At 38.3% G+C, this 125,875-nt stretch overlaps 6 protein-coding genes across 12 annotated transcripts; 4 read left to right on the top strand and 2 right to left on the bottom strand.

Moving 5' to 3' along the window:
- Window positions 1-7,894: 7,894 nt before the first annotated feature.
- On the top strand, window positions 7,895-9,255 carry LOC134742848 (basic helix-loop-helix neural transcription factor TAP). Its single transcript, XM_063676032.1, has one exon. It carries the CDS (start codon window positions 7,934-7,936, stop codon window positions 9,176-9,178), a length of 1,245 nt encoding a protein of 414 aa, XP_063532102.1. The 5' UTR covers window positions 7,895-7,933; the 3' UTR covers window positions 9,179-9,255.
- A 21,021-nt stretch (window positions 9,256-30,276) lies between these two features.
- On the top strand, window positions 30,277-32,029 carry LOC134742645 (leucine-rich repeat-containing protein 74B-like). The gene has a single exon (XM_063675827.1). It carries the CDS (start codon window positions 30,327-30,329, stop codon window positions 32,007-32,009), a length of 1,683 nt encoding a protein of 560 aa, XP_063531897.1. The 5' UTR covers window positions 30,277-30,326; the 3' UTR covers window positions 32,010-32,029.
- A 5,668-nt stretch (window positions 32,030-37,697) lies between these two features.
- Window positions 37,698-45,914, top strand: LOC134742669 (tubulin alpha chain-like). 2 transcript variants are annotated; one of them, XM_063675859.1, is made up of 10 exons: window positions 37,698-37,860; window positions 38,697-38,925; window positions 41,082-41,254; window positions 41,538-41,666; window positions 42,210-42,380; window positions 42,916-43,056; window positions 43,538-43,675; window positions 44,442-44,519; window positions 45,201-45,364; window positions 45,759-45,914. In XM_063675859.1, exons 1-10 carry the CDS (start codon window positions 37,858-37,860, stop codon window positions 45,883-45,885), a joined length of 1,353 nt encoding a protein of 450 aa, XP_063531929.1. In that variant the 5' UTR covers window positions 37,698-37,857; the 3' UTR covers window positions 45,886-45,914. The 2 variants fall into 2 exon arrangements, with proteins under 2 accessions (XP_063531929.1, XP_063531928.1); XM_063675858.1 differs by lacking the exons at window positions 37,698-37,860; window positions 38,697-38,925 and adding an exon at window positions 39,214-39,393.
- Window positions 45,915-47,456: 1,542 nt separating this feature from the next.
- Window positions 47,457-121,557, bottom strand: LOC134742680 (uncharacterized protein ZK1073.1). Of its 5 annotated transcripts, XM_063675875.1 has the most exons (9): window positions 111,934-112,152; window positions 74,632-74,682; window positions 70,631-70,694; window positions 68,021-68,138; window positions 64,743-64,891; window positions 63,899-64,071; window positions 61,302-61,423; window positions 59,022-59,184; window positions 47,457-50,907 (listed from the first exon to the last, which is right to left on the bottom strand). In XM_063675875.1, exons 1-9 carry the CDS (start codon window positions 112,135-112,137, stop codon window positions 50,719-50,721), a joined length of 1,233 nt encoding a protein of 410 aa, XP_063531945.1. In that variant the 5' UTR covers window positions 112,138-112,152; the 3' UTR covers window positions 47,457-50,718. The 5 variants fall into 5 exon arrangements, with proteins under 5 accessions (XP_063531945.1, XP_063531942.1, XP_063531943.1 ...); XM_063675872.1 differs by lacking the exons at window positions 47,457-50,907; window positions 59,022-59,184 and adding an exon at window positions 117,350-117,378 and having other exon boundaries at window positions 61,265-61,423; window positions 111,934-112,069; XM_063675873.1 differs by lacking the exons at window positions 47,457-50,907; window positions 59,022-59,184; window positions 111,934-112,152 and adding an exon at window positions 121,420-121,557 and having other exon boundaries at window positions 61,266-61,423.
- LOC134742676 (retinol dehydrogenase 11-like) lies at window positions 52,748-53,770 on the bottom strand. The gene has a single exon (XM_063675867.1). It carries the CDS (start codon window positions 53,742-53,744, stop codon window positions 52,761-52,763), a length of 984 nt encoding a protein of 327 aa, XP_063531937.1. The 5' UTR covers window positions 53,745-53,770; the 3' UTR covers window positions 52,748-52,760.
- Window positions 104,986-110,176, top strand: LOC134742668 (odorant receptor 49b-like). 2 transcript variants are annotated; one of them, XM_063675856.1, is made up of 5 exons: window positions 104,986-105,799; window positions 107,405-107,501; window positions 107,580-107,684; window positions 108,827-108,982; window positions 110,132-110,176. In XM_063675856.1, exons 1-5 carry the CDS (start codon window positions 105,006-105,008, stop codon window positions 110,174-110,176), a joined length of 1,197 nt encoding a protein of 398 aa, XP_063531926.1. In that variant the 5' UTR covers window positions 104,986-105,005. The 2 variants fall into 2 exon arrangements, with proteins under 2 accessions (XP_063531926.1, XP_063531927.1); XM_063675857.1 differs by having other exon boundaries at window positions 105,611-105,734.
- Window positions 121,558-125,875: the final 4,318 nt, after the last annotated feature.

The following is a 125,875-nucleotide window of genomic DNA, read 5'->3' as shown; positions in this document are numbered from 1 at the left end:
GCTGCTAACCCTTCAACTGCTACACATGTCGTAATGCATTCATGGGCTCTCGAGCGTGGCGGCGCAAAGTAACTAAACGGACACACCCCAAGCTTTCATTTATTATTTTAAACGGCAACTCATAATTTTCAGATTGGAGCAACGTCAGGGTTGAGTTGGAGTACCAATATTCGAAATATACTTATAATCAAAATAACCATAATTATACTCTGATTTGTAATTAAATTCCAAAGTACTAACCTCACTCAGATCAGTTCTTTCGTAATAATGAAAAATATGTAAAGAAGTAAACTCAAATTTTCCTTTTGCATACTCTAGCATTTAAAATGAATATAGATTTATCCTTTTAGCTTTGTTTAGTTTCTTAAAACATACGGAAAAGAGAAGAAGTGAGGTTAGATTATTAGAATTTAATTATATATAAATCAGAAGTGATAACAACAGATATACTTACAAGGACATAAGGCAAGGATATGTATTTTGAAAATACGTAGTTAGACCGAGATAAGTCTGCAACGGTTTTGATAGCACACGAGGTGCAAGTGTTATTTTAAACGTCAAACTTCTATGAAATTATGACGTATAAATAACACTTGCACTGCATGTGCTATTAAAATCATTGCAGACTTATCTCGGACTAACTATACCACCCTAAAGAAATACCTGGAATATTCTTGATTTTCGCATATATTGGTCAAACCAAATTTTCAGTCAAAAAACTGTCAAACAAAAAAAATGTATACTCATCCTTTTCTTTTGGGTGCTAGTATTAGTGTAAGACAAAGATAGTATGATTCTCTCTGTCTATGTTTGATATGAGACAGTCCTTTGACGAACTATATTGTGAAAATCGACCTATATACATTTAACAAAAATTTCAATTTCCAGTATCTAATCATAATTGTATTTATTCTTTTTATTTATTTATTTTTTATTTAAAAATTTAAATCAGGCAACAAGGCCCATATTACAAATATTAAAACACAATATAATATTTTGGCGTGGCTTTTGATTTGAACAGGAACTATATTATGTAAAAATGGGTAAATAACCCAACCGTAAATAGGTCTTTTTAATACAAGTAAAAGTATCGATGGAGCATAAAATCGTTAACTTTTTAACCCTATCAAAAACAAACGCGACATGACGCGATTTGTCAAAATTTGGCGAGAAATTGGCGATGAACTGTGACGGTAACCTTTTTGCTACATTGTGTTCTACATTGTGTTTCGTTCCCGTGGTGAGGAATGTGTGACTGATTAGTGATTAATTATATGATATATGCCCATACTAAATAGTTAAATAGGGCAAATAAAAAAATAGTTATTTGTGCAACAAGAGAGGAAAGTTGGCTTTTCTTGCTAGTGCTTATTTTTAGTCCCGAGAAAACGAAAGATTCTATAATTTCACTACGTTCAAGATTCTAAGTTATAATCTAACGCTTAGCGAGGGACTCGAAAACACGAGATGTAAAACATCTTTGCTCTCGTGTTTTTTTATTTTTTTATGATGAATAGGCAGGCGTTTGACCACGATCCCACCTGATGGTAAGTGATGATGTGGTCTACGGTGGAGCACGCTTACCTATGAGATACCTATTAACTCTTGCCTTGAAGAGCTCATATGTTGCACATATAATTTTTCACCTCAGTAGTGAGAACATATTAAAGGTTAAAATGTATTTCGAATTATACAGAATAATACAGAGAAAAAAAACGAGTTTGTAAAAAGAAGTATGAAGTGGCAGTTCATGGCCTTCACTAAATTAAAAAGCTACTTTGTTTCAGCTGTAGTAGTAGGCTTGTTCGAGCTGCTGAGGTGAAAAAGTTAAAGAACTAGGGGCCTTGTGAACTAGATCTGGCGATTCTCTATGGCTCCGCCTATTTTAAATAAATTCAAAAACGGAATGGACAAAGTAATTACTAGCTCTGTGAGTTGTAGACCTTGCGATAAGCTTCATAAGTAAAAAAAACTAAAAATAAAAAATACTTACGTTGTCGTTATCACAGCGAACTCACAATGGTCTTAAGTGCCATAGACCCTCCTGGCGCTTAAGTCCTTTAAGTCAATTTCCGCCATTTTAAAAATTTTTTAAACACGAAACGACAGAAAAATTGTATCTAATTACCGAACTTGCTTACAAAATTTATCTATAATCGGTTTACACATTCACTGGCAGCGACTCGCTAGGCGGGTTCTCTGCTCGCTTTACGCTACATACGGTTTTTCACGTGTTATCGGCTACGCTCGTAGAACCTCGTAGCGCGTAGCTCGCGCTGGTTCTGAATGTGTTAAGATATGCGACCTGCAGAGAACATCCGGACATAAGAATGCACATTTTCCCAAGGTGAAACGTAGACCGTTATATAAAAATAAATAAAATAAATAAAAAAGCCTTTATTATTCCAATTTCACTTCTTACATGCCATGCAATATTTTATTATCAATAGTTTACTTTGATTACATTTTTTTTTTTTTTTTTTGAAATCGCTTGCCTTTAAAATATTTATGTGGTGTTCTAACAAATAATATTGAATATAATTTATTGTTTTAATTAACATTCGTGCAATTACACATTATAATTTTTAATTATTTATAAATTGTTCATTGAGATATTGAGATAAGAGATAAGATTAATTAGATATTGTTTTTAAAATTTGAACATATTATTTAAGTGTGGACCCCTCGACGGGTCCTCCAGGCAATTCCAATTGTCTCTGTTAGACGCTATTTCCGTCCAATTTTCCCCGGCTATCTCTACGATCTCGTCTTTCCATCTTCCTTTTGGTTTTCCAGATCTGCGGTCTCCGTCTGGGCCAGACGGAGACCGCAGACCGTTATATACGCTCGGTTAATGTAGAACCTTGCTAATGCTCGGGCAATAAAAAAAAAAAAAAAAAAAAAAATACATTTATTTCGGACAATTCGGAATCCATATACAATTTACATATCAAATATTAAATATTAAAATTAAAATTAAAATTAAAGTACAATCAACTTTAAAAAATTTAGATATAAAATTCAAAATTATAATTAAAATTATAGTATTGTTTAAATATAAAATTACAATTAAAACAGAATTAAAATATATTTTTTTTAAATTAATTGGATAAAATGAACCAATTAAATTAAATTAAATTACACATCTTAAATTAAATTAAATTATATTAAATTAAATTTATTAATGAGGCTAACGTGCATGGCGGACCAGTGCTTCAGAAGGCCACTGTGTCACGCACCCTACCGAGCATCGCGGCGCAACGCTTGCGGAGCGTGGCGTGGAAACCGTCAACGCTCGCGTCCGCAAACATCCCGGACGCGCTGCAGTATCGCGGCAGCCGCAACAGCACCCTGAAAGCGTCGTTGTACTGGACCCGCAGAGCATTAAGCGATCGTTGTGTATATCTGGTCCATAGGCTGCAGGTATACAGCGATGTACAGTACCTACGCTCTGAACAGTTATTTTTACTTGGGCTGTACAACGGTGAAACCTGCGCGCTATCATATTAGCTCTCATCGCTAATGCTCTGCGTTCCCTTTCGATGTAGACAATGTAGACCTTCGCTAACGCTCGGTCTATTAACGAACCTGCTGACTTCAATAAAATCGTATAAGTAATGCGACCTGAAGAGGAGAACAGCCGGACATACTAAATCATCGTTGCCCTTTTTAATTGACAAAAAAAATCAAAACTATTACTACTGCATTAAAAATACCTGGCCACAACAGCATCCAACTCCAGTAGCATTTCTACGTCATAATGACGTCAGCGACGTCATTATGACGTAATAATGCCGTCAATATGACGTCGCTGACGTCATATTGCTACCTGGGAACTACCAACTATAAAAGTATACAACCCTTTTGCTGGCTTGACTTCTCTTTTAATGGTCACATTCAGAGTAAAACTCGTAACAGATGTGCCCACGTGTCAATAAGGATCAATAAAAAATGACCTGAATCCGTGTCTGATCAAATATTGATATAATTTATTGCGTGTCAATAAAAGGGTTGCAATAAAAAAGTCACGTTTCATGGGCTATTAAACCATTAGAGAAATCATAGTGTGAAGGTGCAAGGTGGATGGCGAAGTGTGTGTATACCTAATTGATGTGCCTCCGAAAAGTTTGAAAAATAGTGAAATTTCAAAATGGAAAATTTTCAGAAAATTCTCATACTTTTGTATGGGGTCAAAATTTTACATTTCCAAAATAAAAGTTTTCTTTTTTATTCCCTGCGAAATTTTCTTGAAATTTTCGAGGTTTTACAACTTAATAAATAAATAGTTATTTTTTATACAAAGGGGTAAAGTCGTGCTAACATTGATGCCCGAGCAAGCGAGTGATTCCAAAATTGAAGAACGAGCGTAGTGGTTCGAAATGTGGAATCTTGAGCGTTGCGAGGATTACTTATAAGGTTACGACTGTTCTGGTCAAAAGTTTTCTATTCTATTTACATGTGAAAATTGAAAGTTAGTACGGAACCCTCGGTGCGCGAGTTAAACGAACTCGCACTTGGCCGGTTTTTTTATTCAACTTGACCCTAAACAACCACTTACCAAAGGGGCGTGTCCTGCCCCTTATAACAGGGCGTCGCCCGCCTTCGCGAGCAGTGCGTCGCTCGCGCACCACTGTGCAGGCGGCCATGGACGAAACCTAGTGATTTGTGTGTGATTTTTGCACCGGTTTATAGTAGTTGTGTTAATATTTTGATGATCGTTTTGTGCATCAGTAAGTGGATGAACTGAGCTGGATAAGTAAGTAATTTTGTGCATAATCTTCAATAGCTTAGGCTGCGTGTCAGTACCCTAATATCGGTTTATTTTCAGATGGTCCTAATTTTTAAGCCCTTAAAACTAGATTTTTAGGTTTGCCCTAAAGCTCTGTTGTCCTAAGCGGTGCCGTCAAGTCATATATAGGCCGTCTTCATACAAAATAATACGGCTAAATAAGGATGTAGTATTTTGTATGGATACGGCCGCGGAAACTGCCTTAAAACCAAATAGCAAATTTTACTTAAAGGAAACATTCTTTTATTTTTAAAAAGAAACAAAACTGCATTCAAAGATTTTTTAAATTCGCTTGTATCGCCCGGGCATTGAATCGACTAAAAATTCCAAAAAAACCGGCCAAGTGCGAGTTGGACTCGCGCGCCGAGGTTTCCGTACTTTTTAGTATTTATTTTTATAGCGGCAACAGAAATACATAATCTGTGAAAATTTTAACTATCACGGTTGATGAGACGGTGACAGGCAGACGGACAGACGGACAGCGAAGTCTTAGTAATAGGGTCCCGCTTTTACCCTTTGGGTACGGAACCCTAAAAAGAAAAATCTTTGAATGCAGTTTTGTTTCTTTTTAAAAATAAAAGAATGTTTCCTATAAGTAAAATGAGCTATAAGAACTTAAGGTTTTAAGGCACTTTCCCTCCAGGGCCTATACATGTTTTTCACCCTGTATGTTGGCATATCTATCCTAGGAAACCAGAGCTTAAGTCGCAAGTTATGCAGTTATGTACAGTCAAGGGCATAAATACAATGTGTGGCCTGTAATAGGAGCAAAAAATTAAACTGTAGGCTGTACTCCTCATACCGACCAACATTTGTTCAGAGACTTTAAAAAATAACTTGTGTTTTGATTTTTAATACACTTTAAAGTTTTTTCCAAGACGCAATGTATTGCGAATTTTGCTATGTTTAAGGTGTGACAGGCAACGTCAATCACAATGATAATGGCGTACATTGAAGATAATATTTATTTTTGTATGATAAATATGAAGTCTAGTCTTCATTATTTTTAAAAGTCGCTAAACAAATGTTGGTCGGTATGAGGAGTACAGCCTACAGTTTAATTTTTTGCTCCTATTACAGGCCACACATTGTATAGTTATAGCGGCAAGAGAAATACATCATCTGTGAAAATTCTGTCTAACTATTACGGTTCATGAGATACAGCCTGGTGGCAGACGGGCAGACAGACAGACAGACAGCGGAGTCTTAAGGCTCCCGTTTTTACCCTTTGGGTACGGAACCCTAAAAAGCCGCACTGGAACGACACGGCTATATCCAACATTGAACTCTCTTACATTTCACGAGAACCGGGTGAAAAATATTGACACGTAGAGGAGAACAGCCGGCCGGACACAAGGAAGCATTTTTGCCAAAACAGAAATAGAGACGATTCGTGATTATTTTAATGATTGATTCATTAAAAGCCGGGACGACATCGACACAGCCATAACTAAATCACAAATAAACAAAGCAGTCACAATTACATACATAAAAGCTAAAAAGTCTAAAATGATTATTCAATTGTCCCCCTGTTCTAATCGCATGATCATTAACTTCGTCACGCTCTGGTCGGGACACGTGCGAGTCGCGTGTCGGACGGACAGGTGTGCCATCAGATATATCGGAGCGGGAAGGTGCTCAAAGATATCTGATCATTCGATTGACGTCTTTATAATAGAGACTATAATATTTGTAAACACCTTGGCCGCTCAACCTATATGTATCTGATTGTCCCCGTGTCCTCATAGTATGATCATTAAGTTTGTCACGCTCTGGGACACTCAGGACACGTGCGAGTCGCGTGTCGGCCGGACAGGTGTGCCATCAGATATATTGGAGCGAGGAAGGCGGCAGAAATATCTACACGACCTGTCTCTGTAGCCAATGGTGCTGCAGTGTGGATTTAACAAACTATAGTTATTACTCCGAAACTAAGTAATCCTGAAAGTAAACACGGTATATAAAAAATAACAACACAAGAAACTATCGCGTCCGTGCCTAGAAGGTGGTTTGACACCAAGAAAGTTTAACAGGCCGTAATGACGCAGAGGAAGAAGCGTGTCATCAAAACCGTATCAGATAGGTACAATATTGAAACGTTTCATCAAACCATAACTCAAACTTTTTGCTACGAGTACCACCAGATAAAAGACAAATGAAACAATCCTGCTTAATGGAATTCATCCTAATAGGAAATCAAGCCACGAGCAATTACTTTTCGAACTAGAGCAGAAATTATCACATTAAATTAGCGACATTTTAGGAGTCAACCAAAACCGACCCCTCAGCCGGAAATCACACACCGGAAGTAGGAAGTGATAAAGTTCAACTGTTGCAACTTGGTCACGCACTGGTCACCTGTCGGGACAGGAAAATTACTTTCCAAACAAAGGGGCAATGGAAACATTGTTGGCGTGTAGCATTTGTTTTAATTGCAATTAGTCAAAGTCTTGATGGATGGATGGATTGCAATGTCTTGATGGTCTAATTTTTGGGGTTCTTTCGAAATAGGCTATATACATTTCTTGTTATAGTCTCAATAGATTCAATTTCGTGTGAGGATCAAATGTCTATATGGAACCAATTGCATGAATGCAATACAAAAGTGAAGTTTGACTCCATCGGACTCTGACATCCGTATTCAAGGAATAGAGAATATTCGACACGCAAAACGCTTCTTCCTAAATGATACGAATATAAGATACTACTTAGGTATACTCGTATCATATATCATATAGGATATACTTCCTATCGCCTTAACATAACGATAGCTCGACCTCTTTTTAGGGTTCCGTACCCAAAGGGTAAAAACGGGACCCTATTGACTCTGCTGTCCGTCTGTATGTCCGTCTGTCACCAGGCTGTATCTCATGAACCGTGATAGCTAGACAGTTGAAATTATCACAGATGGTGTATTTCTGTTGCCGCTATAACAACATACTAAAAACAGAATAAAATAAATATTTAAGAGGGGCTCAAATACAACAAACGTAATTTTTTTGCGTAATGGTGCGGAACCCTTTGTGCGCGAGTCCGACTCGCACTTGGCCGGTTTTTTTTGACTTGTAAGTTTTGTGACTAAGATGATACACCAGTGTTAAAATATAGTTAAAATTTTGTTTTCTCTTCCAGGTACACTTCAAAATGTTCACCAACTTTGACGATTACTGCGATTTCAACGACAGCATCTGTAGCAACGACTCAGGCTTCGAAAAGTCACACAATGACTCCTACGCTACCTCCACCACTTCCACACCCTTGAAACACAACACCTCAGACCCCGGCATCTCCGTCACCCCGATCAAATCCGAAGTACGAAGAAAACTATTCAGCGAATCCTATGAATTCCCTTTCCAAAACCAAATCGAAGATGTTAAGGTTTTTGAAGAGAACTTACACACTGCAGTGACATCAACGCCAATTAAAAAAGAAAGGAAACCAAAAGATCCAAACAAGCCGAAAAGGAAATACGCGAATGGAAAAAACAGAATATCAAGATGTAAAAGTCCGACTCAGTTAATGAGAATAAAGAGGAATAGAAGAATGAAGGCCAACGACAGGGAAAGAAATCGAATGCACATGCTAAATGAAGCTCTTGATAGACTCAGATGTGTGCTACCAACTTTTCCTGAAGACACAAAGTTAACTAAGATAGAAACGTTAAGGTTCGCTCACAACTACATTTTCGCTTTAAGCCAAACTTTGGAATCTTTAGACAACATCAACTCCGGGAAAGTAACCACAGATAATTTCAATTCAAATTGTAATAAACTTCAAAACTATAATTTAGCTCATGAAAAGATCGCAAGAGATGCGTTCAGAGATATATTTTCTTTGAATAATAAGACTGATGAATTTAACAGTGATGGGAGTTACAGGAGCTTCCAGGGTTACAGCAAACCTTTTCCAAATGGTTGCAATTTTATGCAAACATCTGAAGGTGTTCTCATAAATGTTGGAAACGTGACAGTATCTGTCAATAACAAGGGAGGAAACTGTATCACTTCAACCACAGGCAGCGGCTTCTTCACTCACCCATCAAGCTATGCCGATGACGCGAACCAGCAAAATTATTTTTACCAAAAACCCTTTATACCTTGCATTACAAATGGTGATAATATGCATGATGTTGGAAATACAGAGGAATATTTCAATCAAAAGAATTACGAGATATTCAAGAATGCGTTTGACACGGCAAAGAATAAAAGACACCCAAAGACTGAGGATTATGCAGCTAATTATGGAGAATATACGAATATTTATGGGCATAATGAGTGGGATTATAGTAGGATAAGTGAATATAATTATCAGAATAATTATTATAACAATGACCAAAGAATGTACAGGAATTTTTATAATAGGCCAAGTATTGTAAACGCTCAAATTTAAACGGTTGTGTTTTCTAGTCATCTGTGTACAGAATATATTTTTTAATGAATTTTGTAATTTAAGTAAGTAAATTGCGGCCTTGAAAACCTTACCAATAGTGATAAAGCAAAAAAAAAAGATGCAGCCTCGGCCAATAGAGGTCTTGGTCACTTTTTGTTTAGTATATGACATCTATTTATTTCAGTTTACAAAAAAAATGAAATTATAGATAACTAGAATATTTTTAGGAAATTTAACGGGATTAAGCAGATTGCTAAACTGAAGTTGGAAGGTTTTCATGGATCATATATTTTGATAAATCATGTTTAGAATAAAATTTATAGGGAACAATAATATTGTGATGTTTCTTTAGACAATAAAAATGTACCATGCAGCTTTTACCAAAGAGTATACTAATAGTCTAGTCATATTTTGAAATGTTTTACTAAATTTTTTTGTAATAAATATTTTCTACAACATTTTTTATTTTACTTTAAACCATAGTTAGGCAGCACAAAAGTCAAAAAGGGAACCTTAGCAATAAGTAAAATATCAAGTGGCAGAAAAAGTAAGTCTTAGTCCAGAATTGTGTCAAAAAAAACTAGGTTCATAGTTGATTTACCGCTTACAGTACAAGCGGGTATGAATATAAATCAAATGTGGAACAAAGCACGCTAAAGAGCGAAAACTTGTGAATGGGAGCGCACCCTAAATGCGCCGGCGCATTGTTAAAGATCTTTTGACAACCCTACCAGAATTAATACCGTCGAGTCAATCGAAAATCAACCTTGTGCGCTTGCTTTAAGAGCTTTAGATAAAAATTTAAGTGGTAATTGTGACAGCCGAGCCAACTTACAAATGCAGTTGCAGTAGAGAAAAATCAACCTTTATTCACCGAATTAAGAGGAAGCAACACGTAAAGTTATAGTTGATGTAGGGGGTAATAGGGCACCCGTAGAATTGAGTTGCGAAAAGTAATGTTTGCTTTGGAAATTCGTTACGGCCTATTTTGTTGCTTGCTTCAATGATTTGGGTGTTATAGCATTACATTGGTAATAATAATATTGTTTATGGGATCAAATGGTAACGGTAGGTAGATCTTTCAAACAAAGGTGACCAATATTTTTTATTTGAGTAAGTACCTATACCTATAGTCTCTATCTTTAGGTAGTTAAATAAATGCGATTGACTACTGATGAATTTTCCACCAGAGTTGTATTCTGATGCATCAGACGAGGATGTGCTCAAGATCATTAAATAGACTTAATAGTTTTAGGGGAATAGAAATTGTCACATATTTTTTCAGTCTACTCTAGCCAAGTGGCTACGTCAAGTAGTACAGATATACCTTACTTTGACTACTCATTTCGCTTCTTTTACCTCTGGCCGCGTAGATAACATGCCAATCGCTTATGCTCCGTAGCGATCGAAACGCAACTGTCACTGTCGCACTAATATGGAAGAGTGATAGAGAGACACAAAGCGTTTCGTTTTCGTAGCGTTAGCGATTGTCCCCTTGGCTGATCTCTAGTAAAAATACTACATACAGCCTAACCCAGCATCAATGGCCGAGAGTATTTCGAGTTGAATTGATTTATTTTTTCCCGAGCCTGCGAGACTTCGTCAAACTAACTGTCTCGGACCTCAAACTATCTCCATACCAAATTTTATCTAAATAATATGTTCAACGGTTTAAGCATGAAGAGTCAGACAGATACACACAGATACATTCGAACTTATAAATTCTAGGCGCGCGAGTTTTTCGAACTACCCGCACTTGGTCTTGTATATTCGTTCGGCCTAGAAGATGTTGATGTCAACTTTAACCAGCCTTCTCCGAGACCACGGGGACCACGCCGACAACGGCGTCCTCGAAACGTCGTAGGTAAATTTAAAACTAAAATTTACGCGTTCAAGGTTTGTATTAAACAAGTTGAACATGTGAAAGACGAACATGCCAATACTAGTACACCTAGTACACCTACAAACATGTCCTTTAAATCAATGCTTATAATTATAAAACAATGAGTGCGTTCGTCACACTTTATCGGTTCCATTTCGTCACAGATTTATTTTCACATCTGTGAGTTAATAACGACCGGCATTTAATTTCCATTCGTCACAGGATATTGAAAACAGTTCTATTTCCGCTACATTTTGTTTGTTTGTAATGTCAGAGTTGATTGCTATGAATTAATAAATATTAGCTATAGGTAGTAAAGTAACGGGATTTAATCGCGTATTTAAATTTTAAGATCCACGGATCGCTATTTCTACAGTAGAAACGTACGGGAAGCTATTGAAATCAAAAAACATTGCAATTTCAATAGCGATGAGGGTACAGTCATTAGTAAATGTAAGCGAAAACGAATATAGACAGTCGATAAATCGAATATTAGTGTTGTGTGTCGATAGAGTACGCAAAACATTCAAGCTGATAAACAAGACCAAGTGCGGATAGTTCGAAAAACTCGCGCGGCTAGAAGATGTTGATGTCAACTTTAGCCAGCTTCTCCGATACCACGAGGACAGCGCCGTCCTCGAAGCGTCGGAGGTAAATCTTAAAACTTAAATACGGGTTAAGTCCCGTTTTACAATTTAATAATGTGTGTAAATCGTGACGTGACTGATTCTAGCTATTTTTGAGAATGCATCATTGTAAGAATTGAGTCTGGGTTTGAGTTTACATACCGATATCTGTATTTCCGAAATCGCGTCGTCACGTCAACCTTGCCAAATGTAATTAAGTGCCCCTCGCGGTTAGTGTCGGGTTCGATGGTGGCTAATCCTTCGCATTTGGACCCCTCTGAAAATAATAATAATACTTGGAATAAACAAATAGTTCGGTAGTTTCGACTGTTAGTTGGAACAAGTGAATTCTGTTTATTTTCTGCACTCGAAACTTCATTTGGCTGAATTGTTTCTCCGGCAGTATAAGATTGATGTTACTACGATTGCTGAACAATATAGATTGTATTGTATTGTATTTATTTATTGCATTTCACATGTACATTACAGGTTTTACAAGTACTTAAGAGTATAGGTAGGTACACAAATGACACATGAAACCCTGATGGGCGCAGCAATGTAGGTAGATAGCTAAACAATATTAATCGTTTCATTATACAATTAGGTACATTGTTATTATCGCACCGAGACACAGGTACACAAACAAATATGAGCAGATACCTATGTACTTAATATTATGTAGGTAGTCCTATACTTTAGTCCATTTATAGTTGTTTAGTCTGAGTCTTTAGTTGAGTCTTTAAGATTTAAATTAGCTCCACCTTGGGCGCAAGCCGCTGTTTTCTCTACACGTGTAAAGTAATAATAATTTTCTAAAGTTGTAATATTTTACAAGCAGGAAGTTTCCGTTTAGGAATACGAAAATTTCGTTCCTCAATTACTCATACAAAAATATGACAAAATTTAGATTTTTTAAATTTTGATATTTTTTCCATTTTTGGTCTGAAATATTGGTTTGGTTAGGTACTCTGATTAGCCGATAAAAACACTATAAATTGAGAAAAAGCAGCAGATTTAATTTTAAACTCAAAATTCAAGCTCACATCAATAAACTCGTAATAAAAATACCCCAATCAAACAATATTGACCATACAATAAAAAACTAACAAGGCTAAAACACATGCAAGTCCAGCCCGAGGCTAATTGAGTCATTGTCTGTCTGTTTGTCCGTCTTGTTTAATATTCATCCGCGTATTTACTGAGTCCGCTAAACCAATAGTCTTTACCAACATTGCTACCGTTACAGGCAAAAAAGTTTACTAGTATACGCATAATATTAAAGTGACGTAAGAATGAGAGAAATGCAAAGTGAATTCAACTTTGTTTCAAACGCTTTAGGGTTTAGATTTTAATATAATTTCGAATGGATTTGATGCTATTTTGTTTTCAGGCGATGAATTCTACATCGTAGAATGTAGAACTAAATAAGACTTTGTACGATCGTGTTAAGGTTTATAATAGAGTGGCTTTAATTTTGTATGTTGGTAGCGACATGGTCAGCAAATTATGAATTTGTAACCGAGGAAGTTTGTTGGTTTTAGTTTTTTAAAGTGATCCTATTTTGGGGCGTTTTAATGGGGTTGGTTAATGATTTTATGTCGTTTTGATGGAGTTATTGTAGACCGGTGTTTCCCCGCAGGCTAATAACCCTAATAACGGACTATGTAATGTTCAGAGAATTACTATATATACGTTCCTAGATGTAGATAGCTCTTAGAACCGATAACCATCGGCCATCAGTTGCTGGGGGAGAAAGGTTCTTGAGGGAAAATGCCCCTGATAAGATGGATTGATCCGCAAATACACTTATAGGTGTACCGACATACACAAGTGAGGCACGGTCAAGGTATTTAATTGCAGTATGCATTTCGTACCTTGTCACAGTGACAATAGTACGAGGTCCCTAGCGATCCTCATATTGTTTGTCACTGTGACAAGGTAATAGGTGTATGTACAACTCAACCTGACTGACTTAACAAAATGAAGCGATCTGCTTATAAAATAATTCAGCCTATATACATCCCACTGCTGGGCACAGGCCACCTCATGCGCGAGAGGGATTGGGCTATAGTCCCCGCGCTAGCGCAATGCGGGTTGGGGACTTCACATACACCTTTGAATTTCTTCGCTGATGTGGGCAGGTTTGCATCTGTTTAATACATATTAAAATTGGCAAATCGATAGCAGTAGGGTTTTATAGACTACTCGCCATTGCTAGTAAGTCACCACCAGTGGTAGAGAGATATTTCCAATATACTTATTATTTATACAACATTAGCTTCGTTACGACTAAAGGGGCCCACTGACTATCAGTCCGCCGGACGATATCGGCCTGTCAGTTGTTCGGAACTGTCAAATTTTTGTTCTAACTGACAGGCCGATATCGTCCGGCGGACTGATAGTCAGTGGGCCCCTTTAGAACTTAGAAGTTAAAAATCTATTAAAAAAAAAAAAAAAATTTAAACTGTTTATTTCAAGAAAGATTACAAAGACTATTTACAGACTTAGCCTAATCTACATTAACTAGTAATTCTGTATAAGTAATTACCTATATCTGTATTTATAATAGTTTTCCTCACTTATATATATACTTACTTACTGCTGTGGCGCGACGACCCGAAGTGGATCTTGGCCTCCGACACCAAAGACCGCCATGCTACTCTGTCCAAAGCCGTCTCTGTCTACGCTGTGCTGCTGCCCTGCACAAAGTGTTAGTGTCCAAGCTAATGACCAGGAACACGAAGCTTCGAATATACACTTATATAAGTATATATAAAAAAAATATTATTAATATTGTAATACTTATAAACCTGGGGAAGAGCGGTGCCTCCCAACGCATTGTTTGCTTACCGGGCGGCTCCATCCCCTGTATCACAAAAATGTACATTTTTATGATATAAAGAATTTTGAAGAATTTTGATTCAGGAATAAGGCCTAGGCTAGGCGACCAGAGGGCTGGCCACTACTTCACACGGCGTATTAGTATCGCCATACAGCGAGGAAATACGGCCAGCCTCGGGCACCTTGCTCGTTGACGGCGATCTGGGTCAAAAATTTAACCTACGTTAAGAGTACTTACTTAGTAAGTTTACTTAGTAAGTTTCACTATATTTGTTTATTTTTCCGTTGTCAATAAATAAATAAGATTAGACCCAATATTTTTAAACTTCGCAACACAACCAGTTGAATATGAGGGTGCAAAATCAAAACACACCCACATATATTATTAGCCATCGATTTTATCGATATTGTAAATAGTCATAATTCTACCCATAACGGCCACAATATTCATAACTATTAGCTCCCCCTGACACTAATCCTGAGATGAATCGGCAGCACACAAATTGGTAGAGATTTACTGTTGCAGTTTACCCAATTTATTTGTGCTTGTCATGGTGGCATTTCTGGCATACAGTATGTCTGCCCATGTATGACCATGGGGCTTTAAATTCAGGGCTCGATTCTACTCGCTAAACTGAGCTACTTTTATTATGGGACCAACCCTAATATCGCGAATTTTTAATATGTAAGTATTGTAGTGTGTAAATGGGACTGGGCCGGTCACGTCTACCGCATGCATCCGGAGAGGTGGGCTAGCTTAGCAACCAAGTGGATGCCGGTAGAGGGGCGTGGACGGGGCAGGCCCAAACGGAGATGGCGGGATGACCTGGACAGCTTCCTGAACAACTGGCCGGAGGAAACACCAAATCGGGAGTCGTGGAAATCAAGGGGAGAGGCCTTTGCCCAGCAGTGGGACACTTAGTAGGCTTAAAAAAAAGTTAAAAATAAAAATAGAAATTATGAGTAGCTAAACCAAATTGGCGTCAATAAATTTTTATGCCAAAAATATTCTTGATACAACCTTTTATCGCTGACTGTACTTTTCTTTCAACAGGTAACTGATAGTCATCGAGACTCGAGACATTTCTAAAACGAACCCAAACACAATAGGTTGCGTTACTTGCGTTGTTTTAGTTTTATCACAGTTCGTATGGCAACCTCCTGTGTGAAAATCATCCAATCAGCTCGACTCGACCTGACCTACAAAAAAACGGAGGTTTTTATATTTATAGCAGGGCTCGGAACCGGTTTTTTTAAACCCAAAATAGACCAATATTTTTTAATTATTTTATGCTCTTTACGTAGGACTTAATCACAGGTAAGAACGAAAAAAAAAGTAATAATACCGGTATTTTTTGTATGAAGAAAAAACCGATTCCGAGCCTTGATTTAGTACCTCTTCTTCTTCTTCTTGATCGTTTTCCCTCACTGCTGAGGATCGTGACTCCTTATAATCGTGTTGACCAGTTGTCGCCATGTTGTCGCCTGGTGTAGTGCAGTGCAGTGACACAGGGCGGACACGCACATCAAAAATCACTCGCGTTTCCATGTGTGAACGGCACGTCCGTACACGCGTCATGCGTCATAGTGTAAGTTGCTTAAAAAACCGGCCAAGTGCGAGTCGGACTCGCGCACCGAGGGTTCCGTACTTTTTAGTATTTGTTGTTATAGCGGCAACAGAAATACATCATCTGTGAAAATTTCAACTGCCTAGCTATCACGGTTCATGAGATACAGCCTGGTGACAGACAGACGGACAGACGGCCAGACGGACAGCGGAGTCTTAGTAATAGGGTTCCGTTTTTACCTGAAGACTTTGCTAGGCTTCGTGGAGGAGCTGGGGTGGTTAGAGTAGCGCTACCTCGTTTCACGCAAAATAGGCACATTGGATGTCGATTTGCGGAAAATGCCCAGCAAAACTAGCGAGTACGCCAGAAGTCCGCCAGATTTCTGTCGCGGGGCGGTAATTCGAGTCGGGGCGGGGCGGTGCGTGGCCGTTCTGTATAATACTATTACTTATTCTGTGGCAGTGCTGACGGTCACGCCGGTATAGTACCTAAACAAAGTAAACTTTTAAATTATTTTCGATTGCCAAATGTGCAATGTGTATTGTGTCAAACTAAACTTGCATGTGCCTAGTGGCTGCTTTACCTATTTTGTTTGTCTTCATGTCAAGCGTAAACACTTGAAAACTTTACGAAGCACGCTGTACTATCTCAAAGCAATTTCAACCAAAACACAAAAGAATAAGATCTCTATTGCAACGGTGTCATTTACGAGTGTTACCAATTTAACTCGAAGCTGACTCACGCGAAATTCACTCGTATTATAATAAGTCATAAAGGTAATAGTGACTGTATATAAAAATTAGGGTTGCCACCAAACGCTGTAACATTTGGTACTTTGTATTCGTGTACTCGAGATTGATTGAAAACTAACTGTAGCGTTGTAGGTTTGTTTGTGGAGATAACAGTGACGTCACTCGAGAGCACATCTGCACTTTAATTAATACAATAGGTATTCAATTTAGTGAAATTGCATTATGATTTTTTTATAAAGGCCTTGGTTAGCAAGTAAAAAAGCAGGTTTGTTAAAATGGCCAATCAATGCTCTGTTTTATTATATTATATGGCAAGCAAACGAGCAGACGTATCGCCTGATGGTAAGCGATTACCGTCACCCATGGACACCTGCAACACCAGAAGGGTTGCAAGTGCGTTCCCGGTCTTTAAAGTTTAAGGTGTACGCTCTTTTCTTGAAGGTCCATGAAGGCTAATAGTTTTATAATATGTAATAGAAATTGTAGAAACATGTCACCTTTTGTAAGGTTATGAGATAATGGGAGTATCTACATACTTTATGACGGTACCAAAATTTTCACAAGGCAGCATCCAAGTTTTGTAACCACCTCCCAGCATCAGGCGGCCGTCAAGTCTATTAGATCATGTGTTCTTCCCGATTTGATCAGTCGATAGAATTCGTTGCACCTCAGGTAGCCGACAATGTCTCGGAAATCGCATGAAATTATCGGTCTCCTTAATGTATATACTTATACTTACTTATGTTATACTTATACTTCCAAGTCCAAGTTCCACTGATGGCCAAGTTAAGAGTGTTGTTGTTAGTAGTTGAATGGGCTAACCTAAAAGTTTTCGAAAACAAACAAATGTATGATATAGAAAAGCAAAATCAGCAACATTCAATTGTTTTTCTAAAGCGTTATATTCTACGGACGTGTGAAATAAATATTATTCTATCCACAAGTAAAAAAGTGAACATTGCTGACTTTACTTCTATATGACTTAAATATCTTACCAATTACTACTTATTCTTACTTGCAAAACTCACCGTATGTCACTTTGGCACTAATTTTATATGTTTAAAAAACATGGCTGTCGGCGGCGCGTGCGTGGCGCGTGCGAGACGCGTGTGTTTCGTAGTAACGCAGCGTTTCTCGATTGAGACAGTGATATGATACTAATGAGTGGTTAAATGGGTAGTAGGCACGTGCTGGTATTTATGACTATATTATGACACGTGCTATGTTTAAGTACATAATTGGTTCTATAAGTTAAATAGAGTAGAGTGCTTTGGTTAATAATTAAGTACTTACTTCTGTAATAAATTTTGGTGCCCCTCAAAAGACGACTAAGCTCTTATTTATCTGAGCAAGCATATTTTTAATAGGCAGTCAAGACGTAATAGTAGGTAGGTAGGTAGAAGTACGGTGTACAGTCGCCATCAGATATATCGGAGCGGCCGAGGTGTTCACAATATCTGAAAACGCACTCTAACGCCCAGACAATAGAGGCGTGTTCAGATATTTGTGACCACCTTGGCCGCTCCGATATATCTGAAGGCGACTGTACATAATAAAATATAAGTTTAGTGAAGCGCGTAAAATGCATGATTTTTGGCTCTACAAATAATATTGTATAAGTACAGTCAAGAGCATAAATATATATACATTCCCAAAGGTTCAAAAATATGTGTACGCTCTTACAACTTAGACAATAAAGTCGTGTTCACATATTTTTGTGCCATTTGTCTGGGTCGATATTTTTGCCGTCGACTGTACATGTTTGCTTTACTCAGTAAAATAAATTATTTAATTCTTATTTAGAGAGAGAAGTGCACCTTTTATTCCGTTTTCGTTACAGTCGCACTGAAATGGTCAAAAAACGGTACACATTTTTTTTTTATCGAATTTTTGCTGTGTGTATTGACACGCAATATATTTCGGGACTATTTTCGCCACAACACGAGCCTTATTGAGCTTACCGTGGGACTAAGTCGATTTGTGTAATAATGTCCCATAATATTTATTTATTTATTCTTGCATAGAAACAGGGCGGGAAGAAGTTGAGAACTCGAGATATTCTATTATAGAAATTTGAACTTAAAATAATTTCTTATTATTAAATTTCTTATTTTTTTCTTCCCGCCTTATAAGCTCATACTTTTAATTTTATACAAGATATATACAGTGGTACTACGTAAACGAAATTAATAACTAGCTTAAATCTGAAATAGGCCCTTGAGGCATTGTACCAAGAATGCTGGCGGCATTTCCTCGCTCGGCTGTAACGCAATGCTGATACGTTGTGCGAGGAAGCCGCCAGCTCTTCGGTCACCAGTTACGTCAACCAGACGCTTCGGGATTTCTGCAAACTTGTGCGCGCTGGAACCCCATGGACCTAGAGTTTCAACTCCAAATGGAACGAAATGATAATAAATAATGATTTTATACCAAATACAGTTCCCAATAAAGTCTTTGCTTACGGTGGCGTCGTTGATCGGGTCGGGTCGGGTTGAGGGAGACGATGGCTGAGATACGCGTCATACTCGTGAACGGGTGCTGTTTGTGGAGACCGGTCTGTTTAAGTTTACACGGGCTTCATTTTACCTATGTAACTTTACTTTTGAGTGGCATTAACGTGAGGCACTTCATTCGGTTCTTGTCTGTTTGTCTGATTTAATATCTTGTCTTTTTATTAATTATATAACAATTCAAGTCTTGGAGACCCTTTACATCTCTGGATAATTTGATGATCTTTTTTATTATTATATACATTTTATCTCTGACACCTAGAGACTTTTACATCTCTAAACAATTTTAGTACTTTTGTTGTTTGTATATTTTTTATTAGTTTTTTTTGTGTAATTTGACATTTATATTTATGTAATTGTTTTTTGTAATTTTAGGTTAATTTTATTGTTTGTAACAATTGACATGTAAAAGTGCCCCTGTGGCCTATTTTCTGAATAAATGTTTGATGTTGATGTTGATGTTGATGTATCGCAATGCTGATACGTTGTGCGAGGAAGCCGCCAGCTCTTCGGTCACCAGTTACGTCAACCAGACGCTTCGGGATTTCTGCAAACTTGTGCGCGCTGGAACCCAATGGACCTAGAGTTTCAACTCCAAATGGAACGAAATGATAATAAATAATGATTTTATACCAAATACAGTTCCCAATAAAGTCTTTGCTTACGGTGGCGTCTTTGAACGGGTCGCCACTTTCCCGAATGAAGGTTGAGGGAGACGATGGCTGAGATACGCGTCATACTCGTGAACGGGTGCTGTTTGTGGAGACCGGTCTGTTTAAAGTTACATGGGCTTCATTTTACCTATGTAACTTTTGAGTGGCATTAACGTGAGGCACTTCATTCGGTTCTTGTCTGTTTGTCTGATTTAATATCTTGTCTTTTTATTAATTATATAACAATTCAAGTCTTGGAGACCCTTTACATCTCTGGATAATTTGATGATCTTTTATAATTATTATATACCTACATTTTATCTCTGACACCTAGAGACTTTTACATCTCTAAACAATTTTAGTACTTCTATTATTTGTATAGTTTTTATTCGTTTTTTTTTCTTGTGTAATTTAACATTTATATTTATGTAATTGTTTTTTGTAATTTTGGATTAATTTTATTGTTTGTAAAAATTGACATGTAAAAGTGCCCCTGTGGCCTATTTGCTGAATAAATGTTTGATGTTTGGTTCTCACGGACACTGCTTGCAAAAACCACTAGCCCACTTAAAAAGTCCTAAATAAACTTTCACACGACCAAATTAACCCTATAATGCTCATGGCTTTTTAAACGCCATGTAATTGTCACATTATCCCACTTGAAACGTCCCGTGTCACTACTGGAAATGACAAAAGTGACAAAGTGACAAAAGTGATGCGGAAACTCAAGTATGGATTTAGGTTATTTACAAATTTAAGTAGTTTGGGAAAAAAGTTGGTCGCAAGTTTTCTCATGATAATTTATTTAGGTCTCACAACAGTAATGTTAGTATATATGTCTCACAACAGTTTAAATTCGATTATTTAGGTCTGTCGGGCCTGGGAATGAATTTTATTAATAACTAAAAACTGTAATAAATATACATATATTATAAAAGTACTATGCCTGTGACTTTCATACGTGTAGAAACGGTAGTCGGCGAAATCTGGCGTGATACCGCTCTGGACCGGGCAAAGTGGCGTGCTCTTGAGTTAGAGGCCAAGACTCATTTTGGGTCATCGCGCCAGCCAAAGTAAGTAAGTCGTACCTACTTAAATCTTGTTATAACCGACACCTGAACGGATTTACACAAATCCCTAATCGATCAAAAAACTCACCCCACTTACTTACCACACAATTTCCCCGATAAAAAGCCCTTTCACCGAAAATGCACTTTTTCGATAAAAACGCGGTATGAATGCATTCCATTGTGCAATGGGCAGATGGCGATAAGGGCAAACGGTTTGACACCGTACAGAAATTCCTATTATTAAATTCAGTTTCGGATTATTATAAAACTTTTAAGAAATATTCTAAAAATAAGGAAATCACAGAAAAGCTCAATATTGAATGCCGATGGCTAAATATTTCGAACTTCTACCAATATCAGTTGGTAAATCTTAGGTTTTACGGTAGGTACTTCGGGTTTTTACAGTAAATATACATGTGTAAATGTAAATACTAGGTAAGTATTTTTGAGTTTTGATTTTAAACTATATTGGCACCGTACGTTTCCCCAATCTAAAATGGAGACCTTCACTTTCGCTAGATCAATAATTAAAAGATGAATAATCGAACCCAATCTCTCCCTCACCGACTCTAAGCTACCGTGCAAGCTTATAAACATACAAACAAGCCGCCGCAGGCGCATCGAATGCAATCATTGGCAATTTCACGCCCGTCCAACGCTAATTGGTTAAATATTACCTCATTTTTACGGGTATTTACAGTCACTTCAATACAGTGGTGATTAGAAACATTTGACAAAATTTCGTTCATCAAGTTAGGTACCTAAACTTGGAAAGCGAGATCATAATAATAATTTCAATTTCAATTCAATTTTGATCCATATAGTGTTAGTAAGTACAACAAAACTTAGAATGAAATAAGGTTAGTGACATGCAATTACAATTCACAAAACACACACGTAAATTATAAAATAAAATACAATAACAGCTAGAATAAAATCTAGGCTATCTAGATGCACCATTTCTCAACATAATAACAAATATTTGGGGATAACGTTACATAGATCGACCTAGCCCCAAACTAAGCAAAGCTTGTACTATGAGTACTAGAGGACGACGCTACACACTAGGCAATTTTTTTTTGTATTCCTTTTTTTTTATTTTGACGACCGGTCTGGTCTGACGACCGGTCTGGCCTAGTGGGTCCAAGCGTTCTGCACGTGTCGTGTGTTGTCTGTTGCTCTGATACCACTTTACTGCTGAATTAGTAAACAATAAATAAACTTACGAAATCTTGTAAATCTTCATCTACTCCCTCGGTTCTCCATACAAACGTAGTTACGCTCTCATTTGAGAACGACTAGCTAGATTGCTCCGAATCTTTGTACTTACAATAGGATAAGGTATATCTAGGTATATACGAGGAGTAATTAGTTTATGTAGCTTCAGATGCCATAGTTAAAAAAATACAGCGAATTAAAGTTTTTCATACAAAACTTGTTTTTGCTCTATTTCACTTGTTTTACATACTAGAGCAGTGCTACAGCTATACATATAAACTAATTACTAGATATACCTCATTTCATTAAATTGTATGTGCAGTTTCATTTTCATTACAATCCAACACGTAGTTTTAAAATGAGAACGAAACTCCGTTTGTATGGGAAGGTGAAATTCGGTCGAGTTTGCCGGGGACTCAAGTATTGAAAACATTTCTTAGCACGGTTACACATTAGATACGCTGAATCTCAATCAAATCAAATTAAAGGAGCAGTGATTTGATGCAAGTGTTGTGTTGTGTTGTGTTGTGTGTTGTGTTGTGTTGTGTTGTGTGTTGTGTTGTGTGCAGTGTTTTGGAGCAGTGATTTTTGGCTCGAAATTAATAGATAGGTAATCTGCAAAATCTATTATTCTGTTCACTAAAAATTTATTTATTATTATACAATAGGTACAGTCAAAGGCAAAAATATCGCTCCAGACAAATGGCTCAAAAATATGTGAACACGACTTTGGTGTCTAAAGTGTAAGAGCGTACACATATTTTTGAAACTTTGGGAATGTATATATATTTATGCCCTTGACTGTACCTATCAGGCGGTCTAGCATAAGTTGCGTTCTCGCACGCGAGTCCATACTTGAAGTCGCGCTAGATGTATGGAGTCGCGCGCGAGAACGCAACTTATGCTAGACCGCCAGATGATGTGTCAGATGGCTAATAAGTATATGGCCTAATTCGCGGCACGCGTCGGCACGCGTTCCCACTTCAACACGCGTTCTGCACGTGTCGTGTGTTACACAGGTTACACTTACACGCCTGTTGCTCCATACCACTTTATGTGATATAATGATATTAATAAACACTATTAGTTAAAGTAATAGTTAATAAACAATAACACAACAACTTACGAAAACTTTAGAAACATCGTCTACTCCGGGCTGCGCGCTGCACTGCGGTGAGATTGATTCGGTTGAGTCTTAAGATAGGTACTGGTTAACACTTTAGAGTTCCGACCAAAACACATTTATATACTCGACGAAAACATCATTATTATAATATTTATAATAATCGCTTGTTTAGCCTGTTTATTTATAGGAATACTAACGACACGCCCCGGCTTCGCACGGGTGCAATGCTGAATGTATTATAAATATAAAACTTCCTCTTGAATCACTATTAAAAAACCGCATCAAAATCCTTTGCGTAAGTTTTAAAGATCTTAGCATACATAGGGACAGACATCCATCCAGACAGCAGGATGCGACTTTGTTTACTACGTAGTGATTATTGTATACTATGTAGTGATTATTCAATTCGTTTTTAAATTAATTTAACCGTAGGTATTGTTTATCGCATAATACGAAGATCAAATCAAATGGGTCCATACTAGTATAATGGTAATCAAAGAGTATAATAGTACATGTATGGTAATCTAATATTATGTAATACTTTTGACTTGAAACAGTATGTCACTGTTGTCAAGTTACTCTACTATAACCTATAACTGATGTTGTCATAGAGAGTAAGGTTTCGTTCCATGGAGACTATATAAAGGAGCCAAATCTCTATGTATGAAAAGTGTCCACCAAAAAACAGTAATTAGGCGGCGCCACCATACACCGAAATACTACCAAAAACAACCTACGTAATTTGGTCGGATTATTTGTTGGTTCATGTTATACTCATGTCCCAGAGCCTAACTAGCGCCACCGGAGAGATTAGGAACTATTATTTAAAGCTGAAAGCGGTCACTTTTGCAACAATTCTGCCATAAGAGATTGGCATCCTTTCTATACCATCCATATTTCGTTCAATAACTTTTGTACCTGTACGTACCTATTTTTACAGGATGGATTTTTTAAATGGGTCAGTAAGAGCAACTACTGCTTCTCGCGACGACAAAATGTGACATTTTCAATCAAAAATTTTTTTATATAAATAATACATTAATCAGCACATGTACGACATGGCCCTCTATGTCATCATGACATCTCACCGGCAGATTAGATGGCGCTGATCGCCGCCCATTCGCCGCCGCAAAGTCGCGTTCTGTGTTTTAAAATAGGGCCGTGTCGTACAGCTGCGTTCGTTCGTGGCCCTCAAAATGGTTTCGCCGGAAGATCAGCGCTGACTTCTGGGTTAGCATTATGCTGAGGCGGGACCATTTCGTGGTAAACTATTTATTTTTATGTTTATATTTCTTTGTTCTTTTATACTTTTGTATGTCATAGTTTATCACGAATAAATGCGATGATTCTGATTCTGATTCTGATGATTTAAAAGGGTACTTATTGTCGCTTGTCAGTAAGGCGCTATTTCCATATAGCTTCAATTAGAAATCAACCTTCTCAACATGCGACAATGTGGTAAGTACCTTTTGGTTGAAAACGTCACAAATAATCTTAGAAGATTTTACCGAATTTAAAATCCTCAATTATTACAAAATAAAAAGATGCCAGTAGATTCTATTTTTTATTAAGGATCAGAATTCATAATTTGTGGTATTTTCCATAAAAAGGGACCTTATTGTCGATGGCGCTTACGCCATTATAAACGATGCTCCGATATAAATACAATGCCGCGCGACGCTGTGCGGCGTAAGCGCCATCGACAATAAGGTCCCTTTTCATAGAAAATGCGCCATTTAAGAGCATGATGGCTCTTGTTGGAGTATGCGCCAGTTTTCTCGGCCCACGGCCAGGTTCTTTAGGTCTCTACAATTCAAAAGCCTCCAAGCGCTTCCTATCTTTCTGCATTGTCCACGTCTCGCACCCATAAAAGGATCAGAAGATTTTCGGTAATAACTAACGTTAAACTAAATTGTTAAAAAAAACCGCGGATCGAAGACAATTCTAATGCAACAAAAAAATCACAGAAACTCACACAAATCAATCGAACTCGCGAACTTTCGGAACACCGGTCTCCGAAGCGGTTTATTTTTTTATTTTTTCCTTAAATTTTAAAAATTGTAATATCTCTTCCACACATCTCTACTTGTACAAAAAAAAATAACATCTGTTCGGTTCCTCAAAAACCACACAATTTTTTGGCCTAAAAAACGTAGCAAACCAGGCAAATCCGAATCATCCAGGCCAATGACAAAACACAACGCACAATGCCCGAGGTGTGGGCACTACGAAAAATCCCATTCGGCCCGCTAACGCGGAATAATTACCGCTTTTTACTGGTTTAATCCGGATCAGATAACTAGAGCCCCAAGGTACTGATGGAATAGGGCTGTCAGAACTGAAAGTCGGCTCCCAAAAGTAGTTCGCGTAATTTACTTCATTTATTTTTAGCAACCTCCAAGAGTTCCAAGTAAGCTTATTGCAAATACTTAGGTACCCAAATGGTTAAAGTTTAGAAAGCGGTATGATAGTATCATAGACATAGTATATACAAGTAGTTATAGACGCGCCACCGAGCGACCGGGGGTAAGAGAAACAATATTCATATAATATTTGGATTATTTGGGCAGCATAGGATTTTTTCTCTTTCACTCTTATAAATTTCGGTATTGCGCCATCGCCTCCTACCTATGATGCCACCCGGTCGGTGATAAGGACAAAGCATGGCAATATTTTCTATTTCCTCTTATAGGAATCGCAATAAGACTATCTTTCTCAATCAAAGAGTGTCAGGCCCTTGGATAGTATGGTATGGCAAAATAACAAGGACTGTCATCGTTTTCGGTTAAAAATACTGATATAAGTTTTTATTTCAGTGTTCTGATGTGTTTTGATTTTTCGGTACCTGAACCTTTTAATTAGAATTATTTACTTACATCGTAACTTGGTCAAATCCGTGGTAAAACCACGGAAAAAAAACTGGCTATAACGTGCCTCCAAAAAATTTTGGCACTAGCAATCTCTGTGATTTCACCTTAAAATTGAATTTCTTTCAATGACGGTTTAATAGTTATTTGTTATGTTTGCGTGAGTCGGTGCGAAGTGTTTTTAAGTAAAAATTTTGTTGACAATGTTGACATTTCTGTTCTGACGTATGAAATGTCAACGATGCGTTTTGAAATTGCATCGACTCAACTTGTGCGTTCAGAATTATATTTAACATCATTATAAAAATCTAACGTTTCTTATGGAATTTTAAGGTTTATGACTTAAAATTATTAAATAAAGCTAAATTTGGTATTTTTTATTTGATTCTCAAACCATTTATTTAATGATAATTAATATCGATCGAAGTATTATTATGAGCGTTTTACGTTTTGTTATCTGTCAAGCTACTAAAACACGCTCCATCCAAGGTGTTTTTCCCCGCTTGTTTTAAAGGATAAAAGACGGCTTTCCGCGCTAGTGAGGGCAAAAAAAATTGGCAACCCTAATAAAAAGCACTATGCGTTTGATATTCATGATCACTCCCTGTGGATCCAGGATTAGGGATGATGTAGATTTAGTTTCATCTGATATTAATTTAGACGGCGGTGTGTTGGTAAAAAGAGAATTTTAAATCTCGATGACAATTTGAGGAGTTTATATTGAGTCTTCAAAAAAGACCAGATTTGTACCAGATGTGCTCAAATTAGGTGTATTTAATATATATCTAACACGATTTTCACTCATAATTTTAAAACTAACACGGGACCACGAACGTGACGTCACGTTCGAAACGTCAGGCCATAAATAAACGTAAGTTTGTACGCGATTAATACCCGTGTTAGTTTAAAAAAAAATATCGAAATTGTAGTTTGTCATAGGTCATAGGCAATCTTAGGTAGGTATAGGTAGTCTTAATAATCTTAAGCAGGTAGTCTATGCCTGATTTATACCTACAGGGTGAAATTTTACTCAGTGCACAAACTCATGATGGGTTTTGCTCGGTAAAGAGAAACAGTATGAGGATTTCCTACAAGTGTCCATCTTGCCCCAGTGATTCTCTTACCTAACTGTATGGACATATTTTTTTTCGATGTATGAACTTAAGCTAAAATACCAGCCACATCGAATCGCAAATCCTAAAACTACAACCCAAACATTTTATACTTAAATCTATCATTTCTCTTATTTCCTCAGCAGTAGCGGCCGATCACAAACTACAGTAATTAAATCTTTAGGGAGCAGGGAGAAAACGAGGGTGCACACAATAGCTCCGACACCAGGTGACGTATTACCCTACCAGCCAAAAAAGTCTTAAAATCATACAAAATACGAGGCACATACGTCCTTTTACAGCTTTGCAATCGCATTCAAAAACCAACTTAACTTTACCATCGGATAATCATAGAATTTTTAGAAGCTCATATAGAAATGAAAGGGGATGCAGTTGGTAGTGGTTTAGAGAATTGTGAGTATAAGTTTGTAGAAGTACAAAAGAGACGGTTGACTTTATTTCGTTTGTGATTTAGTGACGTAGTTATAACGCGTGTCAATGGTGGATTTGCGTTTCATGTGCATTGCCAAGTAAATAAAATAAATAATAAATAAATAAATAAATTCGTTTATTGACAGGCAAGTGACACCCATAGAAATGACATACAAATAATTCAGCTAACTAAGTTAATTCAAACAAAAAACAAAAGTTAATATACATATAATAAAAATTAAAATAATACGATATGTACCTAATAGCACATATAAATATAGTCACTTTCGAATTTGATTCGATTCCCGTCCCGGTGCACAGATAGCCAATATCGGAAGATTTGACTATCCGGAAGCCTGAAAATGTTTTTTATGATGTCGTTTTCTGAATAAGTATAAAATAATATCTGAATAAGTATAAAATAAAAATAACTATCAAATAATATATCGAGAAAAGCGGTACAAGGCCCATATGGCAGTGAATTTTACTCCAAAACAAGCAATAAGTATTTAAATACGTAATAGCATTTTTTATCGTCAACCCGATTCTATTGTAACTTTTAGTTAAGTATGAGTAAGAAAATCGCAAAATCAGTTTTTACATTATAAGCCCAAATGCTAGAGGCATCCTGTATAGCCGGGTATATTTTTATGAAAAAGCTCTAAAAATTGTCGTGTACCGTGTTTACTCGTCACACTGTCCTGCGTGCGTACCTAAGGATCTCCACAACGGCCTTTCATGCGTTGCCGGCATCTGACGGTTCCCTGCGACCTTGACAAAAACAAACATCCATCTAATTAGAAACCTTCCTGTGATTAGTTTACCAAGAATGTTAACGTCTTCGCCGAATTTGTTATCACCAAAAGCCAAATCACATCTCATGGCTTTCGATGTTTAATTATTATTAAATACTCCATTTAAGCCCCTCTCAGATGTTATCAGACACATTAGCGATCATTGTGGAGCTGTATCTCATCTGACAGGATATCTGACACTATCTGCCATCTCCCCTTTACGTGTCACCATTTGTCAGATAGACGCGAGCGCAGCTTTTTTAGAAAATGGGACGATATTTGATATTGAATGTGAAATGTTTCAGGTGAAATTACATTATTATTTTTATTGTGAACCTAGAAGCTTTAGATCCCAGGAAATGGTGAAAGAAAAAAATAAAATAATGCAAACCAGCTGCATAGAAAGGTGACCTGGGCGGTTACCTCTCTCTGCAGTTAACTGTACCAAGTAATTTCACAGCTAACCAGGTATTTAAGATTGATGACTGTACTTATTGTCATAAGATGAGGTATAGCTATTACTAGCGACCCGCCCCGGCTTCGCACAGGTTAACAAATTATACACCTAAACTTCCTCTTCCTCCAGAATCACTCTATTGATCGCATGAAAATCCGTTCAGTAGTTTTTCGCGAACATGCAAACGACAGACGCGGCGGGGGACTTTGTTTTATAAGGTTAGTTAGTTTTGCTGGGCTGGGTTTTTATAAGGTATGATATGTAATTTATTATTAATAGTCCAGAAAAGTATTTTTCAAACAGGAAGGTATGGATGGTATAGAAAGGATGCCAATCTCTTATGGCAGAATTGTTGAAAAAGTGACCGATTTCAGCTTTAAATAATAGTTCCTAATCTCTCCGGTGGCGCTAGTTAGGCTCTGGGACATGAGTATAACATGAACCAACAAATAACCCGACCAAATTACGTAGGTTGTTTTTGGTAGTATTTCGGTGTATGGTGGCGCCGCCTAATTAATGTTTTTTGATGGACACTTTTCATACATAGAGATTTGGCTCCTTTATATAGTCTCCATGCAGGAAGGATACGCTGATAGATGTCATCTCCATACAATGGAGTTGGCCGGTCGAAGTATTTAGCAGATGGCGCCGGCATAGCTTGCCGTGCCCTAGAATTGTGTCAATTTTTTTAATGGACTTTTATGCCCTGGATGCCAGCCCTTTAAGCTAAATCTCATAGAAAAAGGGGCAAGCTATGATGGCGCCATCTATGCAAACCCTTGACAGTTGCCAACCCCATTTATAACCTAAAAAACGCTAAATCTCGCAAAATTGTATTGAGACGACAACGACATCTATCAGCGTACTCTTCCTGTTTGAAAAATACTATAGGTTAAGTTTTCGGTGGCAACACGAGGCTTATTTAGTTTTTAATTCATTTTTTTTTTAATTAAATTAATAATTAATTTTAATTAAATTAATAAAAATTAAGTTTTTAATTAAATTAATAATTTAATATGTTTTTAACATAGAGGTGCAATAATCCTATCTATATTCATGGTTTTTTACAGGTCTATGTGGTTTTTAACAGTTTTTAAGCATTTTTATTAAGCGAGGATATGGCAAGGATTTACAAAATGTCATTTTTTTACTGTCATTGATTTTTTACGATTTTTTATTTGATTTTTAATTTATTTTAGATTTCTTTATATTTGTAATACGTTTAAAATTATTTACCATCATGTCCAGCAGCGGGTCTGCTGAGACCGTGGAAGTCTTACAACTACAAGTCCATGAGGAGGAATCAGTGGAACCTTCCATGTCTGAATGGTCTTCACTCGTCATCGATTTAGAAGCCCCTAATCAGAAGAGAGTACTATTCGAACAGGGTATCTACGACCCAGGAAGTGGAGAAATATGTGCCGCTTACGTCAGCCAGTCTGACAGCGCAGTCTTCAGACATGTTTACTACAATTACCCCTGCATACCTGACCCTGGGATATCACACGCGTTATTAGGACCAGCGCCTAAACACATCTACTCTGACGACGGCCAAGAGCTTTACCTAACTTTATGCAAGCAGACGAATCAGACACCGGTTCGAATTTTCCACAGAGCGCTGCTCGGAAATAAGGCAGACTTGAGCTATTACTGCGTTAATCCTTACGGCATCCAAGCTATTACCAAGAGTCTAATCAACAATAAAACGCTTACCAGCATTGATTTGACGGACAACTTTTTAAACGACGACGCCTGCTTCCATTTAGGTGAGATGCTGACAACGAATACTATGTTAACTGAGTTAAATCTTTCGGGATGTAGGATTGGGCCGAGCGGAACTCTCAGACTATGTGCGGGACTGCCGACGAACAAAATTTTAAAGGTGATCAATCTTAGTCGGAATCAGATGGGTGATTCCGGTACTGATCACTTCGCTCAAGCTATATTCTCCCGATCTGATGTTCAGGAAGTTAACCTTTCCAACAATAGCATCAGCGGAAAAGGTGCACAAACTCTCTCTGAAGCTTTAGAGTGGAACAACAAAATAACACACTTAGACCTATCCCGCAACCTTTTGTATTCCTTCCCTTCCGGACTCTGCAACCTACTCATTGAGTTAGGCAACAGCGACTTACTTAAATATATAAACTTATCATGGAACAGTTTAAGTGGCACCAAAATATCCGGAGGAATAAAACAGATATTCAAGGCAAAATTCTTGCAACATTTAGACATCAGCAATAACAAGCTATCGACCACAGAAGTCGCATTAGACCTGACTGTCTTTATGTCAAAACCCAAGAAAATGGTCACTTATAACGTTTCATACAACCCGATTAGCGCCGCGGATTCCATACTCTTTATACATAAATTACAAACCAAGATAGTTAAAATACAGAAACTTTATATGGATGGTATTACTGTAAATGTAGACTTTATAAAAATGTTAAACGCTATGAAGCAATTACCAGTTAAACAAAACGTAGAAGTAACTTACGGATATGTTGAAGGATTATACAAGGCAACAAGTGCAGACTCTAGGGAAACGACGCTGAACCGAGTAGAGTATATATGCAAGAAGCCTAAGAAACATAAAGTAGACATAGCGCTAGTGATTTACCAACTACTGAAAGAAGGAAGCAATATGTTAGAAATAAAGGAATTTACAGATGCGATTAAATTTGCAGGAGTTGTTTTAGAAGATGGGCTTATAGCAGAGTTGGCTAGCATTTTCCCTGGACCTGCCTCTAAAAAAGGGGCGAAGAGGGTTGATGTTGCGATGATGGGGGAGTATATGAAGAGGAAATGGCCTGAGAGGAAGCTACCGCCGACGCCGCCGCCTGAACCGGAGCCAATCCCTGCACCAGTTCCAGAGAAAGGGAAGAAGGGAGGGAAAGAAGCAAAAGGGAAGGGAAAGAAGTAGACCAAATTGACACCAAAATTAAGTGAATGTGATGTCATGGATGTCATAACGACGCTAAAATGTCTGCTGACACAGAACGATACACTTTTATAGATTTATTTTATGTTTGTAGTTTAGAATTTGTTACTTTATTTGTATAATTTTAAAAACTTTATTTTATAATTTTTGATTTAATAAACCATCTGTTGCAATGAGTTTCGTGTTAGATTTAGATTCGTGGGACAATAAGACGTCAATATCTTGGCACTGAACGAAATATCGTATAAGGTATAAGTACCGATCACTTTTGGGAAACATCGTAAGGCTGTGTTTGTAAAAAATTGTGGCTACCCGTGTAAAATTTCCTTTGATTTCTCTAAAAGTAGGTGGACGAGAATTTGAATCACTTTCGCATTTTGTATGTAAATTCCAATGATTGTTGTCATACAAAGCGACGACCGCTCTGGCCTAGTGGGTAGTGACCCTGCCTTGTAAGTCGATGGTCCTGGGTTCGAATCCCGGCAAGGGCATTTATTTGTGTGATGAACACAGATATTTGTTTCTGAGTCATGGTTGTTTTCTATGATATACGTATGTATGTACGTATCTATATACCTCATAGTACCCATAGTACAAGCTATGCTTAGTTTGGGGCTAGGTCAATTTGTGTAAGGTGTCCCCCAATATTTATTTATTTATATTATAGTGACTAGAATGACCACGCACGTTAGCCTCGCTTTGCGAAACGAATCGATTCCGCACCCGCGTATTTACTCTAACCACCATGCAATGCCACACAATGACACAATGACACAATTAAATATTCAAATCCACACTTAAAAAGATGTGTTTTAGGAAGGGAAGCGACAGTAACTTCGTAAAATAATTTAAATTTTACCCAATGGATTTAAGGTTTAAACTCGATTTTTTTTATTTGTATGTCCTGTATGCTAATTTTGTCACTTGGGTGGTTTTATTTAGTGAATAAAAGCATGTTTACAAGGATTCACAATGACTATGTTACGCTGATTAGGTGATAAAGAGGAGCGACTTGATTTATTTGCGCCGGTTTGATTTGTGGATCAGCTTGCTTTGAATTTCTGTAGGTTGATTAAAACCTGTGCCGCCGCCGCCGTCTGCCACCAAACTGTTTTAAAAATTCGTAAACTTTATTTTTTAAGGTTCAGATTTTATTTTGTCGTTAGATTTGGTTTTAATTTGGCTATTTTGAAGAGCCCCTCATTCTGGCCGGAATAAATACGAAATCACAACTTGTCCCGAAAAATATGTATGTAATTTTACTAATTTTCCACCGACCTACGAAAATTCCATAAGTTTTCGTAACTCCGTAAGATTTGAAAACAAAATTGACAACAAAAAATCGGAATATAAATCAAAGACAAGGTCCATCTAGGGTCAGAATCACGTTAGCATATTGCTTATGGATGGTATAGAAAGGATGCCAATCTCTTATGGCAGAATTGTTACAAAAGTGACCGCTTTCAGCTTTAAATAATAGTTCCTAATCTCTCCGGTGGAGCTAGTTAGGCTCTGGGACATGAGTATAATATGAACCATATAAGGGAACAAATAACCCGACCAAATTACGTAGGTTGTTTTTGGTAGTATTTCGGTGTATGGTGGCACCGCCTAATTACTGTTTTTTGATGGACACTTTTCATACATAGAGATTTGGCTCCTTTATACAGTCTCCATGATATTGCTGTTAGTCTGTTAGTATGTATAAGTACGAAAATACACCGTGTAACTCCAACTACTAAAAATATCAGAGCTCGACGATTATTCCATAGAGCTATGATTTCACGTTAACGATGTAAGTAATAATATAATAATAGTAATATTATAGTATTGGATTTTTTCCCATTATTCAAAAATTATTCATCTTGATTTTTATAACCATATTTATAAGATAAACAACTTTATTTTCCATTGGAAAATACCAAATACTTGAAATCCTCTTCGAATCCATTGAAATTAAATTACCACATGGTGATGGTATCTAATAAAATGGATGACTCTTACCAAAGAGGATATAATAAGATAGAGCGGTACTGTCATAGTAAATTTTGTAACCACTGTAAATTCACTGCCATCTATGGACATACTTTAAAACTAAAAATGAAGATTTATAAAAATACGTTAAAATTTATTTAAATATGGATAAATGATTTTTTTATTTGTATTAATTATTTTTATATGATTTTGACCCATGTTCTTTCACTGATATGCGTTAAAATTATAATTAACAAACGAAACCGTCAACGCCCTCTATACGAGAGTAGGCCAAAACTAGTGGCGCCATCTGATCGAGAATCAAATTTTCGTGATTTTCGAGGCACGTTTTTTCCTTAGACTGTATCCATCTATTACGGAGTTATATCTATCTTTGCTCTTACTAAGTATAATGACAGTTAGTACTTAAAGCAAAAAATATTTAACATTACCATTATTAGCGAGAAGGAACTATGTTTCTAAAAATAATTTATTCAAACGAATTTCAATCTATCAATACCCTCGCGTACCAACAGTTAAGTATAGTATAGTAGCAGTCAACTTCAACACAATTAGCTGACCATTTTTATACCGTATTGCCACGACATAAGCTCTACATTGGTCACGAGATGGAAAAAAAATCGAGAAGAGGGTCAGTGGGATTCAGGGTGACATTCCATTCGCTGTGTTAAGTCGATAGGTCGAGCGAACCAGCGGTGTCAGCATGGTTGCATTTTTATCACCTGTCAGCTGTCACTATGCCTGCCACTTTGGCACCTACATTTTTGACATTTGTATTTATATTATTCACATTTTTATTTTCGTTTTTTTATGGTTTTGATATTTTTGACATTTGTATATATTACTATATTTAATTTTTTTAATATGTGGTTTTGTTATTTAAATTAGTGAAAGTTGTGTATTTTTAATTTTGTTTTGTAATTTTTGGCATGTGTTTTTGACATTTCATACTTATTAGAATTATAACGTGACAGGCATGGTGACAGTGACAGGCGATAAAAATGCTACCGTGCTCAGCCCGCAGGCCGCGTAGCCAAGTAGCCAACATGCCAATCGCTTACGCTCCGTAGCGATCGAAACGCAACTGTCACTGTCGCACTAATATAGAGTGATAGAGAGAGACAAAGCATTTGTCTCTCTCTATCACTCTAACCCGCTTTAAGTACTTAGGATCCATGCTAACATCTGATACTCGCATAGAAGAGGATGTAAATCACCGCGTAAACACAGCATGGCTGAAATGGCGCTCCCTCTCTGGAGTTCTATGTGACCCTAAAATGCCAATTAAAACCAAGGGCAAAGTATATAAAACGGCCGTGAGATCTGCCATGTTATACGGCGCGGAATGCTGGACAGCCCTTAGCAAGCACGAACAGCAACTGCACACGGCAGAAATGAAGATGCTGAGATGGGCTGGAGGAGTTACGCGCATAGACAGGGTAAGGAATGAACATATCCGGAGTTCATTCAAAGTGGCTCCAGTAACAGAAAAACTCCGCGAAAGTAGGCTCCGCTGGTATGGACATGTTATGCGCCGCGACGATACCTACTCTGTGAAGACTGTACTTAACATCAATACAGGGCCTAGAGGAAGAGGCAGACCACCAGCCACTTGGTGGTCAACCGTCGAAAAGGATTTGAAAGCCCAGAAGCTTGCACCAGTGACAACCCGGGATAGAATATCCTGGCGCCGATGCACAAGGAGGCCCGACCCCAGATGAACTGGGACAGAGGCAGGAAGAAGAAGAAGAGAGAGAGACAAAGCATTTCGTTGTCGTAGCGATAGCGATTGTCACCTTGACTAGGCCGGCAGGTCTACGATGAACTCGCGGTTTTGACAGTTTTTGTTTTGATTTTTTACACGATTTAATGAAATACCATGAAAAAAATAACTCAAAAACTAGACTATATTTGCTCAATTTTTCGGTTATTGGCACCCACCCTGTATATTTATTACGGGTCTCTAGACTCTATAGTAGTGTCCGATGGAAACCAGATTTTTTGCCGAAACCGAACGTTCGGATTTGCTCTAGTTTTGGCCGAAACCGAACCTTTCACCGAAACATGATTTTTATGACCGAATCTTCAGTCGGACACTAGTCTCTAGTTAATTCTTGATGGTTCATGTAACCCCGGTTCGTATATACATAGAGTAACTTATACTAGAGCGGTACTGTCATAGTAAATTTTGTAACCCCAGTAAATTCACTGCCATCTCTCGACACACTTTAAAACTAAAAATGAAGATTTATAAAAATACGATATAATGATTAAAGATTAATGATTTTTTTTATTTGCATTAATTATTTTTATGATTTTGATTTGACCCATGTTCTTTCACTGATATGCGTTAAAATTGTTAAATAACAAACGAAACCGTCAACGCCATCTATACGACTGTAGGCCAAAACTAGTAGCGCCCTCTGAACGAGAATCAAATTTTCTTGATTTTCGAGGCACGTTTTTTCCTTAGACTGTATCCATCTATTACGGAGTTATATCTATCTTTGGTAATATACAAGAGCTGGACGCACTATACTCGTTAAACCATTGCGAATACAAGGCCAGCGCTGGGCATCGATCGTGGGACCCTATGGGCGTCGCCCCTCCACTTGTGCCACTTGCCACCCCTCCAAACTTTAGAGGCAAATAGAAATATGTAGTTTGACAAGTTTGGGATCTTAGGTATTGTTTTGGTAAATGTGACATTTTCAACCAAAAGGTACCACATTGTCGCTTGTTAATAAGGTTGATTTTCAATTGAAGCTATATGGAAATAGCGCCTTATTGACAACCGACAATAAGTACCCTTTTGATTGAGAATGGCACAAATATTATTTTATGAATATGTAGTTAGAAATTAGTTGCACTTATAATATATTTAATTTTTGTCCTCAGTCTTATTATCTTTACCAGAGCGTAATTATTTTAAAAAAACCCGACCAAGTGCGAGTCGGACTCGCACACGAAGGATTCCATACCATTACGCAGAAAACGGCAAAAAAATCACGCTTGTTGTATGGGAGCCCCACTTAAATATTTATTTTATTCTGTTTTTAGTATTTGTTGTTATAGCGGCGACAGAAATACATCATCTGTGAAAACTTCAACTGTCTAGCTATCACGGTTCATGAGACAGCCTGGTGAAGTGGTGACAGACGGACGGACAGCGGAGTCTTAGTAATAGGGTCCCGTTTTTACCCTTTGGGTACGGAACCCTAAAAAACCGTGACAGTAAGAGAGTTTTTGAATAAATACAAAGTAATGAAATGATTCAAATGAAAAAAATAATGCATGTTAAATAATTTTAGTCAGTTAGTCATTTTTTACTTTACAAAAAAATATGTATAATCCCTTACAATTTATGTTCATGTACACACGTTGTATATTTTACGTCATATTTTTAAATATAGTTTGTCAACGGACGTCTCATTTCAAACATAGACAGAGAGAATCATACTATCTTTGTCTTACACTAGTACTAGCACCCAAAAGAAAAGGATGAGTATAGTTTCTTTTGTTCTTATTTACTGACAATTTGGTTTAACCAACTATTATATTATCCACCTTCATTCACACTCGTGTAACATACAACCTATAACTAATGTTTCAAACCTCTTTAAAAACCAACTGGCAACTTACAAATTTGTACATTTGATAAATTCAAACCAGGAATAAAAAACAGTGAATCCGAGCAGCCCATCAGGCGGGGACAGATCCGCAGTTTTTTTTTTCAAAATTTCAGTCCGTTTCAAAATTTTTGTAGGATATTTGTTTATTTCTACATTTTTTATAGTGTTTTACACCGGGTCTAACAAAATTTTAAGTAATAATCATGGTAAGTCTTTTCTGTGTATTTTTCTCTTAGTTCGTATGATATCCGTCTCACTTCCATGTGCTGTACTTAACCTGCGTATTGCGGTTTGTAATATGTACTTATATCGTATTTTGTATTATTTCTATTGCGGCGTCTCAAGGAATCGTAGGCTTTATAAATTTTACAGTAGTCAGCCATTGTAGGTAACAGTTAGCTAGGATTTTAATTATAGTAAGTAGGTTCCCTTCCCAAGTACAAGTTTGAAAGAAAATGCAACGGAAATTGGATGACTATAGAAGACCATAATAGCCAATAGGTGACATTATGGTCACGTTTCTATGTACCTCTGTTTATATAACTTGCCCTTGCATACATATTACTCGAGCGATTCACATGTCTTTTTCACAGAAATAAAATAAGTGACAAAACGCTTTAGAAATTTGACTGACATTGTAATGTGACATTATCCAAAAATAGGTTGTGTCAAGTTTGATATTACTGAATTTTTGTTTAACTCGACCGTACAGATGATAGCTGAACCTACAAAACGCCTACCTGTTTCTCTCATAGGTAGGGTAGACCGAGGCGAATCGGATCACAGGGTGAATTGGATCAGTCTGAAAATCGGTTGGTATTTAAAATATTTCTTATGACAGCTACAGGCTAAGAGGAGAGACGTACGGTGTCATTTTAATGTGCTCATATCAATGCAATATTTCGATGCGCCCTGTGATCCGATTCACCTCGGTCTACCCTAGAGCACACCTTTGTATAAATGTCTACATATTCTCATTTTCCACCGACATGAAGCTACCTATTAAAGCGAGTAAAATACGTGTAACCTTTTTGCACGCGAGCAGAGGGAGTGTATATCGGTCCACGTCGGGCAAGCCGGAGTGCAGATGGGCGTGGCCTGCTGGCAGCTGTACTGCCTGGAGCATGGCATCAGGCCTGATGGAACACTACCTGTTTGTGATGCTGACCTGAGATCCTCGGACTCGTGTTTCAACACGTTCTTCTCTGAGGCAGATAGAGGGAAGATGGTGCCACGGGTTGTGATGGTGGATCTTGAGCCTACGGTCATTGGTAAGTATTTTAGGAGCATTTCAGTCGGTCCACGTCGGGCAAGTCGGAGTGCAGATGGGCGTGGCCTGCTGGTAGCTGTACTGCCTGGAGCATGGCATCAGGCCTGATGGAACACTACCTGTTTGTGATGCTGACCTGAGATCCTCGGACTCGTGTTTCAACACGTTCTTCTCTGAGGCAGATAGAGGGAAGATGGTGCCACGGGTTGTGATGGTGGATCTTGAGCCTATGGTCATTGGTAAGTATTTTAGGAGCATTTCAGTCGGTCCACGTCGGGCAAGTCGGAGTGCAGTGGGCGTGGCCTGCTGGCAGCTGTACTGCCTGGAGCATGGCATCAGGCCTGATGGAACACTACCTGTTTGTGATGCTGATCCTCGGACTCGTGTTTCAACACGTTCTTCTCTGAGGCAGATAGAGGGAAGATGGTGCCACGGGTTGTGATGGTGGATCTTGAGCCTACGGTCATTGGTAAGTATAGGTATTTTAGGAGCATTTCAGTCGGTCTACGTCGGGCAAGCCGGAGTGCAGATAGGCGTGGCCTTCTGGCAGCTGTACTGCCTCGAGCACGCCGTCAGGCCTGATAGGACGTTGCCTGTTTGAGAAGCTGACCCGAGGTCTTCAGTGTTTTAACACGTGGCGAATAGAGGGTTGGTGCCTAGTGGTGATGGTGGACCTTGAGCCTACAGTTATTGATAAGTCGGCCAAATACTGTTTTAGAAGCCATTTAGGATTGCCACAATCGTTGGTGTCTTGCCCTCATCCAGTTAAATTACCAGATCGTCGGTATCTTGTGAGAAGTTTATTCAAATTCAAAACATTTTTTGTTCTGTCCTCATCTCATCAAACCTGTAGGTCTCTCTAACCCTCATGTTTGCTTTTTGTGACATGAAGTTTTATTTATTTATTATTTATTTAAACTTTATTGCACAAAGTACAAAAAAATGTACAAATGGCGGACTTAATGCCTAAAGGCATTCTCTACCAGTCAACCATAGGGCTAAACAGATATGTAATAAAAATGATGCAAGAAGAAACTTAATAGAATTTAATTTGGAACAATTGCAAACAACTGAAAAACATAATAAAATTAATAAACTACATACACAATACACAAATAAAAATATTAAAATATATACAATTAATATACTACTACATAATTCACACATACATATTAATAAATTACGATGGATACATGGATGGATAGATGAGTTTTCTTTTAGAAGGGATGTTGTATGAAACACTTGCTTGCACGCTGGTTGTAGAAACTAAAGTAAAATTACAACCACGCTTGCAGCGAGTGTTTGATACAACTGTAGCAATAAATACTAACAGAAAATTCCTGACGTCCTACAACGAACAACTTGTTTGCATTGCAATTTAATATCAGCAAAGATAGATATAACTCCGTAATAGATGGATACAGTCTAAGGAAAAAATGTGCCTCGAAAATCAAGAAAATTTGATTCTCGTTCAGAGGGCGCTACTAGCTTTGGCCTACTGTCGTATAGATGGCGTTGACGGTTTCGTTTGTTATTTAACAATTTCATAGAGTAACTTATACTAGAGCGGTACTGTCATAGTAAATTTTGTAACCCCAGTAAATTCTCTGCCATCTGTCGGCACACTTTAAAACTAAAAATAAATATTTATAAAAATACGATAAAATGTATTTAAATATGGATAAATGATTTTTTTATTTGCATTAATTATTTTTATATGATTTTGACCCATGTTCTTTCACTGGTATGCGTTAAAATTATAAATAACAAATGAAACAGTCAACGCCCTCTATACGAGTGTAGGCCAAAACTAGTGGCGCCATCTGATCGAGAATCAAATTTTCGTGATTTTCGAGCCACGTTTTTTCCTTAGACTGTATCCATCTATTACGGAGTTATATCTATCTTTGACAATTTTAACGCATATCAGTAAAAGAACATGGGTCAAAATAATAAAAATAATTAATGCAAATAAAAAAAATCATTTATCCATATTTAAATACATTTTATGGTATTTTTATAATTATTTATTTATAGTTTTAAAGTGTGTAGACAGATGGCAGTGAATTTACTGGGGTTACAAAATTTACTATGACAGTACCGCTCTAGTATAAGTTACTCTATGATATCAGCTTGAAAAATCTGCTCTTGTTTTAGATGAGATCCGCACCGGCGACTACCGACAGCTCTACCATCCTGAGCAACTTATCACGGGCAAGGAGGACGCCGCAAACAATTACGCACGCGGACACTACTCCGTTGGCCGCGAAATCCTGTTGCCTGTCATGGAGAGGATACGGAAGTTAGCTGACCAGTGTACCGGTCTACAGGTAACACTATTTCTGTGTCTCTCTCTCTTTCTCTCTCTGGTCATGGGCAAGGAGGACGCCAATAACAACTATGCGCGCGGACACTTCGCCACGGGTCGAGAAATTCAAATGCCTGTCATGGAGAGGATTGGAAAGCTTGCTGACAAATATACCGGTCTACAGGTAAAACTATCTATCTCTCTCTCTCTATCTACAGTACAGCATATACAACTAAAATATGCATACATATCTACCTATTTAACTCTATAACGGCCACAAATCTTAATCATCTCCTTGTTGACAGGGTTTCTTCGTGTTCCACTCGTTTGGCGGCGGCACCGGTTCTGGGTTCACGTCCCTGCTGATGGAGAACCTCTCGGATGAGTTCGGCAAGAAGAGCAAGCTGGAGTTTGCCATATACCCCGCACCGCAGGTCAGTCAGATTAGTACTCGTTGGCAGGGTTTCTTCGTGTTGCACCGGCTTTGAATTAACGTCGCTAATGGAGAACCTTTCTGATGAATGCAAAAAATATGTACCTATTGGATTTCGTTACTAAACTGAGAATAAACGAAACTGATAATTGCTGTAACGAAACTGATAACGTAAGGCGTGGGACACATTACTTTTCGGCGAGAAGAGCAAGCTTGAGTTTGCCATATAATGTTATGTCATAGTTTCCACCTATATGAAATCTGTCCGTTGTCTTTTGAAACCTGTGGAAATTTTCCGTCCATGAGTTATTTTGGTCACCAGGCTGAGTCATTGGATCAGCACATTATTGCATTGGCGTCGATATTGTAATACACCAAATTTCAGCTTAACTAAATACGCGGACTTACTTCAATTTCGAGTAAACAACATTAGAATGAAATAATGAAATGCTATAACCACAGAGACAATAAATGGAAAAGTGCCGATTACCAATTAGGACAAACCAATACAAATAAACGTTTTAAGATACACATTTTCTTCCAGGTTTCAACGGCGGTTGTAGAGCCATACAACGCCGTGCTGACCACTCACGCTACCATCTCGCACTCTGATTGTGCATTCATGGTGGACAACGAAGCCATCTACGAGATCTGCCGTCGGCGGCTGTCTATCGAGCGACCCTCTTATGCCAACCTCAACAGACTTATCTCACAGGTAAAACTCAATGCCAAGCCAGATTTATTAAAGGTTTCCACGGCAATATTGGAGCTGTACGACGACCATTTTGCAATCATACCGCGCACTCTGAGTATGTCCTTAAACTACGTCCAAAAGAGAGATATGAGCACTGTGAATGTCATCTCGCTTTGTGTGGAAGGGCACAGCACAGCGGATGTCATTCCAGATCTAGAGCAGAGCCCAACTGGGGAAGTACCTCCACTTACAGAAAACCGCAGCCAAATAACACTATATAGACCCTACTCATAGTGTTGTGTTCCTGCCGGTGAGTAAGGTTGCCAGAGAGCTCAACGAGGGTGAGGTGTTAAGGTCGGCAACGCGCAATGACTAGCATTCTCAAACTCATTAGTCCATATCTCGGTCAATATGCAGCATGCGATGACTCCCTCGAAAATCTCCCGCTGTTCCCGAATGCGGGCTCTATAGCATGCGTTATGGAAATCCCTCTACCCCCACATACTGGCCATTGACCAATAAAACTGAGCCTTAAGTGTGATTTTCCCGTTGTCAGGTGGTATCATCGATCACAGCGTCGCTCCGATTCGACGGCGCGCTTAACGTGGACCTGACCGAGTTCCAGACCAACCTTGTACCCTACCCGCGTATACACTTTCCTCTTGCCGCGTACGCTCCTGTCGTTTCCTCTGACAAGGTAATCATTAGAACTTATAATTACTTAAATCCTTTAGCGCAACTAGCTTTTGCCCGCCAATTCGTCAACGTAGAATACTTCTATATCTCACTTTAATTGTAAATTCCACCTTCCCTTTTCATTCCATTAAGAGATGATTTCTGTTATAAAAAGTATCCTATGTCCTTTCCCGGGAACTTCGTAACAAACTTCATCTAAATTGGTTCAGTGGTTTAAGTGCGAAGAGGTTATATTTCAGTAAAATCAGTTTGCGTGAACATTTTAGTGGATAGACAATGTTTGTAAATGTTAACACCATGCACCATGTACTTGTATACCCATGTACAGTCGCCATGAGATAGATCGGAGCGGCCGAGGTGTTCACAATATCTGAACACGCACTCTAACGCCCTGACAATAGAGGCGTGTTCAGATATTTGTGAGCACCTCGGCCGCTCCGATATATCTGATGGCGACTGTACTATATCGAATGTCTTCTCAGGCGTACCACGAGGGCATGTCCGTTTCCGAGATCACATCAGAGCTGTTCGAGCCACAGAACCAGATGGTGAAGTGCGACCCTCAGAACGGAAAGTACATGGCATGCTGCCTGCTGTACCGAGGCGACGTGGTGCCCAAGGTTTGTTCCACCTGACCTGTCTACTATGAGAACTGAATCAGAACCAGATGGTGAAGTGCGACCCTCAGAACGGAAAGTACATGGCATGCTGCCTGCTGTACCGAGGCGACGTGGTGCCCAAGGTTTGTTCCACCTGACCTGTCTACTATGAGAACTGAATCAGAACCAGATGGTGAAGTGCGACCCTCAGAACGGAAAGTACATGGCATGCTGCCTGCTGTACTGAGGCGACGTGGTGCCCAAGGTTTGTTCCACCTGACCTGTCTACTATGAGAACTGAATCAGAACCAGATGGTGAAGTGGCTCAAAAATAATACAAAAGGTAATCACGGTCTATATACCGGTCAATATAAGTCTAGTGAAACTAACCGTGAATCATTCAAAACTCTAATATTCAAGGTATTTTTGCTATATTGTTTAGTTTGTTTATACCCTAGCACCTAAATGGTCGCGTACTGTGCGGTTTAAGAGGAATTTCCTCCCGCGTACGCTTCGGCTGTGGAATGAGCTCCCTGCCGAGGTTTTCCCGAGGGGCTACAGTATGGGGTTCTTCAAAAAAGGAGTGTACAGGTTTTTAAAGGGTCGGCAACGCGCGTGTAATATCTCTGGTGTTGCAGGCGTTCATAGGCTACGGTAACTGCTTACCATCAGGCGGGCCGTATGCTTGATTGCCACCGACGTGGTATAAAAAAAAAAAAAAAAAAAAAGTTATTGTTTTCCATCTTTAACTTATGTTTTGTAGTACATTTATTTTCCTTTTCTGTAGGACGTGAATGCGGCAATAGCTGCCATGAAGGGGCGGGCTGGCATCAGATTTGTGGATTGGTGTCCTACCGGATTCAAGGTAAATATAGTTTTAAGGTTTTTACCCTTAAATGCATGAAGTATCAGTACTCATACTAAAACAACCAAAGTGACAACTAAATTCACTTTAAATTGAAAAATGGCAGTGTGGCTGTGGTTTATGATAATCAGCTTACGTACTATTAGGTTTAGTAATAAACACTTTATTTTATTCAAACATAATCAAATAAAGGTAATCCTCCACATGCTTCGTCAAAACACAACCGTAATCCGCACAAGCATCGCCCTGACCTTATTCTACATCACATTATTACTTTAAATTGAGAATTTATATTTATCGCCAACAACTTGGTTGGGATTTGTCTTGTTTCAGCATCAATATTGATATTTCATGCATTTAAGGCTTAAACAAAATGTTTGCATTACGGTAAAGTATACTTTTGTATATAATTTGGCTACTCCACCCTGAAATAAATCGTACTTTTACAGAAGTGTAACATTTAAGTATCTATTGTATCTTCAATATCTTTTCTAGGCTGCCTAAATAAGAAAAGATAGTCGAATGTTCTCTTCTGTTGTCTTGTTGTGTTCTCCCCATCTTGTTTTTTCACAATTTTTTTACTACGAGTATTATAAATAACGAATTGGGAATTTTTATTCGCAATTTCACGAAAATATCAGCTTCACCTTACTCCGAAGTATATTCGTTATCTGGTTTCAGGTGGGCATCAATTACCAACCACCGACAGTGGTGGCCGGTGGCGACCTCGCGCAAGTAAAGCGGGCCGCCTCCATGCTGAGCAACACCACCGCCATCGCCGAGGCCTGGGGCAAGCTCGACCACAAGTTCGATCTCATGTTCTGCAAGCGGGCGTTCGTGCACTGGTGAGTACTGACCTGGTGGAGCCACTGCGCGACACAACTATCGCCGAGACGACCAAAAAAATCCTTATCATACACAAACAAGATGTTATTTTATTTTATTTTATTTTTTATTTTATTTAAAAGGCACAGTAAACAGACAACATTCAACATAGTTACAAAGAGTACATGAGTGGTAAGTATTGCATAAGAATGCCATCCAAAGCAAGCATGCACAGCAAGAAAGAAATATAAGGAGCAAAAACTATCCTAAAACTATAAAAAAGTATCCTAAAACTACTCAAAATTATACTAAATTACAAATTACAAATTTTAAATCAAAAAAGCGCTAAGATAGGTAAGGAGAAAGTTGCTTCTATCATATTTCAACATTTTCAACCATCAACCTCTCCCCCAGGTACGTCGGCGAAGGCATGGAAGAAGGAGAGTTCTCCGAAGCCCGCGAGGACCTGGCCACTTTGGAGCGAGACTACGACGAGGTGGCCATTGAGACCTCCGATCTCCCGGGAGAGGATGAGCTATGACCGACGATCTGACTACATCTTAAGGTCGCTTTCCAAATTTTGCGATCTTGAAGTTCGTTGAGAACGAGAATGTACCTTTAGCCCAGCCATTTACGCAACAGCTCGTTGAAGTACTATGTGTAGTATTACGCGAACGGTTAAGGGGATTATTATATACACCTTCTCTTTCTGATATCTTGCTGCTAAAAGGGACAGGGAATTTTTTGTCCCTACCAGCAGTGTCGTGAAAACAGATAGATGTAATAATTTCTTTGTAAATGGCTCTAGGTGCATTTCAGCTCTGGACGGACCTCTAGATATACGATCAAAAAGCGTCTACTGACACCACAACACCACCGCGTTATACCGGGTCTGTGCTATTTGCTATACCTTTCACCTATGCCGTTTGCACGCGGGTTTAGTTTCTGAAGTTATCTTGACTTACCTTTGGAGTTTAAATATCTTCAGAATGGTGACGTCACAGCGCCGAAGCGGACGCCCTAAAACCACGGCCATCTTTTTTTTTACAATATTGATTATAGCAGAACTGAAATTGTTTAAAGGTCCGAAAATGTCCGCGGTAGGCGCGGAGCGACTCACCCCTATTTCCGTGTTAATGTCCATTTTGGTACCATTTTTTAAGAGAAGCGGCGTGTCAGAGTATATTAGCTCCCTCGCTGCTTGCCTTTCTTCGTCGAGCAAACTTGCGATTGTCTTAGTTAAGTTTTTTTTGGAGTTTCTTTTTTAAATTTTTTAGCAAATGCTCGACGGAGAAGACTAATTTTGAAGTATTTATTTTGAGTCGCTGGTGGTTTTGTGGTGTGACTAATATTGTAAGTGTAATGTTGTAAGTGTAATTTGTCCGTTGATGTTTTTAAAATAATTTAAAAAGTTTTGAGTGACCGTCTGATGTGCTTGTCTAATAAATTGTACAGTTTTATCTGTCGGTTTAATTTTGTGTCCTTAAGTTGTAGGGTCAGCCACTTTGTGACGTCATGCTATCTGGCAACCCCACATTGCGTTTTGTCGTTTTTATTACTTACCTGAGAATTTAGTACACAATTGGTATTTAATTAGTACTTACTTGAAAAAAAATGTACCTCATTAGTTTAGAAGTACAAGCCAAATTGGGGTTGCTTTAGCTAGAGCATCCTTTCAGCAACCCCACTGAATTTCAGCATAGATTTTTTCTTTTCCAACAAATGAGAGGCTGCGAAAATTAGTACTCAATAAACATTGTCTACTTTAACCTGGTAAGTATTCAATTCCGTGCATTCGGAGGTCGAGGAAGTGGGAGGGTGTGCGCCGCGCCCGTACGTACGAAATGACACCAGTCACCTTCACTCTGTCATGACGCCCAACATTCCTTACATTCCTCAGCTGTGCACGAAATTCGCGCGCGGACAGTAGACCTACGTGCATGTGCATAAAGTTCAATTTCAGTTTTGACACTTCGGTGACGTGGCGTCTGGATGACTGCTTTTGTGTTTGACACGGCGTCGAAAACAATCTTATTTTTAATGTTTCTAAGTTTGTTCTTTTGTGAAAATGTTATGCCTTAGAAGTTATCGTAAAGGTATGAAAGTAACACCGAAAATTCAAATAACGTATATTTTTTTCATAAAATACACATTTACATAAAATACTATTATTAAAATATCTACACAATACATTGAAATTGCACAAAAATATTCCTAAAAATAATTTATTAGGTAACATTATAACAAGCTGTACTGTGTCGATTCTCCTTAACATAAATAAAACAATAGAGCTCTGGTACATTTTACGAAATTGCTAGAGGCATTTAATCCATTTTGATTTCGTTTCATTATTAGTTGCAAATATTTTGTGAGGAAAAAGAAGAAAAGGCCTTCAAGAAAAGAGCGTATACTTCCATCTTTAATGCCGGCAACGCACTTGGAACCCCTCTGGTGTTGTAGGTGCATGGTCCATGGGTAACTATAATTTGGTTACCAAAAGGGTTCCGTCATCAAAAACGTTTGAGAACCGCTGGTCTACTGGATTTAGGACATTGACTCTACAAGTTTTTGAAAAGTTACTGCGATATTAGTATAATAATAATTACTATGTTAACCAGGGGCTCATTTCTCGAACGGTATTAGTCTAATAACGTTCGAGAAATGGGCCCCTGGGGCCCGTTTCTCAAAAGCTTGTAACTTGTAATACAAGTGGAAGTCCCTTTATAACAAAAGCTGTTAAAAAGTGACATCCGCTTGTATTACAAGTTACAAGCTTTTGAGAAACGGGCCCCTGGTAACTTCTTTTCTTTACTAGTAAAAGTGATCTTGTGACTATGATGCAACATTTATAAATATATATCTACACTATTTCATGATTTGTGCCATTTTCAATCAAGAGGGTACTTATTGTCGGTTGTCAATAAGGCGCTATTTCCATACAGCTTCATTTGAAATTAACCTTATTGACAAGCGACAATGTGGTACCTTTTGGTTGAGAATGGCACATTTGTACAATTTTACCTTGTATACAGTGCATAATCAACATTTTTTCATTTTTAATAACTCACAAAGGAAAAAACATCTGTTTCCTCTTATTCATATAACTGCCATTATATTATATTAACATACAACTACATAAAATAAATATATTACATTGATAATTACTAACCTATATTTATCTTTGGCTACCAACAATTTAATATATTTAAAATATAAAAATTGTGAACCGTATAAAATAACATGTTGACGATATGTTTCGCATCGCATAACATCGTAATCATAACATGATGAGTAAAATGGATTTTAACATCCATCGTACCAAAAATTACTATAAAACAATTCATTCAACTTCTAATTCCATTCGAATAACAAAATAATAACATTTTAGGTAATATTTTCGCAAATTTGAAGCGCCCGCTAAAAAGTGTAAAGTGTAAGTGACGCAACACATATTGCTAATAAAAAGGTACAGGCGTTTACTATAAAGCCAACTTATTGATACCGGGACTACATATTTAAGGACTTGCCATAAGGACGCTCTAACAGTTTCAGTTTCAGTTCTTTATTTGCTTTCATAAGATAAAAGTATCATGCAAAATTGTATACTATAAAATAACAGGTTATTCGTATAGAGATCAAATCCAATTTCGTCCTTATGGTAAGCGACAATGTGGTACCTTTTAATTGAAAACGTCACATTTGTACGAATCAGATACGTGATTAATAATTAATTAATCTCTCATTCTGGCTACAATAATGCAACTATTGCGGGTGTCACCGCATTTCTTGACGCCGAATCTACTGGAGCAGAATACAACACTCATTTATGCTTTTTCTGACCAGTATTTGCGTGACCTTGTCGCCGTGACCGCATCGGCGTTAGGTCAAGCTGACCAGATTTTGCGTGACCTTATCGCCGTGACCGCATCGGCGTTAGGTCAAGCTGACCAGATTTTGCGTGACCTTATCGCCGTGACCGCATCGGCGTTAGGTCAAGCTGACCAGATTTTGCGCGACCTTATCGCCGTGACCGCATCGGCGTTAGGTCAAGAAATGCAGTGTTACCATAAACATGAGTTTTGAACGTGTGTGTTGCTGGCAAAGCCTCATTCAACCTTTTCGCCGCCATTAACTTCAGTCAGTACATAAGTAAAGTCAGTAAGGTTGCCTGGAAGAGATCGCTTTTTGGCGATAAGACCGCCTGGTTCTATTTTCCTTAATTTTTTTTTTGTAGTTTTACATGTATATAAAATGTATAATTATTGGTGCAATAAAGAATACTTAGGTACATTTCGTGTCCCACACGCCAGGCGACTTCATATTACGAGTAAGTCGTGGTTTGAGCCGTTTGTTAACGTGCAATTTTTGACATGGCGTTGATGAAATTATTACTTCATTGACTTGGCGTCGAAAAGGTTAAAAGTAATAGTTATTTACGATACAAGTGCGGAAAAGAGGAAATTCGAAACGAGTGGCGATAAATTAAAACACGATCGCAGGGAGTGTTTTAAATCGACACGAGTTGCGAATTACCTATTCGCATGTGTATCGTACAACGTTTTACAGTACATATGGTCCTTTAAACTTTAGAATATGCACGAAAAGTGCTCTTTACGCACTAGTGCGAGTGCCAAGGTTTGAAGAACATTGCCATAACTATACAAGTTCACGAACTTTCAATAAACTGAAGACGATATCGCTGGTAAGATTTTACAACATCAGAATCCTTACAACGTTGACTTACGCCTTTGTATATTACTTCGTAAAGACGGGCCTTACGGGCACTAAGAATGGCGCTGGCACCGTTGGTACTGGTACAGCGGTGTCACGCACACGAATTCGCGCCAATCGCCCAGTCTAACGCCATAACGCGATTGGTTGATGAGTTCGCATCACGCGCGCGATTGGTCGCAACTACATAGGTACAGTCGCCATCAGATATATCGGAGCGGCCGAGGTGCTCACAAATATCTTAACACGCCTCTATGAGGGCTAACGCGTATGAATTCGCCGCTAGGGGCGCTAGTGTAGATGGTGGTCTTTTCCATAGTTCGAAATGTCAAATATAACTTGTCACTTCAATGACTGACAGCTGTTCTTTAGTCTTTTGGACCACCATCAACAGAGGCGCCAAATGGTGAGCAAAAAAACGATAGCCCTCATTGTCAAGGCGTTAGAGTGCGTCTTCAGATATTTTTGAGCGCTCTGGCCAGTCCGATATATCTGATGGCGACTGTACATAGTTGCGTTAGAACTGCAGTCTAATGCAGTCTAACTTAGACTGCACGATTGGCTCTAATTCGTGAGTGACACCGCTGAACTAGCACCATTCTTAGTGCCCGTAAGGCCCGTCTTTATAATATAAATCAATGCCTTACAACTTCCTCGGTGGCGGAGAATCGGACACGCTCGGCGTGAGCGACAACCGCCGAATGTTGGGCTTGTCGTATTCCTCCATGGACATGGCGCGGGACATGCGCCGTTCGACCCCTGGTGGGGGGAGGGAGGTCAGCAGACCCTGGCCTTGGCAGAAGAGGAGGAGGGACTGCGCCACTTTTGCGGGCTGGAAAGAAAAAAAATGGTTAGACTAACACACACTTGCAGAGTCGCACACAGCTAATGTAACTCCTAGCTGATGGCATTTGCAATGAATGATAAAGTGTGGTCATGTCATCAATTCATTAATGTCAAATTTCTATCTTTCGCGAAGCGTCTGGTTAACGTAACTGGTGACCGAAGAGCTGGCGGCTTCCTCGCACAACGTATCAGCATTGCGATACAGCGAGGAAATGCCGCCAGCATCCTTGGTACAATGCCTCAAGGGCCTATTTTAGATTTAAGCTAGTTATTAATTTCGTTTACGTAGTACCACTGTATGTAAATACAATTATTATGACACTCCTCAGTTCTGTTCAGCTCGGTGCAAAGTTAGCATATTTATACAGGGTGGCTAAAAAATAAGTGCATCCCCATTGCCAGGGAGGTTTTGGGATTATACTGAGCAACTTTTACTATGGGACCAACCCCGAAATCGTGAAATTTTGCCTGTTTCATACATTTTGGCTGGTCCATTTTCTATGGGAGGGTCATAAATTTTTGGTGTTCCCAGTGTAAAGGTTTCTCAGTACAATCCCAAAACCTCCCTGGCAACGGGGATGCACTTATTTTATAGACACCCTATATATACAGGGTGTCTCAATTAAATCGGTCAGTATGGGAAAGTCTGAAACATACGAAGATCTGTTCGAACCATGTCATCGATTTTAATATGAAGAAAAATTGCATTCATACATTGATTTCATAGAGCCATTTACTTAAATTTATTTATCGATATTTAAATAAAAATAGTGTGTTATTTTTTTCAAAACAACCGGGTTCGATTCCCGAGCTGAGTACAGGTTTTCTTAAATGTATGAATGCAGTTTTTCTTCATATTAACATCGATAACATGGTTCCTACGAACAGATCTTCGTATGTCTTATAGTTTCAGACTTTCCCATACTGACCGATTTAAATGATGTTTAAATTATTTAAATGTCATCATTAAAACTACTAAAGTATAAATATGAAATCGTAGTGATCTAAATATTTTTCTAAAATATGGTATGTACATATATACTACTTTTATTAATACAAAGAGTATTACAAAAAAAATATAACAATTACACATAAAATAAATAATAAAACTAAAACTAACTACAATAATTGTAATAACTAAAGCTAAAAATTAAAAATACCTATCAAAATAAAATACTATAAAATACCTATATTCTACTATAATGTAGGTACAAATCCAACGCTTAATTTGGCATTTTGAATTTGATATGAGTATTATGTCTGGAAGGAGTGGAAGGTATAAAAATAAGTATGTCATGTTTTGTTGTTGGTATTAAGCAACACGCAACGTTTTAGAACCGGAATCAGCTGCTTCCGATGCATTATACAAACGGATTATGCAATTATTGCGCAAATTTAAGGTCAATCTTAAATGTAATTGCGGTCAAGACATACTAGCAATTCACTTAGCTTAGATAAACATATGGGGCATTTTCTATGAAAAGGGACCTTATTGTCGATGGCGCTTACGCCGCACAGCGTCGCGCGGCATTGTATTTATATCGGAGCATCGTTAATAATGGCGTAAGCGCCATCGACAATAAGGTCCCTTTTTATAGAAAATACCACATATACAACACGTTGCTTCACGTCTGAAAATATCAATACGAACAAAGTGCCAAAAGTATGTATACCGGCTAAGAGACATATATTTCCCACATACGGCACTTCAAACATGTGTTCTATGTTCGATGAGTAAGACTGCCGTTCTTTGTCTAATGGTACGGATCCCTTCGAGCGCGAGTCCGACTCACACTTAGCCGGTTAAAAATTACTTACGTTATATATTGATTGATTGTCTTAATTAAAACATTTCTTCAATTCCTCCTCAGTTAATTTCACCAGCCTCACTGACTCCTCCCAAAGTGTCTTTGCAGTCTTGTATCCATAAGCCGTTGGTATGGCTCGAGCCTGTTTGCAATCCTTAAAGAACTCCCCACTTATCTGTCCCGCGCTAACATCTAAAGCGACGTGCAGAGCCGTTTGAGCGCCTTCCCTAGGCGTCTTATTGAAGAAGATAGTCCAGTGTCTCAAAAATGCGCCAAACAGCAAGCCACCGCTATAGTAAATCCCTGTACCTACAGCGCCTGGGTCAACACTGTTAATCACAACATGAGCTCCTTTTAATGTCCTTGTCAGTTCTCTAGAGAACGGTATCAAGCTAAACTTGCTGTTACAGTAACTGATGAATGACAGCCAATTGATGCCTGACTTATTACCATTCAGATCGACCCTCCCTAAATTATGTAACATTGAAGATGTATTCACTACCCTGGCTGGTTCAACGGCGCTTCCAGTCTTTTTCAAAAGCGGCAGCAAAAGTATTGTCAGCAAAAAATGCCCGTAGTAATTGACTTGCATGATAAAGTTCATACCGTCTTTTGTTTCGAAATTCTTAGGTACTCCAACACCAGCGTTATTTATCAACAAATCCAATCTCTCTTCTGTTTTTAGGATATCTACCGCGAATTCTCTTACTGACTCTAAAGAGCCTAGATCGAGATGTTTAAAAACGGGTCTCACACCAGTTTTTTCTTCAATTATTCTTTGGGCATTCAAACCTTCTTCCTCAAACGGGCAAGCGATGATAACCCTTGCTCCTCTTCTTGTTAAATCTTTAGCTATTTCAAGCCCCATGCCAGTGGTTCCTCCTGTTACAATCGCCGTGTTTCCTTCTAAAGTTTTTAGGGATGTGCATATACCGTTGGTAGTTTTGTGGTAAAGGCGATATAGGTATAAAGCCGCGAGTGCGGCGAAGGCCACGAGAATGATCGGAAACGCCATCTCGGCCGCGAGCGCACTGCGGGACTGCCGAGATTGCAGTCCGACCGCTCGGTTCTGGTGTAGAGGTTTTAACAAAGTATGTAATCAACGGGTGGGTCATGAACTTGAGACAATGTATCTAATACCTAATTAGGTAACGTTACATATATATATTTTTTCATGTTTATAAAATTTTAATAATAAAGTTAGTACCGTAAAATGGGGTGAGTAGAGTTCGCGGGGAGAGTTGGGTTATGAATGGGGAGAGAAGGTTTGAAAGGGGGGTGAGATGGGTTTTTAGGGCTACTGCTACAAAAATAATTTATTCCAATTTAAAATGGAGCTATAGTAATACTCGATAATTAAAAAAATCGATCCAACAATCTTCCAAAACCTTTTTATGAAAACCCATCTCACCCCAATTACGAGGGACTTCGGGGTGAGGTGGTGGTGGTGGCGTATACTTAATTAACTTCATTTTCATGAACAAAAAAGACGATTTGGGCTTAAAATTCCGCCTATGTATGGTGTTTGCCCTACCACGAAAAACGAAAATCGTATTTTTTTTTATCTGCCTCTATCGCTCGAATATATATTATGCAAGAGCGATAGAGGCAGAAATCGAAATTTCGATTTTCTTTTTCGCGGTAGGCCATCATCAGTATACCCCAGCTCAGACACGTGAGTTCGAGTCTCGCCCGAATAGATATTTAATTTTTTTCCATTTCCCAAAAATTATAGTTTCGTTAGCAGAGATGGCTCTGCTGAGTAAAAAAATTGTTACCGTAAACTAAGGTAACTTAACATATTATGTTGAGTATCAATGCATCTTTTATTTCACATTTTTTACATAGTTCTTTTTCGGTTTTTCAGGCACATGCGAGGTTTAAGGAACTCACTAGTATTAAATTATAGTATCCTTAAATTATACGATGCTCATGCGCCCGTTCGTTCAGTAAGACTGAAGCGCCCACCCGCACCTTGGATTGCGAATGGGGTTCGCATGGCCATGACTAAGCGGGATAGGGCATTCCGAAAATATAAGCGGGATCGTTCTGAAGAAAATTGGCACCTGTTTAAGATTGCAAGGAATCGGTGTAATCAGATGGTGAGAGCAGCTAAACGCAAACATATTTTCAATAACATCGTTCCATCATCGCCTAAGGAAAATTGGAAATTTTTAAATTCAATCGGTATTGGTAAAAAACAGAGTCCGAGCATGTCCTTCTCCACTTTCTCTTTAAATGACCTGAACTCTCACTTTTCTAAATCGACCATTTTAGATACTGTCACTAAATCTCATAGTCTCTCTCTCATTTCCGCCCTGCCCTGCCCCTCTAGTACAACTTTCTCATTTACGTTGCCCACTGATGATGAGGTTGCTAAGGTTATTAGGTCTATTAAGTCTAATGCTGTTGGCCACGACGAGGTTAGTAGGACTTATGTTAATATGCATCTTGGAATGCATACTCCCAATTATAACCCATGTTATAAACTTCTCACTTTCAACTGGGATTTTTCCGTCGTTGTGGCGTAAAGCACATGTCATTCCTTTACCAAAAGTTTCTAACCCCAGTACACTAAAAGATTTCCGTCCCATCTCTATTCTCCCTTTTTTGTCAAAAGTCTTGGAAGCTATTGTACACAAACAATTATCTGCTCATATCTACTCCAACCTTGTTCTCACTCCATTTCAATCAGGTTTTCGTCCAGGCCACAGCACTACCACGGCATTGCTTAAGATCGTTGAGGATGTGAGACTAGCTATGGAATCAACGCAGCTGACGGTTTTGGTGTTGATTGACTTTTCAAACGCATTCAATGCAGTCAATCATGAACTCTTGTTAGCTGCATTGAACCACTTAAATATAACGTCATCAACGGCTAAATGGTTCGCCTCATATCTTCAAGATCGACGTCAGATGGTTCGTGTGGACAGTTCCTCTTTTTCCGACTGGTGTGACCTCACTTCCGGTGTTCCGCAGGGCGGCATACTCTCTCCACTTCTTTTTTCCGTTTTTATTAACTTAATTGCGTCTCACTTAGCATGCTCTTTCCATCTTTACGCCGATGACCTGCAATTGTACACCCACAGTAGCATTAGTGATCTGGATTGTGCCATAGCGAAGATTAACGAGGACTTGAATCGCATCTCTGTTTGGTCGCGTTGCTTCGGCATTTCTGTTAATCCGTCCAAATGCCAGGCTATTGTACTGGGAAGCCCCCGTTTACTCTCCGTAGCTGACCTTACTCACTTGTCTCCTATCGTGTACGAAGATATACCTGTGCCGCTGGCATCGCAAGTGAGAAACCTGGGGTTGATTCTTGACAATGGCCTGACTTGGGAACCGCAGGTATCTGACGTATGTCGCCGGGTCACTAACACACTAAGAGCCCTACACCGGCTTAAACATTTCCTTCCGACTGGCACTAAAGTTCTCCTTGTTCAAGCTCTTGTATTACCTATTGTAGACTATGCTGATGTGTGTTACACGAATATCACAGAAGTCTCTCTGAGCAAACTAGATCGGCTTCTTAATAACAGCATCAGATTTATTTTCGGACTCCGTAAATATGACCACATATCTGCATATCGCCGCCTACTTAACTGGCTCCCTATTCGAGAACGGAGGTCCTTGCGTATTCTGTGCACACTATATTCTATTTTATTTGATCGGAAAGCGCCCGGCTATCTTAGTTCGAAATTTAATTTTATAACCGCCCGATCAGGTTGCACCCTCCGTGAGTCCCGTAGTCTCAAGCTTACTGTTCCTTCTCATCGCACCGGTTTTGTCTCTAACTCCTTCACCCTTCACGCGATCCGGCTTTGGAATGATCTCCCACTCAACATCAGACAGGCTCCAACCAAGCTCTCGTTTAAGCGCATGTTACGCAAGCATTTTTTCGACAAGCTCACTGGTTAGTTGTCCATCGTAGGCATAGTATTATTTGCACTGGGTACATAAAATGAAGTAATATATATGTAAGTTTATTTAATTATAGTATGTATAGTATGTATAGGTATATGTAAGTTTATTTTCGGTAGTGTGTATTATTTATCGCTATATTTTTTGTTTTAAGTTACCTATTCTGCTTTTTTTTTGTTCAATGCCTGCACCTATCACTGTTTCTGTTTAGCCTGGTGGTTGACTGGTAGAGAATGCCTTTAGGCATTAAGTCCGCCATTTGTACTTTATTTGTTATATTGTGCAATAAAGTTTAAAATAAATAAAATAAATAAATAACCCTCGGTGCGCGTCTCCGACTCGCACTTTGCCGGTTTTTTTTCATAACTAGTCTTGGTATAATTTTAGTACTTAGTAGGCATGATTGTTCAATTTAACGTAGTGGATGAATATATATTTTTTGGTACTAAGATCGGCAGAAATTGGCAGTTGATTCTCTGATTACAGACATCGGCACTTCCTCCGGTGTTACAATTGCTGGGTCGGATGATTGCTTTATAACCGTTGTATAGTCGCCATGAGATAGGTATATTCAGGTGCTCTAAAATACCTCGGCTGCTTCCTAACCCGCTTTGACAATAGCTCGCGTGTTCCGTTATTTTACCTTTGCCGTCTGATCGCGATTGTATTTAGGTACCAGTTACAAGATCGATTGTAAATATTACTATCCATTGTGAAAAAGAACTGTTTCTTACATTCCGGCTGATGTGATGCCGCTGATTTCTATGGGACAGCCAAATTTTTTTTCACCATTTCGGCATCCCATAATAAAAGGACATCTTCTCCCCGGAGAAGGGGCTGAGTAGCCCCGTGATAATGTCAGGCTGAGGACCAGGTCATGAAGTCGCCGCCTCAGCCAGCACGTCGCCGATCTTCTCAACCTTGAGGATGGTGACCTTATCCTTGTCTAGTTCCTTGTACATCTTCTCCACTCCGGAGAAGGGGCTGAGTAGCCCCGTGATCAGGATGTCAGGCTGAGGACCAGGTTGTCACGAACTTTTACCGCCTCAGCTTAGGTTTGTACAAATGATTGAAGACGTCTTCCTCGTACAACTCTCTGTTCTGTAGTCTCTGATGACCTTATGCGACGAGTAACCTTAGCAGTACCTATATTGTATGAAACAGGCTTGCCCCTTTTTCCAAAATCGCAGGAAACCTGAGGTCACTGCGGGACGTTACACCGTTCCAGTCAGAGCTCGTTCCCACTATGTCGGATGTCGGGACGATTTTTAATCGGATGTCGGTGCCTCTGTTCACACTAGTCGTCTGTCGGGACGATTTTTAATCGGGTGTCGGCGCCTCTGTTCACACTAGTCGGCTGTCGGGACGATTTTTAATCGGGTATCGGTGTCTCTGTTCACACTAGTCGGCTGTCGGCCACGACCGCAGCTGGTGCCATTTGAGGTTCTCATTTAACGCGCGGGAGGCACAGGGGTGCGGCGCGGGCGGGGTCGGTCCGACATCCGACATCATGTGAACAGCGCCGCCGACACGATTTTTTTCCGGACGGAGGGCTGACAAAACACTCGATATTCGGGAGGCACAGGGGGTGCGGCGCGGGCGGGGTCGGTCCGACATGCGACATCATGTGAACAGCGCCGCCGACACGATTTTTTTCCGGACGGAAGGCTGACAAAACACACGATATTTTATGTCGGATCCGACACAAAATCGTTGTCGTTCGTGTGTGAATAGCTTCATATATAAAATGTTCTGCCGCTACGACATCGACACCCGATTAAAAATCGTTCCGACATCCGACATAGTGGGAACGAGCTCTCACCTGGCGTTTATGAGATCGATTGCAGTTGTGGTAGTTTCTATGTTTCTATACATAGGGAAAAGGAATTGCACCATAGCAGAAAGAGTTAAAGATCATCGCAGCTGTCAAAAATCGTTAAGTAAACAAGTCTGCTATTGTTAAGCATTTACTAGAGTCAGGACAAAACCACTGGATTGAGCTGGATAACCCTAAAATCTTTTCTACGGATCTTCGGTTCTATAGTAGAAAAGGAGGGCTTTGTGAGTTTGCCGCCTCAGCCAGCACGTGGCTGACCTTCTCGACCATGAGGATGGTGACATTGTCCTTGTCCAGCTCCTTGTACATGTTCTCCACGACGCTGGCGTAGGGGCTGAGTAGCCCCGTGATAATGTCAGGCTGAGGACCAGGTAATGAACTTACCTCCTCAGCCAGCACGTCGCCGACCTTCTCGACCTTGAGGATGGTGACATTGTCCTTGTCCAGCTCCTTGTACATGTTCTCCACGACGCTGGCGTAGGGGCTGAGTAGCCCCGTGATAATGTCAGGCTGAGGACCAGATAATGAACTTACCGCCTCAGCCAGCACGTCGCCGACCTTCTCAACCTTGAGGATGGTGACCTTATCCTTGTCCAGCTCCTTGTACATTTTCTCCACGACGCTGGCGTAAGGACTGAGCAGCCCCGTGATAAGCAGGATGTCGGGTTGGCAGCCGCGGAGGATCAGGTCTTTGCGGCTAGAAAACAAAGTGGTTTAGGACAAGAAAGAAAGCAAGAAAAGTCTGTTTTTCTTATAGCCAAGAGAGCCGATGAGCCAGGGAAAGGGGGGGGGGGAAGTTGATATGGCCGATGGATGGATGACAAGAAGGGGCATACATTTAAGTTACAGATCCTCCCTGCACCCTCTTGCTCATAGGGAAAACAAAAACATTGGGCGAAGCTCAGTTTTCGAGGAGTATTCTAGTAGAATGGCTGTAACATAGGGACAGACTGACGGACTTGACGAAACTATCAAGGTTCAGTTTTTGCTACCGGGAAGGGTATTTTTTATATACTTACGTAGGCCGAAACGGGGGTTCTCTGTTTCCAAAATGGTTATGTACAGCCATGAAACAAAGTATGTATATATTAAGTAGTCTTGTAAATGTTTTCGCCGTATTTTATCAAAGGCTGTTGTAGATCAATTCATCGATTTTGCATTTTTTATAAACGATAGCTATTTTAAAATATTTAGATCACTACGGTTTCACTCACTAGTATTTTTAGTCGCTTTTGGCGACATGTTTCGGACTCGTCGTTCGGGCAGTGCACGGAGTACAGCCGCCGCGAACTCCCGACGATTCCGACACATGTCGCCAAATGCGACTAAAAATACTAGTTAGTGAAACCGTAGATCTAAATATTTCGAAATATGTCTTACAATAGTTTAATTTCTGTGATTGCTATTTTTACTACAGGCCTCAGAGCATTCTAGAAAAGTGTCGGGTACGGTACGTGACGCTATATATTTTTCACAACCACCAATTCGAAAAAGGGGTTTGTCTTCCCTGCTAGGAGGGATCAAAATAACATTTTCCCCTCACTAGCTCGGAAAGCCGTCTTTTATCCTTTAAAACAAGCGGGGAAAAACGCATTTTATCCACTAGTGGGGAAAGTAATTTGACCTTGGATGGAGCGTGTTTAAGTAGCTTGACAGATAACAAAACGTAAAACTCTGATAATATTGGTTCGTTCGATATTAATTATCATTAAATAAATGGTTTGAGAATTTAATAAAAAATACCTGATTTAGCTTTATTTAATGATTTTAAGTCATAAACCTTAAAATTCCATAATAAACGTTTGTTTTTTAATAATTATGTTAAATAAAATTCTGAACGCACAAGTTAAGTCGATGCAATTTCAAAACGCATCATTGACATTTCATACGTCAGAAATTAAAAACTTCTCACGTAAAAGTACAGAATTTCCGAGTTTTTTGTTATAATATCGTAAAAAAATGAGTGATTCCAGTTGATGAAGATGATCTAACGCCTGTGGATGTTGCACTTTCCTCGCTATAGTGAGGGGAAAAGTTTTGTGTTACACACGGGTGCAAATGTATTACTTCTCGTGTGTTAAAACACTCGCGGGTAAAATACAACTTTGCACCCTTGTATAACAAATAACTATTTTCTGTTCTAGGACACTTTTGTTTTTGCATATTTTTAATCATCATAATTACCTCATAGGTGATGTGAAAATACAAGTCACAAGTTTAGAAAACTTACTTGATAAAGGCGCGCACATACTGCTTTATGTTGTGCGTGTTGAGGTTCCCGCGCAGACGCGAGCGGTACTCAAGTAACATTCGTTCGCGTTCGTCTCTGTCTGTTGTATAGTGCTGTTGCTGTCTCACTCTCACAAGTAAACTTACTTGATAAAGGCGCGCACATACTGCTTTATGTTGTGCGTGTTGAGGTTCCCGCGCAGACGCGAGCGGTACTCAAGTAACATTCGTTCGCGTTCGTCTCTGTCTGTTGTATAGTGCTGTTGCTGTCTCACTCTCACAAGTAAACTTACTTGATAAAGGCGCGCACATACTGCTTTATGTTGTGCGTGTTGAGGTTCCCGCGCAGACGCGAGCGGTACTCAAGTAACATTCGTTCGCGTTCGTCTCTGTCTGTTGTATAGTGCTGTTGCTGTCTCACTCTCACAAGTAAACTTACTTGATAAAGGCGCGCACATACTGCTTGATGTTGTGCGTGTTGAGGTTCCCGCGCAGACGCGAGCGGTACTCAAGTAACATTCGTTCGCGTTCGTCTCTGTCTGTTGTATAGTGCTGTTGCTGTCTCACTCTCACAAGTAAACTTACTTGATAAAGGCGCGCACATACTGCTTTATGTTGTGCGTGTTGAGGTTCCCGCGCAGACGCGAGCGGTACTCTAGTAACATTCGTTCGCGTTCGGTCGCTTCACAGGAGTCACACTGAATTTGCTGTAGGATGAAAACAGAGGTTTAACAACTGTTGAGTTTGTTTTAGGAAGAATATTTTTTTTGTTGACACCTTTCAGCCAAAAAAAGACGGTGTTTGATGTTACCATTATCTATATCGGCGGCCGGTCGTTTTTCCGCCAGATCTTGTAATTCCTAGGCATATCATTGTCTCGTTTTCTGAGTCGATGGAGCCCCGCTATGCGGGACTCCTATTTCTCGCCGATTTGTCCTTCGGGCATCTGTAGCAACCTATCTATTGGTTAAATTGGTTTAAAGTTACTAGGTACTGTCAAAATATTACACAGGAACTCTACGATCGGGCGGATTATCCGATCGGCCGCCGTCATATTTGAAAGTAAAATGATAAGAAAAAAGCAGGGTAGACACACTGTGCTAATCATTTGTTTCTGTCAGATGTCTGGCGTACAAATATGTGTCTGTAGGCGGAAAATCAGGATTATAATTTAAATAAAATAAAACAAAACTTGGAGTTAATACAATACAAACAACAAATTAATTGTATACATTCGAGTTTAGTACAATGAAAAAATTAAACACAACATATAATTTCAACTCACAAGCCGTAGCGCATAGCATATATATATACAGTCAATAGGTTATGAACTATGAAGTAAAAGTACAGCGGCCGTAGCGCGGTCGCATTTTTATTACCTGTCACCAGGCCTGTCCCGTTCTAACAAGTATATAAGTGCGAAAGTGACAGGCATAGTGACAGGCGATAAAAAATTAACCATGCTGCCACCGCAGGTAGCCGCAAAAACACTAACAAATTTTTTTTAGGGATATTTTTCGTACTATAATTCCTTGCACACGTCTTTAAAAAAATGTCATTACAAATTAAATGTACAAATTATGTTTTAGTTAAATGATTGTAGATTTAATTTGTAATGGCGTTTTTTTAAACTTATCAACAATATAAATATGCCACGGTAAAAAAAATGTTGACGTGGTCTTGAGCCACTGGGTAATTAAATATACGATGCAATTAATGATAAACAATCCATATTGTTAGTAAGTTAGTAGGTATCTAACTAATAGATAAAGCGAATAATAAAAAATCAGATAAATACATTGTTGTACTAAATCAAGCCAGGCAACTACGAGTAGGTAAAAGAAAAAAGTAGAAAGTCAGTAATAGTTATTTTCGATACAAGTGCGGAGAAGAGGAAATTCAAAACGAGTGGCGATAAATTAAAACACGACCACAGGAAGTGTTTTAAATTGACACGAGTTGCGAATTACCTATTTACGCACAAGGAGATTTTTTTTTGATTATTTGTATTCTGGTCTAATATTTATGTGCTTTATAAAAAGATCCAATATTGTATACCCTAGCCACAGATTAATAAATAGTTACTACGTAACAGATACATCATTCCCATACAAAAGCGAAAATACCTACTCTATAATAGCCTACAAAATCTTAATAATAATACCTGCTGCTCAGGACGAGAAGAAATGTACCATAAGCATGCGCATAAAGAGTCGAGACTGCCTTGCTCGCCGTGCGAGCCACGTGCCAACGCGTCATCGTAAGAATGCGCTAGGGTTGTACTGTTACTTACCTATGTTATTATTGTAATAAAACGAATGTTGCGAATCAACCATATTTTATATTAGTCAATCAAATATTTAAAAACAACACTTATAATACCCGACTCAAAAAACTCCTTAATTTACGATTTATCTACTTATGTTCAAAGAAATAAATAGTGACAAAATTCATAAAGATAGATTTAAAATACTACTCACCTTTCTTCGTCTCTCGGAAATGAAAAAACCGGCCAAGTGCGAGTCGGACTCGCCCACCGAGGGTTTCGTACTTTTTAGTATTTGTTGTTCCGCTATAACAACAAATACTAAAAAGAAATACATCATCTGTGAAAATTTCAACTGTCTAGCTATCACGGTTCATGAGATACAGCCTGGTGACAGACGGACAGCGGCAGCGGAGTCTTAGTAATAGTAGGGTGCCGTTTTTACCCTTTGGGTAAGGAACCCTAAAAAACGACAAATTTTCTTTTGTTTTTTGACTTTTACACCCATCTACTGCACAATAATTACGTGGTTTCGGCATTTCGAAGCGTAAGCGCGGGAAACGTGCGGTGCGAGCGCTCAGGTGGGCGTTCGGCGGCCCTCTGTCGATTATATCGTCGACGATACGCCGAGCGGTAGGCATATAGCGCGTGGCTTTGAGCGAGTGAAGGAGGCCTGCCCTAGCAGGGTATCATGTACCTACTTGACCAACATGTAAGACCAGAATATACAAATGAACATGATTACAATGGAACAAATGATATGATATGATATGAAAAATGCAGTCATGGTATTATTTCACTGTCTACAGGTCTATATTCCGCATTACATACAACATAAAGCCACCTTTACTATCCTATTTACCCTCCACCGCTTCCCATCATTAGTAGCGTTAGCAGAAAACAAGAAACTAAGTACCTTGTAGCCATAGTCAAACAGCTGACTCTGTAAACTCACGTGTCCAAACTTATGGTAAATGAGAAAGTCCTCCTCGGACTGGGAGATGTCCGTGCCTTTCCAGCGAGAAAACCTGGATCTGAAGGCGTCAGCGACTGAAGAGGTCGACGCCGTGCAGTTGACGAGAATGAGGCCTGGATAGATAAATAAATATTTAACCTTTTGTAGCCCTAAACAGCACAGAATAATTAATAGTATTATCATACAGAACGGCCATGCACCGCCCCGCCCCGATTCGAATTACCTCGCCCCGCGACAGCAGATTGACGACCTTCTGCCGACCGCTCAGTATTGTTTTTAAGCAACTTACTCACACAATGACGCATGACGCGTGTACAGACGTGCCGTTCACACATAGAAATGCAAGTGATTTTTGATGTATAGCGTGTCCGCCCTGTGACTATATAGGTAAGCAAAGCTAAGTCTTCATCCTAAGTCCCGAGCGTTGTTCCGGCTTTTTTCCGCGACTCATGAGAGCCCGATATCCGCTAAGCGAAGTTAGTTTCTGTTATAAATAAAATACGTTTTAAATGATTTGTAGATTGCAAAAAAACATAGGCTTGCTTGAAAGTAAGCACATATATTACTTATGCTCGTGCTGAGTAACGAAATATAAATTTTTAAATGTAAAATAGTTATACACAATTTTTTCCAAATATTCGCGGTTCCAGAGCGTATTCAAAATTTTCGTATTCGGCCAAAACCATTGTTCATTGCATCTCTAGTCGATAACCTCTTATCGAAAGTACCTAAAATCCGTAGAGAAAGTCCAGTCTCACGTAGGAAGGGGAACTGGGAACTGTACCTAAGAGCCGGCGGGGGTGCGCGAGGCCGCAGCGAGCGAGCACGTTGGCCCCCGCGCCTTCGCCAATGCCTACAGCGTAGCGGACGTGAAGGAAGTCCAGGACTGTGATCAGATCCTCGCCTAGCGTTTGGAGGGGAGGAAACTGGTAGCTGTGGAAGACATAGAAAACATTAATGATTTGAAAAACCGAATCAACTGGAAAATAAATCAAAATTAGAAGCAAAAAATCGCTCTGAGAATACAATTGTGGATTTACTCTTCCAAATCCTAAACTTGGTACTCAAGAAAGAAAATTGTATCCGAAAACTGTGTCTTCTTTCTTATTCATTCAACACAGTTTTCAATGAACAGCTAGCCTTGTATCTTTACTAATTTGCAATTGTAAGAACTAATTAACAAAATTAAACTTACTGTTGTGCGAGCAAGCTCTGTGAATGATGCCGTGTCGGTTTTCTCAACCATTGTCTCAGAGGCGATCTCCAGAAACTCCGAAAAGATTCAAGTAAGCCGCTCTAAATTCTGTATCCAACCTTGGATGACTCCGGGGCTAATTAGGTGTTCCAAACAGAGGGACAAACTACACCGGATATCGCGGCAATTTCCGAAAGACGAAACTAAAAAACTTGTATACACAAGATATCGCAACTTTTTTACTAATCTTCTAAGAAGGCTTAAAGCGGAACATGAGGCAAAAGAACTTACTGCCCATAAAAAGTCGCCTAAAAAACTATGGAAAACCATAAACAAAATTATACATCGGAACCCTACAAAATCTACTGCGCAAAATCTGACAAAGATTAAAAGTACTGAAAAAGAGTCCCTGAACGTATGTAACGAATACTTTGCTTCTGTCGGTCAGAACCTTGCCAACATAATCTTAACAGAAGAAAATGAAACACAAGAGTCTTTGGCAACCAAAGTTAAAGTAAATACATCAAGATTTAACTCAATTTTCATCTCCCCCACCGACAAAAGTGAGGTTCTCAGCCTGATCCAAAAATTGGACCCAAATAGTTCTCCAGGCCTTGACAACATTAACAATAAAATTTTGAAAGCCATTGCTTCGGTTATTGCTGAACCTCTTGCAGTGATTTTCAACAAAAGTATAGAAAGTGGCATATTTCCCACGGCTTGGAAAATATCGGCAATAGTACCGATTCACAAAGGTAATGCCAAAAATGAACCCTGCAACTATCGGCCTATATCACTACTGGGATGTTACTCAAAACTTCTAGAACGAATTGTAAATAAAAGAATAGTTACATACCTTGAATCCAATTGCCTTCTAGCGGATCGTCAGTTTGGTTTCAGAAAGGGAAAATCGACCGAAGATGCCGTTACTCTTCTCACAAAAATTGTCTCTTCACATTTGGACGGGGGCCGGGCCTGTGTCGGAGTCTTTTTGGACTTAGCAAAAGCCTTCGACACCGTTTCTGTCCCCGTCCTTTTGAGAAAATTAGAGGCGTATGGGTTTCGAGGGAATACACTAAGGTGGTTTACTAGTTACTTGACTGAAAGAAAGCAGTGTGTCCAAATTGGGGAACACTTTAGTGACCTGGGGGCGGTTTCTTTCGGCGTACCACAGGGCAGTATTTTAGGTCCTACACTTTTTCTATTGTATATCAATGACATTACACTTACTCCGCTACAGAATGCTGAGCTACTGTGTTACGCCGATGACACCGCTATCGTCTTTCACGGTTGCTCTTGGGAAAATGTCTATAGCCACGTCGAGCATGGTATGTCTCTACTGTCAAATTGGTTAAAGCAGAATCTGCTAACTTTAAATACAACCAAAACGAAATTCCTTTGTTTCCATAAGACAGCGGCTTCTTCACCTGGACTACAGATGAAACTTAAAGTCCACAGTCGTGGCTGCACTGTTTCTTCAGCCCAAACTTGTATGTGTGACCATATGTCAAGATCGAACAAAATAAAGTATCTCGGTATCGTGATAGACGAGAAACTAAACTTCAGGCTGCATGTGGAGGCGGTGGCGGGTAGGGTCCGAAAGCTGATGCACACTATGAAGATGCTAAGAGAATCGGCTGATTTACCCCTATTAAAAACTATTTATACCGCTCTTGGACAATCGATAATCAGATACTGCATCCTTGCATGGGGAGGTACAAACTCGACTAACCTTCTGAAATTAGAAAGAGCGCAAAGAGCGGTGTTGAAGGTAGCCTTGAAGAAATCAATTAGGTATCCTACGAAGGTCTTGTACAATGACGCTCAAGTACTCAGTGTTCGGAAGCTCTATCTTCTGAGGGTGGCTATGTCGGTACACAAAATGGTTCTCAATTCATCAGACTACAATAAGTTACTTAAAAATCGAATATTTAAAATTCCTACGACTGCCGCCAAAACCACATTTGCACATCGTTTTTCGGACTTTCTCCACCCCCGAATCTACAATCGTTTAGTTAATTTGTACAACTTTAAGGAATACTCGGTCTTGGAAACAAAAAAGCTATTAACGGTTAATTTGATGAACTTATCCTTTTTAGACACAGAAAACATTATTAGGATAATATCCTAACATAACACACCCATGCACACCTCTCACACACACACACACACACACACACACACACACACACACACACACACGCACACACAACGCATTGACACTCAATCAGAATTAGGCTTTAAGTATATGTTTCTCTTTTATGTTAGCTATAGTTGTATTATTTATTACTAAGCTTTACTAGTTTGAATTACCTTATTCTACTTTTAATTTTCTGTTCTACATGGTTGCTATAGCCGCTTATGTATATCTTTAAGTAAATCATATGATTTCCCTCACGGGACAGGCTTTGCCTAGTGTGGGGGTCAGTATAAACTGTAAATGCTCTAATGTTTCTGGAAATAAACTATTTGTATTTGTATTTGTTGAACCTGCAGCGGTATCATGGTCGCATTTTTATCACCTGTCATGCCATGCGTCACTTTCGCACTTACATATTTGTTAGAGCGTGACAGGCATGATAAAGAGCCGACCATCTTAGCCCTACTGGAGAGTTCCCGACTTTGAATTAAACTATATGAAGAAGTAAGTTTGAACTCACGAGTCAGGCAGATCGGGTGTTTTTTCTTCGTGTCCTGGTACGTCTCCATGTATGAAACAGGAGCATTCCACGACTTTCAACTCTAAGTATGAACCTAATGAACCTAAAAATGTTGAGATCAAGACTCGGACGTAAAGCGTGCCTCAACTCTGAACTCTACGAAGTTCAGGGGCACTACACGACTTTGAAGGTATAAGGTGAACTCACGAGTCGGGCAGGTCGGGCGAGTTCTCCTCGTGTCCCGGGACGTCGACGTGTATGAAACAGGAGCGTTCTTTTATCTCGGTCATGGCCGGCATGCCCACGAAGTCCACCATGGACGAGTCTGGAATGGTGCCAAAGGAAAATTGTTATAATAATTTTAATCTGAACACGGTGGCTAAAAAATAAGTGCATTCCCGCGTTGCCAGGGAGGTTTTAGGATTATACTGAGCAACATTTACTATGGGACCAACCCCGAAATCGCATTTTGTAGCCATCCTGTATACGTCCTACTGCTGGGTACAGGCTTCCTCTGTTAAAATAGTACATTTCGATGCTAGTGCGGAAAGTATGTCATTACTTCACGAGTACCGAGATATCTTACCTCTTCATCATTATAAGTATAATAACACGTTCAATAACGCATTCCGCGCGCGCGCGCTCTGCGAGTGGACGTGTGGTGTAGTTTTGCTCTCTTTATATAGTTACGATATAAACAATTACAATGGTGCAGTGCAAGAAGTGCAAACTTTTTGTGTCGGTGTCTAAGGAGGTTACTGTTAAGTGCAAAGCGGAGTCCTGTGATGCTATTCTTCACAAAAAGTGTGCGAAGAAGGAGATGTGTGAGGACTGTTTTCTAAAAGAATCTGGCAGCCCAGCTGGATCAAAGCAGGATGGGGCCAGCAAGGCCAGGATAAACATCAAATCGGGTGAATCTACATTAGAATCCGTGCTCAATGAATTGAATGGCAAGCTGGACGTTGTACATAATATAGAAAAAAAGCTGGATGAATTAAAAGATAATGTGGATTTTTATTCAGCTCAGTATCAGCAATTGATGGAATTTAAAGAAAAGGCAGAGAAAAAAATGAAAGCGCTGGAACAGAAAAATATTTTCCTGGAAAAGTGCAATAAGGCGCTGGAAGAAAGAATTATGGACTTAGAGCAGGAGAAGAAAGAAAAAAACGTGGAAATAGTGGGGGTGGAGAAGAAGCAGGGAGAAAATACAACGGAAATAGCAAAGGAAATAGCCAAAAAACTCAATTTAGATCCCCAGGACATAAAATGCGCAATGAGGGTCGGACGAGAAAAGGCGGGCGACGCTAAGCCGCAGCCGATTGTGGTCAGGCTCAAGTGTAGGAACTCGCGTAACAACTGGCTCCTGGCTAGAAAGAACCGGGTCACTAACAACACTGTTTATGGTAACGGAAGCGATAAGCCTGTCTACATTGTTTTTATAAATATACGATACACAAATAATCGTAAATAACGATATTTAGGTAATAATAGTACAATGTTTTAATATTTACAATTTTTTCTGTCTTATAGAACATGCATTTGAAAAAAAAACTTTCATTGAAGTGGGTTCAATAATTATAACAAAATCTATTCTAGTCGAATAAAAGCTAGAAAAACACCTCTTCATAATGTCAATGTCAATGATGTCAGTGTCACAGAATTAATAATATAAAAGTTTCTAATTCCATTCCTTACTTGTTGCTTTTCTTATTTTTTCGCAACTGTATTAAAAAACGTCGTTCGATACACGTGCGGAAATGTCATTCTTCACTCGTCCCGAGTCTTGCCACTTGCCTACGGCTCGTGGCAAGATATCTCGGTACTCGTGAAGTAATGACATACTTTCCGCACTAGCATCGAAATGTACTATTAATTAAGACTAAAAAATCCAATCAGCACAAGAAATTTTGTGACAAGAAACATTGACCCCCCTGTTCCTATATCTATTGGACGCGCGTACCTAATTATATTTGTTGTCCCACCCATGATGCCGGTGGTCAATGACATTGTGCGAGCGAGCGAGCATTTCATTATACTCGTGCGACAGAGATAGGAACAGGTGGGTTAATGTATGAAATTTCTCGTGCCCAGCGTCCTTACTCTACTCGAGAGGGCCGTAACCCTCACGCAGATTTTTTCGCGTAGGTATACGTACCTATATGTAAGTTTTTATCTAAGGCCAGTTGGGGTAAGAAAAACAGCGGGGGGACAAGAAAAACACTTGATTCTCTTACCCCGACCCCGAACAAAATAATACCCCACCTGTTTTTCTTACCCCACCTGACCTTATATGTGGTATTTTCTATAAAAAGGGACCTTATTGTCGATGGCGATTACGCCATTATAAACGATGCTCCGATATAAATACAATGCCGCGCGGCGCTGTGCGGCCTAAGTGCCATCGACAATAAGGCCCCTTTTCATAGAAAATGCCCCATATTTTTCATATCTCATGCTCTAAAAGGGCCTCATTGTTTATATATCTATGTACGTATGAAGCTTGTGGAAAGCTATACGTTTCGACCCAAGGGAACTTTACTTTCCAAGTACCTACTTACTAATATATTTTTAAATTTATTTACGATTATTATATTTTTCAATTTATTTACGATTAACAAAGAAAAGGGTTCAAATGGGCTTGTCATTATAATTTCCAATTTGATATTTTACTCCCGATTCATTATGCACAAGGAGCATAAGGACCCTTTTCTGATGGAAAGGTCTTTATGAAGCATAAGGACCCTTCTCTGTGGAAAGCCACATTTGGTTAGATTTATGTAACTTTTGGTAGTAGCCACCAAAGTTGTGAGTACTTACGGTTTGTTCCAAGATCGTGAACTGTGAGAAACACACATCGCTTGTCCTGCTGGCTCAAGTCACCCTGAAAACATAATTAAATACAATCATATTAGCAGTAAATAAATAAATAAAATAAATAAAAATAAAAATACGTTTATTACCAGACACAATTAAAAATGGTACAGCGATGGGAAAAAAAACACAGAAACAGAAACATTATGGTGTAGGTAACTTAAACTATTGATTTTTAGTGTTTGGTAATAGGATATCAGTCTCAACATATGCTAGGTCAGCTGGTGACGCCCAGCGTTGATTTTCACTGTTCCCTCTGCCAAGCATTATCCTAGTATTACAATTTAATTAGTTGGAAAATTATGGTGCAGTAGTAATAAATAAGATGTTACTAACTACCAAATATTAATTTTATTTAGGTCAATTTGACCGGCATATAACATGTTTAACATTTAAAACCTTCGCGCTTTGGACACAAATATTAAATCACACTTACATAATGGGGTCTATCGCGAATATATGTGACATTTTCAACCAAAAGGTACCACATTGTCGCTTGTCAATAAGGTTGATTTCAAATTGAAGCTGTATGGAAATAGCGCCTTATTGACAACCGAAAATAAGTACCCTTTTGATTGAAAATGGCACACAGGTATGTCTTTTTAACTAATAGTACCTAAAATATTATGTTGTTTTTCAACTATTAGCCAATTTTAGCCTGATGTAAGCCTAACCTACAATGGAATTAAATTGTTTCATAACAAGAAATTATGATTTAGGTGTATATACATTTTTGTTGGCGAAAAGTGTGCTAGCATACCATACCTTTTTTTTTTATGAAATAGGAGGCAAACGAGCAGACGGATCACCTGATGGTAAGCGATTACCGCCGCCCATGGACACCCGCAACACCAGAGGGGTTGTAAGTGCGTTGCCGGCCTTTAAGATGGCCTACCTACAATTTAACGTACATGCCTATATTTTAAAGTTTAAACGTACCTGGGAATGTCTCGGAATGATACCCTGTTTTGCAGCATGTGGAAATTTCAATATAATATTATGTATTTTATAATTGGAGCTCTGCGAGGTAGCAGTTTTGCGCGAATACATTTCAATTGGTAAAATTTTCGTCACATCTACAATAATAGGAATATTACGCTAAACTGCGTAGGTGGCGCCACGCGCCACTACCACAATCTGAGAGTCTATCGTGAAACAAGAAAATATCTTTATCTAACATCTCTGTCACTCTTGCGTATTCGAGCGATAAAGAGGCAGATAGCGAAATTTCGGATTCGCGTTTCCCGGTAGGTCCTCTCTACAAACAAACCGCCTTGATGCATCAATTTCATATTTTATTATCTCTGTCTATCTATCTGAAACTGGTCAAAAGCCTGTTAAAGGTACAGTATGTATAAGTTACTCTATGGTTTACTATAAAGGCTAGTGCTGCACTCTGCTGGCAGAACATTGCAGTATTTGTAGTAATATTCTCTTTTTTTTTATACCACGTCGGTGGCAATCAAGCATACGGCCCGCCTGATGGTAAGCAGTTACCGTAGCCTATGGACGCCTGCAACACCGGAGATATTACACGCGCGTTGCCGACTCTAACACTCCTATTTCCTATTCGTGAGAGATAGAATTTGCTATTAACTTTTTTGCAGGCGTCTGAAATTTCTTGTTATAGGAAGTGGGAGCACGTTACGCGTTAATTAAACCGCTTTTTCTTATTTGGTCATCCATATTTTTAATTTTAAGCCCGGTCCATTATTTGACGGACTATGGGTGATTGTGTGGGTACAAAAATGATGATTGTGAATTCTTACACCTTTAGAGGCTTGTTCAGATATTTGTGATCACCTTCGCCGCTTACATATATCTGATGGCTACTATAAATAGCCTTGGACGTAGACTAAGTACTAAACTTCCTAACTAAATTGCATGAAATACAAAGTCTGAATTGATCGAGTATTAATATAGAACGGCAATAACTGAAAATTATGGAGTGCGGAATTATTATTTATGGCTCTTTCATCGACGTTCTCTGGATGCAACCGTTTTCAACGAGGTGCATGCGTCTGAACCACAGAAACAAATATACCATCAAATGCATCTAGTTCGCGTGTCCGAACCCCGACCAAGCGTCGAGGTTGACCGTCGCTCTTTACAGTCCACGCCGCCGGTTGTTGCAGCCGGACGTCCGTGAAAACTCAAAAAATGCGTTGCGTGATAATTAACTGCAACAGCCCAAAAGTTGCGAGCACCCATAGGCAAGAACATATTTCCTATCACAGATAAGTAATTTTAAAATTATATTATGCGTAACTTTTGTATGAAAAAGTCGGCACGCTTGGTTTCAATACAAATCGTGGTATTTGCGTCATCTAGCGTATATATTAAATCTGTGGTTACCACTGATACGTGACGTGAGAGACGATAGAAGAGATACCGTATCCGTATCGTGTCTCACGTATTGCGGTGCCCCTCTTGTCAGTTACTAAATTCAGGAAGGTGTAAAGCAAGCAAAAAAGAGCCCGATTGAGATTTAACATTTTGCTACCGTTTTGATCTTATTTTGATACAAACTTGAAGATCGCTCAGGCTGATTGGTGAATGCGAAATGAAGAACGCCAAGACTATCATCAAGGTGGTATCAAAACCATAACAAATTGTTAGAATCGACTTCAAAGTGTGTCTGGAAGCACCATCCGTAATAAACGTCATTTATTGACATGTTATACTAGACTTATGTTGACCGGGATATAGACCGTGATTACCTTTTGTATTATTTGTGAGCTCCCGATATTTCGACGCAGTTACATGCATCATGTTCACGGGTGACTGAAGATAGCGGGTGGGTGTCAAAGTTGTGTAGACAGCTGCGCTCTGTCTACCCTCATTCTTGCGCGTCGGCTGCGTTCACTTTCAACGTTACCAACGGTCGCATTCACACTTGTTGGTCCGGTCGCGTTCACACTCGTTGGTCTGTCCAAACACACTACACTCACGGTGTCACTACGCGTGTTTTATTCGGATATAGAGTCACCCGTGAACATGATGCATGTAACTGCGTCGAAATATCGGGAGCTCACAAATAATACAAAGGTAATCACGGTCTATATCCCGGTCAATATAAGTCTAGTGAAACTAACCGTGAATCATTCAAAACTCTAATTGACATGTTATAACTTTAACACTATGGATCATGGAGACTGTATAAAGGAGCCAAATCTCTATGTATAAAAAGTGTCCATCAAAAAACAGTAATTAGGCGGCGCCACCATACACCGAAATACTACCAAAGACAACCTACGTAATTTGGTCGGGTTATTTGTTGCCTTATATGGTTCATGTTATACTCATGTCCCAGAGCCTAACTAACAGGTAGGCTCTGAGACTAAAGAGTATTGTAATATATAGGAGACTCTATGACATGAACCATAGAGGTATAATAATGTAGAGATGAAATGGGGGAGGGGCAGCAAATAATCCGACCAAATTACGTAGGTTGTTTCTGGTATGTTGTCAGGAATGTTAAAACGTGTTTTTAATTTTGTCGCATTGCGTATGTTCTGTCGCTCACGGTCGCACGGGTGCACATCTATATAAAATACTAGGTGTATGGTCTAGGTACTTCAGTGTATGGTGGCGCCGCCTATTTACTGTTTTTTACGGTCACTTTTTGATACATGAAGATACATTTCCTTACCTTTACCTTCCATATTTAACACAATACGACTAATCACGTCGGTCAAGTGAAAAGTACAGATGTAGTGCATAATTATTTTCCATCGTATTTTCACGGAAACGTACGAACGTGTCTTGCTTTTTCAGTCAGTCTCGGTACAAAAAGTATTGAGGTTGACTGAAGTAGCATGACAACTACCATAGAGTAGAGTTATATCTATCTTTGCAACTACGAACGTTTCCGAGAAAATACGATGGAAAATAATTATGCACTACGTAGTAATTTATAGATAATCATTATTTATTTTTCAACTTACCTGAACGTGAACATGTATATCTCCACTCCTGTCCGTACTGACGACATATTTCTGAAACAAAAGAGATCGTATTTAAAAATATGTTTTATATAAAACATTGTGACACAAACAAAAAGGAGTGTACAGGTTTTTAAAGGGTCGGCAACGCGCGTGTAATATCTCTGGTGTTGCAGGCGTTCATAGGCTACGGTAACTGCTTACCATCAGGCGGGCCGTATGCTTGATTGCCACCGACGTGGTATAAAAAAAAAAAAAAAAAAAAATCTACTAATTTAGACGCAATTTCAACACCTTGACATTTTCAGGAAAGCGGATTAAAAAGACAGCCAACAGGCTGATACTAAGAAAGAAAAATTACTTGCAAGTACTTTCGTATTTACAATATTACTATGGACAGAGATTACCTAATACCCATGTTCGCGGTGCGATCGTAAGCCGATATCGCCAGTATTGTTATCATACCCATAGGTGCTAACAGGATTACGGACGAATATAGGACGTGCGGTCAGAGGCGTAGCTAGAGGAAATAACGCCCGGGGCAGGCACCAAATTTGCGTCCCCCCCCCCCCCCCCCCAACGTTAGCCTGTAGACCCCCGTTCGACGCGGCGGGAACAATCAATGTTTTTGAAAATAATTTTATATTTTTCGCCCGTTTTGGCGCCCCCCTTGGACGGCGCCCGGGGCACGTGCCGGCGTACGTTGGATTGTAATGAATCTTTGCACATACAATGACATGAGGTATATCTAGTCCTGTAATTAGTTTTAGTATATACCTACTTAGCTCCAATGTATAAAACAAACGAAATAGAGATATTCTAGGAAACCAGAGTTTAAGGGCCCTAAAGATATATTCAGTTTCAGTCTAGGCCACAATATGCGAAATTAGAAAAACAAAATGTAAACAACAACGCTCGGGAATTTCGATGAAGCTCGGCCTTCACCTCGCGCCAATTGATCTAACAATCAGCATGAATGACTGATACGTAAACGAGATGTACAATTTGTACTAGCAACGCACCTATTGTGGACCTTATGTCTTCTCAATAAGGCATACAAATACTCAGTTAACAGTGAGTACTAGTACAGTTGCCATCAGATATATCGGAGCTGCCTAGGTGCTTAAACATCTTCATTCACTCTAATGCCTTGCAAATGAGGGCTAACGTTTTTGTGCTTACCAGTTGGCGCCACTGTGGATGTAGGTCCAGAAAAACAGATCTTAAAATTCTTCTATGTTTATTTTTATAAAATCAATACGTTCTAATATACAAAGGTATTTTAACGTCTAAATGTGCCATTTTTAGGGTTCCGTAACCAAAGGGCAAAAACGGGACCCTATTACTAAGACTCCGCTGTCCGTCTGTCTGTCCGTCTGTCCGTCTGTCTGTCTGTCACCAGGCTGTATCTCATGAACCGTGATAGCTAGACAGTTGAAATTTTCACAAATGATGTATTTCTGTTGCCGCTATAACAACAAATACTAAAAAGTACGGAACCCTCGGTGGGCGAGTCCGACTCGCACCTGGCCGGTTTATTCAACCTGTTTAATTTTGCATATATTTTAGTTGGCACTTTTTTTAAACTACGAACATTTATTGAGCTATATCTATTGTTTACCATGATTAATCAGAGATGGACAAAGATTTACCACAATTATGAATAAGGAGTGAAAATTCCCGATAAAAAAGCTTGAAACCCAAAAAACTTCTATGCATTTGACATTTTGAAAGACATCCTAAGCCACTAGCGCTCCTAGCGGCGAAATTAAACGCGGTAGCCCTCATAGAGACGTGTCCAGATATTTGTGAGCACCTTGTATCCTCCGATATCTGATGGCAACTGTACGCCCAACGCCCACTCTACGTCTATTCTGAACGGAGATGCACTATTACTGTAGGTAGGAGCCATTAAATGTTGTGAGGGGGTCTGGGAGGTTACTAAATAAGACGGTTAAAATCATTGGGCTAAATTTAGCATTGCAACTGCGATACAGGTATGTAGAATACAAGCGGGTCACAGATTTCAAAACAAAAGTATTGCAAGTGACAACTAGTTAAAAGCTTGGTGCATAGGTACGAGTACAACTAATGATTTTATCACTGATAACAGTGGAAACAGAAAATCAGCCCTCAACTTCGGACAAAGATTTCCGATGGGATGGATATTTTTATATCAAAGGAAAAATAGAAAAATCACTTCGGGCAAGACTCGAAATTGCGACCTTTCGGAATACCGATACATTCGCTCTTAACCAACTGAGCTATCGATGTTTACCAGAAGCGTGCGAATCTCAGCACCGGAATCCATCAGCAAACGGCCTAATGACAATAAATAAGAATAAAGAATAATATAACAATATTTAGTTATTTTTTAGTCAATGGGCCAAAAATATACAACAAAATTCCTAATGACATTAAATTTACAGAAAGCGATTCAATATTTAATAAAAAACTTAAATGTCTACTCCAATTGACCAAGCATTTACTCTATTGATGATTTTATGAAATAGATTATTTAAAATATTATTGTATTCACAACTATTGCACGATGATTATTTAAGAAATTGAAAACTTTTACCAATGTATTTTATCAATAATATTTAATTGTATATAACTGTCGTATTTCAAATGTACCTGTATGACCTGTAAAATTCTTTTTACCAATAAATAAACTGAACTGAACTGAACTGAATGATAAAACATGCGAATATTTGGTCCATTTTTCGATACCAAGAGGCGCTTACCCACACCAACCCAAAGAGGTGACTTGTAAAAAGTAAAAACTTGTAGATTTTATTTTATGTAGTTCGACGAGACCCTATACATCTCTTAGTAATTGTAATACCATAATACGTTAGTTAGAATTGGTAGTAGCAGTTAGTTGACTTAGTTGTATTTTATAATTGTTGATGTATTATTATAATTTTTTTGCTTGTATGTAAATTCAATGTTGACTTGTAAAAGTGCTTATTTACTGAATAAATGTTGAAGTTGAAGTCACGAGAGACGTAGGTATTACTAGTTCGTACAATTGTTAGTAATAGAGCATTAGAGCATCATATGTTAGCATATTGTGTCACCTAGTCTCACGCTCGCAGCAAAATCGAATTTTGTACTGTTTTTAAGCAGCGAAGCATTGTTCGAGCTGCTAAGGTGAAAACGAATTTTCCGTACCTAAGAGAAATTGTTACAATTTACAATGTGCTTTTAGCAAACGGTCCAAGTTCAATCGGCGATGTTTACCGTCCACAGAAATAGCTCCAGTCCTACTTATTTATATGAACCACCGACATAGTTAACTGCCCGTTCAAATTTAAGTCTTACTGCAAGGAGATAAAGTCTAAGTCTACCATCTGGCCAAGTTCTAATTTCCATCAGCACTAATGGCTTCGGGATAATGGTTTTAGAAAATCCCAATTAGTAAACAGACAGAAGTTTGGTCAGTGGAGATGGACAATGTGTGCAAAATTATCTATACGCGCTTATTATCCCATTAAAAAATAAGGGCTTCTTTTAATTAAGTAAGTACCTACCTAACATTAAAACCTACAGTCAATAAAATTGATTTCTATATTTCTATACTATTTTCTTCGTATTAGCAACTTAAAAATATTGTCATAGTGACAATCAATATGAACTCTAGTGAGCTGTACCGGCTGTACGGCTACTACTAGTTTCACGTGTGCGTAACTTACTTTCTATGCATCTCGCTCGTACTCGCATATTAGTGCGAGCGAGATGTAGGTATAGAAAGTAAATTACGCAGACGTTAGCGGATATGTTAGATGTAGGCGAACAACACGCGAACGCGAAGCGAAGCGATGCGGCGCGGGGTGAATCAATCCTTTGATACCTATAGAAGTGTCCGATATCGTGGTGGGAGAGTGGGAACATTAATTGTATGTTAAAAATACGCAAATAAGTATAACGGGTTAGCACTGACTGAATGTTATCTTTTCGCGGATTAGTAAAGTAATATTTTGGTATTAATTAGTATTAAAATCATTAGAGTAATTAACGGTTTTAAAATACAAAAAGAAAATTCTAGTTTCAGTAGCATATGGATGTGTTACTGAGGCTCGTACATTAAATATGAATTAAAGGTACATTTTTATATTGGGTAAGATAGCAGAACAAAGTTATTTGAGGACATACTAAATAATTTTGTTATAAGCCGCTAGTGACAGGTGAAGCAGTTCACTAGTGACAAAGATAGATATAACTCCGTAATAGATGGATACAGTCTAAGGAAAAAATGTGCCTCGAAAATCAAGAAAATTTTATTCTCGTTCAGAGGGCGCTACTAGCTTTGGCCTAATGTCGTATAGATGGCGTTGACGGTTTCGTTTGTTATTTAACAATTTTAACGCATATCAGTGAAAGAACATGGGTCAAAATCATAAAAATAATTCATGCAAATAAAAAAAAACATTTATCCATATTTAAATACATTTTATCGTATTTTTATAAATCTTCATTTTTAGTTTTAAAGTGTGTCGACAGATGGCAGTGAATTTACTGGGGTTACAAAATTTACTATGACAGTACCGCTCTAGTATAAGTTACTCTATGCTAGTGACAATTGAGCTTTTCTATAACTGGGTAAATAAGGGTATAGCTATAAAGTCATATTTAATAGACGATTGTTTCAGTATTCCATACATTAAAAATATATTCAGATGAGTTTCTGGGCGTTTCTTCTCGTATGAAATTACCCAGGTAGCATTTATACGTCATTATGACGTCAGGGACGTCTATGGCGTCATAATGACGTCATTGTTACGTCATTATAACGTCGCTGACGTCACTATGCTACTTGGGTAGGTTATGAAACGCTGGTTAAGTAAATATTACATAGTGCTGAGGAATTCCTATTAAAAATAAAAATAAAATAATATTGGTATTATTTAGTCTGGGGTCTAGATAAGTAGGGGTTTAAGGAAGGATTGCTAAAGACGCCGGTTCAAATCCGGCCTTCACCACTGGAGGGCTTCGTCACTTTTTCTTTAATATATGACATCTATTACAGTTTACAATTTTTCTTAATTTTAGAAACAATTCGGTCAAGTTATATTAGAGAAGTTTAAGAGTAAAATAGGTTTAGGTATAATATCTTTGATTATATACCCAAAGTGGGTATATACTCAAAGTATAATATACAATTTAAGTTTGATATACAGATAAGATCATTATTGGTAAAATAAAATACATTTTACAAGTCATTCCAATTCGCATTTGATGCGCATTTATATAACTAAGCTCTTTGCCGTTTGAGACCAAGGATTCGCAGTATTATACGTAACATTCCAATTGATGTAACGTAAAAGGAACACGTCAGATGTCAGCACAGTGAGAAATAGAAAAGGACCCACGGGAAATCAGGGACAGCTTCATACAATCAAACCTACTGTACTATACGTGTTTGACGTGTGTTACTTGTGATGTAACATTTAAAACCTTCGCGCTTTGAACACATATTAAATCACATTTTATGATCGGATCTGCTAACTGACGTCCTAGCAAACGTGACGTCGGTAAATAAAGGTAACAAAATAAATTCGCGATAGACCCGATTATAAATGTGATTTTAATATGTTACTTGTGTATTATATTGTGTTTCAACTCTATTGCAATTGAACAAAGTAAAGGATTGTGTAGATATTTATAAAGTATTATAGGTAAGGTATAGTATTCTGTATTACTTCTTCTCACTGCACCCACCTTGACATTTTTCTGTTTGGCCCTATGGTTGACTGGTAGAGAATGCCATGAGGCATTAAGTCCGCCTTTTGTACTTTTTCTTTGATGTGCAATAAAGTTTAAAAAGAAAGAAATAAATAAATATAGGCAAGGCGACGAAGATAGAATTATATTGCGTTTTGTTCTTCCCACGCCCAATTTTCAATTTGACACAAATATGACACGCTCTTATGGCTCTACAAATAAAAACGTGTCAGATATTTTTGCGGCCTTCGTTGTGTACCATATTTTTGCAGGTGACTGTACAAGGAGTCCGATTCAGATGTAACAACCTATTACGGTTTTGATTTTATTTTGATACGACCTTGAAGATCACTCACGTAATTACCATGTTTAAGCAAATAAATATTTCATTCATTTCATTCATTCACGCTGGTTGGTGCAGGCAAAATGAAGTGAAAGTCGTGCGTGAGATGCGTGCCTGGGTCAAGGTCATATCAAAACCAATAGGGTATTCCACAAATTTTTATGAATAGTATCAGTCGATCAGGTTTGTTTTGAGGATCAAATGTCTGTATGGGACACACTGTCTTAAAGCAATACAAAAGTCACAATTGATGGTCAAAGTCTGGCACCCGCACTTTACTGACGAAACGCGTCCAAGAAATTGACATTACATCGTGACGTCAGCATGTAACGTCGATATTGCTTAATAGCCGTGGAAAACAAGGAAATTGCGATTTTGTCGGTGAAATATTGCGTTTCTGTATATTGTTGCTTTACAATATATTTTTTAATAAAATGCAAGGAATCGAATGGTACCATTATTTTTTCCTATTGGAAGTTATTTTTTTTTAAAACTGAAGTCTTGTATTTATGTATTATTCCCATATATTTTTTAAGTTTCCAATTTATTGTAATAAATTGCTCATTTTCTATCTAATTATCTAGATTTAGCTATAAAATTCAATATGTCCCATACAGACATTTGATCCTCAAAACAAACCTGATCGACTGACACCATTCATAAAAAAAATAGAATACCCTATTGTCTTAATTAAATATTAGTGGTGGTAATTGCTATAACTGTTTCAAATTTTAGATATCTATGTCAAACGGTCTCTGAGAAAAACGCATTTAACTGATTTGCAAGACCGATGTGATCCCATAAGTGTTCCGTTTGGAACACTAAAAACTGAACTGTACTATAAAATAGAATTATCATCCTTATTATTAACAACTCCAGCAATAGAAACGGTTATTTACAAACAACTTGAATTATAAGCTCCGGATACCGCAATTAGTGTTTAACGTATAATAATAACAAACCGTGTAATTTAACGAACGTTGTACTCGCAGAGGTTACCTTACGTTCACCTTTTTGTTAATGTAATTATTTATGTGCAAAAACCACCCATTATTTACAATTACAACTAGCTTATGCCCGCGAAGAGGCCGCGGAAAACCACAAACAAGCTACACACAACAACTGAAAGCTAAAGCAAATGTCGTGTCTTACAGGGACCTAAAGAGCCTGGCCGTGGACCGAGAAAACTGGCACATACTCCACCGACAAGAGCCATGCTCTTAAATTATGATGATATGCCCGCGACTTCGTCTGCGTGGAATCAGTAACAGCAGCTAGAGTAACTTTAGCGCCTGGATAAAGTGTAATAGCTAGCAATCATTCAATTTGAGCATAAGCTTAATTCACATCAATTATCAGGCAATTCATTAAATCTCTCAATTTCACCCCCTTTTTCACTCTCTTTAGGGATTATTTCCGACATAAAAACTATGCTATGTTCTTCCCCGGGACTCAAACTATCTCTATGCCAAATTTCAACTACATCGGTTAAACGGTTTAAGCGTGAAGATGTATCACACAGACAGACAAACAGACAGACTTTCGCATTTATAATATGTGGTATTTTCTATAAAAAGGGACCTTATTGTCGATAGCGCTTACTCCGATATAAATACAATGCCGCGCGACGCTGTGCGGCGTAAGCGCCATCGACAATAAGGTCCCTTTTCATAGAAAATGCCCCATATTACTATGTAATCTGTAGGTTTTTAACCTATTTAGTTTTACTTGTTTTACCAGTACCAATAAACTCCATTGTACGAATATTTACTCCAAAACAACAAACACTAAAACCGCCAATTATTGCAGTACTGGCTAGGAACACAACAGTCTATTTCTGGCACGAGCTAACCATTCGGTCAATACTGGAACAAAATATTGACCGAGCTATTGACGCAGACATCTTTAGTACTATTCCTATTGACATTTCTTAGTAGTACAGAATAAGTCATAATACTTACTAGGTATCGTAGAGAAAGGAAACTTTAAAACCGAAGTCTGAAAGCGGTTCAGGGACGAATCATAATTTATTTATTGAAAACATAATATACAATCACTGTACAATTCAAATTATAAAATACGTAAGTTATACACAATGGTAAAATTGGATCACAATCAACTTTCGTCCATCACCTCACAGTACCGCAGTCACATCAGATACTTCCATCCATCGACTTGCAAACATATCACATTCTGGTGCCCATGACAGAAACGAGTTCAGGAGCCTTAGAGCTAGGGTTGCCACCCATACTATAATATAATATCGTACTATATTTTAGTCACTTGTACTATATATTATACAAAATGGGGTATACAAATGTCACCGATATCGCATCGTATGCGACTTGGATTTTTAATTCGCCTCAAATCGGCTCTATTTTTTTTTAATTTCCCAGTAAATACTATTTTTTTTTCAATATTTTGACAAAAATACTATATGCGTATAGAAAAAAGGTGGCAACCCTACTTAGAGTCCACACAGCTGGTGAGTTTTTATGTCCCTATATATAATGTCCCTTTTTGATGTATGTTACTATCTCTTTCGGCTATTTACGGTTGTCAAAATTCAAGTTATTATTTTTCGTAGTCCAGTCGTGTCAACCCTAATGCTCGGAGCAATGCTGAGCCGAATGGAGCCGAGAATGCCCGAAAGGAAGAGTTTCGCACCCCTGCAGGCGCAGCATGGTTCCATTTTTATCGTATGTCACTATGCCCGTCAATTTCGCACTAACATAAGTGTTAGACCGTGTCAGGCATGGTGACAAGCGATAAAAATGCGACCGTGCTACCGCCGCTGGTAGTAGTACTAAGTTTATTGTGAATATAAATATTTACTATTTTTACTATTAGTGTAATATGCCATTTGCGTTTACATTTCATTAAGGAGTAAAAGATAATTTTGGCAAAATAAGGGCTCAAATGAAACAATGTCTACGAGCGAGATGCATTGAGAACTGTTTTTTTCATAACGATAGGGAGTGCCGATAATTATACATTTATCAATTTAGTGAAACATTTACTAATTGACTTTGGTGCTCATGTTTATTGAGTGATTAAGAGATATACCTATGCTATTAATTATATCCCGTGTCATAACACCGACCACAACCATGTTCAGAATTAAATAAATAACAAAATGAGTAGGTAATTCCCCCTAACAGCATTTATACGTCATTATGACGTCAGCCACGTCATTATGACGCCATTATTACGTCATTATTACGTCATTATGACGTCGCTGACGTCACTTTGTTATCTGCGTAAAGGGAACGTGGAACACGGCAGTGGATTTATTATTCCTGACGACAATAAACCACGCCACAGCTTTTACAAACCTACTGAAGTACCAGTAAATAAGCCAATGCCCTATTAAACAAAACCTATATCGAGAGTCGTAACCTAACTGTCAACAACTGTCAACAGCCAAGCCAGCATTCGTCGCGACTCGATCTGAGGCATGCAAAAGATTATTAGAATGGTTTACGTTACGACCTTTTACAATAGGGAATATTACGCGAAACTCTGCGTAGGGGGCGCCACTACTACAATCTATCGCGAAACAAGAAAATCGAAATTTCGTTATCTAACATCTCTCTGTCACTCTTGCATATTTGATCCATAAAGAGGAACATAACGAAATTTCGGATTTGCGTTTCCCGGTAGGTAATATATGAATATTCCATTAACTCTATGGTCTTACACCCGAGTGCTAGTGTTGCCTCAATAGATGGACTAGGACAGAAACAACTAATGCTGCTACTGCTGCAGATGATGTTATTGACAACTGCTTCCAGATCTCGAACTATAAAAAATATGATTTTAAAGACCACATACATTTTAATGTATGTTTACAATCATATCAAACACATCCGCGTACAAAAAAAAATGTTTATTGTTTATTTATTAACCAACTTTACACTAACAGGTATATCAAACATGTAAGCTGAAGGTTACATAATAAAAGCTATACTTACATCAAACTCAGTTTACAATTATTGTTTACAAATTAGTCTTTGGCAAAATTTAATTTCTGATACAAGCTTTTATCGCTGACATACTTTTCTTTCCACAACTAATACTCATCGAGACAATTCTAACAACCCGTAACACAATTAGTTTGCGTGGTTTTACAAAGTTCATATTACCTCCTGTCTCCATCATCAGATCAGCTCGATGGTACCATAATATTACATTGTAACCCGACTTACATATGTACTTATGCAAAATTTCAGGTCAATAGGAAATCGGGAAGTGAGTCAAATTTAGCTTCTAAGATTTGACCCACACATGATAATACTATTACTTATTCTTTGCCCACACTAACAAATTATAACATACATACATACTAACCTAACAGGGCATGTTAAATAAAAGCTTGTAAAAAAGACAATACGGATCCGTATTGTCTTTTTCCCATCCAAATCCATTAACTCAATAATTTATCAACAAAGTTTTATCCACCCAAAACTTTAGGGTTCCCAAACTTTATCACGTATTCGATTCTTATCAAAACTTATCCCATACCCCAAGAACTATTTTTACGCACTACAAAACAAATATTATTATATTATTTCAGCGTGGCGGAGCTGTTTTACGTACCACATAAACATTACTGGCAATTCTTTAAAAATACGTTTTACTGCCGCAGTTGTATACGATACGGTCGGAACTAGGTGTAATATTTTAGGTCAACAACATTTAAATAATAGTTGTAGTATCTCTTAAAAGATAGATACCTACAATAATAGTACCAGACTTGCCAATATTACTATACTTATCGAAAACTCTCATTACGTTAGGTACCTACTACATTAAGACCCGGGTATGTCCTTAAACTACGTCCAAAAGAGAGGTATGGGCACTGCGAATGACATCTCGCTTTGTGTGGTAGGGCACAGCACAGCGGATGTCATTCCAGATCTAGAGCAGAGCCCAACTGGGGAGGTACCTCCACCTTACAGAAAACCGCAGCCAAATAACACTAGACCCTACTCATAGTGTTGTGTTCCTGCCGGTGAGTAGGGTTGCCAGAGCTCGAGGGAGAGGAGTGTTAGGGTCGGCAACGCGCATGTAACTCCTCTGGAGTTGCAGGCGTACATAGGCTACGGAGACTGCTTAACATCAGGCGGGCCGTATGCTTGTTTACCACCGACGTAGTATAAAAAAAAAGAAAAAAAATCATTCTTTTAAAATTATGGCTTCAGTCCAGTGGGACTATTTCGCCGGTATCTTAGGAGATTTAAATACGACTAAAATTGTACGGTAAGTACAAGACAGAGTACGGTGATTTTCTATCAAATTTGACACTGTTATATCCGATCCGTATCTTAAACTTCCAGACTACGCGGCCGAAACCGCGAACGCGAGTGTGCAGTCGATTTCGCTGATTATTAGGGAACTATACTGCACACTCGCGTTCGCGGCTTCACGCCGCGATTTGCGCACGAGTGTGGAGGGCCCTTCAGGGTAGAAAGTTGGTAACGATAAGGTTACGAAAGGTCAATCCAAACATCATCCCCAACATAACACTTAAATATCATCGTCATTGCTACCGGGAGTACCCTTTCGTGGATGAATAAAAACCGGCCAAGCGTGTCCGACTCGCTCACGAAGGATTCCGTATCATTACGCAAAAAACGACAAATAAATCACGCCGCCAGGAGCCCCACTTAAATATTTATTTTATACTGTTTTTAGAATTTGTTGTTATAGCGGCAACAGAAATACATATGTGAAAATTTCAACTGTCTATCTATCACGGTGCATGAGATGCAGCCTGGTGACAGACGGACAGACAGCGGAGTCTTAGTAATAGGGTCCCGTTTTTACCCTTTGGGTACGGAACCCTAAAAAGACAACAGTACTGACATTTAGTCTAAAAGCCAATGAGGTAATTCTATTGCGTTTGTATTGTCCTTTTCAAGGCACCAATTGTTTAAAGACCACATGACTAACGTTAAACACCATTAATACTATCCATAATTCCATACAAATAGTATAAATGCGTAATCGAATATGTCTGTCTGTCTGTTACCTCTTGATGCTTTAACCGCTGAACCGATTTAGTTGAACCGGTAGTCCGGAAGGACATAAGTAGTTCTTATCTCGGAATTCATCTCTTAAAAGGGTACAAATTAACTCACTTCCACTCCGGAAGTTTTATTGTTTTATATACCTAACAAGATGGTGATACACATAATAAGTTTGGTGACCGAAGAGCTGGCGGCTTCCTCGCACAACGTATCAGCATTGCGATACAGCGAGGAAATGCCGCCAGCATCCTTGGTACAATGCCTTAAGGGCAAGATTTAAGCTGTAGTTATTAATTTCGTTTAATACGTAGTACCACTGTATATATCTAGTTTGATTATAAGTCCTAATATTCCTTAAACGAGTAAAACGCCAGCTTCCATTCTATTTTCGGACACGAAAAACAAATGTGACTCACCGTTTGTTAGTAAACATTCGACCCGAGACCGTAAATTGTCACTCAAGCTAAATTAACCTGTCACCGACACCAGGCGTGTCTCACTCCGCAATTTCGTCGCTACAAGTACCTCCGGCCGCCTCAATTTTGAGGTTTTGCCATAGTAATTGCCGCACACCGCTATGGAACGGACGCCTGCACGCGCTTGCGCCGCCTTGCGCGTAGTAGTCGCGTTTTGTTTGGGAGTGAATCTTCTGTACCTACCTAAGGTCTGTTTTTTTATTCCGTAGACTAAAATGACGTTTCATGTGTAAGACATGACATTTCTTAGTACCACATGAAATGTCATTTTAGTCTACGGAATAAAAAAAACAGAATATAGTACTATTATATATTCTGTGCCGACGCTTTCAGCAATTTTATTTAACGTCGACACAAAACAATGACAGATTAAAAGGCGAACCAAATTTGAGCACTGAGCAGTAGGGTACCTAAAGCAGCGTCTTACTTACGTAAGAAGTGCGAACAACACGCAAACGCGAAGCGAAGCGGCGCGGCGCGGCGGGCTCACGGCGTTCGCGTTCGCAACGAGATCGCCCACGTAGGACACTTCTATAGGTATTAATCAAAGGATTGATTCACCCCGCGTCGCATCGCTTCGTTCGTGTTGTTCGCCTACGTAGTACTGCGTAATACCGAAGCCCGATTTTCTGTATGGTAGCCTAATAATTTTTCGTCCCTCGCACTACAATGATGTATAGAAACTTGGTACTCAAACCTTTCGGCAAAATTATACAGCATGCTTTTTAAGTTCCGTATCCAACCCATTACTAAGACTATTACTATTACGCTGTCCGTCCGTCCGTCCGTCCAGTCTGTCACTATACAGAACCGTGAACATTCATATCATGAACCATTTTAGCTAGACAGTTGAAGTTTTCACAGATGATTGTATTTCTGTTGCCGCTATAACAACAAATACTAAAAACAGAATAAAATAAGTATTTAGTAGTAAGGTGCGGAACCCTTCGTGCACGAGTCCGACTCGCACTTGGCCGGTTTTTTTATTTGTGTGGTAAAACTTTAAAAAAAAAATTTCAACGTTTCATAATTTGTTATACTTTATAAACTACCTACACATTGCTGGGAAATAAATCAGTCAATCAATGTTTTTATTAGAGACTGATAATGTTTTTGTTATAAATAGAGAGGGATCGAAATTAACTCATTCACGCCTTATACTAAGCTACACTTGTAGTGCTACGTCGTAGCCCGTAGTATATACTAATCTTCTTGGTATATAGGGAACATAATAATATATGCTACAAAAGTATAGAGGCGAAACGATTCTAAAATAAATAATTATAAACGTTATAAAAAAACCGTAACAATAGTTGTGTAAAAATACGAATTTATACAAATAATTAATAATTATTTCATACAAACGTAGTTCTCATTTTCCTCTCTGGATATTAATATTATGAAAATGTTTTGACGCAATTTGTTGCATATCAACCACAGCTATGCCGTTTGATTTTTTTCGAATTAAAAAATGTAAAGTAGCTAGTAATCTGTAAACTTTTAAAACAAACTTTACGAACGCTAAACGTACGTAAAGTTGAGAAGCTAAGTTAAAATATTCTGCACTGAAAAAAATTACTGAACTTAAGTAATAATAAATACATTTGTCACCACACCACCTGGTAAAGGCACTCTTGATTGTTCAAAAACTGATAAGAAAATTGCGCTTTATTCACATGTGAGGCAAAGTAATCAAATTCAAATTTTGAGTTGTTTTCTTATGTTTGCTGGTAGAATTAACTTTTAAATGATGATTTTGAATAATAAATATTTAAGATTAATTTTGAATAGATTTGCTATGATTTTGTTTGACTTACACTTAGTACTTTCCTTGTGTTGCTGTGGAGAAAAATTTTGTGTTTCACTCGGGGGCAAAATATGTTTAACCCTCGTACTTTGAAACCCACGCGACCCTCAAGGTTCCACTTTTCGAACCACTCGCTACGCTCGTGGTTCAATTTTGGAATTTTTCGCTTGCTCGGGTATCAATATTAACACGAGCGGTTAAACAACTTTGCCCCCTTGTAAAACAAATACTGTAACCGATATGTAAAATACTACTGTCTATTTGTGTATAATATAAAGTTTCGGTCAGACACAAATAAATAAAGAAAATTATTAAAAAAATGAGCTTACGAAAAGAATAGTAGATTGTGTCACAAGGGAGCAAAATGACATATTTACGGCGAGGGCGTATATTGAATCCTGAACGAAGCGAAGGATTCTATAATTGAATCTTGAGCGTAGCGAAGGATTCTAAAATAGAATCCTGACCGTAGTGACTGTAGTGAGGGATTCAAGTGTTAACGCCCAAGGTGGAAATAATTTTGCTACCATGTGACACATACTGTTTTTCACATCACCTATGAGAAAATTGTTATGTTCCAAAATAATATTTTAACCTAAAAATATTGTATACAAAAAAGAAAAAAAAACATGTCCTAGAACAGAAAAGTGCTACTTTGATCCCTCCTCTAGCGGGGAAGAAAAAGCCCCATTTCGAATAGGTGATGTGAAAAAATAATTTCGCGCTCACCTGAATACTCTTATCTTCCGGGTCCGGCATCATTCGACACTGAACTTGTGTACGATAAACTGTATATAAGTGAATACTTATAATTCTTATAAAGCTTCTAACAGACCGTCCGGACGGCGCGCTGGGAGTGCAGTGAGGATGTCGATGGGACGGTGAGAGGCGGCGCCGCGGCGGTGCGCATACGTATGGTGAAAAACGTTTTTTCAGTTGCCACACATATTTTGAATAGAATAGAATAGAATTCATTTATTCATGGTAAACTACATTTCATACAAACGTATTACAAAGAAAAAGTATATTTAAAACAAAAAAGTATATGCTTAGTTTACCACGAAATGGTCCCGCCTCAGCATAATGCTAACCCTTAAGTCAGCGCTGGTCTTCCGGCGAGACTATTTGTGGGCCACGAACGCAATTTTGTGATGATGATGATGACGATGTAATTCTGTTATCCCTCATTAGGGACATAGGGTTCGCAGAAGACTTTTCCATTTGTCGCGACCCTGAGCGGCTACGTCCATTCCAGCTCCTTCCATCCGAGTCAAGCTGAGCCAGCCGTCTTCTCAACTGATCGCCTCATCGCATGTTTTGTAATAATTTGTAATGTTTTAATTACGAATTCATAAAGAATGACTCATGTTAGAACGGTCCGGGTCCGGGTCGCGGCGTCGGAAACACTTCGTTTTCTATAGAAAGCATCACGTTTTCACCGATCAGCGATCACCTGTCGTAGAAAACGGAGTATCGGGCGCCTCCTAGGCCGCGACGCGCACCATTCTAGCTAGCGTGATTCATTCTTAAATCAAACTATAATATAATGGCATACTTTCACACCGTCACATGATGGTATACGTTACATATTAAGAGAGTGTATAAAGGAGCGGACGAAAAAAGGACCCCCACTAAGCGTAAAGGATGACTCACGTTACACCGGGCCGCGACCGGGCCGGAGCTTCCGGAGCTTCGTTTTCTATGGAAAGCATCACGTGATCACCTGTCATGTCATAGAAAAGTAAGCGCCGGAAGCTCCGGCCCGGTCAAGGCCCGGTATAACGTGAGTCATCCTTAATGCCATGGCTAGCCGCAGCGCTGATTTTCGGTAGCACTCAGTTATTCGCGTTTTAGGCGACCAGTGCACGTCGCGCCTACGAACACCGTATATCCAACCAAACACACTGTATACAGGGTGGAACATTTCTAGCGACTGAGCTGAAAGAACAGTGTTATCTAAGCGATCTACAATCGAGTTATTACAATCGCAAAGCTGGATTAAAAAGTAAAACAAAATCATTAAAATTAAGCATGTTAATATTAGTGACAACCCTACGAAGTTATTTACATTTTTAATTGACACATGTCATTTCATTAATTTGAGCAATGAGGATATAATAAGATAGAGCGGTACTGTCATAGTAAATTTTGTAACCACTGTAAATTCACTGCCATCTATCGGCATACTTTAAAACTAAAAATGAAGATTTATAAAAATACGTTAAAATGTATTTAAATATGGATGAATGATTTTTTTATTTGCATTAATTATTTTTATATGATTTTGACCCATGTTCTTTCACTGGTATGCGTTAAAATTATAAACAACAAACAAAACCGTCAACGCCCTCTATACGAGAGTAGGCCAAAACTAGTGGCGCCATCTGATCGAGAATCAAATTTTCGTGATTTTCGAGGCACGTTTTTTGCTTAGACTGTATCCATCTATTACGGAGTTATATCTATCTTTGATTTGAGTTTACATTTTACGTTCATGATGTCATCGGATCTACTTGCTAGGGTTGAAACATACAGATTTTTGCACTAATGTTTAACAAACTGTATCTCACAAACGGTTAGAAATATTAACGTGATTAATAAGTGAAAAATAAAGTACGTAGCCTAAACAATTCCCCGTTTGCGTAAAGGTCGTTCGTTCTGTTCCACCCTGTATATTCTGTATATCGGTATGCGTATCCGAACTGCTTACTAAAACCGAATCAACACGAGTCAGTAACTAACCCACTTATTGCTACTAGTTATTAAACTAAACCTATACAGGGTGGACTTGTAGTCGGGGCAAATTAAATGGATGACAAAATTTTTGAAATATTTTAACATGGTATTTTGCAACAACTCCTTCGCGTATTAATAAAACGTGCGCACTAGCGCCACTGCTTAATAATTGTGATTATTTAAATTTAACGATAGATATTAAAAAAAGGGGGCCGTTATGTACTGTATTTTGTATTTAAGTACCTTTTGAGTACATCCAACCAGTTTTTATGTTGCTGTATTCGTCGATCTATGAACTCAAAACAAAAACGGCCATATTAACTCTGGACGCATAGATTGACTAATCCAGCAACATAAAAACTATTATAATGTATTCAAAAGGTACTTAAATACAAAATATAGTACATAGCGGCCCCTTTTTTGAAATATTTATCGTTTTTAAATAATCACAATTATTTAGCAGTGGCGCTAGTGAGCACGTTGATGGGCTCTAATACGTGAATAAGGCCCGTTATTCGTAAATTGAATATCAGATCAGAGTCACAGAATAAGTAATAGTTCATTACATTTCATTTCATTTATTGCAGAACCATGGTTACATTAAGGTGTTATCATGTATTAAGTGCATGGATGGTTACCCTGTCAGGGCATAGCAACTAGTATTATCATACAGAACGGCCACGCACCGCCCCGCCCCGACTCGAATTACCTCGCCCCTCGACAGCAGATTGACGGCTGTTTGCCGGCCGCTCAGTATTTTTAAGCAACTTACTCACACTATGATGCATTCCGCGTGTACAGACGTGCTGTTCACACATATAAACGCAAGTGATTTTTGATTATAGCGTGTCCGCACTGTGTCAAGAGTGTAGGAGTATAGGTAGACAAGTGGAAGGAAGTCTTACAATTAACGGCGACCTAATTAGCCGCCAATTGAACCCCGCCACCGGCATGGACCCACTTACCTACTTACTGTACATAGTTTGGTTTGAACATGCTCATAGCTAACTATAGGCTATAACCGCGAAAATCGCTGTCACTCTAATTAAATTAGATTAAATATTCGTTTATTTTAGACCTGGGCCCATAAAAATGTTGTTAGTAACAATGCCTTAGTCTACATTAGTATATACAACAAGTAATAACAATTAAATCCTTATTGATTAAAAGAAAATTCAAATAAATACTACAAAAATTAATAATTACAAAAAAAATAATAATTACAAAAAAATTATAATAATAATAATTAACATCATGGACACGGCGCGGATAGTCCGCCGGTTCCTCTCTCTGCGGCCCTGACCACCGGCAGCTTGGGCCTTGCCCCGCTGCCGGCGGCACCCTAGGTTAGGTTTTTTATAATGTGTTTATATATTTTTTGTAATGTTTTGTAAGTGTTTTTGTATTTTACTTTTATATGCATGTTATAAAACCCTAACCTAAGACTCAAAATAAATAAAAGATAATAATAATTAACAAAATAAAAATTTACACAAGCCCAAGCATTATTTGCCTCTATTTGTCATAAATGGGGCAGTCAAACCTATACGCAAACAGCCCCAGGATGCTGATGCTGCTGCTGCTGCTAATTAAGCTTTCATTGGAGTAAAAGAGAAATATCCCCGCGATTTGCGAATTTCGGTTTTCGCGGTACCTAGCCCCTCAGTGGCTCTGTGAGTATTCCTCGCAAACCCAGTTTTGAAGTAAACCCAAAAACTGATTCGGCAAGATATAACGTCATACATTAAATGTAAATTATATAATTTAATTATAGAGCCTTCTTTTATATCTTTTTTAGGGTTCCGTACACAAAGGGTAAAAACGCGACCCTAATTACTAAGACTCCGCTGTCCATCTGTCTGTCACCAGGCTGTATCTCATGAACCGTGATAGGAGTTGAAATTCTCACAGATGATGTATTTTTGTTGCCGCTATAACAACAAATACTAAAAAGTACGGAAACCTCGGTGGGCGAGTCCGACTCGCACTATTACTTGCCCGGTTTTTCAGTACCATATCGTTGGTGTTACATTAGCGTTGCAAACCCTAACAAACCTATACTGTAGTCTCGAGAAACAAAATTTCACGAAAATCAGTTTGTTGAGAAATGCGACCTCTAGAGGAAAATTGCCGAACAGACATAGTTTTCCCTGAGCAGAAACGGAGCGCTGCTGCGGGCTCTATCGGTCAATTAAACAGGCCAAGACCATGTCAGCCCATGCTTATTATGTAGGTACCAAGAATTACCTAGGTACAGTAGGTACATTATAAAAATGTCACAGTCAGGTGACAGTCGGAACCATGGAGACTGTATAATGGAGCCAAATCTCTATGTATGAAAAGTGTCCATCAAAAAACAGTAATTAGGCGGCGCCACCATACACCGAAATACTACCAAAAACAACCTACGTAATTTGGTCGGGTTATTTGTTGCCTTATATGGTTCATGTTATACTCATGTCCCAGAGCCTAACTAGCGCCACCGGAGAGATTAGGAACTATTATTTAAAGCTTAACGCGGACACTTTTACAACAATTCTGCCATAAGAGATTGCGATCCTTTCTATACCATCCATAGTCGGAACGGGACATAGGCCTTTTATTTACCTACCTATACATTGCCTGTTAGTTTGCTAAAATTACAATTAATTTTATTTTTAGGTTTTCTTCTAGTTTTAATTTTATAATATTTGATCCTTAATGTCCTTTAGTAGTTTTAATTAATTAAAACGCTAATACCATTTTTTTTTATATCAGGTTAAATTATCAATATTATCATATTGCACCAGCAAGTCGACGGATTTGCGGCCATCATGCGGAAGCGGTGCGCCTCTTTACTTAGCCGCTGGCGGGTCAGCGCTAACAGTATCATGATGGCGTTGTTGGATAGGTGGGACTCCCCTCTGCTGCAGCAGTGGACAAAACTCCACACTGCAGTAAAATAGGTTAATTTATACTTAGGTATGTAGGTTAAGATTAGTTTTGTAATTCTTCTAACACTATTTTATAAGTTAATGTAATATGTAACTAACAACTATGGATTTATGTCCGAAATAAAATTCTTGTATTATTATTTATTTTATATTAGGCTTAAAATATACACGTTTATAAAGTGCTTGTTGCTAGGCCTATTTGAATAAAGAATAGGTATTTTGACTTTGACTGTGACTTTGACACAGTACTTATTTATACCTTACAATATATTACCGACATCGGCGACATCGCTTGTCAATGTATTAAGTGAAAAAAAAAATAAGTTTCGAAATTAGGCCTTTCCAAAATATATTTAGGATTAAACGCTACTATTTAGAAGTTCTAACACAAAATACCCGAATACTATGAAACCACCACCACCTGCCACCTAGCGTTGGAACGTTAAACGAAAGCGAGGCAAGTTTCAGCCGAATACTGAAAACAGTATATTCAGCTTCAGCGGACGATACACCGAGTTTCTGACACCACTGGTAACTTCAGTCATTGTCAAAAGGTGGCGCTAGGTGGGAAGCAACCCCTACCTGATTTTGTGTATTTTAATTAATAACCCGTCCAACCCCTTGTCCCGTATACGTCACAGACAATTTGAACTTTAATTTACAATTTCAAGGTTATTCACTAGTTTTTTTTTATACGGGCGTTCGAGGGGTTAATTGCAAATAACTTGTTACCACAAACTAATGAATTATTAATAGTTAGTATTAGTAAGTGTAAATGTGCTAAGATATGTTAAATTAGTTTCTGTTTTTACCTATTTTTTGGCTAAGGCTAATAGCACAAATATGAAATTAACTGTCTGTCTGTTACCTCTTCACGCTTAAACCGCTGAACTCATTTCGAGAAATATTTTTATAGAGAAAGTTTAGTCCCGGGGAAGGACATAGGATAGTTTTAATCATGGCCAATCATCATTAAGTTATTGTTATTATTGTTCTAGATTAAATTAAATTAATCATTTTTACGTTTGCTTGCATGCTGAAATACAAGGATTGCTTGTAATAATTAAGACCTAATGTTACTGTATTCCGACAAATAATCATAATCATAATCATTTTATTGGTAAAGCTAATTTACATGTCAGTGGGTACAACTTAAAAAAATTACTGGAAATAAATAATCCTTACATAGTAAGCGCAATCACATTACATATCAGTTTAAAACCAAAAAGATACAAGGTAATAATTTAATTATATAAAACTTACTTAATTATAAAAATTATAAAATAAAGTTATAGTTTGACAAAGCCTGTTGCGGATTACATCATTTTTAGGGTTCCGTACCCAAAGGGTAAAAACGGGACCCGGGGCTAGTTTTAGATTTTTTGTAAACTTTGAGATCTTGTATTTTTTTATTATTCCTATATATTTTTGAAGTTTCCATTTTATTGTGATAAATTGCTCGTTCTCTATCTATTAAACTATATTTAGTTACAAAATTCAACATGTGTCAACTACCCTATTCGTCAACTCAAGATGTGATCATTGTCATCCTGCAGCTATATTTGCGCGTGCGCACACCCACTGCAATTGTTGCGTCTCGCCAGGAATAGACACGCAATTATGTACTTGTGGATAAACTAGTACGTAGCTGGTACAGACTGTGACTTTATGATCAACCGTGTGATCATTTAGGTGTGAATAGCCTACATTCCTTCTCACCTAATATTATCCTAAGGAATAGACACGCAATAGGGTTGTTGAAACATGTTGAAATAATGTTGAATCTTATTAAACATATTAATATGTTTTATATGTCTAATATGTTTAATATGTCTGTGTCTCAAGGAAGTTTTGTTATTAAAATGTTGAATCTTATTCCTAAATCTAGTTAAATAAATGGAAAATTAGATTTGTCACAATATTTATTTATTTATTTGGAGATCCAACAGCTGTGGCATTAACATAAAAATCTCACCCCCCTTTCATCCTTTCTCTCCCCATTCATAACCCAACTCTCCCCGTGAACCCTACTCACCCCATTTTACGGTACCCTCTATTGGTCCTCTCTCTTCTTTCTACACACTACACACTATTGTTTTCACTGTGTGATTGTTTTCACTATTGTTGACGGATAGTTCTTAAATCACTTTAAAATGTTCTTAATATAGACTTGGCACCGTTGAATGCCTAATTGTGCAATAAATGTTCGCTTGTAATGTTTGTAAACACGATAGTAAAGACCGATATAAACGGACTGCAACCCGACTGCAATTTGTATGGGAACTGCAGTCCGACTGCATGCCAACTGCAACTTTGGCGTGCAGTTTTGTATGTAAAACTTAAATTCGCTGTAATTTTTAGGGTTCCGTACCCAAAGGGTAAAAACGGGACCCTATTACTAAGACTCCGCTGTCCGTCTGTCCGTCCGTCCGTCTGTCGGGTCCGTCCGTCTGACCGTCTGTCCGTTTGTCTGTCACCAGGCTGTATCTCGAACCGTGATAACTAGACAGTTGAAAATTTCAAAGATGATGTATTTCTGTTGCCGCTATAACAACAAATACTAAAAAGTGCGGAACCCTCGGTGTGCGAGTCTGACTCGCACTTGACCGGTTTTTTTAACTATGGTATCTGAAGATTCTGAAGCTACATAAACTAATTACAGGCATAGATATTTATCCTTTTGTAAGTAAAAAGTTTCAGAGCAATCTAGCTAGTCGTTTTAAAATGAGAGCGGAACTACGTTTGTATGGAGAACCGAGCTTACCGGGGACTTATGGGGGGGGGGGGGGCTTGTATTTTCAAAAATGCACGTACAGTCAGCAAAAAAAATGCCGTTCATTACAACTTTTTTTAGATTTCTATTGTATAAACCGACTAATAAAAAAGTAGTAAGTATAATTTAATAAATAAATAACATTCTTTTAATTACATCCATCCAAATAAAAGGAATACCTTTTCATCTGGATAAGGGTTAAATAAGGAGATTAACCTTTATATTAGCCCTTAACTTTTGGGTATGTCTACAGGAAAGACGTGAACACAGTTTTGTGTTTGATTTTTCAATTATTTTTTTCAATTTTGCCTGTAAAAATATTCTTAAGTACTAAATATTCGATTTTATTGATATTTTTTACGACAGACGAGTGTAAGACCTAATGTTTCTTGGAGAAATGTTATCATTAACATTAACTGTATCGAATAGTAGAATAAAATAGCGTTTATTTTTTAGAATTTTGAGTCGGTTCGATTCCCGGGCGAGACAAGTGAATTTAAAAAATCTTTGAATGCAGTTTTGTTTCTTATTAAAAATAAAAAATAAATGTTTCCTTTATATAAAATGAGCTAACTTAAGATTTTAAAACACTTTCCCTCCAGGGCCCATAATTTTTTTCCACACTGTATAATAATATATAAATTGAGCGTAAAATGTAAAAAAATAACTAGGTATAAAATATGCTACTGCTGTAGCTACGCCGCTGGTTGAACATTATTTGAACTCCCACGCACCAGGTGATTTAGAGTTCCGCCTATAATGATATGTCTGGAACGTCTACAGAGACAAATTATTCTTGTCTCTCTAGCATTTGTTTAAAAATAAGAATAAGAAATATTTATTAGCACAAAAATAACATAAAACATTGATTCAATTAAATCACATTTAGAAACGGGTCTATCGCGAATTTATTTTGTTACCTTTATTTACCGACGTTTCGACACAGGTTTCACTGGTCGTGGGTAAATGTGACTTAATATGTGTTCAAACCGCTAAAGTTTTAAATGTTATATTGATTCATTTAGACGAACAGAATTGTGCTAAAAGGTCTTCACTCTTGATGTCCCGAAGTGAATCCTAGGACACACTACGTGACGCTGAAATTTTCTTAGAAAGAGAAAAAAAAACAGAAATTTCAATTAAATTTCAATTTCATTTTATATATTTCCTTTGAATACAATTTTAATTTTACAGCATGTTCGTAAGAGTAGGAAAAGATTCCTCCGTACTAGTGTGGTACCTACGTACCTACTAGTAAAAACTGTATTTTAATAATATAGTATATGACGCAGGGCACCCGCCTCTACCGGATCACATTTAATCTATGTGATCCGGTAGAGGCGGGTGCCCTACGTCATATACTATATTATTAAAATACAGTCTAGATGTATACATAGTATTTACGCAGTACAGTACTATTATGTATCATTATATAAAGATAAAGAAAAAAACACAGGTTGCAATACATGCTTGAATTCTGGCAGTGCGACACCACGGCTAATCGCGACGCTGCAGTAGGAGGGAATTTTTTTAGTTGCATCTGTTTTCAGATCCTTCTTGGGTGTTGGTAAAATTTTTGCTATTTTTATTTGTTCCGGGAAAATCCCACAGTAAAAGTAAAAAATGCGATAGAGGTTTTGCTAACTCACATAGTCGTCATAACCGTGTGCTAAGAAGAGTGAGTGAAAGAAGAGCTATTCTGAACACTATTGCAAATAGACGCGGGAAAATGATTGGACACTTAATACGACACGACCACTTCTTTAAAACTATCCTGGCGGGGCGGATAGGAAGGAAGCGGGGTAGAGGAAAACCCAGACGCAACTTTTTAGATCAAGTGAAAGAAAAAGTAGGGGTCGTGTCGTATCAAAAAGTCAAAGAGCTGGCGCGGGATAGGGAAAGCTGGAAGATACTCCACCGACAAGAGAATAACTCTTAAGTTAATAATGATGATGACTTTTTCTATCGATCTAAAATGAACGCGCAACTTCTCTTCCAACAGTTCCAACCACTTAATATGGTGGAGGACTCAAACGTCTTTGGAGAGTCGGCGTCAGCCCTATGGAAAATGGTGTCGCTGCGCAATAGCTACGCTACGGAACCCCAGTCCATAATACAACCCGTCACAGATTTAACGAGCCGTTTGTGGCGAGAGCTGGCCATAATCGTAAACTTCATATTTTTACTACCATAACACGGTGGCAAAAAAATATAGTTTCATGAGAATTTACACAAAAATTGAGACTAAGGAATATTAAATTTTAATGCGTTTGTAACAAGGTAGTGTTTTGAACAACTACTGAATAAAATAACTAAGAATTTTATGAAATTATAAGATTAACTTAGCTGTTGCCCGCGACTTCGTACGCGTGGATTTGTATGTCGGTGGTTATATATTCTACATGAGCATAATAGGTATAGAACATTATGCAGCAAAAGATATCAGTAGGGACGGTTAATCATTTGTTAATAATTATACAACGCATGGAATTTGTCTTTCACAAACTACGAAGTTTCAAGACCCTAACTGAAAAAAATTGTCCCGATATAATCCCTCGACCCTCTTAGAAGATTTACAAGTCCACTATTTAAAAAAAAATCGCTCCCGAAACTATTATTACTATTAATACAAACTTTTCAAAAACGGTGTAAGTAATCAGTTTTTGTCTATTTTAATATAATGCCATTTTTACCAATTTTCAAGTTCCTAGCTTAAAAGAAAATAATTGTAATGTACCACATATAAACTTACATCCCCTTTTTAACCCCTTTAGGGGTTGAATTTTTAAGAACGTTGAACTTACTTTTCTTGTATTTTAATAATATGCTTTTTTACTTTAAAACAAATTTATGATCTCCATACAAACTTTCAACCCCTTTTTCACCACCTTAGGGGATGAATTTTGAAAAACCCCTTCTTAGTGGATACTAACGTCATAAAAGCTATCATTGTGAAAAAATCAGCTCTCTAGGTCCAACGGTTTGGGCTGGGCGTTGCTTGATTTAAGTGAGTCAGTCAGTCAGTCAGTTAGTCAGGACTTTTACGTTTATATATACAGATTATAAAATGTACTGCCTATTGGTTTGATTTTTGTACGAGGTTTTTGGAAAGTCGTTACAGTCTGGCAAAAAAGATTAGAAATTAAAAAGTGGCAACACTAGTGTCGTCCCATTTTTCTTAGATTGATTTGAAAGGGCCGATACTACAGTATTGCCACTTTTTAATTTCTACTCTTTTTTGCCAGACTGTTATAATTTTTTTGTCTAGGTTGGATGAGGATGAAAAACAAGCGTTTTCTTTTTTTTACCATTGGAAATAGTGCTATGGACTAATTATGTCTGATACAAATAAATTGAATTGAATAGTTTCTGCTTTTGACTGCTGAAACATGGTTTTCACATCACCTATTCGAAAAGGGAACTTTTCTTCCCTGCTAGGAGGGATCAAAGTGGCACTTTTCTGTTCAAGGACATTTTGTTGCCAGTATGAAATATTGACACAAAGACATATGAAATTAGTATGCAGATAATCGATTACAATTTCTTTATAATCGATTACGTGCATACAATTTTTCTAACTTAAATAATATTTTGTTGTAATTGTAAACAAAAAATGTAATTATGTAATTAACGTATTTTAAATTAATTAATATCATATTTAAATTAAGTAAATTAATTAATTAGCGTAATATTTACAAAGAAACGTAAAAAACTTTAGTTTAATAATTTAATTATCATTTTGACATTTTAGGTCTCCTTAAACGCAGCCATACTTGTCTATGCAATTTAAAAAGTTTATATTTTAAAAAAAATGTACAAATATTTCACAAAGCATTATGCGGTTCTGTATTCTGTATAAATTTCTGTGTCAGATGTTTTAAGCAGCATCCCGGTAACGACACTAATAATAATAAATATAAGTGATATCAGTCTTCATAGTGTTCTTCCGAAGATTTGGTTCAAAGGGGTAAGAGCTAATTTGTTATCAGAAAAATCTACAAAAATAATGTACTTGATTTTCATTGTATCACTTTAGTTGTTTGCTGCTGTTTTTGAAAAGATATTAGGTACATAATTATGAGCTGTAGGTACTTTTAATTTGTCACTACAGTCACGTCTGAAAATATCGATATGGACAAAGTGCCAGAAGTATGTACCTATACTAAGGTCGTGTACACATATTTTTGGCACTTTGTCCGTATCGATCTTTGCTTAAAATAATAATGTTTTGAAACCTAATGTTAGTATGTAATTTCCTCATAGGTGATGTGAAAAGCAGTATGTGTCACATGGTAGCAAAATTATTTTCACCTTGGGCGTTAACACTTGAATCCCTCACTACGCTCAGGATTCTATGTTAGAATCCCTCGCTACGCTCAGGATTCTATTATAGAATCCTTCGCTTCGTTTAGGATTCAATTGTACGCCCTCGCCGTAAATATGTCATTTTGCTCCCTTGTGACACAATCTACTATTTTCACTAATAAAATAAATTACATAAGTACTAACTTTAACTAAACTAAACAGTAAATAGGTTTGACGCACGTCCAAGCAGCACAAAGCACAAGCATCAAAACGTGTAACAATACAACGCCGATAATTCGATATTTTCATTGTACTACCATTGACCATTCGTGTACCTTATTCCATTCCAACAAGGTTTATAATGGGCAGTGTGACGATTGTACAGATAATATAGCGAGTGACGCGTGCGCCGACCTCAGTGGTAAACAATAGACGGATCTTTGGTGAAATGGCCGTGAGACAATGTTTGACATATCAAACGTTTTACGTTGGGGCATAGACAGACTGAAAAACAAGAGACGTCCGGCTGTTGGTAGTTTCTCGTAACGTTTTTACGTTTCATTTGATATGATAGGCTTCTATATAAAGTGTCCCAAAAAGGACGCAAGATTTGAAATTGATGAAAAACACATTTTTTTTTTCGTTATAATACATTTGTATATAAAATCTTGAAATACATAAAATAGGGTTATTTGTGGAATAATACGTCAGGCAAATGTCCTCCTAGGCTTTGCTGGCACATACGCACTCTTTTGTCGAAATTTTCTATGACCATTTTGCATAGATGCGGCTGAATTTCTCCAATGCAGCGCCGAATTCCCTCTTTTAAAGTATGAGTGGTTGTGGGCTTATTGGCATAAACTTTAGACTTTAAATAACCCTAAAAAGAAGTCTAAAGGCGTTAAATCGCAAGATCCTGGGGGCCAATTCTGATCACCGAATCGAGAGATCACACGACTAGGAATTTTCGAACCGTACCCGCCACTTTCATTACTTTTGAAATATTGTTCAATAATAAAAACGCGTTGATCTTTCGTATAACCCGCCATTTTTACAAACCCTAAACATTTAGCTGTCAAATAGTTTTTTTAGGGTTGCCAGCACTAAAATACAAAAATGGCGGCAAATTGAAATCTTGCGACCTTTTTGGGACACCCGTTACGTTGCAAGGTTGCAACAAATGGCATGCGATTTTAAATAATCGCTGGCTAATAACATCTAATAAGTATAGCCTATACTTTTGTATTTTAGTGCTGGCAACCCTAAAAAAAACTATTTGACAGCTAAATGTTTAGGGTTTGTAAAAATGGCGGGTTATACGAAAGATCAACGCGTTTTTATTATTGAACAATATTTCAAAAGTAATGAATGTGGCGGGTACCTACGGTTCGAAAATTCCTAGTCGTGTGATCTCTCGATTCGGTGATCAGAATTGGCCCCCAGGATCTTGCGATTTAACGCCTTTAGACTTCTTTTTAGGGTTATTTAAAGTCTAAAGTCTATGCTAATAAGCCCACAACCACTTAAATATTTTATATTTTTGCACCTATACTGTATAGGTGCAAGGAATTCAATCGATCGATCAAAAGCCGCAATGTATTGTATCTCAAATCGCGTGCTGTTAACGCGGTGAGGTTTGGAGACGTCATTGACGTCATTTGTTTCTCGTAACGTTTTTACGTTTCATTTGATAATAGTTACATATGTAAGTTACATTACACGTTGTAGTTTGCAATTTTTTTTTTAATTTTCCTTCCTTACGCACTTAAGTAAACTCTTATCGCCCAGCGATAAATTCTCTTCGCTTCTCGTCGCTCGCTCACTCGCTGCTCAAGGGCGTCGCCAGGGGGTGGCAAGGGGAGTAAGCTGCCTCCCCCTAGAGAATAGAATTTCTAACTAAATGTATGCCCCTCCCCCTCCCCTTGGCCATTCCTCGCTCCTCAATCTTCAAAATCCAAAGAAATAAGACACGCATAAATGGCATAAGTATCTACGTGAAAAAAAAACATACATAATTTTTACCGCCTAATATTCAGTTTTATTTTCTTTGACCAATATCCCAAAGCTTGGTTAATAGTCCCTGAAATAGTCGCGAATCGGTAAAATGTTTAGTCTGAGACGAGACCGCAGCACAAACATGGGTGACAATCGGTCAATAAACAACACTTTGAATCAGAACAACAATAATTTGTCTCACTTTGAAATCATTTTTCAACGAATCAAGCTTGGGATATAGAAAGAAAGAAAGAAGAAACCCCTAAGGGGGTGAAAAGGGGGGTGGAATTCTGTATGGGGAAACAATAAGCGCTGTACCGATTTTGTTAAAATTAGGTATTGGTATATATAAGTATAGAATATATATAAGTATAGAATAGTTTTCAACCCCAAAATCACCAAGTTTTTTGTTACCCTGGTTAAGATGTAAAAATTTTTTTTTTTTTTTCATTTCCAGTTTCTCAAAAATGAATTGTCGCGACTGTTGCGACGAAGAATTAAGGATGACTCACGTTAGACCGGGCCGTGTCCGGGCCGGAGCTTCCGGCGCTTACTTTTCTATGACATGACAGGTGATCACGTGATGCTTTCCATAGAAAACGAAGCGCCGGAAGCTCCGGCCCAGACACGGCCCAGTCTAACGTGAGCTATCCTTTAGCTGTTAAGTTTTATCCAGAATTCATTATAATTCGTTTGTATTAAACAATCATCATCATCATCATCATGTCAGCCGATAGACGTCCACTGCTGGACATAGGCCTCCCCCAAGGCTCGCCACTCCGACCGATCCTGTGCCGCTCGCAACCACCGAATTCCCGCGACCTTCACCAGGTCGTCGCTCCATCTTGGTGTGTCTTGCCTACCGGCAATTCGTCTTCCGGTACGCGGACGCCACTCCAGAACCTTCCGGCCCCACCGGCCATCAGTTCTGCGAGCAATGTGCCCCGCCCACTGCCACTTAAGGTTTGCAATCCTGCGAGCTATGTCGGTGACCCTAGTTCTACTGCGGATATCATAATTTCTGACTCTAATGACAATATTGTAGATTTATTCGTTCGATTGAAAACAAAAACAATTTACAAAAGTATAAATAAATAAAACGTTAGAATACTTAAAATCTAGTCATTATAATAAGGTATCATTACATCAACCCTGCTGTGTTATTAAAAAGCTAACTGTACCGAACTGTCCGCCTCACACCCTTCGAAATATGTCACTTTTCATCAGAGCTTGCTCAAAACGAGTTCAAAATGATCAAGGAATTCCTTCAAAGTTTAGAAGATCCAAACAGACCTCTTTTTGGTCCAAACTATTGGCTTTTAAAAAAACTTGGGCTTCTCCTTTCCAAAAACTGGATAGATAGAATTTGGAAAATAATCATACACGAGATTGCATTACTTTTCGTACTCAGCCAGTATATTGAACTATATGCAATAGGATCAAACTTAGATCACGTCTCAACAAATCTGAGGATCTCTATGTTAAGTATCGTTGTAACATTAAAAGCAAATACATTTCTATTTTGGCAACGAAGTTGGCGTCAAGTCATCGACTATATAACTGAAGCTGATAAGTTCGAAAGACATAATCAAGATGAAGCTAAAGGACGTATTATCAACACTTACACCAAGTACTGTCGACGTGTAACTTATTTCTATTGGGTGTTGGCATTAACCACCAGCTTTACAAATATTATTGCACCATTAACGAAATATTGTTCATCGGAGAAATTTAGGGAAGGTTATCACAACGGAACTGAACAGTTTCCTCACATACTCAGCTCATGGGTGCCTTTTGATAAAGATAATAGCCCAGGGTGCTGGATCACTGTTATGTGGCACATCGGGATAACTTATTATGGGGGGGTTGTAAGTGCTGCTTATGACACTAGTGTCATGGTGATACTAGTGTGTTTTGGAGGAAAATTAGATCTGCTTCGCATAAGATGCAGAGAGATGCTGGGCACAGAAGGGAAAGGAGTAAACGATGAAAATGCAGAGGAAGTGGTTCGACAACTCCATCGAACTCATGTCCTACTTCTGAAGTAAGTCATCCCATTCTTATTTAGCTAATCATTGCTCTAGTTTAATAAAAAAAAACATATATTTATTTTAGCGCTATAAAAATGATGTACCTACGACTACCTACAATATACATACTTTTACTATTTTATCTTCTCAACTACAAAGACAATTAGACATATTGACCGAGATATGGACCGAGATATGACCGATATTTCGACGGAGTTACATGCATCTTGTTCACGAGTGACTAAAGCGGGTGGGTTGAGTCGGGAACAAATCACTGGATCGAGTTGTATAGTTGCATTTAGAGAGAACGCCACTAGATACCAAGATTGCTAAGAGAAGCCATTGAAATTCACAAATACAAAAATTTCAATCGTGAAGATGGGTTTAAACTGTCAAATGTGTGGAATCCTATGATTTGTATGTGTAAAAAACCAGTGATATCTGAATCAAACACGCGTAGTGACACTGAGTGTAGTATGCTTGGACAGACCAACGAGTGTGAACGCGACCAGACCAACAAGTGTGAATTCGACCGGTGGTAATGTTGAAAGCGAACGCAGCCGACGCGCAAGAATGAGGGTAGACCGAGCGCGGTACACAACTTTGACACCCACCCGCTCTTCAGTCACCCGTGAACAAGATGCATGTAACTGCGTCGAAATATCGGGAGCTCAAAAACAATACAAAAGGTATCCCGGTCAATATAAGTCTAATTGTCTAAATATTCGTGAGAAAGATATCGATATTGCTCCCATCAACATTAACCGCACTACGAAGGCCTTGCTTATTTGAGCGCACTTATCTTCAAAACAATAATTAGGTTACGCCCTAATAGTAGAGGACTGGTATGAAAATTTGTAGGTTCCCACAAAGACTGAGTTTAAAACCTAAATATAACTTTATTTCAGGTAATGTAACAGAGTAGAATTACAATACAAAAATATAGTAGGGGAAATTATGATCTACTTACTTATAAAATAAAACAACTAAAACTAAACTGCTAAAAAACTAAAACCACTAAATGACTTGTAATGATAATAATGAAAATAAAAAATAATAAAGTAACCATCAAACTAAATCTAACTAAAATATAAAAATCACTACAACCTACCTTCTAAGCCTAGGGCAAGGTGCTCATATTAATAAAAGTGTATTACATTTAAGCAACACTTAATGAATAAATTTATTTTCTTTCTTTCTTTCTTCTCATCACGCAGGCAGCGTTTCCGCGATGTACAGATCCTTTGCTCGAGAATGCTGCCGGCGCGAGAGCCCCCTGTTGCCTCCCTTAACCGCTTTCCAAAATGTTTTTAGCCACCATTTTGTTATTTTTTTTTTTTATAAAATCAAATCGTCATATCCTTTTTTAGCGTGTCCTTTAATTTGATATCACACACGATTTTTAATAATTTTTTAAATTTCAAATTAACGGTTAATAAACGCGTTTCGCACGATTATATTTTTCCTTATTCTTAGTATGCCAAAAAGATACACACAAATACACATTAACACAAAGAACTACAACAATCAAAGCCCGTCTTTTTGGGAATTATTATGACCCCAAAGGCTATAATATAATATAAATTTCGTCAAGCATGAAAAGTTACAATTTCTTTCAGGCATTCCAGATTGTTCAACTCGGTTTTGTCACCTGTGATGTTTTGCTATGTCGTCATGTGCTCACTGATGATCTGTGCCACTGCTGTCCAACTAACCGTTTGTATACTCGATATTTAGATAAATTTAAGCGATAAATAATTTACAACAATATTTAATTAAACTTAATTTTTACAGTCTGCAACAAGTACAACGCAAAAACTTTTGATGGCAGAATATTTGATATTTGGCATTGCTCAGCTGTTTATGTTTTGCTGGCATAGTAATGATGTTATTTACAAGGTAAGAGAAGAGAGAAGAGACGGTGAAAGCTGACAGGAGACGGTGAAACGCCAAGACGAGCCAAGCGAAGCGTAGGGCACTACCTACCTTTTCTCGAAGCGCTTCGTCGTTTTTTTGAACCCTCATAACTTGGGTTTGGATTATACCAGATAAACAAAATTCTCTAAATTCATTCTCGGGATATGATGTGAATAGTGGACTTATTAAACATAAAAAGTTTAAATTGCATAGGTTTTATACTTTAGATTCCCGATTTCGTCACTAACTGATGATCATCAAAATTCTTAGGGTACTTTCTGAAGTCGTCGAAAGATGAAAATTGGTATTTAAGCTAGTATTAGAACACAAACAACAAAATAAATCGAAAACATGGAACTTTTACCCCCCAACCCCTTAAACTAGGGGATGGAAGTTTGTATGAGACTTCCGCAAATTTTGATGCTAGAGGTCTGAAAAATTGATAGAAATAATAAAATACGAATTTCAGGATTTTATTATTTCACCCCCCTTCCTTTAATAAAATTAGGGGATGGAAGATTGTCATAAATAATTTAACCTACAAAAAGTAGTGAAATCCCACCAAAAGCATTTCGTGTAAAATGTTGCCAAGACGACCATAATATTGCTCGCACTATCGAAAAGTTATCAAATCTCATGTAGAGCCAAGCTTCTAACTCTACACGCCCTAACTCTACAAGCCCTAACTTCACAAACTCTACACCTTAGTCAAAACATGTGGCTTACCCGTTTCGCTACGTCACATGGGAGCCAGGGTAAAATTTATTCACTGATCATTAGATACTTTTCTGTTGTACAATATTCTTGTAGTAAGCCACATATTTTGACTAAGGTGTAGAGTTTGTGAAGTTGGGGCTTGTAGAATTAGGGCGTGTAGAGTTAGAAGCTTGGCTCTATATGAGATCTGATATTTTTTTATGTACGTGTTGCCTGAAATTAAATTTATTTATTTTATTGCAACATATATCGTTAGTTCACACGTTTTTATCGATTACGATATTTATAATTGTTTTTTTCTTTTCTTCCTCGCGTTGTCCCGGTTTTTTAGCCACGGCTCATGAGAGCCTGGGGTCCGCTTGACAACTAATCCCGAGATTCCATCTAAACTTTGTAATGTTTTTCAGAATCAGGCTGTTCTGATGGGGCCATACGAGAGTGACTGGTGGGCAGCCAATCTTCAGCAGCGGAAAAACGTTCTGATTCTTCAGGGGCAGATGCGAATGGTACACATCTACACGGCCGGACCTTTCACTAACCTCACATTGTCTACATTTATTGCTGTATGATCAATTAATTATTTAACTAAATTCAGCAAATATGTCTAAAAACATTTTTTTCGTAACTCGATTGCTGTGAAGGATCTTACATATACGAAATCAATATTTGGGTTCGTCTTTGACGTCTCGAAAAACGTGCCAGAGATTTTAATTTTAAACTAATTAACACAAAAGTTATGACCAGAAAACCAGATTTTTGCCCTAAAATTGTTCAACTTTGATACCATATATCTCGAAGATAATTAACTTTGAAGTATATAACTATTGCTTAAAGCCATTGCTGTTAATATGATATAGCTACAAAAAATATTAGAAAACTAAGGGATTCAGATCGAAGATCATTGGCGTTAGGAAGCCCCCTTAAACTTTATTGTTTTGAAGTTATTATTTTGAACAACCAACCCACTCTTCTGTGAACCCTTTATTTCATTTCATTTCATTGATTTCATGCAAAAATCATGGGTATCATAGAGTAACTTATACTAGAGCGGTACTGTCATAGTAAATTTTGTAACCCCAGTAAATTCACTGCCATCTGTCGACACACTTTAAAACTAAAAATTAAGATTTATAAAAATACGATAAAATGTATTTAAATATAGATAAATGATTTTTTTTAAATGCATTAATTATTTTTATGATTTTGACCCATGTTTCCTCACTGATATGCGTTAAAATTGTTAAATAACAAACGAAACAGTCAACGCCATCTATACGACAGTGGGCCAAAACTAGTGGCGCCCTCTGAACGAGAATCAAATTTTCTTGATTTTCGAGGCACGTTTTTTCCTTAGACTGTAAACATCTCTTACGGAGTTATATCTATCTTTGTGGGTATTAAAGGTGTTACATAGAGATTTGGTACATGTCACCCTGCAAGGGCGTAGCACTGTCTTAAAAACTAGTTAAAGCTAAAAAGTTAATTTATACAAAGCAGTTTAAATTGGTACTTTCAGTGGAAATATAATAATAAGCAATTCATAGTAAATATATAACATTGGTGAATTATCGTCAAGAAATATTTTTTTATAATTATAGCAAATTAGAATGTTAATAATTAAATACTAAAAAATATATAGTTAAATGTCAAGTTAGAATTAGAATTATATAGTTATATTGTCTTTATTTAAATTGGTTTTTTTTTCTTTGCAGATTTTGAAAGGAGCTTACAGTTTTTATACCATATTTAGGAAATAAGATACTTCAAATTAAAAATACACATATTATAGTTTAGCAAACCAATTTTGTCAGTAAAACAGGCGTGATTATCAAATTTGTAAGGGAGTTCGATCCGTCGCATCTACATTTTTTATATTTACCGCCAAAATTTTCTTGCCAGTCTATATGTACCCATATGTATTTTTTTGTTATTTTTTTGTGACCTATGGAGTAGGTATATGATTGTATTTTTTTTCTGAGATAATTATTAAATTGTTTAGTATCAATATATTAATTTTTACAGTACATCTCTGGTGCTACATTACGACAGGTGCTTAATAAGCACATTACGTAACTACGTCGAAAATTTTAAGGGAGTACTGTAAAACGTTGTACGATACCCGTGTGAATTCCTATTTTTCACACTTGTGTCGGAAATAACGATTACACTTGTAGTCATACCACTTATACATATACATATTGTTATAAAGACTAAACCAGCTCCTCCAATTTTATTAGCTTGTTAAATCATTTCAGTTTGTTTGCCATACAATTAATAAACTTTATTATATCTCATGTTTTCGGGGCTGCATTTAGCGCTAAAGATAATAATGTTATTGCATAACCTGTTTGTAAAGTTAAAGGCTGGTGTTTAACTAATTTTACTGATCACCAGATGTTCCGTACGAGACTCAAAGCGACATCTCTGGTCGGAGAGACGCAGTTGAGTATGTCACGTCACACATATCGCGACTAATACGGAACTCGATATATGATATAGGTTACGCCTTCGTCACCCTACGTCACGGCATATTGTCACCCGCTATCCTATATCCTATATCCTCGAATCATGTACACCTTAGATTAGATTAAGCATTAGAATTACACGAATAAGCACGTTTCGGTTTTTATTTCACCATCCAAGAAAAGTCGAATTCTCAAAATAAGCAGCGCCTAGTCACGAAAACTTAGGGCTAAGATGGTCGCCTCTTTATCATTTGTCACCATGCCTGTCACGTTCGTAATATGTAAGTGCGAAAGTGACGCATGGCGTGACCGGTGATAAAAATGCGACCGTGATACCGCTGCAGATATAGGTAGTAAAATGTGACGTCAAAAAAAAACATTTTTACTGCCAAAAATAGTAAAAATATGATCACTACAATTAAAACTCCATTTTATGGGAAATGATGTGATGACCAAATTTTTTTACATTTTGCTATCCTATTAAAGCAAATGACACCAAACTAATAGTTGTTAACCCAAAAATATTACCATACTAATATGATTACCAAAATTAAAACTCCATTGTAAAATGATAACCAACTCTTTTCTCACTAATTCATTAATACCGTACAACCACCAAGACTTTATTACCCATATAACAATTTGTGGTTCTATAGCAGTCGAGAGAACGTTTCTCAAATGCCACAAATGGTTCTATAAAAGACCTAAGCCTATTGTATAAAGCCCAAATGGCGCAGTTGGTCAGCCATTATGTGATAATCTACATTTATGTTTTTTTTTCCATTTATGAAAATACATTGGATCAGAACAGCCTTTACAAATAATAGTCACACCTAAACCAAGATTTATATTTGATTTTATTCGATTTTTTTATTTTGTACCATAGTCGGAAGATTTTGGACCAAGTATACCTAATAGTAGGTAGGTAGCTTTACGTATTACTATTAGCTATTCTGTGGTTTTACGGTACACGAAAAGAATTTGACAATCACACATAACATTAGTAACACAACCTAAGGTAAGTTAACAAAATGAAAGGAAATCTATACCTGTGAACAGCATTTTCTTGGGCAGGGTACCAAATGGTAAATGTGACTCACAGGCGACAGCGGGCTCGGGATGCTGGCCGTCCGTATCATGGACAGCTTGCGGCGTTGCTCGGCCGAGAGGGAGGCGCGGCGACTCCTGCCACCATAGCCGGACACGTCAGGTAAGTCGGCGCTCGCGCCGCGGATGAGCGTCGGCCGAAACATTTGGCACTTTTGTTAGATTAGCGGCACTTTGGTTAGCTTATGCGGCACTTGAGTTTATATGCTTAGGTCAATATTGGAGAGTTCAGGTAGTATAGAGTACCTAAGCGTAAAATATTGATAGTTATGTATTGATACACAAAAGTTGTTTGTTGTTGTGGTTAGCGGCACTTTGGTTAGCTTATGCGGCACTTGAGTTTATATGTTACTTAGGTCAAGATTGGAGAGTTCAGGTAATATTGAGTACCTAAGCGTGAAATATTGATAGTTATGTATTGATACACAAAAGTTGTTTGTTGTTGTGGTTAGCGGCACTTTGGTTAGCTTATGCGGCACTTGAGTTTATATGTTACTTAGGTCAAGATTGGAGAGTTCAGGTAATATCGAGTACCTAAGCGTGAAATATTGATAGTTATGTATTGATACACAAAAGTTGTTTGTTATTGTGGTTAGCGGCACTTTGGTTAGCTTATGCGGCACTTGAGTTTATATGTTACTTAGGTCAAGATTGGAGAGTTCAGATAATATTGAGTACGTAAGCGTGAAATATTGATAGTTATTTATAAGTTAAGTTAAGTAAAAGTTGACGTCCAATGTTTTTGACGAAAGTAGATACTTTTAGCCGTCGACTGGACAGAAACGGCTTTGGACACAGTAGCATGGCGGCCTTTGGTGTCGGAGGCCAAGATCCACTTCGGGTCATCGCGCCAAAGCAGTAAGTAAGATACTTTTAAAATCAAATCTATTTATTTATCAAAAATGTAAAATTATAAAAAAACAGAAATGGCCAACAAAAAGTAAACGACGTTAGTACAGGGTAGAGGTAGACGGGTTGGGTAGGGCTGTACCGTTTGAAACCGAAGAAATGTTGGATGGATTTGAATCTGTGCCGTGTCGCCCGTGTCCCACGAATACACATGCTGGTGGCCCGGATTATCGAAATCATAATTTTGGATCTTAGCCAGCCCATTACTACACTAAGGGATCTGTTCAACCGGTCAGCGATGGCTTCACCGAAATGTTTGTCAATTATCTAGTAACATAGACAAAATCGTCCTTATTATCTGCCGGCAAATTTATCAGCTTAGTGTATGTCGTTTAAGGTTAATTCAAGAATGTAGGTACAATGGTACAATAAACGTGAAATATTAATAATTATAAAAGCTGACATCAAAAGTGTCATTTTTGGCAAAAGTAGACACTGGTAGTCAATTACTACTGACAGTACTGACATAAAGACTCAATGCAAAAGCGCCCTTACTACCGACAATTTAATAGACCGCGAGCCAGAAACAGATTTCCATGACCAATCGCCTCCCGGGCTAACTCGTACAGTGGTTAACGGCTATGTATGATGAACCCTTGTGGACGTGAGCTGCCGCTCCGTTGGTGGGTTGAGGAATGGCAGTCACCAAAACACGTAAAAAAAATAGTCATCGCCTCCCATGTGATACTTTGTCACATGATAGTTTAGATACTATCGTAAAAAGAAATCGTCAGCCGGTTGTACTGCGGTGGAAAGAACGTCAGCTGGTGGCCTGAACATGTAAAAAAGAAGCGCTCTACTTTTTTATAATAGTAATACTTCACTCATGAAACTTTGCTCGTAGCATTACATCAGGGTTTCAATAAACAGATTACGCATACTTTGCGGATATAAAATGGTTAGGGTGCGTATTTCATGTTCATGTGGACAGCTGACGGTTTTTTTATTCAGAATAGCATCTAAACTTAATAGTTTAGATGTCAGATGATTTTGACATAGTATCAATCGGGAGGCGATGACTGAAAAGTTTTTTTTTACATGTTTCATGTCATCAACTGACGGTCTTTCTACAACCGGCTGACTATTTTTTTTAATTCATGATAACAACTAACGTGAACATCTGTAACTGTACCCTTGTCAAGCAAATAAATGATTTATGATTTAAACTATCATCTGACAAAGAATCAGCCGGGAGGCGATGACTGACGATATATGCTCCTGGCCCGCGGTCTATATAATCACTGCAAGTTTGTAAGTCAGAGCAAGGACAAGCTGAAGCAGTGACAACATTTTAGCACTTAGCTTAGCTTGGATTAATTTGAAACTCTCCAGCCTTGGCACTTAGTTTTGCTTAGCTTAGATTATTTGTAACTAAGAAGTTTGATCGGATTCTTGATCCGCTGGTTTCGTGTTTCTCAGTTACAGAATTTTACAGAAAATGTCCTATTGTGCAGCAACAATAGGTTATGACATACAACAATAAAATATAACCAAACGCTTTCCTAATGACCACAGAGCTGGCGCTTACTACTCCCAGCCTATATCGCTGACAATACAGAGAGGTAACGCAGCCAGCGTTATGGGGTCAATGCCGCAGGCGGAGGTTTTGGACGGGGTGTTCTTTTTAGGGTTCCGTACCCAAAGGGTAAAACGGATTACTAAGACTCTGCTTTCCGTCTGTCTGTCACCAGGCTGTATCTCATGAACCGTGATAGCTAGACAGTTGAAGTTTTTCACAGATGATGTATTTCTGTTGCCGCTATAACAACAAATACTAAAAAGTACGGAATCCTCCGTGCGCGAGTCCAACTCGCACTTGGCCGGTTTTTTATAACTGACTTCGGTATACATTTTTCTATATCTATAGTTTTTCTTTCCTAATTGATTTTATCATATTTTATTGAATATCAATATTTCCGTCGAACTAGAATCCGACGAAACAATAATCCGGCTTCACAAGAATCCTCGAATCGGGAACTAATCAAAGCAGACGATTAGACTTAAGGGGCCCACTGATTATCAGTCCGCCGGACGATATCGGCCTGTCAGTTAGAACAAAAATTTGACAGTTCCGAACAACTGACAGGGCGATATCGTCCGGTGGACTGATAGTCAGTGGGCCCCTTTAGAAAGATCAAGCTTGGACACATTTAAAAACGTTTCGTCAACAGATGGGATCATTTTGCAACAGGAAAATTATCAGAAGAAAAATGTTTATTTTTCATTTGAATATTTTGAATCAGATGGCTAGACAGCCGTATCGTAAATTACTCATAATTACTTACGCTTCAAAACAACTTGCTTGGATGTTTATACGGTTAATTGTGTCAAAGTCCCATACAATAATAATCCATTTATTTTTGGATCTGGTATGGGGGCGTCAGCTTATTTTATATGTGACAGGGTATTGGCATCATATTGTAATTATGTAACAACTATTTATTTGTACAGTCAGCGTCTAATAAGAGATTAATATTTGAATCGTTTTTAGGGTTCCGTACCCAAACGGTAAAAACGGAACCCTATTACTAAGACTCCGCTGTCCGTCTCCGTCTGTCCGTCTGGCCGTCTGTCCGTCTGTCCGTCTATCTGTCACCAGGTTGTATCTCATGAACCGTAATAGCTACAGTTGGAATTTTCACAGATGATGTATTTCTGTTGCCGCTATAACAACAAATACTAAAAAGTACGGAACCCTCGGTGCATGAGTCCGACTCGCACTTGGCCGGTTTTTTTATTCTTTACTTTTAGCAAGGACCTAAAGCTACAGTTTGAAACCCATGGTCGAATATACGCCTGACTCGCTATTAAGGGGTCCACTGACTATCAGTCCGCCGGACGATATCGGCCTGTAAGTTAGAACAAAAATTGGACAGTTCCGAACAACTGACAGGCCGATATCGTCCTACGGACTGATAGTCACTGGACCCCTTTAGAGTTGCAAGCGTCCACATATCACGGTAACAGCACAATCAGGCGGGCTATAATCATTGTTGAATTTGTTGACATTATGCGTGGCTCCAACATTCATATTCCGTACCCAAAGGGTAAAAACGGGACCCTATTACTAAGACCACTGTCCGTCTGTCCGTCTTGTCTGTCCGTCTGTCTGTCTGTCTGTCACAAGGCTGTATCTCAGGAACCGTGATAGCAAGACAGTTGAAATTTTCACAGATGATGTATTTCTGTTGCCACTATAACAGCAAATACTAAAAACAGAATAAAATAAATATTTAAGTGGGGCTCCCATACAACAAACGTGATTTTTTTGCCGTTTTTTAGGGTTCCGTACCCAAAGGGTAAAAACGGGGCCCTATTACTAAGACTCCACTGTTCGTCTGTCCGTCTGTCTGTCACCAGGCAGTATCTAATGAACCGTGATAACTAGACAGTTGAAATTTTCACAGATGTACTTCTGTTGCCGCTGTAACAACAAATATTAAAAAGTACGGAACCCTCGGTGGTGAGTCGGACTCGCACTTGGCTGGTTTTTTGCGTAATGGTACGGAACCCTTCGTGCGCGAGTCCGACTCGCACTTGGCCGGTTTTTATTAAGTATATTTTGTAAACACGAAAAAACAAACAGTTAATGAAGTTGTAATGGTTTGTCAAATACATTTAGAATATTTAAACTAATTGTTAATTTAACTTAGGAAAGTATAATGATGAAGGCAATAGATAGCAAAGCATAAAATCACATTGCACTTCACATATTTGTTTTTTTTTTTGAAGCAAAGACAATTTTATTCAATAGCAACGGTATAAGTACTGAAGCGGTAAGTAAAGAGCGTGCGACTTTCAATCCGAAGGTCGCGGGTTCAAACCCCGGCTCGTAGGTACCAATGAGTTTTTCGGTACTTAAGTACGAAATATCATTTGATATTTACCAGTCGCTTTTCGGTGAAGGAAAACATCGTGAGGAAACCGGATAAGGCCTAGTTTCCCCTCCGGGTTAGAAGGTCAGATGGCATTGGCAGTCGCTTTCGTAAAAACTAGTGCCTACGTCAATTCTTGGGATTAGTTGTCAAGCGGACCCCAGGCTATGAGCCGTGGCAAAATACCGGTAAAACGTGAGGAAGAAGAATGAATGGTATAAGTCAGTATGTCATACACAGACTGAGATTCACCCCAGGGTTTGAAAATAGGCCTACATGAAGATTCCTTAGGCTTCTCGTGTTCACTTTTTAACAAGTGACCCTAGCCAGGGTCAGTCCCTAGTCAATAGACTTCAGTGACAATAAATTTCCAATCTCAATCTCAATTTTCAATTAATTTTAAATTTTCATGAAAACACTGAAACCTAAATGTTTAACTTTAATTACAAATTGCTCTCTACTTCGTACCTAATATCATGTATCAAATCTGAAGATAAAAGACAATATTAGAATCTGAATCTCTGTATGAACAATCACTAAAGCACGAAGCTTATTAATTTAAACCTTCAATCACCTTCTCCTTTCCATTTTCCTTAAACTTACACTAAAACCACAAACACTTAACACGCAACGTATACGCCGCTGTTACGCTCGTCACCGTCACCGTAAAAATGAAATTCAACGGAAAACGCGCGATTATTATTTAGCGGAACGAGCGATTCCAGCCAAGTTTCGGCGTTGAATAAAAAAGTTACGCCCCGACGCCAAAACGCGCGTATAACCCTTTCAGTGTGCACAATCACACGTCACATTACGCTTTAATTGAGTCTCACGGGAAGAAAACGCGACTATGCGAGGTAACGCGCGATAGCAGAGATGTAAAGTGGTAGAATGAAAGTGTATTTGAATCGTCGCCAAAGCTTGTGCAATTATCTATCTGACATTTAAAATAGGAACGTGACGCGGGAGCCGGTATCCAGAATTTCTACGGATTTTTAATTAGAATTTGAAGACCATGAAAACATTTATACCGAGTATCCCGAATTGATCTTGTTAAGTACCTTTATTTCCGACGCTTCGACGCAGGTTTCACTGATCGGTTCGTATTCGTAATCGCGGATAACTGCGTCGCGAAATATTAATCTCGATTAAACCTGTCTCACCAAATTCTAGCGCGGGAGTATGAATAAAGAATTTAATCTTAGTACCATTTCGTACCTTGTCACAGTGACAATCTGATGTTGGCACCACACTTCGCCTTATTTGGCAAATATTCGTGTTGCATCTCTTTCCTTTGACATACAAAACAAAAGGGATGGGAAAGGGAGGGACACGAATATTTGCCAAATACAGCGAAGTATGGTGCTGGTATTTTTTTTTAAATCTTTATTTAGGAAAAAAAGGCCTTTGTCGCTGAGCGATGATGCCGGCCTCATAAGAATTACATAATAATTATGATTAATGTCTACACTAATAATTATGACAATCAATTCAATTCAATTTTTCAGGTAGTATGGCTCCATCGATACTGTCAATGAAACCAACGTCAAAGTGGGATCCACGTGGGATCGAATATTTCTTAATTAAAACATATCGGCCATCGGCCATAGCCAGTATACGGTAAACAATAAAATTATGGGCCTCTATGGCTACAGCCAGACACGGTTAGAGGTAGAAATACCAAATGCTCTTGTATGTATGTATGTATGTATGTATGTATGTATAAACTCTTTATTGTACAAAGACATAGAACACAAATATGGCACAGAAATAGGCAGTACAAAGGCGAACTTATCCCTTTAAGGGATTTCTTCCAGTTAACCTTTGAGTAGATGAGAATTGATGAAGAACGGTAGAAAGATACAGCACTGCTCTTATAGCACGACGTTGTTCGGTTCGGTGGTTGTTGTAGTTGTCTCGTAAAACCGATAGCTGGATTTTACGAGAAGCACGTGGACTACCGGCCGTTGACTCCAAACTGGTGGTTAAACACGCTTTGAGATTAATTCTCCATTCACTGCACACTACCACATTAGATTACTTACTGTATAATAAAGCTATCGATTAAACAATATTAATGAGCAAAAAACAAAGGAATTAATCACGAGGGAACTATCAAGATGGCGTTCGAACCGGAAGTCCAATATGACAATCAATATGAAACACGCTATGAAAATCGCTAGGGACCTCACTGTCACTTGTCACTGTGACAAGACCTACATGGTGACAAAAGGTACGAAATGACACTGAAATTAAATTCTTTCGCGCTTGAACTCTCGCGCTAGAATTTAGTGAGTGAGACAGGTTAGGACGATATTAATATTTCGCGATCGTTATATGTAATGGGATTAATAACAGGACATAACACACTAAACAAACACCTACATATCATGGGTAAAACGGACAGCCCCATGTGCAGAGCGTGCATGGCAGAAGAAGAAACAACAAAACATATTCTCCTAGACTGTAAACAGGTAGAAGTATATAGGAGCAAATACCTAGGAAATCCATGCACACTAAAGGAAGCAACTAGCAACCTGAAGACCTTGCTAGGCTTCGTGGAGGAGCTGGGGTGGTTAGAGTAGCGCTACCTCGTTTCACGCAAAATAGGCACATTGGATGTCGAGTTGCGGAAAATGCCCAGCAAAACTAACTAACTAACTATATGTAATGGGCTGACGGCAGACAAACATGAGAAATAGACACAGTTTTCAAACGACTCCTGCCCGCGCAGCATGGTTTCCCCTATCACTAAGTCCGTCACTTTCGCACTCACATACTTGTTAGAACGTGACAGGCATGGTGATAAGCGTACCGTGCTACGACTCCTGTCAAAAGAGTGTCATTAGCCTTACAAAATAGACACAATGTCTGGTGTTTTCGTTCGTGGCGAGCGTAAAGGATGACTCACGTTAGACCGGGCCGTGTCCGGGCCGGAGCGACCGTCGCTTACTATTCTATGACATGACAGGTGATCACGTGATGCTTTCCATAGAAAACGAAGCGCCGGAAGCTCCGGCCCGGACACGGCCCGGTCTAACGTGAGTCATCCTTAAGGCGGTTCCCTGAGCCAGAAGGCGAAAAATCTCCTTATATGATCCTGTTTTTCTAAGAGGCGTTGATATTCGTAGACGTGGAAAAAATATATGTAGTTCTTGACTATATTATTTTTAATATCATAGCTTCCGATACACGAATTATGACACTTCGCTCGATACAATTAATTCCCAAAATAACCTCTAACTCGGACTTTTAATCCAACTTTACTCGGTTATTTATTATGTGATACTATAAACAAAAAAAGAAGAAAAAACAATCTTAACTTAAATAGTAATTTCATAGCTTTCGAATTTCGATATTGTAGGGTAACGTTTTTAAAATAAATAAAAATCGACAAAATTCGATCAAAATTGACACTTGGCGTGCATGATCCTTCCCGTTCTTTCTTGCGAAATGTGACAGAGACAGCGGCAAACCGATGGAACAGCCTTAAAGCGCGAATAAAGCATGTGCGAGGTTTGGCAATAATTATTTTTTTAATGTCCGGCTGCTGTTCTCTCAATTCGCAATCGGTTCTGTTGAGTTTTGTTCTCGTGCCTTTGTACCCCCACAACGCTAAACTTTTCGAACCACTACGCGCGTTCAATTTCGCAATCTCGATTGCTCAGGTACCGGAAGAGTGCTTTCAGTGTTCCTGTGGCCTCGCCTTATAGGCCTGAGGCGGTCAAGAGGGGTTTTTAGTGGGTAAACCGTGGGTCTCATGAGCCTATACGGGAGTCCCACATAACCATCCCAGGCCCGTCCCCGCGCCTGGGTGGTATGCGAAAAGCATTTTCCCCTCTATAATAAAAAAAAAGGTATCATTAGCACGATTAAAAACAACATTGCCCCCTTTAAAACTGTTTCGTGAAGTAGTTTTTTCTGTCTACTTCTTACTAAGGCTACCTCGGGATCCCGGGATCCATGATCGGGATATAAATGGCTCCACGATCCCTCCCGGGGGTCAAGACGTACGGTTTTGGACACTGGGCTTACATGCAAAATAATTTACAAAATAATCACTCGTTCGTCTTGTATTTTCATACAATGCATCTAATTGAGATTTCACGAATACCAGACGTCAAGTAATTATTATAATTGTCCACAAGAAAATATTCTTGTTAATATCATTATTCATCGAATTTAAACACTAAAACAAGTGAGTCTAAACCGTAAAATGATTTAATCATTATTCATATTCATTTAATCCATTGTTATCATGTAGGTACATTAAAGTCTTACATTTTAGTCTTACTAGGTACATGATATGATACCCTGCTAGGGCCAGGGCATACAATTAGGGCATGTTACTTAACAACTAAACTTAACGACTAGGTAAATAAAAATAACAATTAAAAGTACAATAATTATCCTGCCACACTACGTTTAAACTTAATTTAAACATAAGAGTAATTTGATAGGTTGTTTTATAATTATATAAGTCGTGCATGTCAATTTGTTTTATATTAGAAAGAATAATAATAAATTCATTCTAATTCAGTATATTATGTCATGTTCGCTAAATATTGATCCTCAATAAATTCGTCTACGGCATAATAACTCTTCAAGCATCTTCCTCAATTTGCAAATACAAAATAAACTCACCCGTTCAATAGAAATATGTCGGCGTCTAAAAAAATCCGATATACCACACAAATACATCTCACTCACTGCACAACACCTTTCTCACTAATATGTTTAAAATAAAAAGATAGCACGAAACTTGACCGATAAGTACCGAGTTCGGACGTAAAAAACATTTGAAGGTACCCCTTAAAAGGCATCACAACTGTGTCGATATCATAGACTCAATACAATATTTTAATTGCCTGTCTGTAGTATATTAACAACCTTACGGAATTGATATAAAGTCGTTTTTCGCTTGAGCTGTGTTGATTCGTAGTGTTTATACAGGTCGTTGGGAAATTGTTCGATGTTTAAAAATACGTTGTTGACATTTTTTCCGATGGAATGTTTGGATGTTTGTGATTATTTCGATTAGAATAGAATAGAATAGAATAGAATAGGTATTTGACTGTATTTAAAATAAATTATTTTACACCATACATGAAATAAAGCACCAGAAGATTAATGGAGTAACGTAGACAGCTGTTATTTTTAGACACAATTTCTCACAAAACTCGTATAAAACTATAAATAGTAGATAATTTGATTGTGACGTCACATGCTAGTGTTTCATATAAATGAGGGCTATCGTTTTTTTGCTCACCAGTTGGCGCCTCTGTTGATGGTGGTCCAAAAAACTAAAGAACAGCTGTCAGTCATTGAAGTGACAAGTGACATTTGACATTTCGAACTATGGAAAAGACCACCATCTACACTAGCGCCCCTAGCGGCGAATTCATACGCGTTAGCCCTCATTCTACAGTAGCAAAACCGTTTTGACAGTTCGAAAAAAGAAACTGATTTGACTAGTAGTCAAATACCCTATAGTTTTTATTCGTAAACACAACAGACAATAGACATAGAGATACATAAAACATAGTGAAAATAAAGTGTCACGAAATGGCCCCATCTTAGCATGTTGCTGGCGACTTCTGGCACTGATCTTCCGATGAGACTATCAAGTGAGAAATAGTCACGGAAGGTAACAAAAATAGTAGATTAAATAGTAGATTGTGTCACAAGGGAGCAAAATTACATATTTACGGCGAGGGCGTACATTCAATGATGTTAAGACTCATTTTGTATTGTTTTGAAAAACACTGCTTTAAGGGGATAAAAAGGGGGGTGGGAATTTGTATGGGAAATCGATAAAAAGGAAATTGGATATACTACCTAAATTACTAACTCCACGCAGACGAAGTCGCGGCCAAAAGCTAGTATGTAATATTTATGTAGAAACGTAAATAAATATAAAAACCGGCCAAGTGCGAGTCGGACTCGCGCACGAAGGGTTCCGTACCATTACGGAAAAAAACAGCAAAAAAATCACGTTTGTTGTATGGAAGCCCCATTTAAATATTTATATTATTCTGTTTTTAGTATTTTGTTGTTATAGCGGCAACAGAAATACATCATCTGTGAAAATTTCAACTGTCTAGCTATCACGGTTCATGAGATACAGCCTGGTGACAGACGGACAGACGGACAGCGGAGTCTTAGTAATAGGGTCCCGTTTTTACCCTTTGTGTGTGGAACCCTAAAAAGCCATTTACTTATTTCATAGCTCACCAAAATATTCTGAAAGTTAAATTCTTTAATACAAAAAATAAAATATTAAACATCCTGTACTTTATAAAATGTTATTGTAAGGGTATCTGCAGAGTCAGCTAGAGGGCGCACGAGTCTCAGCGTTGAAATGTACAGCGTGCTGCAAAATTGCATGAACATGAACTTTGCGGCAAAAAAAAACGATGCCTTAACTTTAGGTATTATAGTATTTTCCAAACAGTATGGGTACGATGACACATGCCTTCTCCATACAATTTATCGCAAAATTGTATTAAGATGACATGTGTCACCGTACCCATACTGTTTGAAAAATACTATACCATAGACAATGGAATTTATGAAATACATATATGTATACATAGGTGGCTTTTAGTAAGTACCTATACTTACTAAGCCGCGTAAAGTAATGCCAAATATGGCATGAAAACCAATTTGACAGCTGAGGTAGATGGCGCTATACTACCTCGCACTACGCATACCTAACAGCCGTAACAACCATTGGGAAATTTGGAAAGCCGGTTTAATTTGTAATTTATTGCATTTATTTCAGGTCAAGGTAATCGTTTGTTGGTATTGGTATACACTACATTAATTATACATTTACATTATGAAAAAATACGATTTATCCAATACACGGGCATTACGGCTGTCATATTTTTTTAACAAGCAGAAACGTCTGCGAATTAAGCTTAGAATAAATTTAAAAGTGGAAAAAATAACTGCCTTGGGTGACACTTGAACTCACGGCCTCTGGATCGATACTCCAGCGCTCTGCCAACTGAGCCACCAAGATCTCATCCATAGCCAGCGAATCTTTCCACCATGTGTCTAGGGGACCCTAGCGACATCTACCGTAAGTGTTATACTTCTCACCAGACACCTTGTTACTTTCAGAGGCTGTAAGTGCAAGACTCACCCAAGGCAGTAATTTTTCCACTTTTAAAGTCATAGTTATAACTCATGGAAGCTCGTTTTTAGGGTTCCGTACCCAAAGGGTAAAGACGGGACCCTATTACTAAGACTCCGCTGTCCGTCTGTCCGTCTGTCTGTCTGTCTGTCACCACAATCAAGATCTAAAAGGAATTTGAGCTCTCTTTGTTATTGCAGCTATAATAATGTCACCAGGCTGTATCTCATGAACCGTGATAGCTAGACAGTTGAAATTTTCACAGATGATGTATTTCTGTTGCCGCTATAACAACAAATAATACTAAAAACAGAATAATAGAAATATTTAGATGGGGCTCCCATACAACAAACGAGATTTTTTTGCTGTTTTTTTCCGTAATGGTACGGAACCCTTCGTGCGCGAGTCCGACTCGCACTTGGCCGGTTTCTTTTTGACGGAGTGGGAATGATGGAAGCTCTCCTGCCAGTCAGAACCTCAACGATTGCAACGCCATCTACTGGTAGCTTTGCGCGCCTCATTGAATGAACACGGAAGTACCGTGTTCGAGCGGCCTAAGAACCGCTTCGATCCCGCGGGAACCAAACATAACGGATTACTAATTACTGGTGCAAAGAACAATTGACGCTTTAATCATTGTGACGAATCAGTTGTTTGTTTGTTTTGTAAAGATCTGTTGTGGAAAATCTGGAGCAGTTTGATGGCAAATACTTTTTAAAAATACAAAAAAACCGGCCAAGTGTGAGTCGGATGCGCGCACGAAGGGTTCCGTACCATTACGCAAAAAACGGCAAAAAATCACATTTGTTGTACATACGGGAGGGACGGAGGGAGAGGGATAGCGGCAATAGAAATATATCATCTGTGAAATTTTCAACTGTCTAGCTATCACGGTTCTGGCGAAACTATGTTGTACTGACTATGGAGCCCTAAAAACAGATTATAATTCCGATTCCATCATAGTTAAGTGCAAAAAAAATATAGGTATATCATCGAAATTTTGACGCAATATCCTAAATGCAAATAAAAATCATTGTTATCCGATTTTTATAGATTTCGTAGGCGTTATAATAATAACATAAAACTAGCCGCGGCGTATAAACTTTTCACCTTGCCGAGACCACATTCTAAACAATGGACTAGGTACGTTGATTTATAAATTAGTCATAATTTAGGAACGAACATAATTTATGCCGTTTACATTAAATGACATGCATACATCTACCATATTATAACACTTTCAAGTGTTTTCAAATGGTTATGTTACAACATGCTTCGTGCACTCGTGGTTCATGTTCGCGTCGTTTTTCGAATGCATTTTAGCACAATCGGATTAGGACTAACCTCGAAATCTCTGGAACAGTCCTGAAATTTGGTATTTATATAAATTAAAGGGCCCTTTTTTATGTCCACACTATTTGACATTTGGAGATCTCGAGGAATCCATCTTTAAAAATGTGTACCATCCTGAAGAAATTCGCGTTTTACTATAAATCTACGTTCTGTATGAAAATACGGTGTAAGGCAACATTAAAGCTAGCATTAAAAATAGTTCAAGATATCTTTTCGGAAAAAATACATCTTGTTGTAGAAAATACTTGCAGAATCCAGATTTAGCGCTTATACCCTTTCAGGGGACATTCTCTTAATAGGAAACTTGGAGGAATATGAATTTCACTTTTGTCTATACATGTGTACACGATCTACCCCAATATCAACATTTAACTCGACTGTGACTTAACCAGAAAGTAAGGTTATGTGTTTAAGTACTGATGATTCAGTACTCCCTCTATTCTTTCTCATTAAAGAAAAACCGGCCAAGTTTAGTGCCGAGTCGGACTCGCGTTCCAAAGGTTCCGTACATTACACAATTTAAGCAATGTATTTTTCATGTGAAACGTGATTAAGTCTTTAAAAAACCAAAACGGATCGGATCAAAAACTTAGTAATTAAGTCCGA

Source organism: Cydia strobilella, chromosome 7 (genome assembly GCF_947568885.1).
Source record: "Cydia strobilella chromosome 7, ilCydStro3.1, whole genome shotgun sequence".
Taxonomy (NCBI): Eukaryota; Metazoa; Arthropoda; class Insecta; order Lepidoptera; family Tortricidae; genus Cydia; species Cydia strobilella.
The sequence above is the reverse complement of the archived record's forward strand: the minus strand, read 5'-3'. Positions and strand labels throughout refer to the sequence as shown.

Bases quoted from the DNA above. Each gene is read 5' to 3' on its own strand.
- LOC134742848 (XM_063676032.1), top strand. From the start codon at position 7,934: ATGTTCACCAACTTTGACGATTACTGCGATTTCAACGACAGCATCTGT.
- LOC134742645 (XM_063675827.1), top strand. From the start codon at position 30,327: ATGTCCAGCAGCGGGTCTGCTGAGACCGTGGAAGTCTTACAACTACAA.
- LOC134742669 (XM_063675859.1), top strand. The intron at 41,667-42,209 runs GTCAGTCAGATT...ATTTTCTTCCAG, and splicing joins CCATATACCCCGCACCGCAG to GTTTCAACGGCGGTTGTAGA. The intron at 43,676-44,441 runs GTTTGTTCCACC...CCTTTTCTGTAG, and splicing joins GAGGCGACGTGGTGCCCAAG to GACGTGAATGCGGCAATAGC.
- LOC134742676 (XM_063675867.1), bottom strand. From the start codon at position 53,744: ATGGCGTTTCCGATCATTCTCGTGGCCTTCGCCGCACTCGCGGCTTTA.
- LOC134742668 (XM_063675856.1), top strand. From the start codon at position 105,006: ATGATCAAGGAATTCCTTCAAAGTTTAGAAGATCCAAACAGACCTCTT. The intron at 105,800-107,404 runs GTAAGTCATCCC...AATTTCTTTCAG, and splicing joins ACTCATGTCCTACTTCTGAA to GCATTCCAGATTGTTCAACT. The intron at 107,502-107,579 runs GTTTGTATACTC...TAATTTTTACAG, and splicing joins CCACTGCTGTCCAACTAACC to TCTGCAACAAGTACAACGCA.
- LOC134742680 (XM_063675875.1), bottom strand. From the start codon at position 112,137: ATGTTTCGGCCGACGCTCATCCGCGGCGCGAGCGCCGACTTACCTGAC. The intron at 74,683-111,933 runs GTATAGATTTCC...CTTTTGTTTCAG, and splicing joins CAAGAAAATGCTGTTCACAG to AAATATGTCGTCAGTACGGA. The intron at 64,072-64,742 runs GTACAGTTCCCA...TTATCTATCCAG, and splicing joins GCACCCCCGCCGGCTCTTAG to GCCTCATTCTCGTCAACTGC.